We start from the raw sequence: 144,179 nt of genomic DNA, 5'->3' as shown, positions 1-144,179 counted from the left end.
AGAATAATGTAAGAGTTATCTTTCCATTCAATGATAACTAAAAAAAAATCCAAAAACTTATCAAGACACATTGGCACCATATACTAAGTGATAAAGTCATAGGATACTTGTTACCCACTAGTCTGTCAATCACTTTTACCAAAGCACCAAATTTGGGTATTAAGGTAGCCCCTACAGTTAAGCCGCGGAAACAAAATAAGTTTAGCTTCTCGGGAACTTGGCCAAACTTAAAGTGCTTCTACAAATGTGGGAGATGTATGAGTTGCAAACTTAATAACAATCTTCGCAAAACTACCACCGTCTCCTCGACCCATAATGCCTTTAAATGGGAAATAGAGGATTGTCTTACGTGTAACACCTCCGGAGTTATCTACCTTGTCCAATGTCCGTGCAACAGACAGTATATAGGGCGGACCAAAAGGCCATTAAAGAGAAGATTGGTGGAACACATAGCCAATATAAAGAAAGGCTATGATAAACATTTTTTGTCAAAGCATTTTAAAGATGCTCATAATCGAGATCCGTCAAATCTTATGTTCACAGCGTTGGAGAAGGTGGGTAGACATTGGAGAGGAGGTAATTACATCAAACAAATGTCTAGGATAGAATCCCGGCGCATCTATGAATTTGGGTCTTTACTACCAAAAGGATTAAACTCAGACTTAGAGATATTTGGATTTCTGTAGGCTGGGCATCTCAGACCCGATGGGATGTCACATGTCAGGCCGTTTTCAGGCGCTGTGACATCCCCTTGGGTAGGAGATTCCCATCTGTTTTTCTCCCATCAATGTAAAATATACATTTCTCCTATCAATGTCAATGTACTGTTGAATTATGAATATTGGATATATTCCCCTAAATACTATACGAAGTTCATATAACCAATGGGTCGTTTTATCATTTTGTGCAAACATTTTTATATATACCTTTTATATTTTCTTATATATACCTTTTTTATTTATTTTTTTACATGTTTTATATATATTATACAGTCAGGTCCATATATATGATATTGGGACATCGACACAATTCTAACATTTTTGGCTCTATTCACCACCACAATGGCTTTGAAATGAAACAAACAAGATGTGCTTTAACTGCAGACTGTCAGCTTTAAACTACTTTCACACTTGCGTTCGGAGCGGATCCGTCTGGTGTCTGCACAGACGGATCCGCTCCTATAATGCAGACGATGGGATCCGTTCAGAACGGATCCGTCTGCATTATATTTGAGAAAAAAATTTAAGTGTGAAAGTTACTGAGACGGATCCGTCCAGACTTTACATTGAAAGTTAATGGGGGATGGATCCGTTTGAAATTGAGCCATATTGTGTCAACTTCAAATGGATCCGCCCCCATTGACTTACATTGTAAGTCTGGACGGATCCATTTGGCTCCGCACAGCCAGGCGAACACCCGAACGCTGCAAGCAGCGTTCGGGTGTCCGCCTGCTGAGCGGAGGCCAAACGGAGCCAGACTGATGCATTCTGAGCGGATCCGCATCCACTCAGAATGCATTGGGGCCGTACGGATGCGTTCGGGGCCGCTTGTGAGAGCCTTCAAACGGAACTCACAAGCGGAGCCCCGAACGCTAGTGTGAAAGTAGCCTTAATTTGAGGGTATTTACATCCAAATCAAGTGAAGGGTGTAGGAATTACAACAGTTTGCATATGTGCCTCCCACTTGTTAAGGGACCAAAAGTAATGGGACAATTGTCTTCTCGGCTGTTCCATGGCCGGGTGTGTGTTATTCTCTCATTATCCCAATTACAATGAGCAGATAAAAGGTCCAGAGTTCATTTCAAGTGTGCTATTTGCATTTGGAATCTGTTACTCTCAACTCTCAAGATGAGATTCAAAGAGCTGTCACTATCAGTGAAGCAAGCCATCATTAAGCAGGGGGAAAAAAAAAACATCAGAGAGATAGAAAAAACATTAGGCTTGGCCAAAACAACTGTTTGGAACATTCTTAAAAAGAAGGAATGCACTGGTGAGCTCAGCAACACCAAAAGACCCGGAAGACCACGGAAAACAACTGTGGTGGATGACCGAAGAATTCCTTTCCTGGTGAAAAAAAACACCCTTCACAAAAGTTGGCCAGATCAAGAATACTCTCCAGGAGGTAGGTGCATGTGTGTCAAAGTCAATAAATCAAGAGAAGACTTCACCAAAGTGAATACAGAGGGTTCACCACAAGATGTAAATCATTGGTGAGCCTCAAAAAACAGGAAGGCCAGATTAGAGTTTGCCAAACGACATCTAAAAAAGCCTTCACAGTTCTGGAGCAACATCCTATGGACAGATAAGACCAAGATCAACTTGTACCAGTGTGATGGGAAGAGAAGAGTATGGAGAAGGAAAGGAACTGCTCATGATCCTAAGCATACCACCTCATCAGTGAAGCATGGTGGTGGTAGTGTCATGGCGTGGGCATGTATGGCTTCCAATGGAACTGGTTCTCTTGTATTTATTGAGGATGTGACTGCTGACAAAAGCAGCAGGATTAATTCTGAAGTGTTTCGGGCAATATTATCTGCTCATAATTAGCCAAATGCTTCAGAACTCATTGGAAGGCGCTTCACAGTGCAGATGGACAATGACACAAAGCATACTGCAAAAGCAACCAAAGAGTTTTTTAAGGGAAAGAAGTGGAATGTTATGCAATGGCCAAGTCAATCACCTGACCTGAATCCAATTGAGCAAGCCTTTCATTTGCTGAAGACAAAACTGAAGGGAAAATGACCCAAAAACAAATAGGAACTGAAGACAGTTGCAGTAGAGGCCTGGCAGAGCATCACCAGGGATGAAACCTAGCGTCTGGTGAGGTCTATGCGTTCCAGACTTCAGGCTGTAATTGACTGCAAAGGATTTGCAACCAAGTATTAAAAAGTGAAAGTTTGATTTATGATTATTATTATGTCCCATTACTTTTGGTCCCTTAACAAGTGGGAGGAACATATGCAAACTGTTGTAATTCCTACACCGTTCATCTGATTTGGATTTAAATACCCTCAAATTAAAGCTGACCTGACTGTACATGTTGTGTATACTTGGAATGTATCATGAGAATATAGTGATTGTACTGATGCAAAATTTACCGTTATTGACCAAAAGCAATTATAGATTGAAATTTCACTACGTATAGTAGTACACCATGGCATAAGAAACACCTGGGCAAAAAAAACGCACCTATACAAAAAAAACACAATAAAAACCGCAAGCAAAACGCACAGATCATGCACCTTATTTTGGAGTTAATGAGAGTGTGGAGAATCCGGTCTCCGTATTTTTAACTTAATTAGAGTCAATATAAAAGATGGAGGCATGGTGGGCAACACCTAACCACTGAGGAAGGGAAGTTGCTACAAAGTCCTCCAAGAGATTCGCATGGCCATGCAGAAAAAATCCTAGAAGAAATCAATATTTCACTACCTCTGCTCCGAATATTAAACAAACGGCAACCAAGGTAACAGGGAGACATTGCGGCCGAAAATCCTGCGCATTCTCGCGAGATCCTAAGTGCACTGGCTTGAAGAGTGCGACGTGAGACGCCGACAACGCTTTGCTCCGCTCACCCCTGGCCAAGTCACCAGTCACAATCCGAACGAAAGGAGGGAGGTAAGAGATCGACTCCAGCAATATTGGAGTGTCTATATTCAAATACACAAGTTGGACTATACTAAGACACTGAACTTATAAAGGTTCCTATGGTCGCTATACATATGTGCATTATGATATAGCTCATTAAGAAGTACGCAGGTGCAACAGTGACCATTTAGGTGCTTTTACAAAAACCCTCAAGGATATCTTCACAGATCCCCAATGGGCTTATTTTATAAGGACTCAAGGAACAAAATGACTTTATGAATTTATGTTGGGACTATTAGTTGCTTTGAGTCAGACTCAGGACATAAACTGTCTGAAGACAACTACATTTTGGAACCATTCAGGGCAACCGTCCTATACACTGTTTGTTTGATTTCTCTAGATAGTATCTTTTAATACTTTATGTGCTTTTATTTGAATAAATTGTCTTTTATACATATCCATTAATGCTGAATGTATGAGTGCTCGCCCATCTTAGCTCTATATTTTATTACTTGTTTTCCAGAGGGTAGGGTGATCCCTCTTCTGGGCTAGAAGCACCATGCCAGAGCTAACCAGAAGTGAGCCACCACTGTTGTTATAGTACATTTATTATATAAGTGTATTATACATCCGCATGCTATAAAACTGGATGGGACCAAGACCTCATAGTATTTATTACATGTAGTATATTTTATTTTTAGCACAATATCAATTTTTATGAATTTTGTATTAATCATGTGGCAATATATGTTTAATTAGTGTGTTAAATAAATACAATATAATTTTTTTTTCATGAGCCAGTCAATTAGTATATATTGTCTAAAATTGCCTCACAATTGAGGCTACTTTCACACTAGCGTTCGGCTGTCCGCTTGTGAGTTCCGTTTGAAGGGGCTCACGAGCGGACCCGAACGCTTCCGTCCAGCCCTAATGCATTCTGAGTGGACACGGATCCGCTCAGAATGCATCAGTCTGGCGGCGTTCAGCCTCCGCTCCGTTCAGCAGGCGGACACCTGAACGCTGCTTGCAGCATTCGGGTGTCCGCCTGGCTGTGCGGAGGCAAGCGGATCCGTCCAGACTTACAATGTAAGTCAATGGGGACGGATCCGTTTGAAGATGACACACTGTAGCTCAATCTTCAAACGGATCCGTCCACCATTGACTTTCAATGTAAAAGTCTGGACGGATCTGTCTGAGGCTACTTTCACACTTAGAAAATTTTATACAATATAATGCAGACGGATCCGTTCTGAACGGAGCCACCGTCTGCATTATATGAGCGGATCCATTCAGAACGGATCCGCTCTGAACGCTAGTGTGAAAGTAGCCTGACTTATGATTTGGTAGCCAAAAGCAGGAGTGGGAACAAAACACAGAAGACTTGCAAAGATTCCATTCACGTGTCATCCACTCCTGGTTTTTTTTTTGCATTAAAACTACTGACGGAATATTGACCAAATGCTGACCGTTTTTTGTGGGTTATTGTTCTGACGGATTAGAGGAAGGGAAAAATAATCAGTGACGTCAGCACAAACTTACTGCTGACACCCTCTCCACTCTGTCAGGGGGGCTCTACTTGTATAAGCGTTTAATATAACAGATTCTGTAGACATCTATGTGGAATCAACTGATGACGGTGTAAAGGGAGGGCGCTTCTTCTTGACTCTAACATAGACCTGTAAGGCTGAGTTCACACTTGAGTTATTTGGTCAGTTTTGACCCCATGACTGCCCTAATAAGTGAAGTGTCCAGTGATTCTAAGAGCAACGCGTGTCATCCGCATGTCATACTGACTCACAGTATTGTTTCACTACCACAGCAGACTCCCTATGCGTGTTACTGCAAGACACAGTGTTCTACACCACTATGAAGGCTCTCTGCAGCAAGGAAATAGACGTTTTTTTAACGCGATTCGCCACAAATAAATTCAGATCAAACTGAATTTTTTCGGAAAATTCTGCGAACCGGCCAAATTGAATTTTTTTGAATTTAGCTAATCTCTAGTCATGACAAATGGTCACATGAAACATTTGATCATGGAAAAATTTCTGCAAAAATGAAAATATATACATTTATTTCTATTAGGCCTCATGCACACGAACGTTGTTCTATTCGGCATCCGTTCCGCAGTTTTTGCGGTTCTGATGCGGACCCATTCATTTCTATGGAGCCGTGGAAAATGTGGCTAGACAACCGTTTGGTATCCACGTCCGTGGTTCCATTCCTCAAAAATATATATAACCTGTTTTATTCTTGTCCGCAAAAAACGGTTTGCAGACCCATTCAAGTCAATGGGTCCGCAAAAACTGTGGATGCACAACGGAAGCCATCCGTATGTCATCCGCATCTGCTTTTTTTCTTCGCATCTGTTGCCCGGCAACCTGTGTCCAGGACCTTTGGCAATAAAAAAAAAAGTACACGAAGTTCAAATTCACAGATTGACAACAGTTTCTCACAAAAAATAAAATGCCACGTTGGAATGTGGATAAATTAATAACTTTAGTCCAGGAAAGGCCCGAGCTTTGGGGCACCCGTACCAATGTATATCAAGATCGGGTGAGGGAGTGTCCTGGAAGCAAGTGGCCTGTCGCATGAGGCCTTCAGAATGGGAGAAAGCGGATAGCAGAGGTCGTGCGGATTTAGGTGAGTGCAAGCTACTGTATGTCGTGGTTGTATCCTGCCCCTGGGTTGTCCCTAATGATTTTGCTACTACTTCCATGATGTCATAATCATGTCCCTTTTGTGGCCAGGCTTAATTCTGTAGTGGGCTGTACATGTATTTTTATTTTTGGGTGCAATTTTTCCCAAACACCAATATGTTTTAATGGCTGTCCCGACCTTAGCTACAGCACACAGTAGTAATGTCTACCCAGCATGTGCACATGTGGCCCTGTTGTAATTGATCAAACATCTGTCTCCTTCCCATATTATAAAGTAGTATTTTACATAGGCCTAGCACAAATACTCTCCTCCTTCATGCAATTATTAAACATTAGGATACCCACACCTGCCCTACGGTACCATGTGCTGTGCAATCTCCCCTTTTAGCATTGTTTGTAATCGATTTGGTTTTCTTGTCATCTTTTGATGTTAGTTTTACTGTTATTTGTTATAGTTGATTTTAATAATTTTATTTTTTAAATGTTTGATGTTTTCACAGTGAAAAAGACAAAGACCCGGTGGAACAGCTGCTGGGACCAGTTTCGCCGGGAACTCAGCGAAAAGGCCCGCAGTGGTGATGGTGCTCTGAAGAAAAGGCCGTATTTGTACACAGAGCAATTACAGCCTCAAGTCCATCACAGGAAATAAAATACTGTATTGAACTGTATAAGGCTACATTCACACGTCAGTATTTTTCTATAATCCGAATTTCGGTCCGTTTTTTGCGGATCCGTTGTTCCTGAAAATGTTTCCGTATGTCATCCGTTTTTTGCGGATCCGCAAAAAACGGAAACATGTATACATTTCAATAATCAAATAAAGTTGTTTGGATTTCTTTGAAAAAAAATGTAAAAAAAAAAAAAAAAAAATTTGCTATGTGTTTCCAGGAACGGATTCCGCAAAAAACGGAAGACATACGGAATGACATCCGAATGTCTTCCGTTTTTTGCGGAACCATTGACTTTGCATTGTACCAGGATCCGATTTTTCAGGAACATAATAGGACATGTTTTATATTTAAACGGACATGCGGAACGGAACAACGGAAACGGACAGCACACATTGTGCTGTCCGATTTTTTCCAGGACCCATTGAAAATGAATGGGTCCTGATCTGGTCCTGATCTGTTCCGCAAAAAACGGAACAGATCAGGAAAGAAAAAACGGACGTGTGAATGGACCCTTAGTCATTGGCCACTACGAAAATATAGCAGACCTTTCTTCCGGGTTTAGTCTGCTATCCAGGGCCGGCCTTAGGTCTTTAGGCGCCCTGTGCGAGAAAGCTTTACAGCGCCCCTCGGTGACCACGCCCCTCGGTGACCACGCCCCTCAGTAACCACGCCCCTCAGTAACCACACCCCCTCAGTGGTCACACCCATTTCTCCAATATCTGCTCAATTTAAAACCTTCCATTCGGTTAAGTCCCCAAAAAACAGATTACAAGCTATGATAAAAATACAACTTTTATTCAAACGGTATTAAACATGTAAGCACAATATAATCATTCATATTAAATAAAACAACAGTAGACAATCAAGTGGTAAACAATAAATGTCAAACTAAAATAGAGTCTATAAAAGAAAGTGTCAGGTTGCCCCGCAGACCCTTATTTTCAAGTGCATCTAGAAAAGTAAAAACAAAAAACAGAACACAAAACCTAGACTAGATTGTTACTATAACAAAGTGCACCACGTGTAACAAAGTAAAATGTAAACTAGAACTCCACAAACTCAAAATGAGCACTAAGACACCCCTTGCAGATCCTCATCACTTGGTATTTATTTCCTGCACTAATACTTTTAAAGAGGAGTCTGAAAGTGCAATAATCCAGAGTATAAAACCTACAAAAGTGCCAGCTTTTTAAAAAAGCTTTAAATGTAAAAGTGCCAAAAAAATAGGTACAATTTAACTGTGTACACATGCACAAGCTCAAAACACAACTTTACGTGCTTTTGCCTTTGCAAATTCATCAATGGTGCTGTTAAGATCCAATGTTTTGAAAACGTCATTTTCAATGGACAGCACTGATAACGATGTTAGTCGTTCATCACTCATAGAGGATCTGAGGTAAGTTTTAATCAGCTTTAATTTAGAAAAGCTGCGTTCTCCCGATGCCACAGAAACAGGGATTGTCAGTAGTATGCGTAGTGCAATCCAGATGTTTGGGAATGTGTCAGTGAGTCTATTCTTAACAATGAAGTTAAGTACATTCAGTGGCGTTGTTGATTCTTGGGGAATAAGGCCTTGAATGTGCCAAAGCTCCTCTGCTAAGTCGATTCCACTGATAAGAGATTGGCTGTCTTTCTCTAAAGCCTTCTGTAACATCAAGCAGCATTCCGTCAAATTTTCCCTTGCTGGGAGACACTTTATGGTATACAGGAATCCCCAAACCTTGGTATGATTTTTCAACTGGTCAAAACGCTCATCCAATGACATAATTGTTGTATCCACTAAAGCATAGAAGAATTCAATTTTAAATCTCTCCTTTGGATTAGTTAAAGGTTCATCTTTCCCCTCATAATTGAATAAAGCCTTCTTCCTTCGAATGCGAGCAGATGATAAAAAAACAGGCTCAACTTCAAGCTTTTGCGCTATTTCCTTTGCAATAAGGAATGCACTTTCAAATCCAGTGTCTCTGAAGATTTGAACAAAGTGTTTACATTTGTCTATTAACTCTGTAACCAAAATCAAGTCCGCTGTTTCGCGCTGCATTGCCTTACTGACAATATTGACTTGGTACAATATCTCATACCAAACACATAATGCCATAATACATTTGAAATTGCCAACCTGCTGAGACAATGTCAGAGCTTCGTGACAGACACTTGGTTCTGCGTGTTCTTCCTCTGACAATGCAATCAATGCATCCTGTATCTCAACAAGATTATGCCTGAAAGGTTTAAGGCAGTTGATCCGACATTCCCACCGTGTAGTGCATAGAGGCTTTAACGTGAGGCCAGATACATGGTCTGTCAAAATCTTCCACCTCTTTACAGATGCAGAGAATAAAACATAAATGCGTTGAATTACTCCAAACAGCTCTAGTGATTCCTTGCCTGACCGTGCTGCATCACCAATGACGAGATTAAGGCAATGACATCCACATGGTACAAATATGGCTCTTGGGTTAATACTTAAAACTCTTGACTGGACACCACTGTTTTTTCCTGCCATATTTGCCCCATTATCGTACCCTTGTCCACAGCAATTATCAATATCCAGTTTTTTTTCAGATAGAAATTGAAGGAGGAAGTCAGCCAGTCCCTTTCCAGTTGTGTCATCTACTGTTTGAAACCCAATAAAATGTTCTTTTACTTTCAAATCCCCAGTGCTGTTATCCAAAAATCTAACTGTAAATGACATCTGTTCCTTGTGGCTAATATCTGGGGTGCAATCCAGGATTATTGAGTAATATTTTGCTTTTCTACAACGTTCCAAAATGTCCTCAAGTACCTGTTTTGCCATTAGGTTTATTATTTCATTTTGAATTGTTTTTCCACAGTAGTGGTCTGCTGTCTCCTTTGAGGCCACACGGCGTAAGTGCTCTGCCATCACATTGTCATATTTTCCCAGTAATTCCACAAGCCCAAGAAAATTGCCATTATGGGGTGTAAACAAACGATCTGAAGATCCTCTAAATGCCAAGTTACGCTCAGTTAAAAAGTGAACAATGTTTAGTAGCCTCTCCATTACTGATCTCCAATGTTTTCTTTCTTGGCTCATAAGAGATTGTAAATTGTGATCAATTGCACTTTTGGACTTCAATCTCAGTTGTGTTTCCATCCACATCTGTTGAGCTAAAAAGTGACTGCTGGAGGTTTCATGAGATTTGAGAATATTTGCCATATGTCTCCAGTCTTCTGACCCTCCTGAAGCCAAAGAACTTTTTGCATTCCAGTCAAATAACTTGCAAGAAAAACAAAAAGCTTTATTTGCAAATGGAGAGTACACCAGCCATCGCCTTGTCTGCTCTTCTCCACTTTCTAACTTTCGCTTATAGAATGTAGCAGAGAAGTGGCGATTATGAACATCTTTTTTAAACTCCATATTTGTCACCTGCACAGGGCCAAATTCCAAAATACGGTCAACATTCTTGGAAATTAATTTCGGCCATAAAGCAGGATCTGATAGACTTTCAGATGTTTTCTCAGAAGACACTGAGTCAGGGGGACTATTAGAAGACAGTGGGTTAGAGAGAGCACTTGAATCCAGATCTTGTAGACATGAACTTGATGTTGAAGGTTCATTCTTCTCAAGATGGACATCATCAGCTTGACTGCTGCAGCTAACGTCATCTAGTTTTTCTTCTTCAGTTGCTTCGGAAGCACTATGTGCTGATCTTCCCAAGAACTTTTTTAAAGCCCCTGCACTCTTCTGGTCCTCTAAATTCATAAGCACCTTACGTTTTCGATTTTGGGAACCGGAGAGTTTTTTGGGACCCATGATACTGCTACCTGCTACTACACGATACGGTATCTGAATCTATGGGACTCCTGTGAATATACCATAAAAGTTTTATCTGCAGTCCTATTTACCACCACATATAACACAGTGATAACTCTATGAGTACAGATAATGTAGTAGATGTCACCTGCAGTCCTATGTAACACCACAGATAACACTAGTGCTGATAATGTGGTAGTGTTACCTGCAGTCCTATGTAAAACCACAGATAACACTAGTGCTGATAATGTGGTAGTGTTACCTGCAGTCCTATGTAAAACCACAGATAACACTAGTGCTGATAATGTGGTAGTGTTACCTGCAGTCCTATGTAAAACCACAGATAACACTAGTGTAGATCATGTGGTAGTTTTACCTTAGTCCTTAGTGTGCCTTCCTGTGTCTATCGCACGGACTCCATGCTGGCGGCGCTGCCTCCTCTTCCTTCTTCCTCCGCACAGAACGTCCTGATGCAGCTGCGTCAAGACATAGGAACAGTGGGCATGGTGATGGTGACACACAGGGACAGACACACACACACACACAGGGACGGACACACACACATACATATGATAAATATGATCACATCACAGTTCCTGCCTGTCTGCTTTGGTAAAGCTGGGCTATGCCAGGCTTTAGCAGAGTGGGCACAGGACAGTGGACACAGGGCACGATATGTATGCAAGCACAGCTGAGCGAGTGCAGGGCAAGGGCCCACATACACATTGCTCCTCCTGCCTGTCATACCCCCCCCCCCACCGGGTATTTTGGGGGGCATTAGTGGTTGGATGATGCGGATTGTGCACATAGCCACCAATCATATCCCCCCCCCCCCCCTCCTAAAGGTAACTGATGTGCTGGGGGAGAGGAATATGATTGGTGGCTATGTGCACACTCAACATCAGCAGCAAGGAGTTAAAGTCCAACCCTTAATGGCCCCCAAAATCCCTGGGGGGGGGGGGGGGGGTTGATGTAGTAGCAGGAAAGCACACTGTCCCCCTGTCCTCTATGAGCCCCCCCTGGTCCTCTCTGAGCCCCCCCCCCCTCACCCATTGCACACTTTTCCCACTGCAGATGGGCCAGTGGGCTGGCAGCAGCACATCCCCCCGCCCAGTCACCATGGCATTGGCACATTTCTCCGTGTCCCCTCCAGATGGGCAGCATCAGCACATCTCTGTCCCCCCCCCCACCCCGCGTCACCATGGCATTGGCACATTTCTCCCTGTCCCCTCCAGATGCATTACCATGGCATTGACACATTTCTCCCTGTCCCCTCCAGATGGGCAGCATCATCAGCATGCTGATGCTGCCCATCTGGAGGGGACAGGGATAAATGTGCCAATGCCATGGTGACGCGGGGAGCGGGGGTGGGGCAGAGATGTGCTGATGCTGCCCATATAAGGCTACTTTCACACTAACGTTCGTCGGTCCGCTCGTGAGCTCCGTTTGAAGGGGCTCACGAGCGGACCCGAACGCCGCCGTCCAGCCCTGATGCAGTCTGAATGGAGCGGATCCGCTCAGACTGCATCAGGCTACTTTCACACTAGCGTTCGGGCGGATCCGTTCAGAACGGATCCGCTCATAATAATGCAGACGGAGGCTCCATTCAGAACGGATCCGTCTGCATTAAAATGGCAAAAAAAAAGCTAAGTGTGAAAATAGCCTGGGACGGATCCGTCCAGACTTTCAATGTAAAGTCAATGGGGGACGGATCCGCTTGAAGATTGAGCCACATTGTGGCATCTTCAAACGGATCCGTCCCCATTGACTTACATTGTAAGTCTGGACGGATCCGCACGCCTCCGCACGGACAGGCGGACAGCTGAACGCTGCTTGCAGCGTTCGGGTGTCCGCCTGGCTGTGCGGAGGCGTGCGGATCCGCCCAGACTTACAATGTAAGTCAATGGGGACGGATCCGTTTGAAGATGCCACAATGTGGCTCAATCTTCAGGCGGATCCGTCCCCCATTGACTTTACATTGAAAGTCTGGACGGATCCGTCCCAGGCTATTTTCACACTTAGCTGTTATATGCTAAAATAATGCAGACGGATCCACTCTGAACGGAGCCTCCGTCTGCATTATTATGATCGGATCCGTTCAGAACGGATCCGATCGAACGCTAGTGTGAAAGTAGCCTAAAGGAGAAATGTGCCAATGCCATGGTGACTGGGGGGGGGGGGGGGGGGGGGGGTGCACAACAGAGACTCTGTCCGCCCCCCCCCCAGTCACCATGGCATTGGCACACTTCTCCCTGTCCCCTCCACTTGGGCAGCATCAGCACATTCCCCTGGCACGCATTTGCATCTAGCCGCCCCTTCCATTTCATGGGGGCTCTTTAAGGCATGGGCGTTCCAGCAGTAGCACCCCCCTATTTTAAGCATTGCATTCTGTGCAGCCGGCCCGGGCATGGCAATTTCCAGAATGCAACAAAAACTCTCTTAACATTCCCGTCCCCCCACTGTTGGCACATTCACATTAATCATTTGTTCAAAAAAATACTTACTTGGTTCGAATCGTTCTCCAGCTGTAGACTTGCTGCCGCATGGGCCTTGCTGACTAGTCTCTGCTGGCTGGGCGCGCTCTGTCTCCTCTCTGGGGGCGGAGCTCAGTGGCTACGCTCCAGCAGCCACTGGTCTGCTCTCTTAAAGAGAAAGGCAGGCCAGCCAGGCAGCAGAGCGGAGCTCAGAGCGGCCGCGAGCCCCGCCCCCTCCTCACTCCTTCAGTCCGGACCGGAGCGCTGAGAAGAGTAAAGGTTTGAGTCACTGCAGGCTGCCGCCCGGCGCCCTAGTAAGTCCGCCGCCCGCCCGCAGGCCCTGCCCCCTGCAGAATAAATATTCGCGTCACTGCGGGCTGTCGGCCGCCCGGCGCCCCTGTTGTCATGGCGCCCTGTGCGGCCGCACAGCCTGCACACCCCAAAGGCCGGCCCTGCTGCTATCGGTGGCCTATCCCAGATATTTGGTTTTTGTTGCACACAGGATGCACAGTTCTACCCATTTGTGGCCAATATTTCATAATCTGGGGTAATGATTGTTGTAACTCCAGGTGTTTTATACAGTTGAAGTGGACAAGCGATTGATGTGTGTAAAAGTTTTCAGGAACACATGCTTTTTTTTTGTTTTTATGTAGTGTTTTTGCCTTTTACATATTTTTAATGTTTGCTTCAAACCCGCCTGAGTAATCCACACAATGACTGTTTGCTAACTATAGTAAGCAATGCGAATCTACCTCTCCCATTAGATAGACCAGGGATGCTCAACCTGCGGCCCTCCAGCTGTTGTAAAACTACAACTCCCACAATGCCCTTCTGTAGGCTGATAGCTGTAGCCTGTCTGGGAATGATGGGAGTTGTAGTTTTTCAACAGCTGGAGGGCCACAGGTTGAGCAGGCCAGATATAGAGGGACAGAATATCAGCACTTGGTTAGCTCCTGAATATGTCGACATGTTTTTGTGCTGGACAGCTCAAAACACCCATCAATCTTCAGAATGTTTGTTTGCTATTTGAACACTGTCCAAAGCAACATTCCTTCAAATGTAGGATTATGTAATGTGTCCTCAACTTTTTAGGGAAAAGTTTTTACCCTTATGTGATCTATGCAGGCTCACCTCATAGTAGACATACAGCAGTATTTTTGCAATAATGATTTTTGTATTTTGTAATGTAATTTTGGAATAATGTTATATTTTCATGTCTTTTTTTCAATACAGTACTGTGGACAGTCTGGAAGACCCGGAGGAATCAGATTTGGGAGGGGTAGAAACTCCAGCTGTATTTTCCCCAGCCTCAAGTCCAACACCATCACTGGCTGAGGACCAAGTCCAACCGGCCAGGGATACTGCCGCCATTTGTGAAGGGAGCCCTGAAGCATCCCAACAGCCTCAGCCCAGGCAAAGGAGGAATGTCCGCCAGTCTTCCTCTGGCCTAGATACTCAGGAAATGAGAGATTCCTGAGAAATAGAGTTCTTAGCCCAGAGGAGGACTGAGGGACAAGAAGAAGCATTATTGAGGGGCTGGCGCCATTACTCAGGCAGGTCCCTATACAGAGGCATATGTATCTGTGTATTGCCTCAGTAGCACTGCTGTTTGAGATGTATGCCTCCCACTACCAGGGAGACATACACACTCAAATAAATTACTTACGGCGTTAAATATTGATGCCCCCCTCTCAGCAGGCCACCAGCTACCCGCATCCTCAACACCCACCCCAAGGACCACCTTTCCACACCAACCTTTCCCAAGACCATAACCCCCCCCCCCTTGACCAGCCCAGTATTCTGGCCACTTACTCAACAGGGGCTCCAGGTTTTAACCTCTTATGGACACAGGGCATAGCTGTATGCCCTGATGTCCTGGTACTTAAGGACACAGGGCGTACAGGTACGTCCTATGTATAGTGTACAGTATTGTATTATACAGACATCAGACCCACTGTGGGTCTGGGTAAAAAAAAAGGGAAAAAAAGTAAAAAAAAAAAACATTTATCACTGATTAAAAATACAAACAAAAAAAATTCCCTACACATGTTTGATATCACCGCGTCCGTAACGACCAGATCTATAAACGGTCATGTTACTTTCCCTGCACGGTGAACGCCATAAAAAAAAATAAAAACTATGAAGAAATTGAAATTTTGCCCACCTTACTTCACAAAAAAGGTAATAAAAGTGATTTAAAAAGTCGTATGTACGCCAAAATATTACTAATCAAACCATCACCTGATTCCGCAAAAAAATGAGCCCCTACATGAGACAATGGCCCCCAAAAAAATAATAAGGCTCTCAGACTAAAACATGATTTCTTTGTTTAAAAAATGCTTTTTAAATGTTAAACGTAAAAAAAAAAAGTTGACATATTAGGTATCACCGCGTCTGTAAGAACCTGCTCTATAAAAATACCACATGACCTAAAACCTGAGGTGAACGTAAAAAAAATTAAAAAAAAAACTGTCAAAAAACATCACAAAAAGTGTAATAGCAAGCGATCAAAAAGTCATATCCCCCCCAAAATAGTGCCAATCTAACCATCATCTCATCCCACAAAAATGATACCCAACCTGAGACAATCGCCTAAAAACTATGGCTCTCAGACTATGGAGACACTAATACATGATTTTTTTTGTTTCAAAAATGATATTGTGTAAAAACTAAATAAATTAAAAAAGGTATACATATTAGGTATCGGCGCGTCTGTGAAAACCTGCTCTATAAAAATAGCACATGATCTAACCTGTCAGATGAACTTTGTAAATAATAAAAAATTAAAAAAGTGCCCACAACAGCGATTTTTGGAAAATTTTCCATTTTAATAAATTTTTTACCGTAACAAACCAATAAATATTGAGTTTTGTTTGGCTGTTAACCCTTAACAGCCAAACAAAACTTAATATTTATTGCCCTGATTCTTTAGTTTACAGAAATGCCCCATATGTGGTCGTAAACTGCTGTATGGCCACACGGCAAGGCGCAGAAGGAAAGGAACGCCACAGTTTTTGGAAGGCAGTTTTTGCTGGACTGCTTTTTGACACCATGTCCCATTTGAAGTACCCCTAGAGTAGAAACTCCAAAAAAGTGACCCTATTTAAGAAACTACACCCCTCAAGGTATTCAAAACTGATTTTACAATCTTTGTTAACCCTTTTAGGCCCCTTTCACACGGGTGAGTATTCCGCACGGATGCGATGCGTGAGTTGAACGCATTGCACCCGCACTGAATACCGACCCATTCATTTCTATGGGGCTGTTCACATGAGCGGGGATTTTCACGCATCACTTGCGCATTGCGTGAAAATCGCAGCATGCTCTATATTCTGCGTTTTTCACGTAACGCAGGCCTCATAGATATGAATGGGGTTGCGTGAAAATCGCAAGCAGGTGCAGATGCGGTGCGATTTTCACGCACGGTTGCTAGGAGACGATCGGGATGGAGACCCGATCATTATTATTTTCCCTTAAAACATGGTTATAAGGGAAAATAATAGCATTCTGAATACAGAATGCATAGTAAAATAGCGCTGGAGGGGTAAAAAAAATAATATTTTACTCACCTTAGTCCACTTGTTCACGTAGCCAGCATCTCCTTCTGTCTTCATCTTAGCTTTGTGTAGCAACATGTCACGGCTGAGGATGGGGGAAACCCTCAGCCGTGCGATGGTGGAAGATGGTCGCTGCTTGACCAGGACGACAGGATTAGGGAGCAGGTCACCTCCTATCACGTCCCTAACCTGACCCTAACTCCTAGCTGCATGGGCCGACCTTTAAGGTAGGAGGACCCATGCTCAGGAACCTCGGAGCCCTAACTGACCCTCCGACTGGTCCCTGGACTAGGAGTCAGGGTAAGACAACCTGTTCCTTCTGGATACGAAGGAACAGGAGTCTCACTGGCCAAGCTGCAAGGAAGGGAGAACAAATACAACCTATGGCAATACAGCAAATGTGTGGCCACAGGATGAGAAAGGCGCTCATAGGGTAAATAGGTAAAGATGAAACAGCATTCTTCAATTTAAGATGAGTATGTGCTGCTCACCTGTTTAGGTTGCACCGATTGGGTGCAACCGTGATGAAGGTCCGCTGGATTAGCTAGGTGTCAGGTTGAAGCTGCCGCGTCCAAAGGAACCAAGGGGCGAGGGCCAAGTCGCCACTTCGTTGATTACTAGAAATACTGACAGTGCCTGTCACGACCTATGTGGTCTGGCAAGCTGGTGGACGTAAGGCGCAAATCACAACCGGTTTTGACAAGTACGGGTTTATTGAGAGACAACGCGTTTCGGGGTGCGCATGACCCATTTATCAAGTCTACAAGAGACATAAATAATAACAAAAAAGTATATACATGTACAATTTGTACTCGAAGGGGGGGGGGAATTTTTTGCAGGTATTAAAAGCGAGGGTTTGATAAAATTCATAATAATAACGATAGTCGAAAATAAGGGATAAGAATAATATAAAGAGTGAAAATATCTTTCAATTTGGTAAAATGGAATAAGAAGTTGTCATGGTCTTACCTCCTTGCTGTTCCCTTCGTTTGACATGTGCTGGCGGCCATCTTGGTTTCTGGGTTTTCTTGTAGCCTCCCACCCTGCGGCTCCTCCTTCCCACTGGGAGGAGCTGGATGCCCAGCTCATATATATAGGAGGTCTGTGGCTTCAGTTCCTTGCTTGGTCCTCCTGTGTTCACATGCTTCCAAGACTGCTGCTGCTTCTGGTTCCTGATCCTGGCCTCGTCTGACTACCCCGTTGGTTCCTGATTCCGGCTTCGTCTGACTACCCCGTTGGTTCCTGATTCCGGCTTCGTCTGACTACCCCGTTGGTTCCTGATTCCGGCTTCGTCTGACTACCCCGTTGGTTCCTGTTCCTGGCTTCGTCTGACTACCCTTCTGGTTCCTGACCTCTGTCTCCGCAAGACCCTGCTTCGGTTTAGCCATCCGTTCGGACTTTGCTTACGGCTTGCTCTTCAATAAAACCTTCTTATTTTCCACTTATCTCTTGTTGTACGTCTGGTTCATGGTTCCATGACAGAAGTGCTATGTTCAAAAGACAAGATCTAGAAGAGGAGAAAAATACGATATAAAAATTTTTTATATATATATATATATATATATATATATATATATATATAATGGCCTTCTGGGTAAAGACTATAGAGAAGAGGCCTATAACGAATAGGCATCAAAGAGAATGAATGCGTAGGCGTATCGTTAATGGTTCACAAAAGCACAACAGTTTGATAAAAAGATTCAGTTCTCATATGTCGTCATATAAAGTTGTGTATAATAAATTATTATATATAAATAAATAAATATGTAGAAATCGGTCAACTCATATGTATTGCCATGTTAAATTACATGGGTAAGATAGGATGTGGTTAACAGTTGTTAGGTAGATAAATACATAAATGAATAAAATGATCTCTTCAAAAAAGATAAATAGATTGATAACATTAAATAATGGAGTCAAGAGCTGTACCTAGTACCTGCGGATGAACGTGATTGGTCGGTATGTGATGAATGGTGACATCATAAGTAGATGTCAGTGCATTATTTTGGTGGTTGGAGGCTATGGCAATAAATGTATGTGGCTCTGGGTATGGACTTTGGATGGGGGGATTGTTACCTGGTGTGCTGCAGCCGCAGGTGCAGCTGGATGTTTGCTGTTTGTTTAAATTTGTACATGTATATACTTTTTTGTTATTATTTATGTCTCTTGTAGACTTGATAAAGGGGTCATGCGCACCCCGAAACGCGTTGTCTCTCAATAAACCCGTACTTGTCAAAACCGGTTGTGATTTGCGCCTTACGTCCACCAGCTTGCCAGACCACATAGGTCGTGACAGGCACTGTCAGTAACCTATGGCAATGGCAGGTACTTGCCACAAACATAACACTCACCTGCCACAGACACAAAGCCTGGAACCCATGTGGAAGTACTGCTATCCACAAACAAAAGGACTCAGCAAAAGAAGCATAAAGACAAACATCTTCCAAACACCAAACGACATTATTTTTGCTATGACCAGAAGGATGGCCCCCACTGGCAGTTGGTAAGTAACCAGGAGGATGTCTCCAGCCAGCATAGCTGAAGCACCCTCTCTGGCAACTGCCTACAACTGAGGCTTTATAGGGACAGGAGGCCACACCCAACGGTCAGACACACCCCGTGACTCACACACACAGAAAGGGAGTTAACCCTTCCAATACCACAGAAGGGAAAACACAACTTAAAGGGGAAGTGTCCAAAACCAGCACACACTGTGGCTGTGGCCGCCGGCAACATGGGTGGCACTCATGTCCTGGGAGTCAGCCCGAAGGCCGGGACACTGCCACCACATGTACACAACGACCAAACGTTGCCACGGGCAACCACAGTGAGGGGAAGATGTGAGTGCACACCATACATAACACAGAGTGCACACAGACATACCAAAGTGCATGCAAACGCGCACACAACTCCAAAGGAACCGCACACATAGCTGTTGTCCGCAGCAACCGCACTTGAGGCTAACAACATTATGCCTCCAGATGCGGTTGACACAACAACCCAAACCGCGGGCAACTGTATGCGGCTCCCAAGGAGTCACGGCCATAACATGGTCGTGACACAACAAGGACCTTTGGTGACGTCACAGTCATCACATGATCTTTTACCATGGTGATGGATCATGTGATGACTGTGACGTCACCAAAAGGTCCTTGTTGCTACACAAAGCTAAGATGAAGACAGAAGGAGATGCCGGCTACGCGAGCAAGTGGACCAAGGTGAGTTAAATTATTTTTTTTTATTTTTTAACCCCTCCAGCGCTATTTTACTATGCATTCTGTATTCAGAATGCTATTATTTTCCCTTATAACCATGTTATAAGGGAAAATAATACAATCTACAGAATACCGATCCCAAGCCTGAACTTCTGTGAATAAGTCCAGGTTTGGGTACCAAACATGCGCGATTTTTCTCACACAAGTGCAAAGCGCATGACAATGTTTTGCACTTCCGCGGAAAAATCGCGGGTGTTACCGCAACACACCCGCACATGTTTCCGCAACGGCTGTGTGAAAGAGGCCTAAGTGTTACAAGAGTTAATGGCAAATGGAGATGAAATTTCAGAATTTAAATTTTTTGTTACTTTGCCTCACAAAAAGTGAAATATAGAGCAACCAAAAATCATATGTACCCTAAAATATTACCAACAAAACTGCCACCTTATCCCGTAGTTTTCAAAATGGGGTCACTTATTTGGAGTTTCTACTCTAGGGGTGCATCAGGGGGACGTCAAATGGGACATGGTGTTTAAAAACCAATCCAGCAAAATCTGCCTTCCAGAAACCATATGGTGTTCCTTTCCTCCTGCGCCCTGCCGTGTGACCATACAGTAGTTTATCACCACATATGGGGTGTTTCTATAAACTACAGAATCAGGGCACCAAATATTGAGTTGTGTTTCGCTGTTAACCCTTGCTTTGTTACTGGAAAAATGGATTAAAATGGAAAATTTGCCCAAAAATTTAAATTCTGAAATTTCATCTCCATATGCCAATAATTCTTGTGGAACACCTAAAGAGTTAACAAAGTTTGTAAAATCAGTTTTGAATACCTTGAGGGGTGTAGTTTCCAAAATAGGGTCATTTATGAGTGTTTTTTTATTATGTAAGCCTCACAAAGTGACTTCAGACCTGAACTGGCCCTTATAAAGTGGGTTTTGGAAATTTTCTGAAAAATTTCAAGATTTGCTTCTAAGCTTCTAAACCTTGTAACTTCCCCAAAATGACCTGAACATGAAGTAGACATATGGGGAATGTAAATTAATAACTATTTTTGAAGGTATTACTATGTATTATAGAAGTAGAAGAAATTGAAACTTGGAAATTTGGTAATTTTTCCCAATTTTTGGTATGGTAAATTTGGTATTTTTTTATAAATAAAAATGAGGTTTTTTTTTACTCCATTTGTGTCATGAAGTACAATATGTGACGAAAAAACAATCTTAGAATGGCCTGGATAAGTAAAAGCATTTTAAAGTTATTCACACATAAAGTGACACTGGTTAGATTTGCAAAAAATGGCCTGGTCCTTAAGGTGAAAATGAGCCCGGTCCATAAGGGGTTAAGTAAAAAATTTCTTGAAAATGTCAATTGCCTTCTATTCTTGCTTGTGAGACAAATTACATTAACAGTTTAACACCTTTCAACATAACAAAGACACACACAATACTTCAAGTACTATCACTTTATTTATACACATAATAGGTTAAGTATTATTCTTTAAATGAGGTATTAGAAGGTTTTTGGGACCATATAGCAAACAGAATAATGATGTTTATAAAACTCAACTTTGACAAGCATCTTTATTAATTAATTATATTCTACTTTAATACTTTTATGTCCCAAAAACCTCAGCCTGCAAGCTCGCGTCAAGGGTCCTCATCCTCTTGAGAGTCCCTACACTCAACTACCACATAAATTCAATAATTTATCTGAAAAATAAAAAATAACTAACGAGCACAGAAGAAATCAAACAATGCCATGAATAGCGTCCATCTGCCATGGCAAGGACCCCTCTGGGCTGAAAAAGTAGTCTACATAGAGTTCCCGAACTGCAATGCCTGCAGTCCCAGCTCATCTATGCAGGGTCCTATCCAAACCCAAACCTGATGACGTAGGTAAATTCTTCCATGTCAACAGAAGAGGAAGTCTCGTGAATCCTGGTGAAGTTGTGTAGAACAACACAAGCTTGAATCACCAGGGTAGCATTTTCCCGATCCATCTGTATGGATGAAATAAAGTGTTCACTACATTGTATAGATTATTATTATTACATGGGGTACCGAATACTGTTTTGAGATACTTCATACTAAGTATGTTACAAAAACTTTATTGGCTTTTGCTTCATTATATATTTTTTTGTATCAAAAACTGCAGAAAATTGTAACTTTTACCATAAAAGAAAAAAGCAGGAAAGTAAAAATTATATTTTTCTACCATAACTTTTACTATAAAGAATATTTTATAGATCTTAGTGGGATTTTAACCCCAGACCTTCTGTACAGTAAACAGCTGCCTTTCCTACTCCTCTATAGGACAGCTCTACTGTAAAGGTGGGATTTTTATGCCTTATAGTATTAGTAGTTTTTTGTTTTAACTATCACAAAACAGTATGACTGTAGTCATAATAACCCATACAATATAGCAACCATATTATTTCTGGTTATTGGTGAACAAGGACAATAAAAATGGGCGGTGGGGGGGGGGACACTGGTTGCCTGTATGGAGCACTGACATTCCTGATGGCCCTAGAACCAAACCTGCTTGCAGCCCTGCTGGGAAAACCCTGCCCTAAGACACAGCACCATTGCTGACATCACATCTTCAGGGCAAGGTCCAGGAGAATGAGCAGAATACCACCATGTGAGACAAGGTCACTGATGATGTGACTACCCCCCATTCATCCAGACCTATAAAAGAAGTTGACTTACCTGCTTATTGGCGCCAGCTCCCCACTCTTTCTCTTGCTGGCCTGCAATGCTCCACTTCTTGACACCATGGTGACCGTCTCCCCATTTGTCATGACAAATTGTCAAATAATACAAGGGGATCCCATCTCTGCTAAGGTCAGTGATTGGCTGCGGCAAGAGCATGGCAAGTCTGCAGAAGAAGGAGCCGAGAGCCAGCGCCCGGAAGCAAGTAAGTAATCCTTCCTTTACAGTTCTGGACAATGGGGGAAGGATTGCCAAAAACCCTCTCATTCTTGCACAACCCCTTTAAGGTGGGCAGTGCTGAACCTGAGCACTATGGAGTTAAATCCACCTAAAGAAATTTTGCTTGTGACCTGCTTCATTTTATGGATTTATTTGCGGTACACAGCACGGTCATGTGAACAAGCCCTAAGTTGTATTTTTTTAAGGGCACCATTTAATTTACCATGTCTGTTACTGGAAAACGGTAAGAAAATTTTTGTGGGGTTAAATCGAGAAATAAAAAACACAATTCCATCAAGGTTTTATTCACTGTGCGCTAAAAATGACGTTCTTATTCTGCGGCTTGATACGAATACAGCGATACCAAACTCGTACAGGATTTTTCTGTTATACTACTTTAAAAAAAAAACTTTGAAAAATCAACATTTTCTTTTCATTGCCATTTTCTGACAACCATACCTTTTTTAATATTGTCATCCACAGAGATATATGATGGCTTGTTTTTTTACGCGATGAACTGTAGCTTTCATTGGTATTATTTTTGGGGTATGTACAACTTATTAATCACTGTTAATCATTTTTTGGGGGGAAAGGTGACAAAAAAAACTGTGTTTTTCATTTTTTTTTGTTACAGTGTTTACCGCACAGGGATTTAAAAAAAATATTTTAATAATTCAGACATTTTGGGACATGGCGATACCCGATATGTTTATTTTTTTATTGTTGATATATTTTTATATGTAAAAGAGGGAAATGGGTGATTTAAACTTTTAATATTTAGTAATTTTTATTTAACCACTTCCCGACCGCCACACAACTATATACATTGGCGGTCAAGACTTTAAAGATTGTGTCCCCTCCTGAGTGGAGTGGGCACGACCAGCGGTAATGCCGATCGTGGACAAGAGGCTGCTGTTTAGTAGTTTCTATGGAGCTTCATAGAAATACAGTAAAATGCTCATAAACTCCAGTGCTAATGCATTAGACTATGAGAAAAGCAATCAAATGATTGCTTGTTATAGTTCCCTATGGGAACTATAAAAAGAAAAGTAAAAAAAAAAAAAAAAAAGTTTTGATAAATAAAAAACATGTTTTAATATATAAAAATTCTAATCATCCTCCCTTTCCCCAAAATAAAAAAACACCAAGAAAATAAAAAAGGAAATATATAATAGGTATCCCGATGTGCAAAAATGCCCATACTATTAAAAAATAAAAAATTTAATCTCATATGGAAAACTGTGAAACAGGAAAAAAGCCAAAATGGCCGATTCGTTGTTTTTTGGTCGCTTCATCTCCCACAAAAATTTTTATAAAAAGTTATCAAAAAGTTGTACAAGCGCCAAAATGGTATCACTGAAAAGTACAGATCCCACCACAAAAAATAATGCAAAGAAGTTATAGGGATCAGAATATGGAGACTAAAAGAAAAAATTTTTTTTTTTTTTCAAGGTTTTTATTCAGTATATATATATATATATATATATATATATTTTTTCAGTATAAAAGCAATACAAAATATACATATGTGGTATTTCCAGATTCGTACTGATCTGGAGAATTAAACTAACTGGTCAGTTTTAGGATATAGGGAACACCATAAAAACAAAACCCCAAAAACTGTTCTGGAATTTTTACCCCACTTCCCACCACATTCATAAAGCCCACAAACAAAAATCCAGCTGAACATGTATCCATCATCCTCCGTGCACAGAACGAACCAGGCAAGTTCTCCAGACGTAAACAATGTGAAGAAAGGTCCAGTACTTGTAAATCGTTTCGTTGATTCGTCTTTATTTTCGGTAACAAATTACAGCATGTGGACACCACCTTACCACCACCGCACAATTGACGCATTTCATACTGTAGCATTCCTAGTCGTAACCGTATGGACTGCCAAACTTCCAGGTTTAAGTAGATCCACTCCCCCAACCAACAATAGGGGGGGAGGGGAACCACCTCCCAGAGGCAAGGCACTCCAAAACTCTGTCATGTGCTACACCTGTGATCTGCATTTAACAGCATAAAATATACGTACGAGTGTACGAATCCCACGAGAAACACAATATAAAATACATCATACAAAACACAACAGCACATTTCCAGGGCATAATCTACTTCTATTACAACACCTGTTCTGAATCAGGACTCTAGCTTCAAGTATCTGGGGGTCAGCTCTCCTATAGGCCTCATGCACACGGCCGTTGTTTTGGTCCGCATCCGAGCCGCAGTTTTTGCGGCTCGGATGCAGACCCATTTACTTCAATGGGGCCGCAAAAGATGCGAATAGCACTCCATGTGCTGTCCGCATCTGTTGCTCCGTTCCGTGGCCCCGCAAAAAAATATAACCTGTCCTATTCTTGTTCGTTTTATATCAATGGCTGTCCGTGCCGTTTTCGCAAATTACGGAACGCACACGGAGGCCATCCGTGTTTTGAGGATCTGCAATTTGCGGATGCAAAACACACGTTTGTGTGCATGTAGCCTTATATACATGTTTTGTCTATACATGATGTGTCTTTACGTATTTTATAATAATTTTATATGATTTCATGCAATTTTACTGGCATTCGTATAAATTTATTGCACCGACTATGCGGAAAGTATTGCCAGCATGTATGATTATACCTAGGAAGATATATGTAATACGGGTTTAGTTAGTAAGTAAAGTAGAGGATTTTATAACCATTTAAAAAAACTAAAAACTGAGAATATGAATAGGTTTAGGGTATTGTCATATAGTCCAATCCCGATTTTCAGCAATGGTACCGGGGGAGCAAAGTCCGGTACAGGTTTTGTGAGGATCATGACAATATAAAAAGAGATCCTGACCCTCATTTTGATTATACACCACCGAGGAAGAAACCGTGATGGGTTTGAAACGCGTCTGGTGAACTGAAGAATATATTGCCATATGCGTTATTTACTTAGCTGAGTATAAGCTTGTCTGAAGCGTTTACCATCTGTATTGGAGATTATCACACACAGCCACGCTACTGACTTGGCGTCCATGGATTTCCAATCCGCATACGCAGAAAATCAAAGTGCCGTCACTAGCGCGGGATTGACGACAGATACCAGCAGCTGTAAAAGGTCTATGGAGTAACATCACTTATGTATAAACTGCTCTGCTATTAACCAACAATACGGACTCAACTGAGACTTTGGTAAGCAGTAGCCATACACACCATATGATCGGTTGCAGGAACATGGACGATTTTTTTCGCGAGAGTGCAAAACATTGTAATGCGTTTTGCACTCACATGAGAAAAATCGGCATGTTTGGTACCCAGACCTGAACTTCTTCACAGAAGTTCAGGTTTGGGATCGGTGTTCTGTAGATTGCATTATTTTAACATAGTTATAAGGGTAAATAATAGCATTCTGAATACAGAATGCATAGTACAATAGTGCTGGAGGGGTTAAAAACAAAAATATATAACTTACCTTAATCCACTTGATCGCGCAGCCGACATCTCTTCTGTCTTCTTTCTTTGCTGTGTGCAGGAAAAGGACCTGTGGTGACATCACTCTGGTCATCACATGTCCATCACATGATCCATCACCATGGTAAAAGATCATGTGATGGATCATGTGATGGATCATGTCATGACCGGAGTGACATCACCACATGTGCTTTTCCTGCACACAGCAAAGAAGAAGACAGAAGAGATGCCGGGCTGCGCGATCAAGTGGATTATGGTGAGTTAAATTATTTTTATTTTATTTTTAACCCCTCCAGCGCTATTTTAATATGCATTCTGTATTCAGAATGCTATTATTTTCCCTTATAACCAAGTTATAAGGGAAAATAATAATGATCGGATCTCCATCCCGATCGTCTCCTAGCAACCGTGCGTGAAAATCGCACAGCATCCGCAGTTGCTTGCGATTTTCATGCAACCCCATTCATTTCTTTGGCTCCTGAGCATACTGCGATTTTCACACAACGCACAAGTGATGCGTGAAAATCAGCCCCATAGAAATGAATGGGTCGGGATTCAGTGCGGGTGCAATGCGTTCAACTCACGCATCGCATCCGCGCGGAATTTTTGCCCGTGTGAAATTAGGGACTAGAACCCTTGTCCTATTCACCCTGATAGAGCTCTATCAGGGTGAATAGGACCTCACACTGTCCCTGCTGCTCTGTGCATAGTACACACAGCATCAGGGAGCTGACTATGGATGCCAAGGCTTCAGTAGCGTCCTGGCTGCCATGGTAACCGATTGGAGCTCCAGATTACACTGCTGGGGCTCCGATTGGAACTGCCACTGAGGAGGAGGGGACCCTGTGGTCACTGCCACCAATGATTAATACTGGGGGGCTTGGGTGGGGGGGCGCACTGCGCCACCAATGTTTTAATACTGGGGTTTGTGGGGCGCACTGCGCCACCAATGAAGATAACTCTCTCATTAATTCATATACAGGAGGCGGGAGCTGGCTGCAGAATCACATAGCCGGCTCCCGACCTCTATGACAAGTAGCTGCAATCTGCGGGAGTTAACCCTTCAGGTGCCGCACCTGATGTGTTAACTGCCGCGGATCGCAGCTACCGCTCATAAAGGTTGGGAGCCGGCTATGTGATTCTGCAGCCAGCTCCCGCCTCCTGTATATGAATTAATGAGAGAGTTATCTTCATTGGTGGTGCAGTCCCCCCCAAACCCCAGTATTAAAACATTGGCGGCGCAGTCCCCCTCAAACCCCAGTATTCAAACATTGGTGGCGCAGTGCGCCCCCCCACCCAAGCCCCCCAGTATTAATCATTGGTGGCAGTGACCACAGGGTCCCCACCTCCTCAGCAGTGTAATCCTGGGACTCCAATCGGTTACCCCCCCAAACCCCAGTATTAAAACATTAGTGGCGCAGTACCCCCCCCCCCCCCCCCAGTATTAAAACATTGGTGGCGCAGGGCCACAGCCCCTCCAGCGGCACAGGGGGGAGGGAGAGACTGCTTCCTTCTCCCCTGTGCTGCTGAGGGAACACGGAGCGCGCTGAGAGCAGCGTGATCCGTGTTCCCCATACGTTATCGGTATATCGGCCGATATCGGTAAAACCGATAATCTGTCGATCCCTAGAGTGGAGTAGAAGTTAGACTGTTTTTTAAACGAAATTAATCACAAAATAAGAAGCACCTACATAATAGGCGCTAAAGTAAAAAAATAAATAAAAATAATCTAAAAAATCTAAATAGTCGAATAAGGCACAAATACCTCCAAAACAGGTGAATTTCCAGTAGTAAATGTGACTAAAAAATAATGAAGTCTACGGCCTCATGCACACTACCGTGTTCCAGCCATGCCGTACTGCGGATCACAAATTGCATCCGTGATCTGCATCCTACGGTCCGCACTGCAAAAAAAGTAGTGCATGCAGTTTGCGGAGGCACAGACAGAAAACCCATGGAAGCACTCCGTAGTGTGCCCACGCACCGCACCTTCCGGATTGTGGACCCAGTCAAGTGTTACGGTGTGCACACGGCCGGTGTATATTGCAGACCTGCTGTTTGCGGGCCGTAATGTGAACACGGACCTGCTACGGTCGTGTGCATGAGACCTTACACTTAAATACAGGCGCAGACACTATTAGTATTACTACTATTATTTTGCCTAAAAAACTCGGCTAATACTGGCTGCCCCAAAAAAGTTAAACATTACAAAAACTGGGGAAAAAAACACCGCTTTACACACACCATTGATAATTTGGAGAATTTTTGGGAAAAATAAAAGTCTTCAAAAAAGTACACCAGAATTGCTCGGTGTTTTTGTAGCGCTTTTGCCCGTCTAGTTCTGCGTCACCACCTGCTGGGGGGCTCCTGGGGGGCACACATCGCCTGCAGATCTCCATAGTAACGGAAAACCTCTGGCCGTCCCTGTGGTGCTCTGCTAGAGTTACCTGGCACAATGTCGGCACCTGCCATTTTATTTGGCCTGTAGTCTGCAAGCTAGCTACCTGCACTGGCATCCATAAGCTGGCAGCACTGTGAAGAACTTGCTGTCCTGTTCTGATGATGCGAACAAATAAAGCTTTGAAGGAAAAAAAAACGAAAAAAAAAAAAGGCAGCCACGAAGCAGCTGTGACAGCGTGGGGTTTCCTGGATCCTGTCTGGCGGAGCAGGAGGGGAGCGATGGCTGAGCTGTATGTGAAGCCGGGTAAGATCAGCTGAGCTGGGGTGTGGGGGCTGTGCTGTGTGACGGGGGATTGTCCCCAGCGAGCCGACTAGTTATTACTGTCACCATCTTTCTTCTGGGCAAAGTTACCATTGACAAGAGGGCGAATGTGACGAGCAGGCTGGTAAAGTTGTGACTGTTTAATGATGGGCATCATACTTTGTAGAATTTATGAGTGAAATTCCACCTTTAAAGACACTATGGAATTACCTTATGAGCAATTGCCTGATAGTCAGTACATTGAAAAAAGGGGGTTTTCAGCCATGACAATGGTTTGGTGACCATGAGTTGGATTGGTGGTGGGGCATGAACACGGTCATTGTGGACCTGATGGAGATGCCAAGTGAATGGTGTGATGAAGTGGTGGCCAGGCAGCAGACCCCTGACTTTGTCAGTGGGCCCCACTTTTCCAGTCTGTCCATGTTGCCCGCCCCCTCATTGGCAGGGGGTGGATCAGCAGCCCCCACTGTCACAGTGTGTGTAGCTGGCGGCCCCCCTAACTTTCCCTGTGGGTGCAACAACCTCCTACTGTAGACCGCAAGGAATTGTGGAAACAGTCCTGACCTCCTGTGAGGGTGCGCGGTCGGTCATGTGTCCCTTGTGATGTGCACGCAGCAGACACCAGGAGCCCTATACACCAGGAGCCCTATACACCAGGAGCCCTATACACCAGGAGCCCTATACACCAGGAGCCCTATACACCAGGAGCCCTATACACCAGGAGCCCTATACACCAGGAGCCCTATACACCAGGAGCCCTATACACCAGGAGCCCTATACACCAGGAGCCCTATACACCAGGAGCCCTATACACCAGGAGCCCTATACACCATATACCAGGAGCCCTATACACCATATACCAGGAACCCTATACACCATATACCAGGAACCCTATACACTATATACCAGGAACCCTATACACTATATACCAGGAACCCTATACACTATATACCAGGAACCCTATACACTATATACCAGGAACCCTATACACTATATACCAGGAACCCTATACACTATATACCAGGAACCCTATACACTATATACCAGGAACCCTATACACTATATACCAGGAACCCTATACACTATATACCAGGAACCCTATCCTATACACTATATACCAGGAACCCTATACACTATATACCAGGAACCCTATACACTATATACCAGGAACCCTATACACTATATACCAGGAACCCTATACACTATATACCAGGAACCCTATACACTAGGAACCCTATACACTATACACCAGGAACCCTATACACCAGGAACCCTATACACTAGGAACACTATACACTATACACCAGGAACCCTATACACTATATACCAGGAACCCTATACACTATATACCAGGAACCCTATACACTATATACCAGGAACCCTATACACTATATACCAGGAACCCTATACACTAGGAACCCTATACACTATACACCAGGAACCCTATACACTATACACCAGGAACCCTATACACTATACACCAGGAACCCTATACACTATACACCAGGAACCCTATACACTATACACCAGGAACCCTATACACTATACACCAGGAACCCTATACACTATACACCAGGAACCCTATACACTAGGAACACTATACACTATACACCAGGAACCCTATACACTAGGAACACTATACACTATACACCAGGAACCCTATACACTATACACCAGGAACCCTATACACCAGGAACACTATACACTATACACCAGGAACACTATACACTATACACCAGGAACACTATACACTATACACCAGGAACACTATACACCAGGAACCCTATACACCAGGAACATATACCCTATACACCAGTAACCCTATACACCAGGGAACATATACCCTATACACCAGTAACCCTATACACCAGGGAACATATACACCAGGGAACATATACACCAGGAACCCTATACACCAGGAACCCTATACACTATACACCAGGAACATTTGCAGTAATAAAGTTGGACTCTGTAGTCTTGGCACAAATTGAATTCACTTTACCCCTTTTCCATTTTTTTTACCAGGCAACCAAGAGAGGGGCTGGAATGACCCTCCCCAGTTCTCCTATGGCTTGCAGACGGCAGGAGGTGGTAAACGTGCACCTCTGAACAAGAGGGTTCCTGCTCCATTACAAGGCAGTCCGGCAGGTAGGAGGTGATGGGGCAGCCACGTCCTGACTCAGAAGTCTTCATCCTGCAGCTAAGCTTTGTCAATACAGAATGAGTCACCGTACAGCGATGACACCGTATGGGACAGTGGCCATTTTATAACCGTCTGGGACTTAAACCATTTTTATGTGGTAACGCCTGCGTTGAATCAATAGGGTTAATCCGCGTGTGGCCATCCGCCATGGGTTCCACAGCAAATATTGACATGTCTATTCTTTTTTTTCTGTGGCATGAGTTTAAAATCTCCGGCAGAAAAAAATCTAAGTGTGTGAACAACCGTGCGGATTTCCCATTGAAATCAATAGGGGCAGATTTTGTTACGGAACACATGCATAGCCGCTAAATTCGGATACCATCTTGTGTGCCATCTGCATTTTTTTGTGGACTCATTGGGGGAGATACAGCAAGAATGGCGCATCTATCTGCCACTCTTGATCACCAGGCACTGGCGTGAGATGCGCCCAATTTATTAAGAGGCGGTTGTGCAGACTTCAGCTATAACGTCCACCACATTCTGGCGAAACTTTTAGTAGATGTGGTGGACGGCACAAAATCACGCCCTTTCCAGCTAAGATACGACCCCTTTTTCTCTGTACTTTCCATAATCAGCGAGTTTTTTTGGCGCCACACTAGTGGCATGAAGAGCTTAATAAATGTCCCTCATTGACTTCATTTTGTGGACCAGAATAGGACATGTTCTATGTTTTGTGGAACAGATGTACGGATGCGGAGAGCACATGGACGACTTCTGTGTCTGTTCCACAAAAGAAAGAACTTGTCCTATTCACCAAAGTCAATGGGCCCTTAAAAAAAAGACGCAGTTGGACGGCATCTGTATTTTGCGGATCCAGGATTTGCAGACCATGTGGCCGTGTGCATGAGACCTAAATGTAGGAGGCATTGATGCTGTTAGGAATGAAAGTGCTAGAACAGATGGCTGGGGAAATCCATAATCCTTCTCTGCAGGAGCCGCCCTCTACGGAATTGCTAGTTTAGGCCTGATTCGTGTGTGCCATCCATACTGCACCCGCATGGCACACATTAAAGTAAATGGTGCTATTTCCACGCCATTGGTCTGTTCTGAGAAACTTGCAGCATGCACCATTCTTGTCCGTTTCATCAAATAAATGGGTCCAAAAAGAAAACGTGCGCACCTAGATGCCGTATGGGCATCCGGATACGTTGAAAAATAGGAGGATAGTATGAGGGCGAGCTAACTGAGTTACGGCGTGCTGCGTGTCGGTGTCATTGGCGAAAATAGAATGACAAGTCCGTCTCAGCCCTGATTGGGGCTGTCGCCTTCCTCCATCTTTCTTGGGATTTAAAGGGGCCTCCAGGATTTTCCTATTGATGGCCTATTCTACTCACTGTCTAATAGTCAGGAGCCCGAGACCCTGTACCCATGCCAATCTGCCAGGGCCCCCCTGAGCTATACAGCACCATCCATTGTGTAGTGGACAGAGCTGGTTCACATTGAAGTGAATGGGAGCAGTGCTACAGGAACCAGTCCTGAGGTACAGCGCCAGAGTTACCCCGAAACCTCATCCAATCAGACATTGACGGCCTGTCTGCAGGATAGGCTATCAGTAGTAAAATCCTGGAATTCCCCTTTAAGTTTTCTGAACTGATCTCAGCCTGGACACCAAATTAGAAATGATATAGGTGTTACTGATTTGTGGTAGGTTGACGGGTTCTGGATAGAATAGGAATTCTGTAAGTCTTCCTTTTTTTCATTTCAGTTCCTCCTGCACAGACGCTCTCCTCATCCAGCCCACCGATGATGCCGCCCCCTGTCGGTAAAATCGGCCCTCCTCCTGTAGGACCAGTGAGCTCGCCTCATGGAATAGATGATTCCAAGCAGCGTTCTAGTCCAGCAGAAGACGAGGTTCCTGTTGAAGACATTTTGACTCCCTTGAATCAAACCCTGGAGGCCTGCAAAGATTCGCTGAAGGTGAATAAAGCCTTTGATGTTTCACCCCAAGATTCTGACCTGTTTGGCATCATTTTTATAGGTGGTCATGAAACCTGTATCAAAACTGGTATGAAGGAAAACTGGCCTAGTTGCCCATAGCAGCCAATCAGATTCCACCTTTCATTTTTCCGAGCTCCTTTAAAAAGTGAAAGGTGGAATCTGATTGGTTGCTATGGGAAACTAAGACAATTTTCCTTTGATAAATCTCTCCCATAATGAAGGTTTATATAGTGACATATATTGCATAGATGTACAAGTGTCATTAATGTTTTTTTTTGAACTTCACTCCTAGGTAGTGAATATTTTCGCTGTGGTTTTGAGGCCTGCTATGGATTTGACCCTTTATATTTAAGTTCTGATTTTTATGTGAACTCACTACAGATTTTTGTATCCAGCAGTGCATTTAAAAATTGCCACTGTGAGACAGTGTGTAGTGACACTAGGGGAACGGGAAAACCCAACTGTCAATGTGTTTCCAGGAGGAATAACAGAGGAATGGCACAATGCAGAAGTCTGAAAACAGTTGCTCCAAAATTATTTCATGGGTAGTATTTACTGAAAAAGAAATATGAGGAGAGCTGTAATGTTATCCATTAACCCCCCAGTGACCGACCACATGCATTTTTATGGCAGCAAAGTGGCTTTTTTTCTGGGCTGTAGAATAGCGCCTGCACAGAGAGACAGCACTGCAGCGGCAGATTAGGTGCCAGCAGGGTACACAGCATAGAAGGCAGAAAGTCCCATTATCAGGACGGAGAAATATACACTGAAAACAAAGCAGTTATATAATATACAGTATATGTAATAAAGCCAAAGCCTCTATATATCAATGGATACAAATATACATTCCAATTCAAGGTTCCCCTATTGTATGTGACTAAAGACTCATACAAATGTATGTGACTAAGGATGCATACAAATGTATTTTTGGTACAAATTCGATCCGCATTTTTTTGCGGGTCGAGTGCGGACCCATTCACTTCGATGGGGCTGCAAAAGATGCAGACAGCATACCTGTCCGCATCCGCTCCATGCTGTCCACAAAATTTGAGAACATGTCCTAATCATGTCTGCATTACGGCTGTTTTGTTCTGTGGAATGCACTTGGCCTGTATTCGTGTTTTGCACCACTAAACAGCCAACTGTTGTGTGCATGAGCCCTTGCAAGACAAAAATGGCTTTTGAATGGCCGCCATGTAATACTACATGCCTGGCTGACTTCCCTCAGCAAAATCGTCCGTTTGCCCAGAGCAGGACACGGGATGATTGACTGGCTATAGGGTGTTTGAAAGGATTTGTCTCTGAAAATATGTCCCAAAATATGTGATTTTTCTTTCTCTTTTGCTTTTTCAGACTCAAGTGTTTACTGACATTGGACGGCGGTTGACCGTGTTGGAAGAAATGTGGAATAGTGGAAAGCTGTCCATATCTGTACGTAAAAGAATGAGCCTGTTGGTAAAAGGTAAGCACATTTTCTATCAATCAATGCTGTACATTAAAGGGTTGGCTATAGGGCTGCAACGATTAATCGACGTTATCGAATAATCGGCCGACTCGTTGCTATGCGGGCGGGAGCGGGTGGTCAGGCGCTGTGCCTGCGGGTCCTTGAAACTTTAAATCACCGCATCTTTAGTACCTTACAATGAAGCTCCAGTAACAGGCAGAGTGGGCAGCGGCGTAACGTCACTTACTCACATGACGCGCATGCTCCGCCTACTTCATTCATAAAGTGGGCGGAACAGGCGCGTCACGTTACGCCGCCACCTGCTCTGCCTGTTACTGGAGCTTCATTGTAAGGTAATAAAGATGCAGTGATTTAAAGTAAAAGTTACTGCCGGTTAAGGAATACTGCTGTGAGCGGCGGGGCTGTTATGGGGAGAGGGATCTGTGGATGGCACTGTTATGGGAAGGGGGATCTGTGGATGACACTGCTATGGGGGAGATCTGTGGATGACACATATAGCATAAGATGCTATATAGTGCCATCCACAGATGTCCCCCTCCCCATAACAGTGCCACCCACAGATGTGTCGTCCCCCTCCCCATAACAGTGCCACCCACAGATGTGTCGTCCCCCTCCCCATAACAGTGCCACCCACAGATGTGTCGTCCCCCTCCCCATAACAGTGCCACCCACAGATGTGTCGTCCCCCTCCCCATAACAGTGCCACCCACAGATGTGTCGTCCCCCTCCCCATAACAGTGCCACCCACAGATGTGTCGTCCCCCTCCCCATAACAGTGCCACCCACAGATGTGTCGTCCCCCTCCCCATAACAGTGCCACCCACAGATGTGTCGTCCCCCTCCCCATAACAGTGCCACCCACAGATGTGTCGTCCCCCTCCCCATAACAGTGCCACCCACAGATGTGTCGTCCCCCTCCCCATAACAGTGCCACCCACAGATGTGTCGTCCCCCTCCCCATAACAGTGCCACCCACAGATGTGTCGTCCCCCTCCCCATAACAGTGCCACCCACAGATGTGTCGTCCCCCTCCCCATAACAGTGCCACCCACAGATGTGTCGTCCCCCTCCCCATAACAGTGCCACCCACAGATGTGTCGTCCCCCTCCCCATAACAGTGCCACCCACAGATGTGTCGTCCCCCTCCCCATAACAGTGCCACCCACAGATGTGTCGTCCCCCTCCCCATAACAGTGCCACCCACAGATGTGTCCCCCCTCCCCATAACAGTGCCACCCACAGATGTGTCGTCCCCCTCCCCATAACAGTGCCACCCACAGATGTGTCGTCCCCCTCCCCATAACAGTGCCACCCACAGATGTGTCCGTCCCCCTCCCCATAACAGTGCCACCCACAGATGTGTCCGTCCCCCTCCCCATAACAGTGCCACCCACAGATGTGTCCGTCCCCCTCCCCATAACAGTGCCACCCACAGATGTGTCCGTCCCCCTCCCCATAACAGTGCCACCCACAGATGTGTCCGTCCCCCTCCCCATAACAGTGCCACCCACAGATGTGTCCGTCCCCCTCCCCATAACAGTGCCACCCACAGATGTGTCCGTCCCCCTCCCCATAACAGTGCCACCCACAGATGTGTCCGTCCCCCTCCCCATAACAGTGCCACCCACAGATGTGTCCGTCCCCCTCCCCATAACAGTGCCACCCACAGATGTGTCCGTCCCCCTCCCCATAACAGTGCCACCCACAGATGTGTCCCCCCCCTCCCCATAACAGTGCCACCCACAGATGTGTCCCCCCCCCTCCCTTAACAGTGCCACCCACAGATGTGTCCCCCCCCTCCCTTAACAGTGCCACCCACAGATGTGTCCCCCCCCTCCCTTAACAGTGCCACCCACAGATGTGTCCGTCCCCCTCCCCATAACAGTGCCACCCACAGATGTGTGTCCCCCCCCCTCCCTTAACAGTGCCACCCACAGATGTGTCCCCCTCCTCATAACAGTGCCACCCACAGATGTGTTCCCCCCCTCCCCTTAACAGTGCCACCCACAGATGTGTCCCCCCCCTCCCTTAACAGTGCCACCCACAGATGTGTCCCCCCCCATAACAGTGCCCCCCCTCCCCATAACAGTGCCACCCACAGATGCCCCCCCTCCCCATAACAGTGCCACCCACAGATGTCCCCCCCATAACAGTGCCACTAGGGATGAGCGAATCGACTTTGGATGAAACCTCGTTCTAATACTATCGCGTTACCAGTTGGAACCGAACCTGAGTTTGGGAAATGTTTTTTTACAGTACAAATGAATTCTTGATCTGAGCCAATACTTCTAATACTGTACGGAGTTTCTGCTCTGTACAGTATTAGAATGAGGTTTTATGCGATGTTTCATCCGAAGTCGATTCGCTCATCCCTATTGGCTACTTTATAGTAAAGGGAGATAAAAGGGCGTAGAGTAAGCGGGTACGTGTGGCTCTAATGTTACCTTAAGTTGAGGTCACTGATTACACTTTGCAAGCTTCCATGTTCCTGGAGTAAAGACTTTAGACCTTTGCTTTCCTCATCCATGGCACGCCTGCATGGAATAAAGCCAGAGGGCGTATATATTTCATGTGATCACTTGTCTTCCAGCGCCGGCTTAGTTTTCTTCTGCTGTGACCTATAGAGGGCTGCTCAAAAATGTGTTACTGAAAATCAGACCCACTGCCATTCATATAGATTCGGAGTATTGTCAGAGTGTGGTCTGGGCAATGCCAGGGGGTTTAAAACTCACTTGTCACATTGAACTGAGCTGTATGTAGCATGTTATAGAGCAGGAGGAGCTGACTCGTATATAGATTTGTGGGGAAAGATTCAGTAAACCTTTCAGCTGTCATCCATAAGCCCGAATTAGCAGATTTACATGAAAAAGATATGTTACACACAAAACCATATATCAATCTGCTCAGCTCCTCCTGCTCTATAACATGGTGTCTGCAGATTAGACACCATGTTAAATGTGGCAGGTTCCCTTTAATTGTCTATAGAGACTATGGGGTACATGTATTAAGACCGGAGTTTTAGACACTGGAATTAATAAGCCCCTGCGCTGGTGGTGGATGGCCAAAGTTATGTAGAGCCGCTGGCCTCTACATAACTTTGGCGTATCCACTGCCGATTCCTTGCTGTCTTACATTTAGACTATTTTCTACGCCTAAACCCTTTCCCACCCGCGCCATGCCCCCTGTTTTAAATTTGACGTGACCAGGGAAGAAGTTGCAGATTCTGCCGCAACATGGTGTGCGACAGAATCTTCGCTAGATGTACATGACAAAAGTCATAAATAACCCCCTATATTTCTGGAAATCAGTTGTGGTCCAAAATGCCAGACTTTTCCAATTTGATCTTCTCACATAGCATGAAACAACGTAATTTTACCGCACTGTGAATGCTCTGGTTCAGGAGTTGTCCCTGCACTATCACCTCCAGCTAGCACCTCGTTTTCAGTGCTAGAATCGGAGTTAAAGGGGTTACCCCATAACTAATATAAAAGAGAAACCGGACATCATAGTACATGACAACCTCTTCTAACACAGCTAGAACCAGCCCTGTACCCCACATGGATCCAGAGATCTCCCCATTCATTGGTCCAGTAGATTTATTTCAGGCTGGCAGCTCAAGGGGCATGTTCTTTCTGCTACAACTCTGTAAACCTGCCACAGCTTCTAACAATACAGTAGATACAGCTGATGGCAGTTGAAGGATGGAACTAGAGATGAGCGAATTTCAGGTTATGAAATTCATTCACGCTTCGTTTACTGGTAAAAGGTGAATTGCGTTATGGATTCCGCTACCACGGACCGTAACACAATTCTGTGATGGAATACATAACGGAATGACTTTAGAGGCATTACGTTATTCATTCCATCGTAATAAAAGTCCATGGGATGCAAAACGGATCCGTCCCGTTTCTGTTATGCATTAGAGGACTCCCCTGCATAACAGAAACGGAACGGATCCGTTTTGCAGCCCATAGACTTTTATTATGACTGAGCATTCTGTTATACATTCCGTCATAGAATTGCGTTATGGTCCGTGGTAACGGAATCCATAACGCAATTCACCTTTTACCAGTAAACAAAGCGTGAACGAATTTCAAAATATGAAATTTGCTCATCTCTAGATGGAACTAAGCATGTGCTTCCACCTCACTGATGCTACAGAGAGCTAAGGAAGAGAACAAACAGCAGGTAGCGCTGTACATATAGAGTTTATTGAATAACTCGGTAGCCATACAATTTTTTTATTTTATGCAGTTACAAAAGTATTTAGATCCAGTTCAAAAATGTAGAAAATTATGTTGTGAGACAACCCCTTTAACTCCGATTCCAGCTTTTTAATCCTCTTAGATTCCATGGCCAGCATTGACCTTGACATCTAAGTGGTGAGACAGAAGGGGCCCTTTCTCTGACCCCATCGACCCCCACAGGGACCTATAGCATTGCCACATACAGGTGTGTGGTTTTTCTATGCTTATAACCATATATGGTGCTTAATGTAGGCATGCAGTGTGGAAGACCGCCCCTCTGTCTTCTGTTTATACTAAAAGGAAGACAGATGAGCCCTAGAAACTGTCTTTTAAGGGAGCAGTGGACATTAATGAAAGCTGTTATTATCAGTTAATTGCAGATCTTTTGACAATCACTGACAGACTAACTCAGGTATACATGTCTAGCTCTAATAAACTAGCAAATAAAATAAAATATGACTGTTTATCTTTAAAGGGGTTGTGTCACTTCAGCAAATAGCACTTATGTAGAGGAAGTGAATATAAGGCACTTACTAATGTATTGTGATTGTCCATATTACTTCCTCTGCTGGCTGAATTCATTTTTACATTACATTATAAACGGCTTATTTCCAGCATTGGTGGTCGTACTTGCACACTGTAGGAAAAAGCACCAGCCTTTGCCTACTCCCATGGATCCGACCATTAGAGAGGCCAACTCTTTTTCCTATAGTGTGCAAGCACGGCCACCATGGATGGATTGCAGGGTGGTCGTAACCATGGAAATGAGCAAGACAGAATAAATGCAGAAATAGCATGACATCTAGCATTGGACTTCTTGGTCGATGTGGTTCCATTAATGTTTTCATTACATTTTAGAGCTGAAGAGCCAGCACTGGGATTCTGCTGATGAAATTCATCGATCTCTTATGGTTGATCATGTCAATGAAGTCAGCCAGTGGATGGTTGGGGTGAAACGATTAATTGCTGAAGCTAGAAACCTACCTCCGGAAGCTCCGCCAAGAAGAGAGGAGCCGCTAACAGATAGCACTGCAGAGCAGCAGAGTTAGGAGGGTCTGTTACTGGGGCTACTGAACATTGCTATGCAGTCTGTACATGGTATCAGATCGGATTTTTATGTATTCTTATTCTTCCCATGGATTTGGGAACATTCCCTTTGTCAAATTTTATCTGATTTCTGAACAAATTGACTTTTAGTGCCTGCTGGCACCATTTGATCTAAGGGGACTCTGATGGGCAAACGCTGTCTCTGTGCTGCTAGAAGGTTTGGACCCATGCACATGGCTTGTCTGTAGAATCACTCTTAGGGATCACATTTTTGCAGCAATGACTATACATTTTAAAGGACCTTTAGTAGCCAAACGTGAAAGTGTATGTTACTATACTTGGATATAGTGACATTTTGGTGGCACTTCATTAATCATTTCACTAAATTGTTGCCTCTTTTGCACACTTTATTCTATTGCCTCTTTGCTGCTGTACACCATTCCGAGCTGTTCATGGCAATGAAGAAATGGAGAACTATTATTCTGTCAGAATTATCACAAAAGTAATGAAAACCAAAAGTCACAGTGTTCTTTACAAAGGTGCAGAAAACATGGGCCCCATAGATTATCCCCCTGTAGTACTCTTCAGAGCCCATGTCATAGTCGTCGTAGATATTGTAATGCAGTTTGACATTTATTTGGTGTTCTCTGTTTACTTGGGTTTTGTGATTATTTTTCAATAAAGTTGGTCACAATTTTTTTTTTTTTTGTCAGTTCAAACATGTAAATGACATAGAAAAGAACACTAGAGGACTGGATAAATGTTGTGCCCAATACGGATGTCTACTGATATAGCAAAGGGGACACAGCCACTTGGGTCTGGGTGCTACTGTAGTTGGCCAATACCCAGGGGGCCGCCCATGCCCTTCTCGCAGCTGCCGGTCGGGTACATAGCGATCTGATACTCCTAGCATTAATGCTAGGAGCCTCTAGTACTTATGCACCTGACTGACAGAAGAAAGTGCCCTTCTGCATTCAACGGTATTGCCGTCCTCAGAAGGGTGATAGGGTTAGATGCTGCAGTATTTTTTGCTGCACTGTGTATTTGCTTCTGCTGGGGCAGTATTTTGTTCTGCACTACTTATTAGCCCTGCCTTTTGTCAATTTAGACAGAGCTCCCATTCCGCCCCTGCTTCTGGACCCCACACACGCTCCCAGCTGTGTCCCACCAGTAAGGCTATGCTATTACTGTAATAAAAATAAAATCAATACCATTAAAACCTTATCGCCCCGTGGCGCTCTATCAGCTCCTGCCAGGAGACAACCACTCCCATGGAACTTCAGTCTGGTTGAGCCCCTGCTATGACTGATCTGGTATGTTTTGTAGTTAGCGGGCGCCATCTAAGGTTCGGTTTTCATCATGTTTATGATGTACATTTAGTATGTATGTGGAGATATATTAGCCATAAGGGGGACATCTTAGTCGCTGACCTCTATATGAAAATAGATGAACTGGGCACTCTCAAGATATTGGAACCATACAGAAGTTTATTTCTTTTTAAAACAACACAAAGGTTATAACCCAGGTTGTAAAACTCTACAAATATTTAACAGTACATATCATAAACTGTAATCGATGGCAATCTATAAATTAGACAATACGCTAATATTAAAATTCACAAGGCATATATATCAAGTAAAATGCAATTATAAAGTACTTGGATCGATGAATAATTCACATAAAAAAATCTATATAAATATTCACATAAATAATCAATAAGAATAATAAGGCAATGAATAATCGCTGGGAATGTAATAGCTGTGATTTACTCCGAATTACTCCCAGAATAAGATAATGCCGACAATGTTCATAATGTTCTGCAAATTCCAATGCAAAACTGATTAAAGGCACGTTGGTTAATTCTCCCACATCGACAAAGTGTAGCGGCGTCCAGCTATGTATTCAAACCAGCAGCGTCCCACTGGAATAATGACACTGCAGTTTTACTGAATATCCTATCGGTAAATATTCGAAAGTGGTTCGAAGATAGTCTTACCGTATCACTTTCCTCACCAAATCTCTGCAAAAAATCGCTTTGCTGGTTCTTTCTTTATATGTAGCAACCAGATATTTCCGAGCGATTGTAGTGTCCACTTCCCACGTTGGAAAATGTTTGACACCTGCAGTCCGGTCTTTGCTGTAGACTGTCAAGGTTTCTTTCTCATTTACCCTCTTTCGGCAGTATCTTTTAGTCTCCAATCTTTAGAGGTTCGGGGTCCTGTATAGGCTAGACGCGTTTTGGGGCATTTGATCACCCCTTCCTCAGTAGCCTAGTTGGCTACTGAGGAAGGGGTGATCAAATGCCCCGAAACACGTCTAGCCTATACAGGACCCCGAACCTCTAAAGATTGGAGACTAAAAGATACTGCCGAATCCTCGCATTAATCTGTTGAATACCACGGAAAGGGTAAATGAGAAATAGACCTTGACAGTCTACAGCAAAGACTGGACTGCACGTGTCAAACATTTGCCAACGTGGGAAGTGAATACTACAATCGCTCGAATATATCTGGTTGCTATATATAATATAATATAATATATATATATATATATATATATATATTATAGAGAGGGAGAAAGAACCAGCAGAGCGACTTTTTGCAGAAATTCGGTGAGGAAAGTTATGCGGCAAGACCATCTTTGAACCACTTTCGAATATTTACCGATGGGATATTCAGTAAAACTGCAGTGTCATTATTCCAGTGGGACGCCGCTGGTTCGAATACATAGCGGGACGCTGCTATACTTTGTCGATGTGGGACAATTAACCAACGGTGCCTTTAATCAGTTTTGCATTGGAGTTTGCAGGACATTATGAACATTGTCGGCATTATCTTAGTCTGGGAGTAATTCGAGACAGTTTATACACGAAAAATCATAGCTATTACATTCCCAGCGATTATTCATTGCCTTATTATTCTTATCGATTATTTATATATATATATTTTTTTTTTAATGTGAATTATTCATCGATCTAAGTACTTTATAATTGTATTTTACTCTATTATATATGTCTTGTGAGTTTTAATATTAGCGTATTGTCTAATAATTTATAGATTGCCATCGATTACAGTTTATGCTATGTACTGTTGAATATTTGTAGAGTTTTACAACGTGGGTTATAACCTTTTTGTGTTTTAAAAAGAAATAAACTTCTGTATGGTTCCAATATCTTGAGTGCCCAGTTCATCTCTCTTTATTTCTCAGTTTATTCTGAGTGGACAGGGTGAGTCCACTTTACTGAGTGCACCTCTGTTTGGTCAGTGTGGGATCCTGTGCGCCACATCTATACTATCTATTGCTGGCATCTATATAACTTAGGCGGACTTTACACTTGTCTAAATTTATGCCAGCATCCTTGCTGACATAGATTTAGACAATTTTCTACGCATAAAACAGGCATAGAAAACGATAAATGAGCCGGCCTGCCCTTTTCCCCACCCACGCCATGTCCCATTTTTTTTTTGACCTGGTGTGAGCGGCGGAAAATGGGGAAAAAGTTGCAGATTGCGGTCCCCAATACACAGAACAGCCAGCAAAATGCAGATCCACCAAAAATACAGATAATGTTCTTGTAGCATCCGTTTTTTTTCAGGACCCATTGTAACAATGCCTATTCTTCTCTGCAAAATTGACATGAATCTTTTTTGCAGGACTGAGGAACAGACATATGGATGTGGACAGTACACAGTGTGACAGCTATGTATACATAGTCATAGAGCGAAGGCTGTCAATCACTGATAGGGCTGCATCCTTGACTTCAAAGCCCAGAATGAGCATAATATTAAATCAATAAATTACAAGTTATATGACCTATGCTCAGGACAGGTCATCAATATCAGATCGGTGAGGGTCCGACACCCGGCACCCCCTCCAATCAGCTGTATGTGCCGTCTCCCTTCTCTCTTCCTGTCCGCTGCTGCTGTCTATGGCAAAGACCATCCCTCTGCCTCATCTCACAGATGCCACGATTGCTATTGCTTGCGGCAACTGAAGGGTTAAATGACGGGATTAGGTGTGATCGCCATTCTCCATCATTGCACCAGGCGCCTGCTGTATTATACAGCTGGCACCCGCCACGTATGGAGTGGGATCACTGCAACAGCTCTCTCCATACAGTACCGGTACATCACGGTGGTGAAGGGGTTAATGGACTGTCAATGGGGTTGCAATGCAACATGCCACATGCTGTGTCTGCGACGCAACAATCGCAGATAATCTAACCCTTTTGGATTGTTGGTTGCAAGTAGCACATGAGTTTACTCCTATAGACTACAATGACGGTTGTGACTGTGACTTTCCTGAGAGTTTTTGAAGGCAAGTTGCTGATAATTTACACCAGAAACTGCTATAAATTATAGTCCAGCTATTATTTGTCATATATTTAGGTTTCTAGCAGATGGGGGCCACGTATGTGCCTGTGCCTCTTAATAAATTAGGTGTACTGTTTCTCACTCCAGCACAGATATAGATCAAGACTGGTATATGAAACGGCAATCTTGATAAATCCACCCCCTTCCCCACACACATATCTGGTGAAACAAACAGAGGCGCTATTAGAGAAGTGTTAATATTTTTCATTATCTCATATTCAGGGAACTGCAATTTCGGTTATCTGTTGTGGTCACTGTATAGCAGGTGCTTCCTTCATGATGGTCACTGACCAGTGTAGGCTGCCCTCCAGTGTGGACTAACCAATAGACCTCCAGTTTAATAAGTAAGTGGAAACCTACTCTTTTGAATTGCCTTGGAAGCCTCCTGACAAAGGAGCAAGAAAATTTCCTGCTAAGGAAGTTGGAAGACACTACCATGTTGAGATTGCTACGTACATACAGGTCCTTCTCCAAAAATTAGCATATTGTGATAAAGTTCATTATTTTCTGTAATGTACTGATAAACATTAGACTTTCATATATTTTAGATTCATTACACACCAACTGAAGTAGTTCAAGCCTTTTATTGTTTTAATATTGATGATTTTGGCATACAGCTCATGAAAACCCAAATTTCCTATCTCAAAAAATTAGCATATTTCATCCGACCAATAAAAGAAAAGTGTTTTGAATACAAAAAAAAGTCAACCTTCAATTAATTATGTTCAGTTATGCACTCAATACTTGGTCAGGAATCCTTTTGCAGAAATGACTGCTTCAAAGTGGCGTGGCACGGAGGCATCAGCCTGTGGCACTGCTGAGGTGTTATGGAGGCCCAGGATGCTTCGATAGCGGCCTTAAGCTCATCCAGAGTGTTGGGTCTTGCGTCTCTCAACTTTCTCTTCCCAATATCCCACAGATTCTCTATGGGGTTCAGGTCAGGAGAGTTGGCAGGCCAATTGAGCACAGTAATACCATGGTCAGTAAACCATTTACCAGTGGTTTTGGCACTGTGAGCAGGTGCCAGGTCGTGCTGAAAAATGAAATCTTCATCTCCATAAAGCTTTTCAGCAGATGGAAGCATGAAGTGCTCCAAAATCTCCTGATAGCTAGCTGCATTGACCCTGCCCTTGATAAAACACAGTGGACCAACACCAGCAGCTGACATGGCACCCCAGACCATCACTGACTGTGGGTTCTTGACACTGGACGTCAGGCATTTTGGCATTTCCCTCTCCCCAGTCTTCCTCCAGACTCTGACACCTTGATTTCCGAATGACATGCAAAATTTGCTTTCATCCGAAAAAAGTACTTTGGACCACTGAGCAACAGTCCAGTGCTGCTTCTCTGTAGCCCAGGTCAGGCGCTTCTGCCGCTGTTTCTGGTTCAAAAGTGGCTTGACCTGGGGAATGCGGCACCTGTAGCCCATTTCCTGCACACGCCTGTACACGGTGGCTCTGGATGTTTCTACTCCAGACTCAGTCCACTGCTTCCGCAGGTCCCCCAAGGTCTGGAATCGGTCCTTCTCCACAATCTTCCTCAGGGTCCGGTCACCTCTTCTCGTTGTGCAGTGTTTTCTGCCACACTTTTTCCTTCCCACAGACTTCCCACTGAGGTGCCTTGATACAGCACTCTGGGAACAGCCTATTCGTTCAGAAATTTCTTTCTGTGTCTTACCCTCTTGCTTGAGGGTGTCAATGATGGCCTTCTGGACAGCAGTCAGGTCGGCAGTCTTACCCATGATTGCGGTTTTGAGTAATTACCCAGGCTGGTAGTTTTTAAAAGCCTCAGGAATCTTTTGCAGGTGTTTAGAGTTAATTAGTTGATTCAGATGATTAGGTTAATAGCTCGTTTAGAGAACCTTTTCATGATATGCTAATTTTTTTAGATAGGAATTTTGGGTTTTCATGAGCTGTATGCCAAAATCATCAATATTAAAACAATAAAAGGCTTGAACTACTTCAGTTGGTGTGTAATGAATCTAAAATATATGAAAGTCTAATGTTTATCAGTACATTACAGAAAATAATGAACTTTATCACAATATGCAAATTTTTTGAGAAGGACCTGTATGTTATTGATATTATTCCCTTTGACAGCAGATTAAATTTATTTAAAAGGATTTTTCTGGAATTCTTCTGTTTTTAGTTATGTCCTATAGCATGTAAGACCTAATGAAAGAGTCATCTTAAATTGCTCCCCAACGGTATGGTCCTGCGTCCTGGCTCCCATCTGGACATCTTTTGTCCCTGGCTTGTTTACATTCGGCCAGGTTATGGACATGGTCAGGTGCGCTGCTGCAGACAATGACCGGCTTGGTGGGGACATCACTGCTGAAGCCAGTCATTGGCTGTAGCAGCATATGTGCTACATCCATACCCTGACTGGAAGTAAACAAGCAAGGGACAGAAAGATGGTTGAACGAGAGATGGGGCGCAAGACCAGAGAGTAGAGAAGCATAACTCTTTTTATTAGGTAAGCCAACGGCAGGAGTGGATCTTAAAAAAAGAAAAAGCATATAGGAACAACTGATTCTTCTCCTCTGCATTATATCTACTCCTGGGTTTGGTTTAGAAACTGCAAAAACTACCACAAAAAAGGAGCAGGACGCAGCCAATGTGCTTAATTAACATTGTAGAGAAGGTGAAATTTATAGAATTTGCTTATTATTACATTGTAAGTTAAAAAGTTACATTATGCTACTGGCACAAGTTAATTGAGAGACTGTTAACAAAGGGCATATCTTACCAGATGACTAACAGATGTACAACCACTGAGAACCCACTGGTCCCTCAAACTAGAGTGTCCCGAGAAGAGGCCACTGTGCTTGAGTAGTAAGTCACCCACCCATAAACAGTCTCATTTGGTTTGAAAGTGGTTACAACAGTTAGATACTCGGCAGTAAGTCATTTCTGGTATATCCAGTCAATATATACGTTTTTGTACCTATAAAGAAATGTTCAATGCTATAAGCTTCTCCAGTTCTCTGTACAAGAAGACCATACTTGATTAGGAGCATCGACCTCAGCTTATATCTGTTTCCTTCATGACCTTGATCTTTTTCTTTATTTCATCAATATGCTCTTGGTCAGGGTAAATGAGGAATCCTGTAAATAAACTGTCTGTCCAATATGGATCATAGAAAAGGCCGTTCTGTTCAGAGTAGAAAATCTGTAACCACACTTCATCTCCAGCCTTCAGTGGAAGTATGGTGGAGCCTGAGGCAATGTCATGATTCCCAGTGTTGGCATCAAAAGTCTTTATTTTGTATTGGCCATTGTGGACCAGACCAATGGCCAAGTGTTTATTGGCCAAAGTGATGTCATATGTAAAGAAATAAATACCAGGTATGCTACATATATATTTACCACTTGTTGCATTATAATGTCCTCCTTCATTCATAAGGATTTTGTCAAATCTAATGGGCAGACGTTCTTTTGGGTAACTCTTTGTAACTGCAACAGAAAATGCTGACTTTGCTTTTTTGGACCCACAACTGCATGGTCCAGGCATTCCTGCATCACCTTTTTTTCCTTTTGGACCCTTTGTTCCTTCTTTCCCTTGCTTTCCAGGATCACCACGTATACCTTTGGGTCCTCTTGGACCAGCTCTTCCTATAGCACCCTGCTTGCCCTTGCCCCCTTGTTTTCCTGGATTCCCAACTCTTCCAGGGGTACCTATGGAAGGAAGATAACATATTTATGTGTATTGATTACTATCATTAAAGGGCATCTGTCAGTAGATTAGTAGAAACGGACATGTTTCATGTGCTCTTGGCTGAAGGCATCTGTGTTGGTCCCATGTCCTGATACTAAAGTGCACAGCGCACGCCTTTAGGATAAGTCAGGGCCAGGCGTGATTACGTTTACGCTGCTCGGCCCTGTCACTCAAAGTGCAGAGGGTTCACCTCATTTTCACCTCTCTAACTATCCTCCTGGCCAGCACAGGTGTCACTTTTGTCTTCCGACCACGTCCTCTGAGATATTCCACAGTGCGGAACATCTTGTATTTTTTGCTCAAATATAAATAAAAGCTGAGAAATGTTTTTTTTCCACAATAATGCCTCTTGCACATCGTCTTATTATCTTTTGGGAGACACCTATGTCATTTCCCGTCAAAAAATTACTTGCTGGTTGAATAAAACTGACTTTAAGTCAAAATTTGCCTGGGGTATGAATAATTATGGGCAGTACTGTCATTTGCATCAGGATTTCCCAGCAGATTTCTCATAATGCTTTTCAAAGAAAGTAAATCGCAGATAAAAACAGGGTAAATCCACATCACAACAGGAACGCTGCAGATTTCATAATCTGAAGTATACCCTCAAACCTATAGCAAGAAAATCTAATATAGTACATGTGTAGGTAGGACATTTAGAAAACCCCATTCACATAAAATATACTGCAAAAAGTCTGTCTGTCTGTCTGTGGCCTAAAGAGGCAGGTACAAGGTATCCATCACTATACAGCTGGCATCTAGTGGAGGGAAGAAATGTGTGTGGTTTGTCATCCGCTAGCTTGGTAAATTTAGTACAATGGTGTGCCACTTGGTGGTAGGGCTTATTCAGATATGCGTTCAAAAATCATCCATGGGAAATTTCTACCACTGCCTTCCTTCAGTATGTCATCCATTTTTTATGTCAGCAAAAAAACGACTTTCAAAAGTTTATAGCATCTCCTAACAGCCATCTGTTAAAAACAGACTGTACACGGATTGCGTCTGTATGCTCGCCATTTTTTTCATGGATCCACTGACCTGAATAAGAGAGTGTAGCATGAGAATCAGAACAAAGGAGTGCACGCTGAGAGTTTCGCTGCATGGAATATGTTTGGTCCATATGGAAAATCAAGCAAGTACATTGGCTCACTGACTATAATGTGTCAGTGTTCGGTCTGCGTGATGTCCGTTCTACACTCTGACAGCACAAAAACAAGAGCATCGCTCATCTGCATAGACTCTTAACCAGAGCATAGCAAATCATTCACAGCCAGCACAGAATTACCTTCATCGCCTTTTTCTCCCTTTTCCCCGTCTTTTCCATCTTTCCCATCTTTGCCTGGAAATCCTATTCTTCCAATGGTGCCAGCTGATCCTGGATGCCCTGGCACTCCAGATTGCCCTGGAGGTCCTGGTAAACTACAGAAGAGCTGGGAAGTGTCTTTTAGGTAGGAAGACTCTCCACGTACAGCGCTGCTGACAAGGTTATCTGCTGAACATTGAACAGCCCAAACTAGGAGCATCAGAGACATCATTTTGGACCCTGTGTTTTAATGACAGAAAAAGAGATATTAATCATATGTCTAGTAGAAAAAAAGGTTGAAAATGTTTTAGACTAAACAATACACTTCCCTCAACAATTTTGCCTTGGGCAGACACCTGCTTTGCCTACCCCTTAACACAACTGGCTGGAGATGATATCTTACTAGGGTCTGAAAAGATAAGGCCCACAAGCCCCAAAACATGTTTTACCCCATCCTCCCCCTAAAAAAAACAAAATACCGTATATCTATAAGACGATGGCAGGTTTAGATACAGGAGCTCAGACCACCATGAATTCCAACCAACTACAACTCATCTCTGCACATAAACTCCACATCCTACTGCTACTCCAAATGCTCCTCTGAATACCCCCTACACAGTATTGTGTAGGGGGTACACACTGTGCTTAGTAAGCTGCAAGATGGTCACAGCACTTCTCAAACAGCTAATTGGCGGGAGTCCCAGGTGTCGGACCGTCAACAATCAGATACTGATGACCTATGGAGAGGATAGGTCATCAGTTAACAAGTTTTGAAAACCCCTTTAAAGGGGTTGTCTGAGTTATTTTTTTGTTCTTTCTATGTTCCTAACTGGGCAAATGTAACAGCTTTCCAATTCACTCTCTTTATCTCCAGTGGCTGGTTTCTCAGATTTCACAGAGGGTCACATGACCTGTGATGTCAGCTTCTCTCCCTGCTCTGATAAAGGTCGTTTACAAGCATGTAAACGAGACGTCACTGTGCTGGCCACGCCCCCTTCACTGGCGGCTGTCTGCTCCATCCTAGGATTCTTAACCCCTTCAGCTGCACAGACTTCGTAGCTGCAGGCAGTGACAATTCTAGGCACAGTAGCTATCAGACTAGAGAGAGCATTGCACAAGAAGGTAGGGGAAAGATCCTGTGTGTATTAGCAGTGTCATTATACAGCTGGGACTTGTAGTTCTACACATACAAGTTGCTGTTGATTCTCCCAGCACTCAGGGTAGCTCTTGTATCCACTCCCTTAGCAGTGTCATTATACAGCTGGGACTTGTAGTCCTACACATACAACATGCTGCAGAGTATCCCAGTAGGTAGACATGTCACTCAGGGCAGCACTTGTATTCACTCCCTTAGAAGAGCAGGGGGAGGGGCAGAGATTGTTTTTATTGCATGTAAACAAGGGCCAGAAGAGAACCAGGGAAATGACAAAATATATTTATTTATTTTTGCATAAAACTTGCTTATCTTAATTATATATTGCTGCCCATCAGATTTTCAGTGCTATATATATAATTTTTTTTTCATAACTCGGACAACCCCTTAAGGACAGATATTACTTCTTTTTTCTTGAATCCAGTCATGGTTTTAGCCTCCAAAACTGGATGTATCTCTGCTTTTTATAACTTTAAGGGGGTTATCCAATGACTAATGTAAAAAAATGAAAATCAGACATCATATAGTACATGACAATCTCTTTCTAACAAAGCTAGAACCAGCCCTGTATCGCACATGGATCCAGAGATCTCCACATTCATTACTCTGCTAGATTTAGATCAAGCTGAAAGATCAAGAGGAGTGTCTTTTCTGCTACAGCTCAGGGGGCGTGTCTCAGCTCTACCTATCACAGCTCAGAAGGCAGTTGAAGGATGAAACTGAGCATGTGCAGCTTTCTCAGTGAATAGGTCAAAGAAAAAAGGGAAAGAACAAACAGCAGGTGGCGCTACACAGATACATTTTATTGAATAGGTGCTGGTTTGAAAACTGTAGAATATCTCTCTATACATACAAACACATAAATGCTATCAATCATTGATCACACCTTCCCCATGTACTGAGAGCTGTTCACAGGGGGGACTCTTAGGCTGGGTTCACACCTGAGCGTATTTGATAAGCGCTTTTTACAGGTGTTTTTATTGGGCGTTTTTAATGGGGAGGAAACCAGCAAACGCCCATTTAGGGCCCATTTAGGCGCGACAATACGCCCCAATGAAGCCCCTGTACTTCTTGGAGCGTAGGGAGTTTTACAGCGCGTTCGTACGCGCCGTAAAACGTTCAGGTGAGAACCATGCCTATAGGGAAACATTGGTTTTTGCCTGTTGAGCGTTTTACAGCGCGTAGGAACGCGCTGTAAAATGCTCAGGTGTGAACCTAGCCTTAGGGCTGTATTACACCAACAGATTATCTTATCAATATCCGTCCAATCAGACCAATAGTTGGTGTGTATAACAAAAGATCTGTGTGTAAACGACCATCTGACCAATGAGTGGTCAGAAAATTTGTCAGATAATCTGTTGGTGTAATACAGGCCTTAAGTTTGAAAAAGCTGAGATATAAAAGTAAAAAATTCAAGTTTTACTGAATCTTTCCTCATAAAACCATATATCAATCTGCTCAACTCCTCTATAACATGGTGCCTGAAGTTTACACTGCATTTTGTGGTGATAAGTCCTCCTTAAGGGTCCATTTACACGTCCGTAGTGTATTGTGGATCTGCAATACACCCGGCCTGCTCCCCAATAGAACTGCCTATTCTTGTCCGCAATTGCGGACAAGAATAGGACATGTTCTATTTTTTTCCGGATCCGCGGACCGGAAGATTAGGGGCGCTGTCCAGAAATGCGGATGCGGACAGCACACTGTGTGCTGTCTGCATCCATTTCTGCCCCATAGAGAATGAATAGGTCTGCACCTGTTCCGCGGACCCATTCTACGGACGTGTGAATGGACCCTAAAAGGCACAGACCTCCTAATAAATTTGATTTATTTCTAGGCAGCTATGAGCTGGTGTAGATTTAAACTTATCATCTGCACCAGTTTCTGGCATAAATGATAGTAAGGGCTCATGCACATGACTGGTGCATCTGCAAACAATGGCGGTCTGCAAAACAAGGATCCGCAAAAAAAACTAAAAACGATGACATCCGTGTGATGTCCGTGTTACATCAGTGCATGAGCCCTAAATCTGTTGGGCTAGGGGAGGCTCCACACGTTACCCATTTTTAATTGTTACGTTTGAAAAATGTCGAGAGAAGTGAAAAGTTGCTAATTATGGCAGGAACATGGCATTTGCCACAATTTGCGACTTTTTTGTTTTACCACAATGAGCCTAAGGGCTGTTTCGCACAAATACAGGTCCTTCAAAAAAAAATAGCATATTATTTTCTGTAATGTACTGATAAACATTAGACTTTCATATATTTTAGATTCATTACACACAACTGAAGTAGTTCAAGCCTTTTATTGTTTCAATATTGATGATTTTGGCATACAGCTCATAAAAACCCCAAATTCCTATCTAAAAAAATTAGCATATCATGAAAAGGTTCTCTAAACGAGCTATTAACCTAATCATCTGAATCAACTAATTAACTCTAAACACCTGCAAAAGATTCCTGAGGCTTTTAAAAACTCCCAGCCAGGTTCATTACTCAAAACCGCAATCATGGGTAAGACTGCCGACCTGACTGCTGTCCAGAAGGCCATCATTGACACCCTCAAGCAAGAGGGTAAGACACAGAAAGAAATGGCTGAAGGGATAGGCTGTTCCCAGAGTGCTGTATCAAGGCACCTCAGTGGGAAGTCTGTGGGAAGGAAAAAGTGTGGCAGAAAACGCTGCACAACGAGAAGAGGTGACCGGACCCTGAGGAAGATTGTGGAGAAGGACCGATTCCAGACCTTGGGGGACCTGCGGAAGCAGTGGACTGAGTCTGGAGTAGAAACATCCAGAGCCACCGTGTATAGGCGTGTGCAGGAAATGGGCTACAGGTGCCGCATTCCCCAGGTCAAGCCACTTTTAAACCAGAAACAGCGGCAGAAGCGCCTGACCTGGGCTACAGAGAAGCAGCACTGGACTGTTGCATGTCATTCGGAAATTAAGGTGCCAGAGTCTGGAGGAAGACTGGGGAGAGGGAAATGCCAAAATGCCTGAAGTCCAGTGTCAAGTACCCACAGTCAGTGATGGTCTGGGGTGCCATGTCAGCTGCTGGTGTTGGTCCACTGTGTTTTATCAAGGGCAGGGTCAATGCTATCAGGAGATTTTGGAGCACTTCATGCTTCCATCTGCTGAAAAGCTTTATGGAGATGAAGATTTCATTTTTCAGCACGACCTGGCACCTGCTCACAGTGCCAAAACCACTGGTAAATGGTTTACTGACCATGGTATTACTGTGCTCAATTGGCCTGCCAACTCACCTGACCTTAACCCCATAGAGAATCTGTGGGATATTGGGAAGAGAAAGTTGAGAGACGCAAGACCCAACACTGTGGATGAGCTTAAGGCCGCTATCGAAGCATCCTGGGCCTCCATAACACCTCAGCAGTGCCACAGGCTGATTGCCTCCATGCCACGCCGCATTGAAGCAGTCATTTCTGCAAAAGGATTCCCGACCAAGTATTGAGTGCATAACTGAACATAATTATTTGAAGGTTGACTTTTTCTGTATTAAAAACACTTTTCTTTTATTGGTCGGATGAAATATGCAAATTTTTTGAGATGGGAATTTGGGGTTTTCATGAGCTGTATGCCAAAATCATCAATATTAAAACAATAAAAGGCTTGAACTACTTCAGTTGTGTGTAATGAATCTAAAATATATGAAAGTCTAATGTTTACAGAAAATAATTAACTTTATCACAATATGCTAATTTTTTTAGAAGGACCTGTAGATGCCATGCATGTCTTCCGCAGCGCGAATGGCAGCCAAGCCCCGCACTGAACAGCAGAGACACAGAGCACTAACATGATTGATAATGCTCTTTGCCTCTCTATGATGTTTTTACTACAAAATCACGGTGACAACTTTATCTCACTGTCATTTTTTGGTAAAAAGATCACAGAAAGGCCTGGAGTATTATCAATCTGTTAGTGCTCCGTGTCTCTGCTGTCCGGAATGGGGCTCGGCTGTCTTTCACGCTGCGGGTGACAGGCATGGCATCCGCTTGTGTGAAACAGCCCTAATAGTGCCTAATTAGGCTGCATGACCGTGTGCAATCTGCAAAACACGGCCCATTTGTCTGCCGCCTCCCCAGGACCAACAGCGGCTTCTCTGATACAACCTCACTGCCTCATACTGATTTACGATTAAATTAGTTTTTGTCTGGTCAAAAGCCCTCATTTATGATGGAAAGCCGAGGTCCTCCAGCCACAGCGCTCCCCTCTCCGTTCTCCTTGTAGGTGCTGGTTCCTTTCTCAGACAATGGGGGCATATCCTAGCGATATGCCCCATTGTATGTGATGGAAATACCCCTTTAAACTAGGAGCAGGTGACACCTGCACCTACCGGACATTTATAGTTGCCAACCAGAATGTATCTGGACAAATTTATCCCAAAATCACGGACAGCCAACGTTTTTTATTGACAAATTGGAAAATCGTAATGAATGATAACGATAACGATTATAAGTAATACGGGTCTACAGAACAGTATACTAACAAGACCTCATCACTGGCATGTACTGTGAGCTGTAAAATGATGAGAATATAATCTAGTCATGTACCGCGTCTATCTTTTTTTTTCATGAACACAGGAAAAAAGTTGCCTATTTTTATGGAGTGTCCATAGTGGATATGATCTAACTGTCCAGATAAGACATTACAGAAACAATTACCAACTATTCAGTTGGATCATGAAGGTGAGCCTTTGTATCGGACATCGTTATGAAGGACCCTGAATTACCAGCTACTCTTTAAAAATGGCTTAATTTTATTTTTAATCATGATAATGTTTTCATTGATTGCAGTGACTGCTCTACATCCGGTCTTGTGAGATTAGTCTTCTCCTAGCACACTGATGTGAAGTCCGGTACATCACCGCCTCACAACAAACAGACCTTGCCATGCGCGACGCAGTTCAAGGTAACAGGAGCATCGGAGCAAGGAAATGCCCCGATTCGCCACTCACACATAGTAAAGGAGTGAAGGGGAGCATATATTTGCCCTGGGTAAAAAGCTGCATCCATGTATGCTACTGATCCATGTTTACTACGGATGGAGCCTGTTAGTGCAGCACTGCTCCCATTCACTTTAATGAGCTGGACCTACTCTGAAGCAGCTGGTCAGCAGTGGTGCGGGTTGTCAGATACTGATGGCCTACCCTAGGGCATCAATAGTAAAGGAGTGGGCAACACCTCTACATTTTGGAGGACATTTTAGACAGATTCTATTAATTTGCAACTTAATTTTCTATTTAACTAGAAGTGGTGTTTAGAAGCTGCAGTCCAAGCGTAGAATATGTACGGTATTTCTGCCATTACTGTGGCATTTACTGTCTGGATTTAATATGACATTTTCCATCAGTGATTGCCAAGTCTACAAATCTCCAAATCCCCGGAGGAATGAAAGTGGCCCCCAAGAATCTACATCAAATCTGTCAACTAATTGTGTCGCTGTTGTATGTATGAAAACATACGCTATTTTTTCCCCACTTCTGGGGGGGGGGGGGTGTCTTATAGGGCCAAAAATACGGTATAATATAAAGGCAGCTTAACCCTTAGAGGACCTTGCAATTTTTCATTTTTTCCATTTTCGTTTTTCACTCCCCGCCATATCAGTGCCATAACTTTTTAAGGGTTTATTTTTTTGCGGGACAAGTTGTACTTTCTAAAGGTGCTAGTTAATATTACATAATGCAATTCTGCCTTCATTTTATGGCCTTTCCTATGCAGTAAAATATCTTCCTTCTCCAGGTCACACAATTACAACGATACTACACTTGTATAGTTTTTCCTGTGCTTTAATACTGAAGAAATGTGTTTTTTTTAATCACCATATTCTTTCACTTTTTTTTAGTTACATCTTTGGAGCTGTATGAGGGGTGATCTGTACTTTTCAGTGACACCATTTTGAAGTGTGTGCAACTTTTTGATCACTTTTTCCCAAAAATGTTTTGGGGGATGGGAAGTGATGTATTGGCAATTTTTTTCTGTTACGCCATTCACCGTATGGGATAAATATTGTTAAATTGTAATAGTACGGGTGTGTATTTTAAATTGGTTATGTATTTTTATTTTGGGGAAAGGGGGTGATTTGAACGTTTATATTTTTTAAATCTTTTTTTCCTTTTTTTTTTTTTCCTTCTTTTTTAAAAGGAACCTGTCACCTGGATTTTGGGTATAGAGCTGAGGACATGGGCTGCTAGATCGCTGCTAGCACTTCCACAATATCCAGTTCCCGTAGCTCTGTGTGCTTTTATTGTGTCAAAAAAACAATTTTATATATATGTAAATGAGGCTACTAACCTTTCCGGAGCCCAGCTACGCCCACTGTGAAGGAGCCCAGCACCGCCCCACATACTCCGAATCTCCTCCTTGCTCCCCGACTATCACAAAGCTGGAGCGCGGTAATCTTGCGATGCGCAAGCTAGCGCATGCACAGTGTTGGCATAGTGTTCCTTCCCTGTGCTGGCATCAGCTTCAGGGAATGAACTGTGTATCGCGAGCGCTCTAGTTTTGTGACGTTGGAGAGTGGACGTGGCTGGGCTCAGAGTCATAGAAAGCTGGACTCATCTCTGAAGCATGGAGGAGACAGGACTCATCTCAGGTTAATTTACATATGTATAAAATTGTTCTTTTTACACAATACACAATAAAAGCACACAGAGCTATGGGGACTGGATATTGCGGATGTGCTAGCGGCAATCTAGCAGCCCATGTCCTCAGCTCTATACCCAAAATCTAGGTGACAGGGTGCCTTTAAGTCACTCTGAGCGACTATGACTGGCAATCATTAGATTGCCCATTGTGTTCTGTGATGGCTAAATAGCTATCATAGAATACTCCATTTACAATATACCAATACAGTGCTGCCACCTGCTGGCCTGTATTGGTATATACTAGTAATAGCTACCTAATCCTGGATGTATCGGAGGGGGTCCCGGGTGTCGGACCCCTACTGATCAGATACTGATGACCTATCCTGAGGAAAAAGGTCACTTACCAAATCTGAAAGTGTTAGGCTATTTCTGTCTGCAGATTTTTAGATAGATATGAGATAGATAGATAGATACAGTAGATAGATACATAGATAGATATGAGATAGATAGATAATAGAGAGATAGATACATATCGATACATAGATAGATACATAGATAGATACATAGATAGATATGAGATAGATAGATACATAGATAGATACATAGATAGATATGAGATAGATAGATAGATATGAGATAGAGAGGTAGATTTGACATAGATAGATAGATAGATAGATAGATAGATAGATAGATAGATAGATAGAGGGTTGATATCAGTGGATGTCTGTGAGCTGAGAATCATGCTCCTTTGGCTGTTGAACATGGGCGTAGCTATAGGGGAAGCAGGGGAAGCGGCTGCTTTGGGGCCCAAACTCAGAAGGGGCCCCTCCCAGGATGAGGATTAAAAGATTTTATTGTCAGGGCCCCCTCAACAATGTTATACAATGACGATATATACAGTGACACTGTAGTAAAAGGACGGAGCGGCTGACGGGCCTAGTATGAGAGGGCAATCTTGACTAGCCACAGAAGTGGGGGTTACACAGGAGGAGGGGGTTTCCAAGTTTCTGGAGGGATGGGGGGCCCAATCAAAAGTTTGCTGTGGAGCCCAGTCATTTCTAGTTACGCCACTGGTGTTGAAGGTCCCTGTATCCCAGAATCTGACAGCTTTCACACTGAAATCAGTGGGACTGTAATACATATGCGAATTTGGCTTGACTGGAGTGTCCCTTTAAAGTCCCAGTACACCTAAAAGTTTGCCAGTAATACACAAATAAGTTCCCCACTCACATTGTACTCTGTACTTCTTACATCATACTGACCGTTCCCTACATTCCTTCCCAAATGTTATACTTACATACACGGGGCAGGAGAAGCTCCGATGAACAGCTGGTGGCTTTCAGTGTGTCAGGCATGTAGTTGGTGAAATCCTTCAGCCGATCAGGGGTCTGGCATTATCAGAATGTCTTGGGTATGAAGTGTACAGTCAGTCCTATCTGCTCTATTCTCTAAGCCTTCCCTCAGTCTGAACTTCTTCAATCGCCTTTGCCAAAACATATTTTTCTAATGTTGTAATTGGCTTTGGGCTCTCCTTACGTGTAACGTCAGAAAGGAAATCAGACTTCTAAACAGATGGTCGGAGCCCTTATGGTGACCCCCTTAAATACTATAGAAAAGATATACATTCCAGCACAATGTAAAATTGTCACTACTTTTGCCTTTACTTTAAAGGGAGTCTGTCACCAGCATTTCACTTTATTAACCCTTCCCACAGCTCCTTAGCATGCTTACAGTTAATAAAAACGTTACCTCTGGCATCAATCCTGGACTTATAGAACCATCAAAAACGATCTTTATAAGATATGCAAATGAGGGCTCGCAAGTGGCCAGAGGCGGCCTTACTCTCTTAGGTGCCCTGCTTGCTCAGCCTTTTCATTGCGTCCCCTCGCCCCTTCCTACCCTCCGCCCGCCCATCCTTTCCCTCTGACCGCCTTTCTACTAACTTGTTATTCTGCTGATATCCCGCACCTGCGCACTCATTCCTTTGGCCGGCACATGCGCACTGCGATGCCCATTCCTTGTACGGCATCACAGTAACTATTGCGCATGCGCCGGCTAACAATGCAAAAACACAACAAAGGAGGCGGTCCATCGGCGCATGCGCATTAATTACTGTGATGCTGTACAAGATATGGGCATCGCAGTGCGCATGCGTCGGCCAAAGGAATGAGTGCGCAGGCGCGGGATATCAGCAGAATACCAAGTTAGTAGAAAGGCGGTCAGAGGGAAAGGAGGGGCGGGCGGAGGGTAGGAAGGGGCGGGGGGGACACAATGAAAAGGCTGAGCAAGCAGGGCACCTAAGAGAGTAACGCCGCCCCTGGGCACTTTTGGGAGCCCTCATTTGCATATCTTATAAAGATCGTTTTTGATGGTTCTATAAGTCCAGGATTGATGCCAGAGGTAACGTTTTTATTAACTGTAAGCATGCTAGGGAGCTGTGGGAAGGGTTAAAAAAGTGAAATGCTGGTGACAGACTCCCTTTAATTTAGAAATTTAGTACACGTTTTAGTTTTTTCTAATTAAATAAAACATTTACCTTCCCCTTTCACCCCTTCTACTCGAGGCTAGTTTTCACCTTCCTGCCCAGGCCTAGTTTTCACCTTCCTGCCCAGGCCTAGTTTTCACCTTCCTGCCCAGGCTTAGTTTTTACATTACTGTCCAGGCCTAATTTTAACCTTTCTGCCCAGGCCTAGTTTTCATCTTCCTGCCCAGGCCTATTTTTGCAAATCTGACATGGGTCACTTTATGTGGTAATAATCTTTGACCGCTTTTACTTATGTAACCGATTCTGAGATTGTTTTCTCGGTGCCGCATTGTACTTCATTTTAATGGTAAATTTGGGTCAATATTTTTTTCCTTTAGTCATAAAAAGAAAATTTAAGGGTGGCATGGCCTCGACGTCTTAGAAGATGGCGGAGTAAGCTCTGAGCTCCGCTGCTCTGCTTTCATAAGGGGACTCATATGCACCAGTGGTACGTCTCATGGGGCGGAAACTAACTGCCAAGAAGCCCAGGAACACCCCAGCCACTACTCCAGTGAGCACAACTCTAGACACATACCTATATCGTGGTCCCGCTCCACTGCCTCCTGATTCCGACCTACTCCTCTCTTCTGCTTCTGGACTGCCTTGTGACGCAGCAGCTCCTGCGCCCTTCCCGCCAAGTGGCCCACAACAGCACTGCTCCCTAAAGTCTGCTCCTTCTCCTCTGTCGTCGGAAGCAAGGGAGTTTACTCCCCGGCCCCAGGGTCTTACCTTGAGCAGTACATCAGGCCCACCGCTGAGAACCCACACGCAGGGCCCACCTGTGACCGCCATGCCGCCTAAACAGGCAGCCAATTAAGCCGTGACGCCGTCCCAGAGGCGCCGTGATTCGGGTGAGCCCCAGAAGATCCTCTTGATCCAGTGCAGACCCTGGGGAGGACTGAGGGGCACACTGCAGCATAGGACCAGCTCTCTGACTCTGCAGAGGACAAGGAAGATGGCATGATGCCTCCCTCACAGGCCTCAGTGATACTTCAATAGACATTACAACACTTGCCCACTAAAGATGACTTCAAGGCTTTAATAACAGAGGTGAGAAATGCATGTAAATCTGAAATGTTCTCTTTACACCAGGACTTTAAACTCATGGCCTCTCGTATTGGTTCTATTGAAACAGATCATGATGATACCCGCAAATATATTGCTCATCTCCAATCTGATATTGTACAGCATGCCCATACTATCAAGGATAACTTGCGCCACCTAGAGGATTTAGACAACAGGTGGTGCAGGAAAAACAGAGTTAGAGCCTTGCCTGAGTCTGAGAAAGATGAAAACCTACATGATCTCCTTGGAGAACTCTTCAATTCAGTGCTTGGCTCCCAAACCCTCCAAGCCATTAAATTAAACCGAGCACATAGGGTGCTGCGCCCTAAAATTGTACTGATTGTTTCCAGCAATGGCAAAACATCCACCCTGAGAACCCACGCTGATCTTCTGGAGTTCTGTTCCACTCTGGGTATATCTACGCTGACTGTCGAGGATTGGGAAGTTCATGAGGCGCCACCTGCCCCTGCCCCAATATGCGCACTTTGTGACAGAGGGTTCTCCTCCCCAAGATGGACTGTCCGGATCTGGGTCCTGGGCTGCACCTACCTGAACTATCTACCACTACAGATCTAAAACTGAAGAAGAAGCAGCAGGAGCTCGCACTCCAAGTCTGAGCTTGCACTTTGAGTAGCGTTTCTCACACGTGTTGAAACTGTTCCGTCACTCTAGTTTTTTTACATCTCTTTTTGTTTTTCTTTTTTTCCTTTTTTCTTTTTTCATTTATCGGAATGCATCATCGCCAAGGAAACACTCAGTCACACCCCCGTGTACAGGGTTTTTCTTTCTCTCTCCTCGTTCCTTTTTGTTGATGGTGGAAGGAAGTTGACATGTCTCATTAGCCCCTACCTGGGCATTGTTGCCTAATGTCTGGAAATTTCAATGTTTCTTTATTTGTGTCCATTGTCTTCTGTGTTTTCCCTCTCCCTTGTGTGTTCCCCTTCTCCATTTTACCTCTACAGGCACTCTGTGGTCATTCCGCATGCCCTCTGACACTCCATTTTGGTGCCTCTGGCCTTGGCTCTCCTGGATGGATCCTGTGTCACCTCTAACAGCAAGCATAGTGCTCACTAAACACTTACAATATCATTAAATGTATCTGACTGAATGTAAAGGGCCTTAATTAAATGCTAAAAGGAGATTAGCCCTTACTGAATGCCGCTCCCAAAAAGCGGATCTATTTTTCCTCCAGGAGACCCATTTTGACCGTAATGGCTCCTTCAGATTCACAGCTAGACCATTCCCCCGAGTGTTTTCCGCTTCAGCAGATAAAAAGAAGGCTGGAGTAGCCATCCTTCTATCCGCCAATTGTCCCTTGCAGGTTGAGTCATCCATCTCTGATGTGAAGGGTAGATTTGTCATCCTCAGGACTACTTTTAATGGTACTCCACTCATACTCTGTAATATATATGCTCCAACATCCAAAGATGCCAAACACAGCACTAGCATCGCTTAATACCCAGATATCTTTTTTGAATAGAGTCTTTTTGAAGCTTTCTCGCTATCTACCTGCCTCATAGATTGTGTGTGTGTGTGTGGGGGGGGGGGGACACTTTAATGTCGCCTTCTCTGAGCACTTAGACAGATTGTCCCCCACTGAATCTACAACTTCACACTCTCAATGTAGACTCTCACGACTCTTTAGGCAACTGATCGGGAAGTTTGCACTCTATGAACTGTGGCGGATAAACTATCCCACATCTAGATCCTACACCTTCTACTCACACCCGCATCGGACACACACCCGTATAGATTTTTTTGGGGGAAATATACCTACCTATTGAAAGATTTAGAATCTCAGCTGGGAACATGTCGATCGTGCCATCGGTTTCGCCGTTTAGTGCTCTTGAGTGCTAGATTGTGGGAACTGGCCATTGCAAAAACAGAAAAGTTGTTACTGTACTTAAGGCAACACTTCTAAGCATCTATAATAAGCCTCACACTATGTTAGCACGTCAGATGCGTGAGTCCAATGTGACAGAAACCCCAACAGCGCTGCGGCAAGCTGATGGCACTACGATATATATGATCCTAATACTATTTCTACCCTTTTCCAAGAATACTACACGTCTCTATACTCCCTCCTGCAACAACTTCCTTCCAACCAGACAGACCGCCAAAACCTTTTCTCTACTTTTCTGAATAAATGTAATCTGCCAAAGATGCCAAACACGGCACTAGCATCGCTTAATACCCAGATCACGGCGGAAGAGCTTGAGGGGGTAGTTAAACAGCTCCCTAACAAATCCCCTGGCCCCGATGGCGTACCTTACCTCTATTACAAATCATTTTTACCTCTCCTCCTACAACAAATATGTTAACCTTATTCAATTCCTTCTTACAGGGTGCTCTGATACCTGAGTCTACTCTCCACTCCTATATAACTCTTATTCCAAAACCAGGCAAAGACCATTAGACTGTTCAAATTATCGACCCATAGCTGTCCTTAACTCTGACCTAAAAATATTCACTAAAATCCTTGCTAACCGGCTCTCACATTGGCTCCTTCAATTGATACATAAGGACCAAGTGGGCTTTGTTCCATGCCGGCAGGGTGGTGACAACACAAGGAGAACTATAAGCTTGATCAACATTGTCAATAAACGTAAGCAACAAGCTCTATTATTAAGCTTCGATGAGGAAAAAGCATTTGACCGTCTAAGTTGCAGGCTTTTGGTATCACTGGCCCTTATCTAACTGCACTACGCATGCTTTACACCCGACTCACAATCACTATAAAAATGCCCCATGCCCATTCTGGTACATTCCCTATAAGTAATGGCACACGCCAGGGATGCCCACTTTCCCCTCTTATCCTGACATCCATGGAGTTATAGTTAATAATGTAGAATTTAAAGTCTCTCTGTTTGAAGATGACATTCTCCTTACCTTGTCTGACTTGCATGTCACTCTTCCAAATCTTTTTTGATTATTGGTGGACTACGGTAGGATATCAGGGTACAAAGTAAATACAACCAAAACTGAAGCCCTCCCACCTAACCTCCCCCCTGATGGGTTAGCATTACTACAAACTAACTTTCACTTTAAATGGAGTACCAGATCCTTGCGCTATCTAGGGATACAATTAACTCCCACATACTCTTCCCTATATGCACCAAAGTTCCCACCTCTCCTCCATGACCTTAAATCCCTTCTGACTAAATAGACGACTTTGCCGATATCCTTCTTTGGACGAATAGCAACAGTTAAAATGTCCATTCTTCCCAAACTTTTATACCTATTTGAGACCCTCCCTGTTCCTGTACTTGGGAAGGTATTGCGAGCTCTCCAATCCGCTATCTTGCGGTTCATATGGAATGGAAAAAGACATAGAATAGCCTGTGGGGTCCTTACGGCTCTTAAAATGCAGGGAGGACTGTCAGTCTCAGATATCACTAGGTACTATTGGGCCACGCACCTGAGACGACTCCCAGCCTGGTCCTCTCTTTATGCTTACTCTAGATGAATGGAAATAGAAAAACTATGGCTAGCGCTCATACATCCAAATTCCCTTCTATGGCTGTGCAGTAGGAAAAGGACCTGTGGTGATGTCACTGCGCTCATCACATGGTCCATCACATGACCCATCAGCATGGTGATTTATGGGTATTTACATCCCTAATAGTATACCCCATGCTTCTCATCTGATAATGTCATTGTGTGTGTTTCTTTTTTTGTACGAATCAGACCAAAAATTTGTCTTGTATTTGAAAAAAAAATTATAATAATACTTTAAAAATAAAGGTATATAAAAAAAAGAAAATTTATATATACAGAAAATTTGGAAAAATTCACAATTCTCTAAATTTGAATTTCTCTACTTAAGACAGATAGTAATACCTCATAAAATTGTTATTACATAACATTCCCCCTATTGTCTACTTTTGTTGGCATAATTTTGTAAATGTAATTTTATTTTTTTAGGATGGTAGAAGACTTAGAATTTCAGAAGCAATGTTTTGGATTTTCCAGAAAACTGTTTTGTTGTTTTTTTAGCACCAATTCAGTTATAAAGCGATCTTGGGAGGCTTACGTAATACAAACCGGATTCCCAAAAAGTTGGGACACTAAACAAATTGTGAATAAAAACTGAATGCAATGATGTGGAGATGGCAAATGTCAATATTTTATTTGTAATAGAACGTAGATGACAGATCAAACGTTTAATCCGAGTAAATGCATCATTTTAAAGGAAAAATACGTTGATTCAAATTTTCAAATTTTTGTCAACAAATCCCCAAAAAGTTGGGACAAGTAGCAATAAGAGGCTGGAAAAAGTAAATTTGAGTATAACGAAGAGCTGGAAGACCAATTAACACTAATTAGGTCAATTGGCAACATGATTGGGTATACAAAGAGCTTCTCAGAGTGGCAGTGTCTCTCAGAAGCCAAGATGGGTAGAGGATCACCAATTCCCACAATGTTGCGCAGAAAGATAGTGGAGCAATATCAGAAAGGTGTTACCCAGCGAAAAATTGCAAAGACTTTGCATCTATCATCATCAACTGTGCATAACATAATCCGAAGATTCAGAGAATCTGGAACAATCTCTGTGCGTAAGGGTCAAGGTCGTAAAACCATACTGGATGCCCGTGATCTCCGGGCCCTTAAACGACACTGCACCACAAACGGGAATGCTACTGTAAAGGAAATCACAGAATGTGCTCAGGAATACTTCCAGAAACCATTGTCAGTGAACACAATCCACCGTGCCATCCACCGTTGCCAGCTGAAACTCTACAGTGCAAAGAAGAAGCCATTTCTAAGCAAGATCCACAAGCTCAGGCGTTTTCACTGGGCCAGGGATCATTTAAAATGGAGTGTGGCAAAATGGAAGACTGTTCTGTGGTCAGACGAGTCACAATTCGAAGTTTTTTTTGGAAATCTGGGACGCCATGTCATCCGGACCAAAGAGGACAAGGACAATCCAAGTTTGTTACAATCCTACAGGCTCACCTGAGTCAGAGGACAGCTGGCTGGAGGTGGGAGCCCAGTGGCAAGGACCGCAGGCAGGTTGTAGTTGCAGGAAGTCAGGCAGAGGCGTAATCGGTTGGCGGGCGGTGGGTCAGGGCAGGCGGCAGTGAGCGTGGTCAGACAATCCGGATCGGGTACAGTAGTAGCAGTTCAGTTGGTAGGGACAAGCAGAAGAGTAGTCGGGGACAATTCCGTGGTCACAGTGGGACAGTTCCTGATGAATTTCCGATAAAAGTTTGCGAAACCTATAAATCTCTGGACCTCCTTTTCGTTCTTCGGGGCGGGCCACTCAGTCACAGCCTGGATCTTCCGGGGATCCGTACTTAAGCCCTCCGGGGAAATAATATAGCCAAGGAATTGGGTGGAAGTCTGTTCAAACTCACACTTCTTCAGTTTAATATAGAGAGACTGTTCTCAGAGTTTCTGTAGCACCTTGCGGACATGCCCACGATGTTGTTCAGGGTATTCTGAGAAAATCAAAATATCGTCCAGATATGCTACCACAAATTGGTCAAGCATGTCCCTGAGGACGTCGTTGATAAAATGTTGGAAGGTAGTAGGGGCATTGCAGAGGCCGAAAGGCATGACCAGATACTCGAAGTGACCGTAGCGGGTTCAGAAGGCGGTTTTCCACTCGTCCCCCGGGCGAATTTGGACCAGGTTGTAGGCTCCTTGGAGATCAAGCTTAGTGAAGACTTTTGCCGCCCAAAGTCTCTCAAGGAGTTCAGAAATCAGGGGGAGAGGGTACCGGTTCTTCACAGTAACGTTGTTGAGCTTTCGATAATCTATGCAAGGGCGTAGAGAAGAGTCTTTTTTCTCCACGAAGAAGAAAGGGGCCCCTGCAGGAGATGTGGAAGGTCAGATAAAACCTTTTTTCAGATTTTCGTCAAGGTACTCCTTCAGGGCCTTGAGTTCCGGCTCAGAGAGGGAGTATATACTGCCGAAAGGTATTTCGGCTCCAGGTAGCAGCTCAATCAGGCAGTCATAAGGCCGATGCGGGGGCAGTTTGTCTGCATTTCTTTTGTCACAGACATCATGGAACTCCCGATATTGAGGGGGTAAAAGCTCCTTGGTGGATAGTCCGAATATGGTAGGTTCTTCGGGCGGAGAAGGGACGGATTCACGTAAAAAGTTCTGAGAACAAAAGTCCGAGCGAAACCGTATGCAGCGGGCGTCCCAGTCCACCAAGGGGTTGTGGGTTTTCAACCAAGGGATGCCTAGGATCACCGGAAACTTAGGGGAGGTGATCAGGGAGAAGTGAATGGTTTCCTGATGATCGGGTTTGACGAGGAGTTGAAGATCAGCGGTTTGGTGCGTAACCGGCCCAGAAGAGAGCGGGGTCCCATCGACGGTTTCCAGATCGATGGGGGCTGCCCTGGTTACCAGTGGTATGTTGTTCTCATGGGCGAAGGTCAAGTCCATGAAATTTCCGCCGGCCCCCGAGTCAAGCATTGCAGAGCAGGGAAGCTGTCGTTCCCCAATGGTGATAAGGATGGGTACAATGAAGTGGGACCCGGTACCTGTAATGTCCATGGTTTCAGAGGCCAAGGGTGAGATTGTGGCTTGTTGTAATTCCCGTAATTTAGTGACAGCGATGGTTCGGCGAGTCTTAATAGCGAAGTGCCCTGGCTCGCCACAGTAAAGGCAGAGGCCTGCGGCCAGTCGTCTCTCCTTTTCAGCAGCCGATAGAGTCTTGCGCAGTGTGTCGACCTGCATCGGTTCGGTAGAGGGTTGGTGAGCCGGCTGAGTCGTTGGAGTGAAAGGGTACGCGGGCCTGTTATCTAAGGACCAGAGTCTTTCTCTCCTTCTTTCCGCAAGTCTCCGGTCAATTCGGATGCACAGTTGGACGAAGTCATCCAGATCGTCTGGGGCGTCTACCCTGGCGAGCTCATCCTTTATAAGTTCGGAGAGTCCGCGGTGAAATTGACTTTTCTGAGCAGCGGGGTTCCAGGTGGTATCCGTGACCCAGCGGCGGAACTCGGAGGTATACTCGGCTACAGAGCGTCTTCCCTGCCGTAGACTGTGCAGCCTAGCCTCGGCAGTCGCGCAGCGGTTAGGGTCGTCGAAGACTTGGCTCATGGCTGCGGTGAAGTTGTCTAGGTTATTTAATAAGGGACTGTGGGATTCCACATATGGGGATGCCCATGCCAGGGCCTCGTCAGTTAGAAGGTTAATGATGAACAGGATCTTCTTTCTGTCTGAGGAAAAGGAGCCTGGCTGCATCTGAAAGTAGATACGGCACTGGTTGAGGAACCCCCGAAACTGGCGCCGATCGCCGTTAACCTTTGACGGGAGAGGCATGCGGGTGTCTGTGACCGCGCCGCGTACGTCCAGTAGTTGACGCTGCAAGTCAATAATTTCCCTCTGTTGGCTCTGGATTGCGCCTTGAAGTTGAGCCATTTCCTTTTGGGCAGAGGTGCCAAACTCCTGAAGTTCGGAGACTTGTTTGCGCAGGGTGGCCATCGCGGACTCCATTTTTAGGCTGGCTATTCTGTTACAATCCTACAGGCTCACCTGAGTCAGAGGACAGCTGTCTGGAGGTGGGAGCCCAGTGGCAAGGACCGCAGGCAGGTTGTAGTAGCAGGAAGTCAGGCAGAGGCGTAATCGGTTGGCAGGCGGTGGGTCAGGGCAGGCGGCAGTGAGCGTGGTCAGACAATCCGGATCGGGTACGGTAGTAGCAGTTCAGTTGGTAGGGACAAGCAGAAGAGTAGTCGGGGACAATTCCGTGGTCGGCAGCAGTCGAGTTGGTAGCAGTAGCAACAGAGGAATAGCAGTAGATGCAGCAGGATCAAGCCCAGAAGAACAATAACCAGCAGGGATCTGGTGCAAGAGGCTGGGCTTATAAAGAGGAAGTAGCAGGTGCAAGGAATCACAGAGATTAACAAGGCAAGGCTGGAACAAGGTAGATCAAAGAGTTCAGTAGAAGGAAAAGTCCAGAAGGGTTGGTAGTCTAGTGGCAAGAGCTACTGCCTGGGACATGGCCGGTCATGGGTTCGAATCCTGACAAAGTTGTTATCAACGCTCAGTTCAGAAGCCTGCATCTCTGATGGTATGGGGTGGCATGGGCAGGCTTGCATGTCTGGAAAGGCACCATCAATGCAGAAAAATATATTCAGGTTCTAGAACAACATATGCTCCCATCCAGACGCCATCTCTTTCAGGGAAGACCCTGCATTTTTGAACAAGATAATGCCAGACAACATTCTGCATCAATCACAACATCATGGCTGCGTAGGAGAAGGATCCGGGTACTGAAATGGACAGTCTGCAGTCCAGATCTTTCACCTATAGAGAACATTTGGCGCATCATAAAGAGGAAGGTGCAACAAAGAAGGCCCAAGACGATTGAACAGTTAGAGGCCTGTATTAGACAAGAATGGGAGAGCATTCCTATTTCTAAACTTGAGAAACTGGTCCCCAGACATCTGTTGAGTGTTGTAAGAAGAAGGGGAGATGCCACACAGTGGTGAAAATGGCCTTGTCCCAACTTTTTGGGGATTTGTTGACACCATGAAATTCTGATTCAACATATTTTTCCCTTAAAATGGTACATTTTCTCAGTTTAAACTTTTGTTTATTCTGAATAAATATTAGAAGTTGGCACCTCCACATCATTGCATTCAGTTTTTATTCACGATTTGTATAGTGTCCCAACTTTTTTGGAATCCGGTTTGTAGAAATAACCCATAAATGGACCTATTTTAGAAACTACACCCATCAAATTATGCTAAGCTGATGTTACAAACTTTTTTAACCCTTGAGGTACAAGGGTTAAAGGAAAATGAAGAGAAGATTTCCAAACTTTTTTTGGGCATTTTTTTTTTTTTTTTGTTAATCCATTTTTCCCTGCAACACTGCAAGGAATAAAGCTCAATATTTATTAACCTGATTCTGCAGTTTACAAAAACATCCCATATGTGGTTGTAGACTGCTCTATGGGCACATGGCAGTAGTCAGAAAGGAAGGAGCACCATATGGTTTTTGGAGAGCAGATTTTGTTGAAATGGTTTTTGAGCGCCATGTTGTATTTAAAGGTAGCCCTACAGTGGAAAACCCCCCAACAATGACCCCAGTTTGGAAACCACACCCCTCAAGGAAATTAGTCAGGGGTGTGCTAAGCACTTTGAACCCACAAGTATTTACTGTTTCTTCTGCTGTCACTGTGTTGGTATTTTGTTTTCTTTTATAGAATTAAAATGTGTTAACTTGTGAAAACGTGTCTTGTGTTTCTTTGGGTGGTTGGAAGATGCAGGTGGTGATGTTAAAAAGGAACAAGAATGGGAGAGCATTCCTATTTCTAAACTTGAGAAACTGGTCCCCAGACATCTGTTGAGTGTTGTAAGAAGAAGGGGAGATGCCACACAGTGGTGAAAATGGCCTTGTCCCAACTTTTTGGGGATTTGTTGACACCATGAAATTCTGATTCAACATATTTTTCCCTTAAAATGGTACATTTTCTCAGTTTAAACTTTTGTTTATTCTGAATAAATATTAGAAGTTGGCACCTCCACATCATTGCATTCAGTTTTTATTCACGATTTGTATAGTGTCCCAACTTTTTTGGAATCCGGTTTGTAGAAATAACCCATAAATGGACCTATTTTAGAAACTACACCCATCAAATTATGCTAAGCTGATGTTACAAACTTTTTTAACCCTTGAGGTACAAGGGTTAAAGGAAAATGAAGAGAAGATTTCCAAACTTTTTTTGGGCATTTTTTTTTTTTTTTTGTTAATCCATTTTTCCCTGCAACACTGCAAGGAATAAAGCTCAATATTTATTAACCTGATTCTGCAGTTTACAAAAACATCCCATATGTGGTTGTAGACTGCTCTATGGGCACATGGCAGTAGTCAGAAAGGAAGGAGCACCATATGGTTTTTGGAGAGCAGATTTTGTTGAAATGGTTTTTGAGCGCCATGTTGTATTTAAAGGTAGCCCTACAGTGGAAAACCCCCCAACAATGACCCCAGTTTGGAAACCACACCCCTCAAGGAAATTAGTCAGGGGTGTGCTAAGCACTTTGAACCCACAAGTATTTACTGTTGCTTCTGCTGTCACTGTGTTGGTATTTTGTTTTCTTTTATAGAATTAAAATGTGTTAACTTGTGAAAACGTGTCTTGTGTTTCTTTGGGTGGTTGGAAGATGCAGGTGGTGATGTTAAAAAGGAACCTTTTTAGATCGGCGAAAAAGCAAAGAAACCGCTTGCTTTTTACACCTCCAAATAAAGGCCTCATTCACACGTCAGTGTTTTGGTCAGTGATTTCCATCAGTGATTGTGAGTCAAAACCAGGATTGGAGCCTCCACAGACATAAGGTAGAAGGGAAAGATCTGCACCTGTTCTGTGTTTAGAGCTATGCCTGGTTTTGGCTCACAATCACTGAAGGAAATCACTGACCGAACACTGACGTGTGAATGAGGCATAAGGCGACTACATAATGCTGACAGATACTAATGGAACTTTTGTATGTCACTCAGGACCTTAGCTTCCAGAACACTAAATGTTAACTAGAAAACCAAAGTACGCTGCTCCCATAAATTACATTCTGTGATTTTAGAAACATTGGAGAAAGCAGAGTGCTGGGGTGATTGCTGCTTTTACCTCCGGCATAGATGGGCATTGTAAACTGCTATTTGACACGCCAAGATAGGATAACCACATTACATTTCAAAATGGGAAACATGCTCAGTGTGATACCATCATTTCCCGAACTGAACACTGCTCCTCCAATGTGAACGGTCAGCATCATAACGATTTATGATGCTGAGAGTTCATGCACAACTGCAGGTGTGGCAATGTGGAGAAATCCCGAAACTGCATGCCTGTACACCGCGGTAGCAGCATGGATCCTGGAGGATGGGTTAAAAAAAGCCAATCATAATCATCCAGTTTTAATGGACTTTAAAAATGGATGCAAAACAGACATTAAAAATGGGTAGACAGACAGAAAATGGATACAAAATGGCTATGAAAACCTGACGTTTTTCCTTTTTAATGGTCATGTGAATGTAGCCTTGCTTCAGTTGTTCATCACAGCCAGGTTCAGCAACAGGGCTGTTCCCATGGATCTTTCTGTGGCTGAGGAAAATATACTCTTTCCTATAAGACACAGCTCCATCAGGCTCATGGGATTTCTGTAAATGAAGGCTAGAGCCTGAGATCAGTGTGATCAGCGGCGTCAGGACAACACAGAATTAATAACTTAACCCCTGTGCACCCGGAAGTTATTGTACATCCGAGGTGCACGAGGGGTGTATGGAGTGAGGTCATGAACTGAGCCCTCTCTATACATGGCGGCTTCTGGCTGTGTAATACAGCTGGCAACCCACCTGCAGTGACTGGGATGGGAGATATCTCCAATCCAGGTCATTTAGCCCTTCAGATTCTGCGGTCAATAGTGATCGTGGCATCTGAGAGGAAAGTCAGGGGGGCTTGACCTGAACTCTGATTGCTTCCCCTGTGGTGAAATTGAAGGGTGCCAATTGGTCGCTAGGGCAGCCTGGGGCCTTGTGAAGGTTCTCAGGAGTGCCATAGAAAACTGCCTGTTAAAGGGGCTCTCCAAGGCTTTCACTAAATTCTACCTTTCAGACAACCTGTGGAAGGAAGATCATTTCACCGCAATTACTATTCCGTCATGCTGCTGATTTTGCAATCTGGGTTGTGCTCATGTAAACAGGGTGACCAGACATCCTCTTTTGGCCAAACATGTCCTCTTTTTCTGTACCTAAATTTTTTTTCCGGTCCAGACTTCTGTATAGCTACAAATGTCTGGGATTCGGGCGCCGCCAGGCGGGCACTATCACTAATAAGCACTCATTAGTACAGCCTTTGGATTAAGCAAGAAAAAAAAAATACTTACCTCATCCAATTGAACGCGCAGGGGACACTCGCTCCTCTCTGGATGTGTAGGACAGGACCTGCGCCCCCAGCATGATGACGTATCTAAGGTCCTGCTGCACCCACTTCACTGAACTTCAGCAGCAGGACCTACTATATGTCATCATGCTGGGGGCAAGGTCCTGTCCTGCACATCCAGAGAGGAGCGAGTGTCCACTGCGTGTTCAATTGGATGAGGTGATTTATTTTTATTTTTTTATCTAAGACAAGCAGAATGGGGGCATTCATAATACTGGGGGCAACTAATGGGGCCATTTGTATTACTGGGAGCAACTAATAGGAGCATTCATTATACATGGGAGCCACTAAAGGGGGGTATTAATAATACTGGGGGCACTAATAAGGTATTAATCATACACGGGACCACTAAAAGCAGGCTTAATAATACTAGGGGTCTTATTTTATAAATCCTAATATAACTCCTAATATTAAATGTGCCTGGTTGTTCCATAGTAATCGTACTGTTTCTCAGGTTTAGCAATGGACAAACATGGTGCTCTCTCGCACGTGCAAAAAAATACATAAATAACAAAAAATATAAACATCAAGGGCATCACAGCATACGAAAATGCCCATACTATTAAAATATTAAAATATTTTTCCAATGTAGCAAATGGCGTAAAAGAAAAAAGGGTCAAAATGGCCGTTTTGCCATTTTTTCAACACTTCTCTTACGCCCAAAAAAAGCAATAGTGGATGAATTGCATTTTGTTTCCAATTCCACCCCATTTGGATTTTCTTTCCCGCGTCCCACTACATTGTATGGCATATTAAATGGTGCCATTAGAAAGTACAACTTGTCCTACAAAAAATAAGCCCTCATACAGCTATGTGACTGGAAAAATAAAAAAGTTATGGCTCAAGGAAGATAGGGCAGAAAAATGAAAACACAAAAACGAAAAAAAAAAACAAAAAAAAAACTCCGGGATCCTAAGGGTTAATAATACTAGGGGTCTAATTTTATAAATCCTTATATCACTTTTCATATTTAATGAGCCCGGTTGTTCACAGTAATCCTAGCACTTTTTACACCCCCATTTCTGTTCTCCTACAATTTAGAGCTCAATCGCCTAGGAAGGGTTAATAGCCGAATCAACTTCAAAGCCCCGCCTCCTGCTCGGCGACCTCCTCCGGCAGGCTTGTTGTCGTGCGTCACTTCCGGGGTCAGGTGATTACTTCCGTTTTCTAGTTCGTTCCTCCGCTGAATTACGCTTGGTGGAAGGTGAGTGCCCTGTAACGCCAGCTTCTCCGGTTGGCTATGTACCAGCTGGGCAGACAATCAGGCAGTGTGTGGGCACGCAGGGTGGTATGAGGGGTAGAAGCTAGCTAAGTGGTGTGTTCCTTTCCTTGAGGCCTCTATTAGGACGGTCTGAGATGCTGATAGATCCTAAAGTGCGTTTATATTGGTCCCTGTGCGGTTATAGCCGTAAGGACGCTGAGGAGGTGCGGTTTTTCCAGTGTAGGCCATCATGTATAAGTAGGTGTTTATTCTGTAAAGGAAAGTAATGTAATAATAAGCCTTGCTTGCTTTCAGTGAATTGAAGCATGGTTTTACAGGCTGCAGCTTTGCTACAGTGTCCAGTCCTTTGTGTGCTGGAGACTTCTACCTCCTAATAGTCAGGTGCGTTCTGTGGATACAGACCAGGCTGCATGGGCTTTACCATCTGCTGGTAGACAAGTAGACACTAAGGGTGTGTTCACACTGACAAGATTTCAGCATCAAGAAACGTGTCTCAAATCTGCCTCGGCTGGAGGCGTTAACGAGAAATAAGCGTTCTGCGCCTCACCACAGCAGACCAGGGTTCAGCCCTTCCACAGACACCCGACACCCTCAGCTTCTACCGCGGGTTCCACAGAGAAAGTACTTGGTAGAATAGATTTTTGAGGCAAGTACTTTGCCTGTGTTTTTTTTCCATCAGTATATATAAGCCTCTGCTCTATACGTCAGCTTTAAGGGGGTTATCCCATGACAAATGTAAAAAATGAAAATCCGACATCATTCAGAACATGACAATCTCTTTCTAACAAAGCTAGAAGCAGCCCTGTACCTCACATGGATCCAGAGATCTCACCATTCATTTCTTCAAAGCTCTCCCTATCACAGCTCAGGGTGTCTGTCCTTTCCGCTGCAGCTCTCCTCCTATCACAGCTCAGGGTGTCTGTCCTTTCCGCTGCAGCTCTCCTCCTATCACAGCTCAGGGTGTCTGTCCTTTCCGCTGCAGCTCTCCTCCTATCACAGCTCAGGGTGTCTGTCCTTTCCGCTGCAGCTCTCCTCCTATCACATCTCAGGGTGTCTGTCCTTTCTGCTGCAGCTCTCCTCCTATCACAGCTCAGGGTGTCTGTCCTTTCCGCTGCAGCTCTCCTCCTATCACAGCTCAGGGTGTCTGTCCTTTCTGCTGCAGCTCTCCTCCTATCACAGCTCAGGGGCGTGTCATCTCTGCTGCAGCTCTCCTCCTATCACAGCTCAGGGTGTCTGTCCTTTCCCCTGCAGCTCTCCTCCTATCACAGCTCAGGGTGTCTGTCCTTTCCTCTGCAGCTCTCCTCCTATCACAGCTCAGGGGCGTGTCATCTCTGCTGCAGCTCTCCTCCTATCACAGCTCAGGATGTCTGTCCTTTCCCCTGCAGCTCTCCTCCTATCACAGCTCAGGGTGTCTGTCCTTTTCCCCTGCAGCTCTCCTCCTATCACAGCTCTGGGTGTCTGTCCTTTCCCCTGCAGCTCTCCTCCTATCACAGCTCTGGGTGTCTGTCCTTTCCCCTGCAGCTCTCCTCCTATCACAGCTCAGGGGCGTGTCATCTCTGCTGCAGCTCTCCTCCTATCACAGCTCAGGGCGTGTCATCTCTGCTGCAGCTCTCCTCCTATCACAGCTCAGGGTGTCTGCCCTTTCCCCTGCAGCTCTCCTCCTATCACAGCTCAGGGGCCTGTTAACTCTGCTGCAGATCTCCTCCTATCACAGCTCCGGGTGTCTGTCCTTTCCGCTGCAGCTCTCCTCCTATCACAGCTCAGGGTGTCTGTCCTTTCCGCTGCAGCTCTCCTCCTATCACAGCTCAGGGGCGTGTCATCTCTGCTGCAGCTCAGGAGCTTGTCCTTTCTGCTGCAGCTTTCTTCCTTTAACTGCCACATTTCCTAACAGAAGATATGGCTGGCAGCAGCTGAAGATTTAAGCTGAGATTATGCAAGCACCTCAGTGAAGTGGACAAGAAATAAGGAAAATAACAAACAGCAGGTGGCGCTACACAGATACATTTTATTGAATACCTCAGAGGCTAGGCTACATTTTCAATTACAAAAGTATTCAGATCCAGGTGCTGGTTTGAGAAATGTTTTTGTTTTTGTGGGACAACCCCTTTAATGTTTTATGTTATTGAAGAATTCTTTCTTTGTTATTGTAGTGCGGCTCAGAAATGTCTGGCAGCACAGATGTCATGGCTAGTGGGGGAGGTGTAGATTCCTCTGGCATGGATGAACCCAAAAAGATGACTCGGGAAGACTGGAGAAAGAAGAAGGAGTTGGAAGAACAGAGAAAACTGGGAAATGCCCCGGCTGAGGTGGATGAAGAAGGAAAGTAAGTGTCTGTCTGTTTTTTTAGGCAACAAAGAAGAAAGTCCAGTGGACCCTACAGGAGACAGAGTGGTGAGGCCACAGCCTGGGGGTCACAGTGATTTAGATCATTTTACTGGAGACTTTTTAGGCTACTTTCACACTCTCGTTTTGGGCGGATCCGTCATGAACATATCAGTTTGTATTATCTCTAACATAGCCAAGACGGATCCGTCTTGAACACCATTGAAAGTCAATGAAGGACGGATCCTTTTTTTATTGTGCCAGATTGTGTCAGAGAAAACGGATCCGTCCCCATTGACTTACATTGTGTGTCAGAACGTATCCGTTTGGCTCAGTTTCATCAGACGGACACCAAAACGCTGCAAGCAGAGTTTTGGTGTCCGCCTCCAAAGCGGAATGGAGACTGAACGGAGGCAAACTGAGCGGATCCTGCATTAGGGCAAAACTCATCTGCTTTGGACACTTGTGAGAGCCCTGAACGGATCGCACAAACGGAAAGCCAAAACGCCAGTGTGACAGTAGCCTTAGTGATTGGTCACCTTAAAGGGGTTGTGCAAGAACAGGGTTTTTTCCCAGCCTGTGATGCTCCACTGGGCTCTCTCTCTGAAAACATCCGGTTTGACATGGGTGCTGCCAATTTACAGGTCCCCCCTACATTCTTTCACAGCCCCCTCAAGAATAAATGATGTGGCCTCCATTCTCCAGAAATGGAAAATTATTTTTTTTATTTTCATTTTTCCAGAGACATCAATCCTCACATCCCTCAGTACATTTCTTCTGTCCCATGGTATGTGGATCCATCTAAGAGACCAACTTTAAAGCATCAGCGACCACAGGATGAGAAGCAGAAAGAATACACATTGCTGGGAGACTGGTATCGGAAAGGCGTAAAAGAGGTGAGTATAGAAGATAACGTATAGTGTGTAGGATGACTGTTCAGTGTGTGGTTTGCACAATGTGTGTAAATTGACTTTCTGTTGTATGTGTGAGAAGTTTCTCTGGCCCATCATGCAGGCCGGTAACATCATTGAACTACTTACACGTGATGACTAACATAGGCAGCTGGGTCAGTTCAAGTGAAGGGTCGGAGCAGGAAAGTAAGCTTTCCTCCACAAAAGGCGGGGGGGGGGCAATCCTAAAAGGCTGGACAACCCCTTTAAGAAAATTTCACATCTGCAAATTTCAGTTTTTACATTTCAGTGTAGGAAGAAATAAACTAATGGCTGGACCTGTCATGTGCCATACAGTCCCACTATATTGGGGTCTGTCAGTTTCCAGTACGGATTCTGGCACACTGTATACAGCACTATTTTGTACCTTTTTATTTTTTTGCATTTCTCTCCGCAATCTTCGATGGAGATACGTCTCTATACTTAGATTATTAAGCCTTAGCAATGTACTGTGAGGACATGGCATGAGATCAGGAGCTGTGCCCGTGCCATCACTTACGGATACCAGCTGTATTATAGTGCTGAATAGACATTGCCAGTCTTACTGTAACACAGACAGAGGATTACATGTTCAAGTTTCCTAGAGGGATATAGACATATACACGTACTTGTTCCCCTAGAGGCATATAGACATATACACGTACTTGTTCCCCTAGAGGCATATAGACATATACACGTACACATTCCCCTAGAGGGATCTAGACATATGTACACGTACACATTCCCCTAGAGGGATCTAGACATATGTACACGTACACATTCCCCTAGAGGGATCTAGACATATGTACACGTACGCATTCCCCTAGAGGGATCTAGACATATGTACACGTACGCATTCCCCTAGAGGGATCTAGACATATGTACACGTACGCATTCCCCTAGAGGGATCTAGACATATGTACACGTACGCATTCCCCTAGAGGGATCTAGACATATGTACACGTACGCATTCCCCTAGAGGGATCTAGACATATGTACACGTACGCATTCCCCTAGAGGGATCTAGACATATGTATACGTACGCATTCCCCTAGAGGGATCTAGACATATGTATACGTACGCATTCCCCTAGAGGGATCTAGACATATGTATACGTACGCATTCCCCTAGAGGGATCTAGACATATGTATACGTACGCATTCCCCTAGCGGGATCTAGACATATGTATACGTACGCATTCCCCTAGAGGGATCTAGACATATGTATACGTACGCATTCCCCTAGAGGGATCTAGACATATGTATACGTACGCATTCCCCTAGAGGGATCTAGACATATGTATACGTACGCATTCCCCTAGAGGGATCTAGACATATGTACACGTACGCATTCCCCTAGAGGGATCTAGACATATGTACACGTACGCATTCCCCTAGAGGGATCTAGACATATGTATACGTACGCATTCCCCTAGAGGGATCTAGACATATGTATACGTACGCATTCCCCTAGAGGGATCTAGACATATGTATACGTACGCATTCCCCTAGAGGGATCTAGACATATGTATACGTACGCATTCCCCTAGAGGGATCTAGACATATGTATACGTACGCATTCCCCTAGAGGGATCTAGACATATGTATACGTACGCATTCCCCTAGAGGGATCTAGACATATGTATACGTACGCATTCCCCTAGAGGGATCTAGACATATGTATACGTACGCATTCCCCTAGAGGGATCTAGACATATGTATACGTACGCATTCCCCTAGAGGGATCTAGACATATGTATACGTACGCATTCCCCTAGAGGGATCTAGACATATGTATACGTACGCATTCCCCTAGAGGGATCTAGACATATGTATACGTACGCATTCCCCTAGAGGGATCTAGACATATGTATACGTACGCATTCCCCTAGAGGGATCTAGACATATGTATACGTACGCATTCCCCTAGAGGGATCTAGACATATGTATACGTACGCATTCCCCTAGAGGGATCTAGACATATGTATACGTACGCATTCCCCTAGAGGGATCTAGACATATGTATACGTACGCATTCCCCTAGAGGGATCTAGACATATGTATACGTACGCATTCCCCTAGCGGGATCTAGACATATTTATACGTACGCATTCCCCTAGCGGGATATAGACATATGTATACGTACGCATTCCCCTAGCGGGATATATTCAAGTAAACTTCGTGGCACTCTGCTTCCTTTCCTTTTACCATGACAATGGAGTATAAGGCTAGGACTACATGCAACATATGTCGCGCGACAATTTTTATAATGGTAGTCTATGGTGTTGCACTGCACCATACTGCGACCCGACAGTCGCAGAAAAATCCATCTTGAATGTTTTTTTTGCGACTGTCTTGTCGCGTGTCGCAGTGCGACACCATAGACTACCATTATAAAAAATGTTGTGCAGACCTAGCCTAAAGCAGTGTATAGTCAATACATCATCAATAACATGGAGTGACTGACAGATAACACCATCCTATTATAGGCGTCTGTGCAACAGTCTTAATTCATCAACCTTGTAGGAAGGTGGCACTTTGGGCTGAATCTATGTGAAATGGTAAGGAATATAACGGAGAGTATCCGGACTAAGTTGGTTGCATGATCCAGTCTGCCGGGTAATGATCGCATAGGTAATATGACCCTATGGGTTATTGGTAATTCTGTTTACAAGAGAACACCTAAAAATAAACCGCCTAAATTCTGGGGTAAAGTGGTCACAATATCCCACATCCATGTAATATCCTTAGCATACAAAACATAGAAAAATCTCTCAATTGAATGCAGGACTGTAAGTTGGAAGTTGATCCAGATAGGGTCTGTCTGTAGATTACCTGGTGCCGCTGTTTGGAGGGTTACCAAGATAATTGCGCTGAGTGGATGGTGCCTCTGCACAGTTGGAAGGAGCACCACGTGGAGCGTGCAGCGCGCCCTATTAGTAGGATGCGCCGGCCGTGGAGATGGTGTTGCGCATGCGCAGTGGCTCCAGAGCGTGTCAAGCCTCGCTCTGGTGAGGGGGACACTCATCGGGATATAAGCAGGCTCAATATGTACCATGGATAAATCTTAGTGAATACACTAATTCTAACTCATTGGTTCACACTAATAAAAGCCATTTTAACCAATTGTTTACCCGAATCTAAGATTTGTAAGGGGATCAGTGTGACAGACCAAGGATTGGAGGTTGTAAATGTCTCCATTCAGTCAGTGCTTTATATCAGTGGCCTCCCCACTGATCTGCAGTTAATCTTGGCTATTTGCTATCGCTTCTGATGTTGGGAAAAGTGCTAAAAACATAAGCACTGGGAGGGAGATCTGAGTTATTAATTGCTTGTTTACTCCCAGGAAGAAATAATTTTATGTTGAAATAAAGCTGGAGTTACACAGGCCGACTGGGCGAGACAGGAAGCGTTCCTTCCTGACAGCCGGCCTCTCATTCAGTGAAGGAGACCTCTGCATTTACATGCACGGATCACCTCCACAGTATGAGGACAAGGGATGGCTATTGTAATTGCCCCCATGCAGAACCATGGTTTTCGGGCAGCAGATCGCTCTTTAGACTGCACGACCTACTGCCCAGAAGCAGTGATCGGTAGGGCCTGCTTGAATGACTGGATCGCCCAGTGAACGAGCATTTCGCTGGTTCATTGGGTGAGTGGCTGCACATTTACGTGGCCAGATTGTTGGGAATGACTGTTCGCAGGAAGGGTCGATCCCAATTCTCTGGTTGTGTAAATGCACCCTTAGAGTTGATGTTCACACCCTGACTTTGCTGTATGGACTGTGTGTAGCATGTCCACGCTGCGGCCACAAGCTCCTTTCTTGTACAAGGCTTTCAGAGCTTCATGTGCTTTCGTATTACAAGTGTCCCATTATTTAGGTCACATGCATGTCGTAAGCTTCTGCACAACTCCATGAGAATATTTTCTGTAATGTACAATGGAACAGTAACACATCCTCTGGGCATTTTACCCTTTAGGGCACAATAGCAACAAAATATCGCCAAGGAGCCTGTGAGAACTGTGGCGCTATGACTCACCAGAAAAAAGACTGCTTTGAAGTGAGTCTGCTTTATATTGTTTTATTGTCCTCGTTTCTGCCATTGATGACTGTGGCTGGCTTCTAACATGCTGTCATTCCAGAGACCTCGGAGAGTTGGAGCAAAGTTCAACGGAGCAAACATTGCCCCAGATGAGTTTGAGCAGCCCCAGCTTATGCTTGACTACGATGGCAAGAGAGATCGATGGAATGGTTACAACCCAGAGGAGCACATGAGAATTGTCGAGGAGCATTCCAAAGTGGACTTGGTATGTTGGTGGCGCCTAGCGTCATGTATTGTAGCTGCAGCTGACTGGTAGAGATATAGCTCCAGTGTTCAATATAGACTAAAATGATCCCTTTTTTTTCCCTCTCCTAATTTATCCAAGGCAAAACGTACATTGAAGGCTCAAAAGCTTCAGGAGGAACTGGCCTCAGGAAAACTTTCAGAACAAGTGGTAAGAAATATGCATGTGGTCAAATATTGTCATGTCTTCCAGTCCATCTTAGCATTTCTTAATGTTTTCTTGATTTTGGTTCTCGGTTCACAATTTCATGTTGCCATATCAGGAATGTGTGATCTGTGGACATCCACGCACTGGAATTAGACCTTTCAATTGAAAGGAATTACACAAATGGTTGACATTTCCATTGAATTTGTTGTGCTTTTCTAGAACTACCCAACAATTTAGGGAACCTGAATATTCGTTGCGGTGTAACACCTTGACATGTACACCGCATGTTAATTTTCTACACACCCTAATCAAATGCTGCAGTACAAGTGTTTGTGCCAAGTATAAGTCTTGTTATCCGGACTAAAAGCATTGAAAGCCATAGAATCAGGAATCCCAAATAATGGGAAACCTGACTTTTTCACTTGCATTTCATGTGTTAGCCCCACTGCAGTCTATAGTAAAATTGCTGTGTTCCTATTTAAAAGTTTTTCTGGTTTGCATTAACAATATTTAAAATTAATTTATGAAATTAGCTGTAATTTTGGAATTGCTACTATCGCTTCCGTTTTGGGTTGTGGTCACATGACCATGGGCGTGTCTGAGCAGCAGCAGCATGGGCAGTGTTTATGTAGCTAGCTGGGAGGGAGGAGCTATAATCGAGGGGCGGTGCTGGAGCTGTGCATCATAGCTTTGGTTGGATACAGTATCAGTAACGGAAACAAACTTGGAGATCTCGGGTGAGTGTCGGGCTCGTGCATGCGGACTGCTCTACCCACTATGGGCAGAGGCACTGATCTTAACAGTGCGCAGGCGTGGCGGTGATTGGCACTTGCACAAGATCTTCAAGCCAGAGGAGGAGGACGGGCCAGAGGACTGCAAGGGGAGAGGTTATCTGGGCACTTGTGGCTGTAACTCCGCCCCTGGGCACTTGCGACAACTAATTTGCATAAATTGAGGTACTATTTTAATGGGGGGGGGGGGGGGCAAACGTTGTATAACGGTCTAAAGCGCTCAGAGTAGGGGACAGACTCCCTTTGAAGTTTTCTATACACATCATTGTGTGTGTAAATGTAACGTTTTATACATGCTTTACTTTATAACTTACCCAGGGAACATCTTGCTTGCCTTGTCTTTCTGTTGTCATCCATCTCACTTTCTTTACTTCAGGGCTCCCCAAGACACCAGTGGGGAGAAGAGGATCAGAATGCTCAGACAGTAAGTCGGCTTGTAAACTGCTTTCCCTGCTTGGCCTATGTGCCCACCATTGATTTATGTTAGGGCCCACAAGCGTAAGCGCTCAGTGCCCGTGCTGTGGGCCGCAAATTGCGGTCTGCAATTCATGGGCACGACCGTGGGGCAGCCGACCAATTCACTTGAATGGGGTCCGCAAGCACTACTTCTTTGTGGAACAGAATTACGGAACGGAACCCCACAGAAGCACTCCGTAGTTCCGCACCGCATCTCTGGATTTGTGACCCCATTCAAGTGAATGGGTCAGCATCCATTATGCTCAATGCACACGGCCAGGGCCCCTTGTATTGTGGACCCGCTGTATGTGGGTCGCAATACAGCCACGGCGGGGCAATGGTCGTGGGCATGAGCCCTTAGTGATAATTCTGCTGTGAACAGTGACCTCCTCATCGATGAACACAACTGACTTCCATGGTGATTGATGGAATCGTTATTGGTTGCACATGGACTATTGTTCTGTATCTCTTAAGTCCAGAGATTTGTCCCATGGATAAAAACAAAATTATTAGCTGCAATTGAAATGAATTAACTAGGGAGAAAATCAGAGAAGAGGTTCACTAATCCTACAGATGGCGCAAGCCTAAACTGTCTGGACCCACCCCAGATTTATCACAGCATCAGGCTGAAGGCTACATGTGGTGCAGGGATGGCCCAAAGATAAGACTGCAGATGTCAGCCCACCCCTTCTGTGTAATCCGGGGAGAGGCAAAATACAGTAAAAAGGTGCTGCTTTAATTAAAGATTTAAAAATCCATAAAGCAGATGTTCGCACAAACTGCCAATTTTTTGTGTGGTCACAAGTTTTTGGGTTTTATATTTTAAATTACGCAGCAAGATTATTATTATTTTTTGCCAGAGAATCGCCGGTGTTGGATCTGCTTCCTTACACCTATTGGTCGGCTTAGGCTACTTTCACTCTAGCGTTCGTCGGTCCGCTCGTGAGCTCCGTTTGAAGGCGCTCACGAGCGGACCCGAACGCCTCCGTCCAGCCCTGATGCAGTCTGAATGTAGCGGATCCGCTCAGACTGCATCAGTCTGGCGGCGTTCAGCCTCCGCTCGCCTCCGCACGGCCAGGTGGACAGCTGAATGCTGCTTGCAGCGTTCAGCTGTCCGCCTGGCCGTGCGGAGGCGAGCGGATCCGTTCAGACTTACAATGTAAGTCAATGGGAACGGATTCGCTTGAAGATGACACCATATGGCTCAATCTTCAAGCGGATCCGTCCCCCATTGACTTTACATTGAAGGTCTGAACGGATCCGCTCAGGCATCTTGCGCACTTAGAAATTTTTCTAAGTTATTAATGCAGACGGATCCGTACTGAACGGAGCCTCCGTCTGCATTAATATGATCGGATCCGTTCAGAACGGATCCGATCAAGCGCTAGTGTCACTTTGAGACCTATTTTTATGCCAGAATTGTGGCACAATGTTGGTGCAAAACAGTGCATCTTAGCCTATGCCCCATTCCGACAAAGGCCCACGCTCCCACTAAGCCCACACACTTTTCAAGCGTTTTGAAAAAAATTGGAGAAACCCTAATTGCGCCACTTCTTAAGACTAGGTGCCTACACATTAGTAAATCTCAAAGTCTTCGTGTCCCGCTGCTTTAAGCAAGTTTACTTTTACAGGATCGCAACAGTGAGGATGAGGATGAAGACAAATATGCCGATGACATTGATATGCCAGGGCAGAACTTTGATTCCAAGAGACGCATTACAGTGAGAAACCTTCGCATCCGAGAAGACACTGCCAAAGTAAGATGATTTTTCTGCATCTCATTTACAGGGGTTAGTTACAGTGAATTATTCTGGGAATCTGTTTGAAATGTGGTTCTTGAATCTTGTTTTTGTCCTCCAGTACTTACGAAACTTAAATCCAAATTCTGCATACTACGACCCAAAAACAAGAGCCATGAGGGAAAATCCATATTCTGATGCAGGCAGGAATCCCGAGGAGTAAGTTTTAATATTCTATTTGGTTCTTACAACCTTTTTATCCAGGATGTCCCTCATGACAACACTAGATGTTCTTTTCCTATGAAGGCCTCTTCCACCACCATTACCCTCCCACTGTTCTTCCTGTCCTTTACAGAGGGTGTGCTCTTTGGGCCTCCTCACCTTGTCTATGGGTCATTTTTTCCCCCTTTGGCATGGGTGTGCTTGTTGGATTCGGACCCCCTTCCTTTGCAGGGTTGAGCCTTGAATTTGAATTTATAGGGATTAGTCCCTCCCCGTTTACCTGTATTATCTAGCACGTGAAGGAACAAATGTGAAGTCTCAGATTTGCCCAAACTAGACGTGTTTCCCCCCCCCCCCCCCCCTTCTGCCGGTTCTGACCATAAGTGTGAATCCATATAGGTCAGAATTGCTTCACATATGTGCATGTAAAATCTGCAGCACCTTACAATACCAGGCCAATCTCCATATGCTGCGGACATCCTCATGGAGAATCCAGCATGCTGAAGATTTTTTTAAATCTAGAATGGAGTTCATACTCTGGATTTTTACTGCACCGCTTTCGGTGTATCAAGAGTGAAATTTGGGGTGAATCTGCATAAATTCCACATATAAAACACAAGGATTTTGTTGTGAGATCATTGGTGGAAGACTTCTGGAGTCTTGGATCATGTGCTGTTGTTTTTTTTTTGTTTGTTTTTTTTGTCCAGTTTATTCTCTTAGACATGTTTGAATAAATTGACAACTGGGCACTTACCATTCCCCTGTCAAAGGAGTACACATTGTTACATGATCCGCACTGGGACAGTACGTAGAGACCCCCCCAACTAGTACCACCCAGTTGTCACAGCACTGCGGTGGCAGCAGCTGCACGAATCATGTGGATCACCGTGCCCGCAGGCCAGATATATTTATTAGCTGACTAACTTTGTGACAGAATTTTACACCAGAATTGTGACAGAATTGTTTTGTTGCAGTGTCACATCTTAGACTGCACCCCTTTTTGGACTAGTTGTAGAAACTTTCTCTACTCTTGGATTCTCCAGGTTACAAAACTTTTTGACACAATTTACACCAAAATCTAGATTTGCTCACATTAGTAAATGTGGGCCAGAGCTCTAAGAATTTTTTTTATGAGATATTAAGGATATTATGAGGAATCCAGATCTCTAGTAATACATAAATGACAGGTTTAAGACACTATATAATATGTATTTTAATGCCTGTGACTGATGACTTCTGTTTTTTGTGTACAGGGTCAGCTATGCTGGAGATAATTTTGTCCGATATACTGGAGCTACAATTTCAATGGCGCAGACACAATGTAAGTACAGTGTTTTGTAGCTGGTAGTTGGGGAACTGTCTTGCGATTTGCCACCTTTTGGAAGTGTCAAAGTCTCGCTTTCAAAAGGTGAGAACAGTGAGACAGTTCTTTGCCTGGGTGATACCTCTTTGCATATTTTCCTATGGAACAATGGCACTAAGTGTCCATACACAGCTGGTCTCCTTAAAGGGGTTGTCTGTTTTTTTCATATCGATGACTTAGCCTCAGGTTAGGTCATCAATATCAGATGGGGGTCAAATTCCTGGCACCCCTGGCAATCAGCTGTTTGAAGAGACCACGGTACGTATAAGTGCTGCGTTCTCTTCAGTTTACCTGCATATTGTTGACATTTTTCAGTGGTGTTGCAATGCAAGTACAACTGTTCTGTCATATTTACTTGAATGGGACTAAGCACCGCTAATGTTGAGCAAATAAACAGCAAAGAGAATTTGGCGCTCGCACAGTCGGTGGGAGTGTCAGGAACCAAACACCTACCGATCTGGGTCTTGGGATGTGGCGCTGTAAAAAAAAACGAAAAAAATTTTTAATGTTTTTTTTATTGTGCAAAATTTTGTCAAATGTAAAAAGAAACAGTGTATTTGGTATCACTGTAATTGTATTGACCCAGAGAATAAAGATATGTTACATACGCCAAAAAAGAACCTCACCTAGAGAGTTAATAAGCGTTGATAAATGAGTTATATGTACCCCAAAATGGTGCTATTAAAAACTAAAACTTGTCCTGCAGAAAACAAGCTCTCGTACGGCTACAGAGACGGAAAAATAAAGTTATAGGTCTTAGAATGTGACACTGAAAAAGAATTGCTTGGTCCCAAAGGCTCCAAATGCATACAGGTGGAAGGGGTTAATACATGCCAAAACAACATATAGATTATATTACAGTTCTATAGACCCTCAGCAAACATATCATTTTGTCTAGAGTTGTTAACTGCTGCAGTGGAATTGTATGTGGTGAAGTGACGGGCAGTGTAATACGTGCCATTAGTGTCTCTCTGCTCATGTCCGAACACCGGAAGGGGGCATCCTGGTGGGGTACAGACATTTCATTATTTATTACTATGATCTGAAAGAACATTTCTTCTGCACAGTGTTTGCCTGGGAAGCCTATGAGAAGGGTTCAGATGTACATCTTCAGGCTGATCCAACTAAGCTGGAAGTTTTATGCAAATCATTCAAAGTTAAAAAAGAAAGCTTCAAGGACGATCAGAAGAAGAGTATCCTGGAAAGAGTAAGACGTTTACTGCAGAAAACCATGCATATTTGCTTTTGTATAGAATGTTTAATAGAACCAACTAATATGTGACTTCTGTCTTGATTTTCCACCATTAAATGGGTTTTACGAAAGGGGTTTACTGTTCAGTGGGGGTCTGACACCTGGGACCCTGACGAACAGTTGTTTGAGAAGGTAGTGGTGCCTTCTCTCAGCTCTACCTAGGCCAAGTGGCTGCACATTTATTGGTCACGTGGCCTAGGAGCAGATCAGCCCCATAGAAGTGAATGAGGCTGAACTGCGATACCAAGCACAGCCGCTATACTACTGTGCTGTGCATAGTGAGCACAGAGAAGGTGACTGCGCTCACAGGTGCGCCCTCAAACAGCTGATCGGTGGGGGTCCTGTATGTCGTTCCTCCGCCGATCAGGTGGTCATCAGTTATAAAGTCTTGGAAAACCCTTTTAAAGAGGTTTGTTTTTAAACAGCAGCCTTGGGGTATGCACCTGCGTGACACAAATCCGTAGCATTGTACGTAGCAGAAAAGTGATGTCACTTACAGGATTCTGGTTGTGCTGTATTTTACAGTATGGAGGAGAGCAGCATTTGGATGTCCCACCTGCGGAGCTGCTTCTGGCTCAAACAGAAGACTACGTGGAATACTCCAGACACGGCACTGTTATTAAGGGACAGGAGAAAGCAATTGCCCGCTCTAAGTATGAGGAAGATGTTCTCATAAGTAACCACACGGTAGGTGACTGAGCCCCTCAAATGTGAAAGCCAAAAATAAATGCAAATTGTGAAAGTCAATGTATTCAACTATTCCATTTGAGTATTATTGCAAAATTGTTGCTGCCATGGATCATTCTACATATCAGACGTCTGCTATTCTCTCATCTTACATCTACTATTATGGTTTATTTTTGTTGGCCGCAGTAATGCAGAGAAGTAACTGATAGTTCTGTATCAATGGTAGATACTGGAGCTCGTTCACATGTAGCATATGTTTGAGATTTACTCTGGGCACCTCACTATCTGCACCCCTTTCTCATAACTAACTTGGCTTGTGTTAAAGGGGTTATGTCGTGACTGATGTAAAAAAATGAAAATCTGACACCATATCGTACATGACAATACCTTTCTAACTAGAACCAGCCCTGTACCTCACATGGATCCAGAGATCTCCACATTCATTCTGCTAGATTTATATCAAGCTGGCAGCTCAGGGGACGTGTCCTTTCTGCTGTAGCTCTCTCCCTGTAACTGCCACAGCTTCTGACAGAAAATATGGCTGGTGGCAGCTCAAGAATTAAACTGAGCATGTGCGGCCATCTCAGTGAGGTGGACAAGCAATAAGAAAAATAACAAACAGTAGGTGCCGCTATACAGATAGATTTTATCAGGGTGGATTTGATTGAAATCCTGATTTAAATCACTAGTCAGTAAGGCTTGATTTAAATCATAGTTGTCTACATAAAGACTAATTATTGCTGGTATAACTTATAATATGCAAGTAAATGCAGATTTTTAGAATAACAACTTTTCATATTAGTTTGATTAGGTTGATTCTGTATTCATAGGTTTGTAGAAGTTAGGATTAAGGTCTTTTTCTCAACTCTGTTCATGTTATAACATTTTTGCTGTGAAGAAGAGGCATGTGATCTCTGCTGAGTCAAATTCAGTTTTGAGAACTGCAAAAGTAAACCAAGCATCTGCGATAATATCTTGTAGGCAGAGAAACTGCCCAATAATCTTACAAAAACCTCTGGAAGAGCATGACATTATGAATGGATTAATGGAATTTATTTACCAAAAAAATTAAACCTGTACTGCCTTATTCTACATAATAGAAAAACGAATCTTTATTTCACGATGGAATAACCTTTGAATGAATATTTTCCTCAAAAAGCATTTGATATAAAACTGATTTATTTATTATTATTATTATTATTATTATTATTATTTTCCCCTTTTAAAATCATAGATTTTTATCCACCCTGGATTTTATTGAATAGCCCAGTGGCTATGCTAAATTTTTATTTACATGCAATTATAAAAGTATTCAGATCCAGGTGCTGGTTTGAGAAATGTAAAATGTTTTGTGACACATAAAAATGATATGCTATATACATTTTCAGAGATGTTTGTAATATTTCATGTCTCTCCTGTCTAGTGTATTTGGGGCTCATATTGGAAAGATGGAAGATGGGGCTACAAGTGTTGCCATTCCTTTGTCAAGATGTCTTACTGCACTGGGGAAGCTGGGAAAAGCGTCAGTGTGAGTTTCCTGCGTTCTAGCTACTATATTTTGTTTTACAAAACCACATGAATTAGCACGGTCCTTAATGTTAACTCTGTCTTTATTTCTTTTTGGCTAGAATACTGATCTTTGTGAAGAGGAGCTGTCAACAGTTGAAGCGCTTTCTAATCCTAGGACATTGGTGGAGGTTAGTGAGATGTCCTACTCGTTACGGCCTTAGGAGATAAAGCTTTACCTCTTAGTTCAGGTTTCCTCTCTCCCGGATTGGTGGTCCTGTGTTTGGGTGCTCGGAGGTCCTTTTTGGGGGTTCCTGTGTTTTTGGTTTTTTTTCCCCCTCATACCATGGAGCTCAGGGAGGACAGTGGAGACTGCCACAGCTGTGTAGCCTCTGTCCTGAGCGCAGGTCCTGTGTACTCCATCTGTGCAGCCTCCAGATTGCTGGACTACACAACAGCATGTCACTTCCAGGACAGGACACACATCAGACATTGACTGTGGGATACAAAGAATTGGCTGGGAACATGTAGTCTTCTCACCCTTGTCAAGGAATTAGGAATAAAAATATATTTTCTGTTGATAGATTCATCAAGACAAAATGAAGAAAAAGAAGAAAAAGCACCGTAAAAGTGGTGGTTCTGATAGTGAGGGTGAAGAGAAGAAAAAGCAGGAAAAACTTAAGAAGGTATGGTAAATCGCTTGTTATCTATGCCGATTTCAGTGTAAAGAAAACTATTCTAAGGTCTATCTGTACCTTGTCTCGAAGCAGGATGTCTGACTGCCACTCAGTGGCTGTGCCAGTGCTTGGTATGTGACTATTTGATAAGCCTGTGGTGAGCTTATAAAACCTGGACACCCAGTCTGATCAATTTCTTGTTTGTGCGGCATTGTGCACATAGCATGGAACTATCCTGCCTTGCTTTAATTGAGGCTAGTGGTGTGGGGCATTTTTTGTGGCACACATTGGTACTGTCAGAAGTTTGTCGGTGGAGCTTCTGACAGTACTGAGATTTGCACAGATCCCTAAACTGAAGGGGCAGAATCATCTAGGAGAGCATTGCACCCGTTTGGATTGGATTTCAGTTTCTTCCAGTCCTTGGAAACATGCCAGACAGGAGTCGAGTGGGCACAGGACCCAGCTCCGTGCTGCTTCTCCTATGTTCACCTACACTCCCATGTACATAAACTTCTGTGGTGTCTGTATGAACAGTTAGGAGGCTGGTCCCCGTCCCTGTCTGCCATTGGCTGCTCCCCCCCGACACCAGATGTTTTCATCTGCACACGGGGAGAAGCAGCAGGGAGTGGGGTAAGTATATTCACTGTGAGGGGCCCGGCATATGGGGACATTTTTATAGTATTGGATAACTCCTTTACAAAAAATACAATCCAACAATTAAATGTAAGAGTTAGGGGAAGTATGGAATGGGCTCACGTGCTGGGCCCCCTGTATTAATAAAGCTGATACCGGCTGGCAGTGACCAGGAACGAAGTTGACACTGATCCCAGTAATTTAACCCCTCAAATGCCGCTGTCAGTAGCGACTGCTGCATCTGTGGGGTTAGACAGAGGAGGGGATCCCTCTGATCGGAGCTTCCACTGAAAGAAGACATTTTTTTTTTTTCTGTTTCCAATACCAGCTATGGTGAATTGTGCCATTAAAAGATACAACTTATACGCCTATAGAATCCTCCAACACGTAAAACCCCAGGAAAGGGAAGATCTTATGATTAGAACAAGAAAAGAGGTCTAATTTCTCAATAATATAATTTTATTAGGACTAGTGTTGAGCGAACTTGTGTTCCATAAGGTCCGTGGTACCGGAATTCTTAGATAACCCGAACCTGGAACACAAGTTCGCTCATCCCTAATTGGGACCCTTTGGACTATTTGAAGCAGAAACGCGGCATGTTGACCTGGTTGCAACACTACCAAGAACATAGTTGATGCATTATATAATGCAAGTCGCTGCATCATGGCCACCTTGTATTGGGATATGGCAATGAAGGTTTGTCCAAAAAGCTTATTTCTCGTGCTTTTATCCATTGGGGGACACAGACCATGGGTATAGCTTAGAGGTATTAGTAGGAGGGACACTATGCAAATGAAAGAGCTCCTCCTCCTCGGGCTATACCCCCAGACTCCACCAGGAGGAACTCAGTCTTTGCTTAGTGTCTGGTGAAGGAGGTTGACACTCTCTGATTCTACTCCTTTTTGTTATTTTTATTCTAGATGGGGACACAGGTCGGCATGGCGCCTTCCTGGTCCCCCGTGGAGTGCCCGCCGCCGTCTTTGGGACGTTGCCTGGCTGCCTCCATTTCCCCCCAAGAAGATAAGTGGATCCGGGCTCGACCTGTTAGCTCCGGCATCCCACCAGCTGCTGGGACGCCTGCTGCCTACCCTCCTCCAGAGCACTGTTCTCCTGGATTGGAGTCAGAAGTCTGAAGAGGCGCATCCCTGCTGGTCTGGACATCGAGGGAGCATGCTGAGCAGATAAGTGTTGCCCAATCCCTCCCCCTCCCTCTGTGTCTATTTGTCTGTGGCTACCTGGGTGAACTTGAAGAAGGATCCTGATGGGGCACTTTCTTCATTTTGGCACTGGAGTACTGGCATCTCTTCCCCCTTAAACTGTGGGCTTCAGCGCTTCTCTCGTCGGGCCTTGGCTGCTGCGCTCCCTCAGCGCCCGCCGGCAGGCCGCTCCTCCACGTGGTGTTTGTTTAAATCACGCGCGCGCTTATTTCCGCGCGCGTGCGCTTATTTTCGCGCATATTTTCGCGCGTGCGCTTATTTTCGCGCGTGCGCATATTTTCGCGCATATTTCCGCGCATATTTTCGCGCGAGCGCTTATTTTCGCGCATATTTTCGCGCGCGCGCGCTTATTTTTCGCGCGCTTTTTTCGCGCCATAATGACGCGTTCGGGGAGGCGGAGCCTCGGCATGCTGCTCTGACTCTCCTTACACCGGAGACTCTGTTTGCTCATGGCCGTGCAGCTCCTCATCACTCTACTCCGTTTTGTGCCAGGCAAGCTGGTAGCTCAGTGGTACTGCTGCTGCTGCCCCATGTCCAGGCTTTCTGAGTTCAAAGCCCCTTTCAGCCTTCAAAAATTGTTTATATTATTCTAGATGGGGACACAGGTCGGCATGGCGCCTTCCTGGTCCCCCGTGGAATGCCCGCTGCCGTCCTTGGACGCTGCCTGGCTGCCTCCATTGCCCCCCAAAGAAGACAAGTGGATCCGGGCTCGACCTGCAGCTCCGGTATCCCACCAGCTACTGGGTCTCCTGCTGCCACCCTCCACCAGAACACTGCACTCCTGGACAAGGAGTCAGAAGCCTGATGAGGTGCATCCCTGCTGGTCCTGGAGTCGAGGGAGAAGTTCTGCAGGAGAAGTTCTGCAGGAGAAGTTCTGCAGGAGCAGATAAGTATTACCTGCATCCCTGCCTTACCCCCCTCCTCCACGTCCCTGGGGGCCTGCGGTCCCCGCTTGGGCATCTGCCATGTCCAGCGCGGCCGCTAAATTGGTCTTAGTCGCCAAGGCAACCATGTCCTTTAATCCTGTGGCGCTAACGACTCCATCTCTCTCAGTGGTCCCCACAGTGGGTGACTGACTACGAAGAGGCAGCGTGAGCGGCAGCATCACACCTCGGATGTCTCCGTCTCTCCACCCCCCTCACCTCGCCGGTGGCGCTTGCGGACTGCTCTTCCCCCTCCCTAGGGAGAGTAATCCGAAGGAGAATTATCCGGCTCGGACGAGCCAGGTCCTTTTTGGACTATAGGGCATTTTCAAATCCTGTGACGCCAACCACCTCTCTAAGTGGTTTTCCACAGAAGACGCCCGACTACTAACAGGGAGCGTGAGCAGCAGCATCCCTCCTCGGATGGCTCTGGCTCTCTCCCCCCCCCCCCCCCCCCCCCTCGTCTAGAGGCGCGTTCGGGCGACTCTCCCCTCCCTTAGGGAGCGCAAGTCTGAAGGAGAATTTCCGGCTCTGATTAGGTCATGGAGCGGGACCCCTCGCCTAAGCTCTTCACCAGGGTGGCTGACTTAGTGGTGACTGTCCGAGACACCTTTATTCTCCAAGGGGATTCTCCTCCTTCCACTGGTCAGGAGTTCCCCCTTTTTCCGTCCAGGCAGTCGGAGACTACCATGTTCCCGGTCCATGAGGGATTTTTCCGCGGTCATGTCCAGGGCCTGGGGTGGTCTTAATAAGGTTCTCGACCACCCAGCGCATGAATATACTTTCCTTTCCCTGCTGACGGCGAGGAGAGGTGTCTCCTCCCCCTAAGGTGGATCCTCCGGTGGCCGGATTAGCCAATTATGTGGCCCTTCCTGTCTTAGTCAGTTCCTCTTTCCAGGATGCTGTAGACAGACGCATAGACTCTCTTCCAGGTCCTTTTTTCGCTGGCAGCGCGTCCCTGTGACCTACCTTTCACTCAGCAGGGGTAGCCAGTGCTCTCTCGGTGTGGTTACAACACCACCACCAGGAACTGGCGGTACGAGATGCGGCTACTAACACACTGGAGTTGGTTCTCCAGATGTCTCAGGCTTCTAAGATTCTTTGCGAAGCTTCTAGGGACATTGTTTCCCTCTTTGCCCGCAGGTTGGCCATCTCTGTCACTCAGCGCGAAGAGATTTGATTGAAGGTGTGGGATGCTGACGCCTCCACCAAGCGTTCCCTTGCTAATCTCCCCTTTGGGGTTTCCAGACCTTATGGGGATCAGCTGGACGAGTTCATCTCTGCATGCCTTTTGCCGTTTCTCATCTGGTAGGCCGTCGCCTGCTTCCTCCGCCGGGGGTCTCAGGTCGCCCGCAAAGAGCCCTTCCTTTGCACCAGCCTTCCCGGCACTAGAGGGCCCAGTCAGCCCCCCCTGCTGCTCCTAGGCCTATCACATGTCCCGATTGCGGAATCCCACCATCGATTCCTGCGCTTCGCCATTATGGGTCGACACTGTCAGTTTGTCGCCCTTCCTTCGGGTTGGCGACCACCCCGCGGGTCCTTGCCACGGTCCTGGACCGCTCATGGCGCTTCTTCGTACCAGGGGCATTCCTTTGCTGCCCTGTCGGGACGATATCCGGATAGAGGCCCCCCTCTCTACCGCAGACCACGGACAGCGTCCGGATCACTGTTCAGACCCTGGAACGGTTCGGCTGGCTGGTAACTTTCCCAAACTCCTGCCTCTTCCCGTCCCAGAGGCTCTCCTTCCGGAGGGTGATTTTGGACACCTCGGCTGCCTAAGTATTCTACCAGCCTTCAAGTCCTCCCAGGTCCAGGGGGCAGTGTCGCATCTGCTGCGCTCCCCGTGCCTCTCCATTCGGGAATACTTGCAGGTCCTGGGTCTTATGGTAGCCTCTTTCGAGGCCTTCCATATGCCCAGTTTCACACTCGCCTGGCGCAACAGGAGATCCTTTACCTTTCAGCGGGTTCGGGCAGCTCTCCCTTGGTGGCTGTTCCCAAAGAACCTGAGGTCGGGGAGTTCCTTTCTCGCATTCTCCTGGACGATCGCCGCCACCGATGCCAGCATCCTGGGTTGGGGGGGGCGTTTTCCAGTCTCGCACGGTTCAAGGAATTTGGTCGGCGGCAGAGTCTCGCCTTCCAATCAACTTTCTGGAACTGAGGGCGATTTTTTCCGCTCTCTCTCTCCTATTGGACCTCTCTCCTTGCGGGCCTCCCAGTGCGGGTTCAAACGGGCAATGCCGCGGCCGTGGCCTATATCAACCATCAGGGCGGGACCCGCAGCCGGATGGTGATGCAGGAGGTGAAGAGAATTCTGACGTGGGCGGAGACGCACGTTCCGGTGTTGTCAGCAGTTTGCATTCCAGGAGTGGACAACTGGACAGCGGACTTTCTAAGCCACAACACGGTGGATCCAAGCGGGTGGTCTCTGCATCCAGAAGGGTTCGAGGAAATCTGCCACAGATGGGACCGTCCGGATGTGGACTTAATGGCGTCCGGGTTCAACAACAAGATCCCAGTGGTCCTGGCTCGCGCCCGAGATCCGGAGGCGTACGGATGGATGCGCAGGTGTCTCCGTGGCAGGACTTCAGCCTCCTCTGTTTTCCTCTCCTACCAAAGGGTCTACGCCAGTTCGAGGCGGAAGGGACTCCGACCGTTCTCATCACCCCAGAGTGGCCTCGCCGCGCGTGGTTTTTTCGGACGTGGCTCGGTTGCTGGCGGACGCCCCATGGCCTCTTCCCGACGGACAGGACCTACTGTCTCAGGGCCCGTTCTTCCACTGGAATTTGCGGTCTCTTCGTTTACCGGCATGACTGTTGAAACCGCCATCCTGATAAAGATGGGGTTCTCGGATTCAGTGGTTAGGACCATGATCAGTCCGGGGAAGTCTTCTTCCTCCCGGATTTACTATCGTACCTGGATGGCCTTCCTATCCTTTTTTGAGGGTTCGGGGTTCCCTCCCCTTCGGTTTTCCATCTTGATGGTACTGTCTTTTCTTCAGTCTGGGCTTGTGCAGGGGACTGTCGCTTAGTTCCCTGTAAGGTCAGGTTTCGGCGCGGGCCGTCAGAGGTCCCTTGCTCTTAAGGGTCCGGTGGTGACCTTTCTTCGGCGGTGGCGCATTCGGTTCCCCGTATGTTCCCCCTTTGTCTCCTTGGGATCTCAATTTGGTTCTGCGCGCTCTGCAGTCGGCCCCCTTCGAGCCTTTGAGGAGGGTCTCTCTGACTGTTCTCATCTGGACTTCCTTGTGACCATAGCTTCTGATACAGCTACATAGCGTAGTGATTAAAGTTCTGGGCTATTATGCAGTGGCTGTGAGTTCACGTCCCATCACGAGCTTTTAAGTCAGACTGGTGTCGGAGCTGGCCGCTCTTTCCTGTCAGGAGCCTTTCTGGTTTTCCACCAGGATTAAGTTGTGCTCCGTCCAGTCCCCTTCTTTTTGCCCAGGGTGGTCTCTCCCTTCCGCCTTGATGAGGATCTTGTCCTGCCTTCCTTTTGTCCTTCTCCGGCTAACCCCAAGGAATGCACTCTGCATTCCCTGGATGTTGTACGGGTCCTGGAGGTGTGTCTCGCGGCTACTGCTTCCGTCCGCCGTTCTTGGCGCTCTGGATCTGCTTGGCTATTTCCGTGGCTTGTCACGCTTGTGGTGGAGTTCCCCCGGCTAGAATTGCCGTTCTCTCCATTGGGGCGGAGGGGGCTTCCTGGGCAAGACGCAGTCGTGCCTCTGCGTCTCAGCTGTGTACGGCGGCCACCTGGTCGTCCTTGCATACCTTTGCAAATTTTTGTCAGTTGCATTCACTGGCTTCGGCTGATGCGGCTTTGGCCGCAGGGTTTTGCAGGCTGTGGTTCCTGTTTGACCGTTGGGGCGTTCCTCCTGGCGGTGCTGGTATTTTTTCCCACCCCATGGACTGCTTTTGGACGTCCCATGGTCTGTGTCCCCCAATGGATAAAAGCACGAGAAAAGGAGATTTTTGTGAAACTCACCTGTAAAATCTTTTTCTCGTCTTTTCCATTGGGGGACACAGCTCCCACCCATTATTCCTGTTGCAGGAGGGGTCTTTAGTTCAGTTTTTCTGTTTCTGGTTGGACCTTATGGCTTGGTCCGATGGTTTCCATGATTTTTTCTTGCTCCTTCTCCTACTGCTTGTGCAACGCCTGAGTTCCTCCTGGTGGAGTCTGGGGGTATAGCCCGAGGAGGAGGAGCTCTTTCATTTGCATAGTGTCCCTCCTACTAATACCTCTAAGCTATACCCATGGTCTGTGTCCCCCAATGGAAAAGACGAGAAAAAGATTTTACAGGTGAGTTTCACAAAAATCTCCTTATTTCCTCTCCTCAGAATTACATTATGGGACGGACATCTATATCTGCCCATGACCAAATTGCAAAAATGCAGATTTTTATCATTGTTTTTTAAATTGTCCCCCATGCAATCCTTTTTGGATGCAGGTGGTCACCTTTGCAAAAACTCACCTACTAAATTTACTTCCTTTAAAGGGCTTCTGTCACCCCACTAAACCCTTTTATTTTTTTTGTTTTTGTTTACTTATAATCCCTATACTGCAATTTATGCATACATAATCTAAGAGAGACGGGTGTACTCGATGACGTCATCGGCCCAGGCGCATTGAGGATGGAGCGGCCGAGCAAGCGTCCGTCTCTCAGTGCGCCTGCGCCGACTGAATACCGGTATAGCACAGGAGCGAGATCTTGATATCAGACAGGGCTAGCCAGAGGACGATCCCGTTCCCTGGCCCAGTCAATCAACATGCGGAGGGGGCGTCTTAAGGATAGGAGGATGCGGCTGCTACCAGCAAGTACTACCTGGTACTTAGACCCTCCACTGAGCATCACCTTACGTCCTTAACACTATAGTCTGTGTCCTTTGATAACACTGACTGGAGTTGGATCCATGTGCCATAGAAGGGTAGGTCATCAATATTAGATTGGCGGTGGAACAACTCCCAGCGCCCCGCCAATCAGCTGTTTGAAGAGAAAGCGGCACTTGTACGAGCACTGCCTTCTCTTCATTATTTACCTGTTCGCCTTCACAACTGCAGTGTTGAGCAAGTGTAATTACAGCTCAGCCGACCCATTCACTTGAATAATAAGGAGCCATAAGTGAACCGGGGTGGTTATCTGATATTGATGACCTATCCTAAAGGGTAGGTCATCAATATTAAAAAATGCCTATTCTTGTCTGCAAAATGGACAAGAATAGGTCATGTTCTATCTTTTTTGTGAGGCTGCAAAACAAACACACGGGTGTGGACAGCACACAGTGTGATGTGCACATTTTTGCAGCCCTGGTGAAATGAATGGGTCTGCATCTGATCTGCAAAAAAAGTGAATCGGATGCTCAGAAAAAATACCATCTTGTGAATGGGGCTTAAGGGGCTAAGATTATTGGTTACCATGTTAAATCCATGCTATGATGACGCCTGGTTATTTTGAAAGAAGAGGAATGGCGCGCTTAATAAAGTAGTCACTGGTCAATGTTTTACTTGCCCCTTGGGCTTAATGCTGAGCTATGTCTGATCTCTGAAATGTTAGTTTCTGATCTATGCACTCTCCAGTGCTACCATTTCTTTTGATTAGGACATACATATTGTATCTTGTCTGCTACAGTTGTACATTGTGACACATTTACTCTCGCTGCAGGCGCTGAACGCCGAGGAAGCTCGTCTTAAGCATGTTGAAGAAATGCTGCACATGGATGAGAGGAAGAGGGCGTATAACAGCATGTATGAGACTCGGGAACCTTCAGAGGAAGAGATGGAAGCGTACAGAATGAAAAGACAGAGGGCTGATGACCCAATGGCCTCATTCCTTGGACAGTGATTCATATGTGGAACCTATTTTGTATAGCTTTTTATGTGTTCTACAGATCTGTAAAGATAGACCTTTCTTCTGTTGCAGTGTCATCTACGTTATACTGTGTATAATGATAAGCTATTTTCCTATTAAATATTTAAGCTTAATGATTGTGGATTTATTGGTAACTACAGAGAACAGGCACAATTAGTCCAGACCAGGGCATGGTCTTGTCACATGAGCGCTATATGGTGCCAGTAAAGAAGACAGCATGTATAGATGGCATTTACGCCAATACTTATGCTGCATTTTATATGTCCTACTAAAGAAAAAAGTTACTACTTATAGAGGTTAATTGCCTTTACTACTATGTTTATGGTCATTGCATTAAAGCTTAGTGAAAAGGGGTCTGATTTTATTTCCAAAAACTGTGCAATATCCACGGGAAGCGTGGTCCTATTCACTTAAAGGATTATTCCAGTCTGAATAATTTCTGACATATCCCCTTGTAGAGGGAAGTGTATGTATATATGCATTTTAAATGGTGAATCCTCCTGCAGGGGGGAGATGCTGCCTGGCCTGGGTAACTGGGCAAATGTGTCCAGTTGCGGGTACATCAAAAGACAGAGGATCAAAGAGATGCTCTGCTCGGCAGGGCTGCAGATGTTTGGCATAACAAGGACAGGGGAACAAAGAACTCCCTTGCCCATGTATGCCACGTACCTCTGGCGCTGTAATTACACTGCCAGAGGTATGCGGCCACTTCAAAGGCAGAAGGATCAAAGCAATCCTCCACCTGAAAGTGCCGGTATGTGCACTTCCCTGCAGGTGTACTCGCACGCCTGTAGCACGGGATGCTTGGGAGCTTGCCCCGCCGGATTTAAAACGTCAAGCGGTGGAGTGCTCGGCAGTTGAGCCAAGTAACCCCTGGAAGATGAGCATTAACCCACAGCATCTGACTGAGTAACCCTTTCTCTACCCCCCCCCCCCCCCCCCCTCCTTAGACCAACTAGCATTAACCCAATTATTCCCTAAATCCTACTGCCACCAATATTAACCGTTTCCATGCAACTGCTAGTTATTCCCAAACCCCTGCATTTACCCCTATAGTGATTTAACCCCTACATTGCCCTGTCTACCTTGCCATACCCCTGCATTACCGTATACCCCTGCTTTAACCCCGAATCCCCCTACCACCAACACATTAACCTTTTCCCTATATAACACCTGCATTTAACCCCTGCATTGTCTTCATAACCCTAAACCCTTGTATCTCTCAGCTACCCCTGTATCGCCCTGTTAACCCCTGCATTGCCATTGTATTTAACCCTTTTTATCCCGTAGGGACCGCTTATATAGCTAGGTTTGGGAGGGTGCTGCGGTTAAGTGTGTGAGTGTATGTTTAGCTAGATTTTTGGGTGGAATTATAGTGGGGATTGTGTAGTTTGTCTAGTGTAGATAGATTATTATAGCGCTGTTATTGTATTGCTCTGTGCGTCTATATGTATATATGTTTTTATAACAATTGATATAGCAGAAATAATTTACTTTAAGACTTGTTCTTGTAATAAATATATATATAATAAATACAGTTTTTAGAATTTTGTCGCCGCTGTAATACAGCGCACGCAATTCAGGAAAAAGGTAGAGAAACAGGCAAATTTAAGTAATGGGCGGAGTCAGTAAGTGATGGGATACACCTATTTATTATTAATCCAAAATATTAATAATTAATATTTCCTTTTACACCACTGGAAAGCTGTTAAGTGTTAGCTCTGAGTGAGTCGGACTTTTGGGACCCCATCTGATTGCCAGAATGGGGGACACGGCAGTCTCTCCAGCCTCAAGACCACACCTAGGAGATTACATGGAGTGACAGTCAAGCATGTACTTTTCCGCTTCTTTTCAATTCCATTACACTAAGGCCTCTTTCACACTACAGTATGTCCATTTCAGTGTTTTGCGGTCCGTTTTTCACGGATCCGTTCTGTTTTTTTGCTTCCGTTGTGGTTCCGTTCCGTTTTTCCGTATGGCATATACAGTATACAGTAATTACATAGAAAAAAATTGGGCTGGGCATAACATTTTCAATAGATGGTTCAGAAAAAACGAAACGGAAGACATACGGATGCATTTCCGTATGTGTTCCGTTTTTTTTTCATCTTCCAGGGGTTACTTGGCTCAACTGCCGAGCACTCCACCGCTTGACGTTTTAAATCCGGCGGGGCAAGCTCCCAAGCATCCCGTGCTGCAGGCGTGCGAGTACACCTGCAGGGAAGTGCACATAACGGCACTTTCAGGTGGAGGATTGCTTTTTTTCCCATTCATTGACTTGAATGGAGCCGCGGACCGTGATTTGCGGGCAATAATAGGACATGTTCTATCTTTCAACGGAACGGAAATACGGAAACGGAATGCATACGGAACACATTCCGTTTTTTTTGCGGAACCATTGAAATGAATGGTACCATATACGGAACGCAAAAAACGGACCACAAAACGGAAAAAAAAAACGGTACTGTGAAAGAGGCCTAATAGATAGAGTTGGGCTCCTACTATCTGGCAGTGTAGTTTTATAAAAAGAAAAAATGCTTAAGAATTCACGTCTGACTAAAAGTTTGATCCCGAGATGCACAGTCTTCTCAACAGATAAGATGTGCAGACTTCATACGTACCACTTATGCTCATGTCTACTTGTACATAGCCCTTCATTCCAGATTTTGGTGAACATATAAGCAACAGAGGTGACAACTTGTCTGATTCTGTGACAGAAGGGATTTCTACCATGTGATTGGTAAGGTGGGGTCATCTACCTCTGGGGATTACTGGAAAAGGCTATACAGTGAAAGAAGACAGTAGCTATCTAATTCCGGTCACTTAAAGGGGTGGTCTCATGAAGACAACTCCTGTGTATATGCTCGGACATGGGAGGGGGTGCCCTATGGCAACTGATCACTGTTATGTACTGTATCTTATGATCTGTTCTTATAAGGTCAGAAATTCATGTAAATGGCCACCATGTATAACTACATTTTCCCTTCAGTCAACAAAACTGGAAATTCCTAGCAGGTCATGGCCTCCACTGTAAAGATTCAGCAGGAGAGGGGGGAAAAAGACACAGCAAATTAGACATCGTTTCAATCAAGCCAGAGTGTAAAAAATAAAAATAAAAATTGTTATTCCATTAAAAATTATCCGGAATTTAGCTGGACAAAGAAGAGAGTACTTGATGTCTTTGGCCCGTAGACGTTTTTAACAGCAACAAAACTGCTTCTCCTTTCTTGGATCTCTTTCGAGAAATCTGGGAAAAAGGACAGTTTTCTACCATTATAAACAATAGGGGGATACTCCCTGGCCCTCTTTAGGATCATGTATCTATCCCGGGACACAAGAATCTTTGCCAGAAGAGCCCAAGGTGGCATTTCGGGAGTTGGTTTACCCCCCCCCCCCCCCCCAGGGACTCAGTACTTTTCCTGGGCGGTAGGCTCCAACAGACAGACACTAATTTGCGGGCAGGCAGTAAGGAAATCAAAGAAGGCAGGTGTCAGGGAGGAGGGCGCAACATTGTGTCATCACGTTGGAACTGTGCCTTTTACCCTGGGTTCACAGCTGAGCGTTTTATAGCGCGTTCCTACGTGCTGTAAAACGCTCAACAAGGAGAAACCAATGCTTCCCTATGGGAATGGTTCTCACCTGGGCGTTTTACAGCGCGTTCGATCGCGCTGTAAAACGCCCAACGCTCAAAAAAGTTCTTGAGCTTTTTTGGGGCTTTTTGTCGCGCGTTCCCATACATAGATATTCGGGAACGCGCGACAATGGGCGTTCGCTTGTCTCTGTATGCGCGATTGTAAACGCCGGTACAATCGCGCATACAGAGCGCTCCTTTCAGAACGCTCAGGTGTGAACCCAGCGTTATAGTATCCTACCAATAGCTGTGCATGGGCAGCAACAATGGTGGTAATATGGCAGTGCTATCTGACTCTCCTAGGGACACTTTGCAGTCTCTCCAAATAACCACAGTCGTGCTATTCTAACATAGTACATAAGGCCGAAAAAAGACATTTGTCCATCCAGTTCGGCCTGTCATCCTGCAAGTTGATCCAGAGGAAGGCAAAAAGATAAACTGAGGTAGAAGCCAATTTTCCCCACTTTAGGGGAATAAAAAATTCCCTCCCGACTCCAATCAGGCAATCAGAATAAATCCCTGGATCAACGACCCCTCTCTAGTAGCTATAGCCTGTAATATTATTACACTCCAGAAATACATCCAGGCCCCTCTTGAATTCCTTTATTGTACTCACCATCACCACCTCCTCAGGCAGAGAGCTCCATAGTCTCACTGCTCTTACCGTAAAGAATCCTCTTCTATGTTTGTGTACAAACCTTCTTTCCTCCAGAGGCAGAGGATGTCCCCTCGTCACAGTCACAGTCCTGGGGATAAATGGATTATGGGATAGATCTCTGTACTGACCCCTGATATATTTATACATAGTAATTAGATCTCCCCTCAGTCGTCTTTTTTCTAAAGTGAATAATCCTAATTTTGATAATCTTTCAGGGTATTGTAGTTGCCCCATTCAAGTTATTACTTTAGTTGCCCTCCTCTGTACCCTCTCCAGCTCTGCTATGTCTGCCTTGTTCACAGGAGCCCAGAACTGTACACAGTACTCCATGTGTGGTCTGACTAGCGATTTGTAAAGTGGTAGGACTATATTCTTATCACATGCATCTATGCCCCTTTTGATGCAACCCATTATCTTATTGGCCTTGGCAGCAGCTGCCTGACACTGGTTTTTGCAGCTTAATTTGCTGTTTATTAAAATTCCTAGATCCTTTTCCATGTCAGTGTTACCGAGTGTTTTATCATTTAGTATGTTCGGGTGACTTGCATTATTCCTTCCCATGTGCATAACCTTACATTAGTCAGTGTTAAACCTCATCTGCCACTTCTCTGCCCAAGCCTCCAATCTATCCAGATCCTTCTGTAGTAGTATACTGTCCTCATCAGTGTAAATTACTTTACACAGTTTAGTGTCATCTGCGAAAATTGATACTTTACTAAGCAAGCCTTCTACAAGATCATTAATAAATATATTGAAGAGAATAGGGCCCAATACTGACCCTTGAGGTACCCCACTAGTGACAGTGACCCAATCTGAATATGTACCGTTAATAACCACCCTCTGTTTTCTATCACTCAGCCAGTTACTTACCCACTTACAGACGTTTTCTCCCAGTCTGAGCAATCTCATTTTATATACTTACCTTTTATGCTGTACAGTGTCAAATGCTTTGGAGAAGTCCAGATATACGACATCCATTGATTTGCCGCTATCAAGTCTACAACTTACCTCCTCATAGAAACTGATTACATTAGTTTGGCATGACCGATCCCTCATGAAGCCATGCTGATATGGCGTTATTTGCTTATTTCCGTTGAAACAGTTTATCCACAACAGATGTTAAACTTACCGGCCTATAGTTTCCAGGCTCAGTTTTTGGACCCTTTTTGAATATTGGCACCACATTTGCCATGCGCCAATCCTGTGGGACATTCCCTGTCAGTATAGAGTCCGTAAATATCAGAAATAAGGGTCTGGCTATGACATTACTTAATTCCCTTAGGATACGGGGGTGTATGCCATCCGGTCCTGGCGATTTGTCCATTTTAATCTTTTTAAATTGCTGTTGTACTTCTTCCTGGGTCAGACAGGACACTTTTAATGGGGAATTTATTTTTACATTCAGCATTTCATCTGAATGTAAAACCTTCTAGCCATCTTTCTCCCCAACACAGCTGCCCTTTCCCCATTGAGGTGCAGCCCGTCCCTACGATAGAGCCTGTAGCTGACAGAGAAGTCGGCCCAGTTCTCCAGGAACCCAAACCCCTCCTTCCTCCACCAGTTCTTAAGCCACTTGTTAATCTCCCGCTGTCTTTCTTGTGTGTCCCGTGGTGCAGGCAGTATTTCAGAAAATACTACCCTTGAGGTCCTTGCCCTAAGCTTTTGACCTAAATCTCTGAAATCATGTTTAAGGACTCTCCACCTACCTCTAACTATGTCATTGGTTCTGATATGGACCATGACCGCTGGATCTTCTCCAGTCCCTCCCAGTAATCTGTCAACCCGATCCGCGATGTGTCGAACTCTAGCGTCAGGAAGACAGCACACTGGTAATCACGGTCTTTGTGACAGATTGCCTTATCTGTTCCCCTAATAATTGAGTCTCCCACTACCAGCACCTGTGTGACTTACCCAGCTCTCCTGGCCCCCTGCTTACTGGAGCTGACATTCCCCTGACTGGCAGAGGAAGTGTCCGGCTGCAGCAGTGCTGTCCCTGAACTGACATCTCCCTCATCTGCCAAACGTGCAAACTTGTTGGGGTGTGTCAGATCAGGGCTAGCCTCCCTGGCACTCTTCCTTCTACCCCGCTTTCTAAGGCTGAGTTCACACGAGCGTGACAGATTAGGTCCGGATGCGTTCAGGGTGCGTTCAGTTAAACTCGCACCATTTTGCAAGCAAGTTCAGTCAGTTTTGGCTGCAATTGCATTTAGTTGTTCAGTTTTTTCCGCGCGGGTGCAATGCGTTTTGATGCGTTTTTCACGCGCGTGATAAAAAACTGAAGGTTTACAAACAACATCTCCTAGCAACCATCAGTGAAAAACGCATTGCATCCGCACTTGCTTGCAGATGCAATGCGTTATTAACGCAGCCCCATTCACTTCTATGGGGCCAGGGCTGCGTGAAAAACGCAGAATATAGAACATGCTGCGATTTTAAAGCATTGCAGAACTGATGCATGAAATAAAAAGGCTCATGTGCACAGCCCCATTGAAATGAATGGGTCAGGATTCAGTGCAGGTGCAATGCGTTCACCTACTGCATTGCACCCGCGCGGAAATCTCGCCCATGTGAACTCAGCCTAACTGTTACCCAGCTAGCTACCTCACTTTCCTCAGCCTCCTCTCTGTCACCCTCCCCTCATCTACCCCAAAGAGTGCTTGCTCGGTGAGAAGCAAACTCTTTTGCAAATTGTCAATGCCTCTCAGTGTTGCAACTTGCCCATTTAGAGACTTGATTTGCGATTCCTAACGGGTAATTTGCTCACATCTTGAACAAAGATATACTGTTCTCATTAAGTCTTTCTGCAATTCCTGAACTTAGGGGTGCAGATATAGATCCAGATGGCAAGTCCGTCTCCAAGTGTGTTCGGTGCCAAAGGCAATGAACCCTTTCCACAGCATTAAAATCTCTTGCCATAAAAAGTGGTACCATACAGATGTTATTTTACTCTTGATGGTTCTGGACCTTCTAAGATGGCTGGTTTCTTTCCTTTAGGCCCCTTTCACACGGGCGAGTATTCCGCGCGGATGCGATGCGTGAGTTGAATGCATTGCACCCACACTGAATCCCGACCCATTCATTTCTATGGGGCTGTGCACACGAGCAGTGATTTTCACGCATCACTTGTGCGTTGTGTGAAAATCGCAGCATGCTCCTCTTTGTGCGTTTTTCACGTAACGCAGGCCCCATAGAAATTAATGGGGTTGCGTGAAAATCGCAAGCATCCGCAAGCAAGTGTGGATGTGGTGCGATTTTCACGCACGGTTGCTAGGAGACGATTGGGATGGAGACCCGATCATTATTATTTTCCCTTATAACATGGTTATAAGGGAAAATAATAGCATTCTGAATACAGAATGCATAGTACAATAGCGCTGGAGGGGTTAAAAAAAAAAACTCACCTTAATCCACTTGATCGCATAGCCCAGCTTCTCTTCTGTCTTCTTTTTTGCTGTGTGCAGGAAAAGGACCTGTGGTGACGTCACTCCTGTCATCACATGGTCCGTCACATGATCTTTTACCATGGTGATGGATCATGTGATGACCGGAGTGACGTCACCACAGGTCCTTTTCCTGCACAGAGCAAATAAGAAGACAGAAGAGAAGCCGGGCTTCGCGATCAAGTGGATTAAGGTGAGTTAAATCTTTATTTTTTTTTTTTTTTTTTTTTTAACCCCTCCAGCGCTATTGTACTATGCATTCTGTATTCAGAATGCTATTATTTTCCCTTATAACCATGTTATAAGGGAAAATAATACAATCTACAGAACACCGATCCCAAGCCCGAACTTCTGTGAAGAAGTTCAGGTTTGGGTACCAAACATGCCGATTTTCCTCACGCGCGTGCAAAACGCATTACAATGTTTTGCACTTGCGCTGAAAAATCGCGCATGTTCCTGCAACACACCCGCACCTTTTCCCGCAACGCCCGTCTGAAAGAGGCCTTAGGGCTACTTTGATGATAAAGAAAGAAATGATGCGTGAAAAAGTCGCCTGTGTGAAAGGGGCCTAAAGGCTCATTCACACGATGGTGATTGGCCTGGGAATTTTACTGCAATGTTTCAAACCCCAGCGTGTGACTAAAAACTGCACTCCAAAACCACAACAATCTGCAGTAAAACCATGAGCTGTTTTGCTGTAGTTTTTGATGCTTCCTTTACCCTGGGTTCACACCTGAGCGTTTTACAGCGCGTTCCTACGCGCTGTAAAACGCTCAACAAGGAGAAACCAATGCTTCCCTATGGGAATGGTTCTCACCTGGGCGTTTTACAGCGCGTACGATCGCGCTGTAAAACGCCCGACGCTCAAAAAAGCTCTTGAGCTTTTTTGGGGCGTTTTGTCGCGCGTTACCGTGCATAGATATTCGGGAACGCGCGACAATGGGCGTTCGCTTGTCTCTGTATGCGCGATTGTAAACGCCGGTACAATCGCGCATACAGAACGCTCCTTTCAGAACGCTCAGGTGTGAACCCAGCGTTAAACCCTTTCAGCAGCATTGAAAACCTAGTCCTGGTCATCCACCTGGAAATACAGTTGTAATATGGTTCTGACCCCATGGCCTCTACAAATGAAACACTGAAACCAGGGGCTTCACCCGTATAAGCTGTACGGCCAAAAACCACAGAGCAGCCGCCACTTGTACAGCACATATAGCATAGGCAATGAGGTCGATCTATCAAACCTGGTGTAAAGGAAAACTCTCATGGACACATGACCGTAGCCATTTTGAGGTCAGCAAATTACCGATCCGCAAAATACGGACACCTTCTGTGTGCATCCCACAATTTTCTCAGTCCCATTATAGAAAAACTACATATTCTATCATTTGCAGAACGGGCACACCAATCCACATCAAATACAGATAGTACACTGACGAAAAATACGGTTGTGTGCATGAGGCCTTAGGGTACTTTCACACTAGCATTAGCCGGAACTGCCTGCCGGATCTGGAAATCCGTATGCAAACGGATATCTTTTTGTTTCCGGATCTGATAGACTTAGGCTACATGCACACGACCGTATGTGTCTTGCGGTCCACAGATTGTGGATCCGCAAAACAAAGCGGATGACGTTCCATATGGCATTCGTTTTTTTTTGCGGATCCATTGTAATAGTGCCCATCCTTGTCCGCAAACTAGAAAAAAATAGGACATGCACAATTTTTTTTGCGGGGCAACGGAACGGACATACTGATGCGGACAGCACACGGTGGGTCCGCACACTATCCGCACAAAAACCTGAACGGACACGGAAACAAACAACGTTCGTGTGCATGTAGCCTTATTCAATGAAATTCCGGTTCCGTCTTTCCAGTATTGTCCGGAATAAAGGATCCTGTTTTTCATTTTTTCAAAGCTAGAAAGAACTGCGCATGCGCAGACCCAGAAACCGTATCCAGCGATGCGGCAATTTCCAGAACACTTGGTACATTTCAATGGAAATTAATGCCAGCAAGTGCGGTAGTGTTCCGGAAGACATCCTGATGCATTCTGAATGGATTGCTTTTCATTCAGAATGCATTGGGACAAAACAGAAGCGTTTTTTCCCAGTATTGAGACCCTTTACCGGATTTCAGTACCGGAAAAGAATAACGCTAGTGTGAAAGTCCCCCTAGAGAGGATTTTCCACAGCAGAACTGCGTGGGTAAAATCTGCAGTATTTACAGCAGCAGCAAAATGTATAAGATATTCCCAAATATAATATGCACATAAGGCCTCATATGACCGTAGTTTTGGTCTGCATCCGATCCACATTTTTTGAGGATCGGACTCAGGCCCATTCATTTCAAGGGGCAGCAAAAGATATATGTCCGTTCTGTAGCCATCCAAAAAAGACAGAACATGCCCTATTCTTGTCCGTTTTGTGGACAAGGATAGCAGTGATTGCCAGTTCGCCGTGTTCGCCCGCAAACACATGCGGGCTGCCATCTTAACTCACAAGTCCGGCGATGCACAGGTAAGTCCTTACCCGTGCCTGTGCGCGAGCCGGTCTGAAACAAATGCGGTCACCGGGAGCAGGCAGTTCCGAGAACAGCTGCCGGGGGCCTTCATCGGGCTGTTCTCGGAACTGCCTTCTCCCGGTGACCGCATTTGTTTCAGACCGGCTTGCGCACAGGCACAGGTAAGGACTTACCTGTGCATCGCCGGACTTGTGAGTTAAGATGGCAGCCCGCATGTGTTCGTGGGCGAACACGGTGAACTGGCCATCACTGAAGTAAAAAATGTACAAAAAAACTGCTAGCATGCACACGAGCAGGATATGTGTTTTGCGGATCAACGACTTGCGGACCACAAAACGGATACAGCCTGATGTACATGACTGTGTAAGCACAGATGCTGGCTGTGTGAAAGCTCAAATATTTTTTCCACCTCCTGTAGAAATGTTCTATTCTTGTCCGCAAAATAGACAACAATAGGAGATGTTCTATCTTTTTCGCGGGTCTGTGGAATAAACATACGACAAAACCTCTGTGAAGGAAAACTGGCTTAGTTGCCCATAGCAACCATTAAAATTAAAAAAATTTCAAAAGAAGGTTGAAAAAAATGAAAGGTGGAATCTGACTGGTTGCTAGGGGCAACTAAGCCAGTTTTATGTTACACCAGTTTTGATAAATCTCCCCTTGAGGTGTGCGCCTTGTCATAAATAAGGTTACAAAACGGATTTATCAAAACTGGTGTAAAGTAGAACTGTCTCAGGCCGGGTTCACATCACCATTATGGATTCCATTATTGTTTTCCGTTATAACATGTCTATAATGGAAAATAGCGGAATTCATAAGACGGAAGTCAAAACTGAAGCCTTTAACCCCTTAGTGACCACCCATATGCCTTTTTACGGCGGTCACTAAGGGGCCTTAGGCTGGACCGCCGTAAAAAAAAGGTCCCTCGTGCAGCCCGGACCGGCAGGAGTCACCCACTCATCTGTCTTACTTGGCATAAAAACATCCAAGTCACAAAATATTGTTGCATGTGCGTTAAAATAATCGCAAAAATGCCCTTTGTGACTATTGTTGGCCAGACGACCTTAAAATATATGACACCCATGGACTCCCCCAGTAAGGCCTCATGCACACAACTGTTGTTTGGGTCTGCATTGGAGCAGCATTTTTTGCGGCTCAGATGCGGATCCATTCACTTCAATGGGGTCACAAAAGATGCAGACAGCACTTCCGTGGCCCTGCAAAAACAAAAGATGCAGACAGCACTTCCGTGGCCCCGTTCCACAAATGGAACGGCATCCATGTTTTGCGGATCCGCATTGTATGGACTGCAAAACACGACGCGGTCGTGTGCATGTAGCTTAAGGCTAGGTCTACACGACAATTTGCGCAACACATAGGGCACAACTACACTGCAACATGTGTCGCGCGACAATTTTTATAATGGTAGTCTATAGTGTCGTGCTGCGACGGTCGCAGAAAAATCCATCTTGAATGAGTTTTTTGCGACTGTTGTGTCGCAGTCGCAGCATGTCGCAGTGCGACACCATAGACTACCATTATAAAAATTGTTGTGCGACATATGTCGTTGTGTAGACCTAGCCTAAGGGTATTGTCACATGTAGAAGATCTGATGCAGAAATAAACCAATCAGATGTATAGAACAGACTTCCACATGTGAACATTCCCCAATGAGATGACACCAGTCTGGAGGCGGCTAATGAGATGAGACTGATTAACTGGTCAGCTGATATTTAGCATAAATAGGTCAAAGGGGCGACTTCCTCTGACAGAGACTGGTTGGAGCAGTGTTTGTGGGGTGGTTAGTCCCTGCAGGTAAAGTCCTGGTGTCTCCAGTGTAATAGTGGGTAGTCCAGGGTTCACATGACTCCTTGTATATCTGTGTAGGATATTAAGTTTGCCTAATAGTGTCCTAAGAAACCCTCTTTAAAACCTGCTTAAGACATCTGTGGTTTTGGTGGCAGATCTGATGAGAAAAATGGAAGCTATCATGCGATTTGAGAAGGAGAATGTCCTCAGCTTTTCTTCCAAGACTAATCAAGGACTGTGTAAGTTGTCTAGGCTCTGAGCACTGTATTATCAATGTTATCCAGGAGTGTGGCCTGTCCACTCCTGAATTTGGGGGTGGTATATCTCCTTGAGGAGACTTTTAGGCCATACATGTTCTTCTGGGACATAGTTCATGATTCTGCTGGGAGTCATTTTAAGGGCTCATGCACCCAACTGTGTGCTGGCTGGGCTGTTCTTGGCCCATTCACTTGTATTGTCTGGTGTGCAGGGGCACATTGGCCATAGACCTTATGGGGAAGTTTCCCTGGTGGGCCAATGCACAGGGGGCTGCCTGGGCCCTCCTCATGACTGGCCAGTATACGTTCCCCCCCCCCCCCCCCTCCAAGTTGAATTGGTCTGGCTCTGTCTGTGGAATCTATACAGACTTTACCTGTGCGTTGGGGACTGCAAATTGCGGTCCCCCAATGCATGCAACGGCTGTGTGCATGAACCCTTACTGTGAGACATCACAAATGGAGTGAGCAATAGCTTAAAAATCACTCAGGGGTTGTCCAAGTTACATTTACTGATGACCGATCCTCAGGATAGTTCATCAATATCAGATTGGCTAAGGTCCGACACCAGTCACCCCCGCTGATCAGCTGTTTAAAGAGGAGGCGCGAGCCGTGCCAGCGCTGCCTCCTCTTCACGGTTTACCTGCTCGCCGTTGCATCTGTAGTTGTGAGCAGGTGTAATTACACTTAAGCCATCCTATTCATTTCAATGCAATGGCAAGCAGGTAAACAATAAAGAGGCAGCGCTGGCACGGCAGTCTAAGTGGTTAGACTATGGCACAGTGCATTTTATGAGACTGATGGTTCCCAGAATAGGTTAGAAAAGCTTAGTGCCGAAGTGGTTTGAGAATTTGACCCCCCCCCCCCCCCCCACTACCCCAAAGGTCTGCCTAATGGCTGTTTATAGGGATTGTTGCCATGATTTGAGCATCTACAGTAATGAGTACTCCTAAGGCTCTAAACTTGTTTCCTACTGCACCCTGTTCCTCCACTGCTGGCTCCCTACAGTTGCACTGTAGTGAACGGTCTGCTGCGCTCAGACTGGAGAGGACTTGTGCGCATTAACAGTAGTCCTCACTATCAGCACAGCTTTAAACATTGACTGCAGAGGCAGTAGGAAAAAACATGGTCTGGATTTCAGTATTTCTGCATAGTTCACTTAACTGTTCTTTATTTGACTCAGAAATGAGTGTCCTGAGAAAATGAGACCAAATGGAACTGACCAGCCAGAAATGGAGCTCTGCACGGTGAAGGTGCCTCAGTGGTCCTCTGCTGTCCCTCTATAGCCAACACTGTAATGGAGCTTCTCACAGAAGTAATATTGCCCCTCTTGTACTCCAAATAGTAATCTGACAGGCCATCAGTATTAAAGTACTGCAGAATCTTACTGAGTGTCTGCCTTCTGGAGAAGCAGTTCAGTATTATAGAAGCATTAGAGCCAAGTGTAAAGACTTGTTGGGAATGCCGGGATCATATCCTTCAGGCTTAATGAGTTGATGTGGCCCTGGATGACACTGCTGATCTGTACCTACTTTCTTGCAGTTGCACAGACTAAACGGTCATTAAAAGGGCCTAATGGAAAAAACCTCACTGTGCCCAAACCTCAAGCACTTAGGAAGGTTCTGGGGAACCTTAACAAACAGGTGGAACCTAAGAAATCTGCAGCAGCAAAGGTAAGTGGAGCAGATGCCAAGACAGTGAGGGAGACTTGTGAATACGTATGCCGCAGATTTCAGTGGGTAACTCCCGGACTGCACCACGCCTTGGCTATAGGCACATGTGATGTTTGTAAATCTGTGCTAAGTCTGTCTAAACTGGGCCACTTGAGGTTTCTACACTTCCTGACATGCTCCACAAGGGTGGTGGGGTCTCGGTGACTGCAATTGACTATTCTAACATGGGTATAAGGTATTGTACTTGGTCTGTATCCCCCACACACCTAGTGTGTCACTTGGCAAATCTGCTACACCAGTTTTTTTTGGGCATAAGATGCAAGTGATTCCTGAGACATTGTGAGCCTTTACTTTTAGAAGTGGAGTGATAAGGTCAGGATTTCAGGTTACCACACTTGTACCTATTTTACAGACATGGGTGTACATTGCATTTGTCCAAATATATTACTGTGCGCCACTTCAGAAGCTTGTCAGTAGATCTGTACCTATGACACTGGCTGACCTGTTGTATGTGCACTTGGCAGCTGAACACGTCTGTGTAGGTCCCATATTAATGTGCCCACATTGCTGGAAAAATGTTTAACATGTGCAACAGGGACGTTGCTGTTACACCTACAGGTTTGATACCTGCTGCATCCTCTCCACGTTGACAGGATGAAGCAGTGGAAACATCATGCGTGGTCCCTTTCGCGAGCAGAGCCTCTAGAAGTAAAGGCAACGCAGGCACATAGACATGGTACCAACAGGTGCCTTCAGCTGCCAAGTGCACATGTAACATGGCAGCCAGTTTCATAGCTACAGATGGCATTGGTGAAATAGAAATTTGCTCTATGCCAGTAAGAAGATTTAAAGGGGTTGTCTCATCTCAAACAATGGGGGCATATTGCTTGAATAGGCTTTCATTGTCTTGTAGATGTGGGTCCCACTGTTGGATCTATCTCCTAAACGGAGTCCTATGAAGTGGTGGCTGGAGGAGTCCAGTCTGGACACAAAGCGGTCTCCCCATAGAAGTGACCAGGAACACTGCATGACCATCCACTGCTTCCATTCATGGGCACTTGGCTATTAGCTTCTCCCTGTAAATGGCAGCTGTGCACTTTCAGGGCTCCAGTCTTGCTATAGGTGCCCCAATCGGACAATGGGGACATATCCTAGTGATCTGCTCCCATTGTCTGAGATGAGACAATCCCTTTAAAACCTCCCACTGTTCTCGGCTCTGGTTCCCTTCCACTGTGCATACAGTACAGGGCTTAAATGGCGGTGTACTGTAGCTGCAACCAATCGCTGCCTTCAGCAGTCTTGTGCCATATATTGCTGAGGACATTAGGGGAGAAACAGGCAAGTTATAGGAGGTTTTCATCTTAAAACACTTACTGGTGTGTGGCACAGAGTAGGACTGAACCACTAGTGGCCAGAGGATCCTTTGGCAGGCCTTGGATACCAGTGCACCTAAAGGTCCACAATAAAAGCAACTTTTGGGGCCAATTACTTGCTACTAGGGTTTATTTGCATAAGGATTCATGCACATAGTTGTGTCCCCTTATTACAGCCTGCATATGGCAGGTCCGCAATACACGGGCACCGGCCCATGTGCACTCCACATCACGGATGGGGACCCATTCAGTTGAATGGGTCTGCAATCGCAGAAATGTGGAACAGAAGCACGAATTGGAACCCCATGGAAACACTACAGTGCTTCTGTGGCTCCACACCACCAAAAAACTTGTTCTATTTTGTGGTGCAGACTCGCAACGGCCGTGTATGAGGCCTAAAACTTGTTGGCCACTGATATAGCAGGTGGACACAGAAGAACTTCCTCTTGTGGGCTCAATGGAACCCAGTAGGACATGGCTTGACCACTTCTCAGGCCTCTTTCAGACAAGCATGTCCTGTGAGGAATCTCGCTATGTACGGTGCTGGAAGCAAAAGGGTTAATGTATCCCATGTCAAAGACCAGGAGTGCTGATATACAGTAGGCAAGTGTATACACTGATGCTGCAGTTGTATAAACCTAGGCTCCCCGTCTGAGCTTGCTCTCCTGTGTAGTTCTGAGATGTAGCTTCACACTGGTTTCCCTGAATCCTGCAAGACCCATGCATTTCTATGGGGCCGCACAATGTGCTGCCTGGGTCCACATTTCCGGTTCCAAAAAAATAGAATGTCCAATTGCAGACAAGGTTAGACATATTCTTTTATAGTAATGTGCGTTCCGCAAAATACAGAACGAACATGGACTGTGTCCATGTTTTTCAGATCCGCAAAACACATGTGTGAATGGACTTTAAGACTGGTTTCCCACTGGTGTTCAGGAGATCTGTCAGGGAACAGCCTGCCGGCCTCTGGGTCTGGCACTGCCAGATCACTAACTATAATTGGGACCGGCAGAGATCTGGCTGATATGCCAAGAATTGGCTGGACAAACACAGCTGCGCACAGCAGCTTGTCTGGCTGATTCTCTGAATATTTGCTGGGTTGTGGCCAGATCTCCACCAGTCCCATTAAAGGGGCTCTGGGTTCAGAGCAGAACCTGGACATAGCCCCTCTGAGTTGAGCATCAGCATTTTATGCTCTCCATTGCCCTGCACTTAAATGCACAGGACAAGGGCATTCATCAGATCCAGTGATGTACCAGGTCTCTGATCTCATGTGTAGGGCAGTGCCAAAGCCTGCCCATTAATGCCAGTGACCTCTCCAGGAACACTGCTAGGCTGAAGCCTCTGCCTACCAGTGCATGTTTCTAAACGAGGCCCTTGCCCTGCTGATGGTCATCTCAGAGGGGCTGCCTGGGTGAAGGGGGATATGTTCAGCTCTGAACCCCAACAACCACTTTAATGAGGCTGGCTAACATCTATGTAGCTTAGTGATGCCAGATCCCAAGAGACCAGAAAGGCTGTTCCCTGCCAGATCTCCCAAACACTAACCTGAAGGATACGGGGAGGCTGAAGCTGCATCACATAGGAGACCACGATCCTGAAGTGTTTCTGTGCCCGTTATAACTGGTCTTACACAGGATTTGGAGTATTTCAGTGTGGTGTTCTGCCTGGGGAAATTTAGGAAAGCCATATCTGAGGGGGAGAATGAATACAGATGGCAGACAGCCCACACTTGGCATGTGACATACATGAGCCTCTCAATGGCCCATTCTGCACTACAGGGGCAAAACAAATCCTTCTTGCTCTCGATATGGCAGCAAACTGATCTTCTGAAAATGGTGATTTCTAATTTGTCTTCTGTCCAGGCCAAAAAGATCAACTTGCCAAAGCAAAGAAGTGAGGAGTATCCTGCCATTGAAACCTTTATCCCATATAACCCTTTAGGTACTATCATCTTTATTACACGCTATCATGTGCTTAACAGCTATGGGGAAATTTTATGATTGCATTTGTATTTTTAAGCTGAACTTTTTTTATATAAAATTGGGAAAATGGCGACTATAAAATTTAAATGGGGTGGGGGGGCTTGAACATGCAGCCTTCTGATTGTATGTCCTATACTGCAGTACAGTACTATCGCAGCTCCAGGCCCAGCTCTTCAGGTAGATCACTAACAGCACTGGGGCCTTCAGAAGGATCCAGGGCATCCTAGCAACCAAACAGAACCACCAGATTTTCACAGGGGCTCTGATCGAAAGGCAGGAGGATTCCCTCCCCATCTAACCCACAAACTGTTCGCCATTGACCACAGCTTGTCAGGTGTTAGACTGATCCCAGTCAGTTATCTCCAAACTGGTCACCAAGTGGGTGCCTGCTGTGTATCTGGGCACATATGGAGTATACTCGGCACATGAGCCTGCTATACAACCCTTAACCCTCGGGATGTATGGGTGTATTTAAGGGGTTAATGGTTTTTGATAAAAAATGCTGTATTTTCTTAAGGCCTCATGCACATGACCTTGCTGTTTTTTGTAGTCTGCAAACCGCGGATCCTGGAAAAAACAGAAGCCACCCATGTTGCCTTCCGCAATTTGCGGAACAGGCACCGGCAATATAAATGCCTATTGTCCGCAAAGCACGGCCAAGAATAGGACATGTTATATTTTAGAGGAACAGAGCAACGACTGGACAGCACACAGTGCTGTCCGCATCTTTTGTGGCCTAATTGAAGTGAATGGGTCTGAATCTGAGCGCTGAAATGGCAGCTCAGATGTGGACCCAAACAAAGGTGGTGTGCACGAGGCCTTTCCCTTATGCCAGGTGCAGTCTTTAAGACCTAAACTAGGGGGGTGGGTAGTAAATTGGCTAAATCTGAACACCTACTTGCAATAAACTGGATAAGGGTGTGTGACTACTTGCCTGCCTCGGTCTTCTCCTTAAGTGAGAAATGGTGCATTGACACTTAATGCACTTGTTAAGGTCACTCGCTGTTGTATCTTGTGCTCCAGGTCTGTAGACCCAAATGTGATGTATGACTTTTGAAAATGACATTCTTTTAACAGATTTTGAAAGCTTTGGGGTCCCTGAAGAACACAAACTCAGTGATATCTGTCTTGCTGGTATTTCACTTTTCATTGCAAGGGATGATGCAATTAGATTTGATGCACTTACCGTTCCTGGTCTTTACCCGATGGAAAATCAAGAAATAAATTATGGCAAGTACATTGGGGGGGTCTAAGGGGGAGACTAGTAGTTCTCATAGGAGACTAAGACTTTCATATGTGCTGGAGTTAGATATGAATCTTGGTAATGAGGCACATCTCTGGCATCCCATGCACCAGAAATGCCAGTCTACACCAGCTAGGGGCTGGTATAGACCGGAGCTACAATTTATGGCAGCTTTTGGAGGAAACTATAGTAATACAGCAGGGGCTCAGCCCATCCACTAAACCTTCTCTCAGAAGGTTGGAAAAGTGCCAATATGGCGTGCACCATGATCTAATGTTTACCACAGGTGCAGTAAAGGCCTTTAACTCGCCTAAATGCTTCATTCACATGGCAGTGATTCTGAGCCAAAACCAGGTGCAGCTCTAAACGGGAGCAGATCTTTCCCTTATGTCTGTGGGGGCTCCAATCCTGGTTTTGGCTGACGTGTGAATCGGGCTTAAAGGGAAGCTGTCATCAACGGTATGCTTCCCATACTAACGGCAGAATAAAGTAGAGACATAGTTGATTTCAGCGGTCTGTCATTTAATTTACCAACATCACAATCATGGCAGACTGGGCCTGGAAAGGGTCACAACCACCTGAGAAGAGTCATGGTTATTCATAAATCCCTGCCCACCTGTTGACAGTCTTCTACTTAGTTTTCTCCCTTCACTCTAGGAGAGAACTGCCAATCAGCAGATGGGTGAGAGCAGGAGATTAGCTCATGAGTGACACCGATGATGGGTTCCCTTTTAAGGCCTTTCACACCAGTGTTTGATCAGTGATTGTGGGTCAGGCACAGAACAGGTGCAGATCTTTCCATTAGATCTGCTGGTTTTGGCTTGAGATCGCTGATTGTGAAGAGGCATAGTACTACACACACTGCTGATTAAATCTGGTTGATGCAGTAACTGCAAGGTGTGTAACTCGTGTACACTTTGCTGCTTTCTTCCATGCAGAAACTGAACTGTGTAATAAATGCGCAATTATTTATTTTTGGATGAGTAGTTCACCTTTAAACCAAATCAAGTTTCCGTGGCTCATGCTGCATGTTCAGACAGATGGTGTCATGTTAGACAAGTATCTAATATATTTGACCTACTTGGTGCACCATACCGTAAAGTGATAACCCTCTTATCAGCCTTGTGTACCAGAAAAGTGGTGGTCCCTTGGGGGTTGTGCCACTTGTGTGGGTGGAGCTCTTGCAGGAAGGGGTGTGGCTAGATACTGTAATTTATAGCAGAAAATGATCTAGCATAGCACTTTATTTCTGATACACAGCCAGGCTACAATCCTCAGTGTGATAAAAGGTACATAAACTATTCTGCAATTTGTGCATTTCTTGCCAGAATCTTTCTAGCAAAACTGTAGAAATATGTAGTATGAGGAAACGGGGGCAACTTTATGCATAGTCTCAGGTAAAATGTCACTACTTGTTTGTTTTTGTTTTTTTTGTTTTTTTAGGGAGGGGGGGCGTTCAAACTGCTCCATTCTTGTGGTGCGGAATTTGTCTGGATAATCTGCTTAATTCAGTTTTTAACCAACACTTGTACAATTTCTTCCAGATTGCTTTGAGATGTCCATCCCTCTATATGAAGACATCAATGTTGACTTTCCTCTTCTGTGTGACTTTTAATTATTAATCTGTAAATGTTTGTCCTATTTAAATAAAATTTTAACCTACCTGGGCTTTTAATCGTGTGTGTTTTATTTTTTTATTACTTTACCTAGACTGTTTACTGTTATGAGCCAGTACTTGCAGGTCTAATGACGCTTGGAATTGTATAGAGCAGTGGTCCCCAACCTTTTTTGCACAAAGGACCAGTTTCATGCAAGACAATTTTCCTGGGGGCAGGGGGCTCTGCGGCGGGGCTTAGGGGGTGCTAGTCAGCACTCGCTGATCCACGCACATAACAAAACACAAGGTGCATATAAAAAAAAAAAAAAAAATATATATATATATATATATATATATATATATATATATATATATATATATACACTGACTAGGGTCTCTGCTTTACTGTACCATATTTCTTGCCCTATAAGACACACCTAGGTTTTAGAGTAGAACAATAAGAAATATATTTTTAATTACACCTCAGATCAATTACCCCCCCCCCCCCCCCCCCAACCTTCAGACACTTATTGGCCCCTTATGTGAGCCATCAGCCCACAGGGCAAATAAAAAAAATAAAAACCTCCCCTGGTCACATCACAATCCTCTTCATCCTGCTGTGTATCGCGGCACACAGTGTGAGGTCACGGAGCGAGCTCGCGCTGTGTGCAGCCCTGCATATTTGTGCCGAGTACCAGGATGCGGTGAGTAGATTCACCGCTTCCTGGTCTAATGAAGCACTTCCATAATGGAAGCGCTTCATTAGTACCACATTAAAGACTGCCTTGATCACCGTGGCCCGGCGGTTGGACTGCTGGTATAGAGGACTAGTCTAAGAAAATAGTAGATCTTCCATGTACTTCATCATTTAGCTATAATAGCCTGCCTGTGCCATTCGGTGTGCCCTGCGCTAATGAATGGCAGGAGAAGTCTAAAGTATATTGGTACCTCTGTAGACTTTTCCCAGGGTGTGAGTGCCACCTCTGGCACCCATGCTATAGACTCCCCATCACTGCCATATACTACAATGGGGTCTGCCCAGGATGCTGCTCCTTTTAGTGGACAAGATTCTCACATGCAGGACTTCTGTCTGGGCTTTTTCACAGAATCTGACAGTGGTCCAAACTCAGATGTGAATGGATATTAGATCAAAGTATAGCATCAGATCCAGGTTTAACACAAATACAGCACCAGGACCATGTGCAGTACATCTATAAATCACCAGATTTTCAAAGTTCAGTACAGATACCATTTGAGTAGTTGGGTCAGCCCTTGACATATAACCTTGTGACACTACAGCTTCAAATATGGCCTAAACAGCAGTGAAGGGATGCTGGGAGTTGTTGTTTCACAAAATGGTATGCTACTACCCACAATCTGCTGTAGATCATCCAGATGACTGTAGCACTCATCATACAGTCAGTAACAGAGTAACTTCCATTTAGTGACAGTCGTTCTTCATCTGGTTTAGACCACCATAATGACCTCTCCAGGAAGCAATTCAGCTTTGCAGATTTTGCTGAGTAGATATCTTCAGCATCTCTTTACCAACACATTGGCACCCTGCATACTAACGTAAACTGATCTTGGTGTTACATACTCTGTACCCTCTTCATACAAAGCTACATGCTCTGTACCTTATGTATATAGTGGCATATACTGTTAACTCTGTATACTGTAAATGGTGCCTTATATGTGGCATGTTTATGTATAATGCCCCTTTGAATACAGCGTACACAAACTGTATTATAATACTCTGCAGAGGGTAGAATGTAACAGAAGGTGTGATGTCACTGGTTACATCTTGCTGAAGCTCACATGGCAAGAGGTATAATAGATGCTGAGGGTATATGTAGTATGTACAGCAGTACAATGATATGTTCGGTACTAGGTAAAGATTACACCTTGTAAATCAGTATATACTATATATACCACAACAATGGCCTCCACCCCTTAACACTGCCCCCCCCCACACACAGTACCCCGTCTCCTTAAAATGGGACCTCCACAGCAGGCCTCCCCCTTAACACTGACCTCCGTAGCAGACCATCCCCTTAACTGTGACCTACACAGCAGCCTGCCCCTAGGGTGGCCAGAGATCCAGTTTTTGGCTGGGCAGTCTGTCTTTCAGACTCGCTGTCCTCTGTCTGGTGCAGGGCCTGGACTGACACAGGGATGTCCTTTTTAACAGCTCACTCTCAGACAGCAGCACTGTGCTGTCTGAGCGTGAGCTGCAGGGAGAAAGTCACCCTCACTCCCACCCCTGCAGCTGACAGAAGTTGATTTTTTAACTTCATTTCTTCAATACCTGTCAGCTGAGGAGAGGGAGGGGGTGTACCCTAGTGGGACCTGGGGGTGGGGTTTTAAGTCCGTCTCTTCAGGGTGGCCTGAATGGCCACCATACCTGCCCCCTGAACTGTGACCTTCACAGCACTCCCCTCCCTTAACAGTGTCATCCACCGCTATTAAGCCATGGCTTTACTTCAATAGCGATTATCCTGGTGACAGATTTCCTTTAAATAAGCAATAGTGGGGCACTCGCTATAGTATTGAACAGTAGGGTTTATTAATAAAATGTATATAGAAATGATAAATATCCAATTAATCTATAGTACAATTAATTGTAGCAAAATCAGAAACGGCCATAATATGCAGGATAATTAGATGTACAATAGATCTCATAACGCAGTGTTCCTAAAGAGTCTGTCAATTGTCCATCAATAAATAACCTCCAATAATTCCTTGGATGGGATACTCGTCATCCAGACCCACAGTAATATTAAATCATCCACAACATTAAGAAATATATCAATGTGATTGAAATACAGCCAGATGTCCTCTAAAAATCCAAGTCAATAGACCAGGTAATCTCTGGTCTATAGCGCAATCAAGCACTGACAGTATTCAAAAATTTGGCAGACAGTTATTAGCACCACCTGTGTGTTTGACCACTCACTGAAGGCCACATGCTTGGTTCCACCCCTCAACTGCCACCTGAGTTGTGATAGGTAGAGCATGGACACACCCCCTTAGCTGCAGCAGAAAAGACACTCCCCTTGAGCTGTCAGCTTGATGGAAATCTAGCAGGGCAATGAAGGGAGATCTCTGGATCCATGTGGGGTACAGGGCTGGTTCTAGCTGTGTTAGAAGAGGTTGTCATGTACTATGATGTCCGGTTTCTCTTTTACATTAGTTATGGGGTAACCCCTTAAGTAATCTTTCTTATATTAACATATTTGCCTTTTTGCTAAAAAATTTACACCAAAAGTCCTGGCTTCTACTACGCTTTACGTTCACTAGTAGCACATCACATCGCCCCCTTCCCTGCCCCTTCGCTGGACTGACAGCGCTTATGCAGAGAGTTCGGCAAAGCCAGCCGAATTGCCAGCTGTCAGTCACAGCGAAGAGGCAGGAAAGGGGGCATGGTTATCTTGACTTTAAGCAAGGAGGCCGCTGTCCACTTCATTACAAGCATGTCTAGAGAAGCGCCCCGGCGGGGGATAAAACGTTTTCTGAGCTTTTGCTGCATCTGCCTTCAGTAAGAAAATGATTGTCAGAAACACACTGCTTGCTTCTCTCAGGTACCGCTGGCAGCTTCAGATTGTTTTTGGAAGTGACAGGTGTCCTTTAAGGACCAATTCAGTTATGAAGTGACTGAGGGGCTTACATAATAGAAACTATTCATTAGTGACCCCATTCTAAAAAGTACAGCCCTCAAACTATTCAAAACTAGCTTTACAAACTACTAACCCTTTAGGTGTCCAAAAAAGGAAGATTAAATAAAAAAAATGTATCTATTACCATGATTCTGCAGTTTACAGAAGTGCTGCATGGTTATAAGGGAAAATAATAGCATTCTTAATACAGAATGCATAGTACAATAAAATAGTTTAAAAAAATAATTTAACTCACTTAAATCCACTTGCTCGCGCAGCCCAGCTTCTCTTTTGTCTTCATCTTTGCTGTGCACAGGAAAATAACCTTTGATGACGTCACTGCGCTCATCACATGGTCCATCACATGATCCATCACCACGGTGATGGATCATGTGATAAGCACAGCGACGTCATCAAAGGTCCTATTCCTCAAAGAAGAAGACAGAAGAGAAGCCGGGCTGTGTGAGCAAGTGGATTAAGGCGAGTTAAAATATATATATTTTTTTTAACCCCTCCAGCCCTATTGTACTATGCATTCTGTATTAAGAATGCTATTATTTTGTTAGATGTCTAATTTTAACAGATTCACTGGAATATCTGGGGGGTTCGGATTGGTCCCATGGTGAGAGATTATACCAAATTGAATGTTATCCCACTGATAGATAAAATAAAAAACAAAGTACGTGTATAGCAAAAGCTGACGTTGGGTCAGGCAGACAGGATTGCCTTAATTAAAATGGTGCTTCTCCCACAGATGTTATACTAACTGGCTCCTTGCTTCATATGGATTGAAGATGCACATTTTAAAGTTCTGGAGAGATTACTTAATAAACTAATTTGGGGTAGAAAAAGAGCACATATTAAACAGAATTATCTATGGCTAGCAGAGGAGAACGGGGGTTTATCCCTCCCCTATTTGCGGGGCTATTACCTGGCCTCTCAAATACAATTGTACCTCTCTGCCCCTTTCAATATATACCCCCAACTCATCAGAAATTATAGAGGATCCCAGCGGGATATATTTAGTATTCTAGAAACTGGCTATATGGGAGAAGGGGGGGAATGTATCATATCACACTCTATGCTACTTGTCTGGAACTCACTTAAAGTTATTTTGGGAATCACGCATGTATTTAATTTTACCCCTTTAGTGAATTTATTAAGATTGATGATATTGAATTCTGGGAAAGGAAGGGAATAATTAGGGTTGAGCAAATGATACATAATGGTGACATCAGGACTCGGGCACAGAGATATTAAAACATTAGATAAGTATAAATATTTTCAGGTTAAACAAGCCTTTATTTGCACTAAAGACAAAGAGGTTTTTATGATTAAATCACATGACTTTATGGATTGGTGCTTTAATTCATATCAGAATAGTATGTCTATTTCAAATGAATAGGTTTAGAAGTGAAGTGAAATGGGGTCAAGATATAGGGAAAAATAAAACATTAAAATGGGAAGTAATTTATAGAAATATTCGGAAAATCTCAATATCTGGGAATCACAGGTTAATTCAGTTTAGGATTCTACACCGTTTATATTACACGCCCCTTTCTCGTTCTCGGTTCTATAATAATGTTTCAGATGGATGTCGTAGATGTCAGGCCCAACGAGTGGATTTTATACATCTTATCTGGTTATGTCCTGTGATTCATGGTTTCTGGACCAACGTTTTTTCTGAGCTTCGGAGATGCTCCTCATTTAATTATGACGTACAGTACAGACCAAAAGTTTGGACACACCTTCTCATTCAAAGAGTTTTCTTTATTTTCATGACTATGAAAATTGTAGATTCACACTGAGGGCATCAAAACTATGAATTAACACATGTGGAATTATATACATAACAAAAAAAGTGTGAAACAACTGAAAATATGTCATATTCTAGGTTCTTCAAAGTAGCCACCTTTTGCTTTGATTATTGCTTTGCACACTCACTCTTGGCATTCTCTTGATGAGCTTCAAGAGGTAGTCACCTGAAATGGTTTTCACTTCACAGGTGTGCCCTGTCAGGTTTAATAAGTGGGATTTCTTGCCCTATAAATGGGGTTGGGACCATCAGTTGCATTGTGGAGAAGTCAGGTGGATACACAGCTGATAGTCCTACTGAATAGACTGTTAGAATTTGTATTATGGCAAGAAAAAAGCAGCTAAGTAAAGAAAAACGAGTGGCCATCATTATTTTAAGAAATGAAGGTCAGTCAGTCCGAAAAATTGGGAAAACTTTGAAAGTGTCCCCAAGTGCAGTCACAAAAACCATCAAGCGCTACAAAGAAACTGGCTCACATCTGAGTCACCTCTGCTGCGGAGGATAAGTTCATCTGAGTCACCAGCCTCAGAAATCGCAGGTTAACAGCAGCTCAGATTAGAGACCAAGTCAATGCCACACAGAGTTCTAGCAGCAGACACATCTCTAGAACAACTGTTAAGAGGAGACTGTGTGAATCAGGCCTTCATGGTAGAATATCTGCTAGGAAACCACTGCTAAGGACAGGCAACAAGCAGAAGAGACTTGTTTGGGCTAAAGAACACAAGAAATGGACATTAGACCAGTGGAAATCTGTGCTTTGGTCTGATGAGTCCAAATTTGAGATCTTTGGTTCCAACCACCGTGTCTTTGTGCGACGCAGAAAAGGTGAACGGATGGACTCTACATGCCTGGTTCCCACCGTGAAGCATGGAGGAGGAGGTGTGATGGTGCTTTGCTGGTGACACTGTTGGGGATTTATTCAAAATTGAAGGCATACTGAACCAGTATGGCTACCACAGCATCTTGCAGCGGCATGCTATTCCATCCTGTTTGCGTTTAGTTGGACCATCATTTATTTTTCAACAGGACAATGACCCCAAACACACCTCCAGGCTGTGTAAGGGCTATTTGACCATGAAGGAAAGTGATGGGGTGCTGCGCCAGATGACCTGGCCTCCACAGTCACCGGACCTGAACCCAATCGAGATGGTTTGGGGTGGGCTGCACCGCAGAGTGAAGGCAAAAGAGCCAACAAGTGCTAAGCATCTCTGGGAACTCCTTCAAGACTGTTGGAAGACCATTTCAGGTGACTACCTCTTGAAGCTCATCAAGAGAATGCCAAGAGTGTGCAAAGCAGTAATCAAAGCAAAAGGTGGCTACTTTGAAGAACCTAGAATATGACATATTTTCAGTTGTTTCACACTTTTTTGTTATGTATATAATTCCACATGTGTTAATTCATAGTTTTGATGCCTTCAGTGTGAATCTACAATTTTCATAGTCATGAAAATAAAGAAAACTTTTTGAATGAGAAGATGTGTCCAAACTTTTGGTCTGTACTGTAGATATAACCACTGCTGTCTTAGGTGCCTCTTTATTTGATGGGCAGGGACGAGGGCCAGGGTAATAATTGCTAGGAACTGGGGCTCAAATAACTCTTTGGCTGTATCTGTAATGCAAGGCACCAACAAACAGACCAGTGATGAAAGTAAAAAGGTGTTTATTCACCAGAAACATAAACGTCCAGGACACTTGCTGGTAACAAGGAATAATAACAAAAAACCAGGCAAGGAGATTCCAGGAATAGTCCCAACCAGAGCTGAATGATGATGTGCACTTGGCAGTCGAGTCACTCCAGATCTTGGGTCCGCTGTAAGGACAAAGTTCCTGGCAGTCTTCAGTCACTAGGAGTTGTGACCTATACCTGGTTGAGGGAAAATAACAGTGGGCACTGATCACCCTGAGAGACCTCCTTTTAAATGCCTGCTGACCAATCCCAGGGTGCCAAGTGTCCACTACCATAGGTGAACAAATTGCCCTGCACCTGAGGACAAGCCCTAAGGCAATCACAAGTTGATTAACCCATGGCTGGCTTCCTAATCCACTTTGCTCTTGTGAGTCAGTATAATATGCGCCACTGGTCGACGAAGTGCATAAGAAGCGCGTACTCGCGACCGTGTATCCCTTTGCGAACCTGCCCTCGTGCGTACGCACGGACGCATGATTGGCTCAGCGCGAGTATGCGAGCGCGTGGACCCAGATGCGGAAACGGAAGTCGCAGGAGACACCGGAGACAACCCTGGCCGCGGCGTCTTGTCACTCGCCTGGCCACTCTGTCCCCGGGACTCCGACGGTCCTCCCCTCCGATGTCCACGCGAACGCATCTCCGCACTGGCTCGCAAAGGGGTCAGCGCTGGTGCATCAGAGACACGCATAACCTGTCCCGCAACTCCACGAGGACCCCTCTTGGTTCCCCTGGAGTGCAAAGCAGGTGAGGATCTTACATTACCCCCCCCCTCGAGGAGGCGGCTCTGAAGACTCCAAGCAAGCTTTCCCCGGATTATCCCGGTGAAAGGCTGCCACCAACTCATCCGCATGCACCTGGCGAGCAGGTATCCAACATCTCTCCTCTGGACCAAAACCCTTCCAGTCCACCAAGTATTGAAAGAGACCTTTGGACAAAACGAGAGTCCAAAATTCTGTTCACTTCGAACTCCGGTACCCCTTGGACCTCCAGCGGGGATGGGGTCTGAATGAAGGGAGCGGAGTCGGCTGCCGATTTGAGAAGTGAAACATGAAAGGTGTTCACTCCTCGGATCGACGGTGGAAGAGCAACCTTGTACGTGACTCGGTTGATCTTTTGTGTCACTGGGTATGGGCCAATGAATCGAGGACCCAACTTGGAAGATGGCTGACGCAGCGGAATGTTCCGGGTGGAGACCCACACCTGATCTCCCACCTTAAACTTTTGCTCTACGGTGCGATGACGATCAGCAAATTTCTTCTGTTGCGCCACCGCACTGCGGAGATTCCGCTGGGCCGACGACCAAATGGGACGTCTATCCTTGAACCACTGATCCACCACCGGTGAGTCAGTGGAGGGTCCGGCCAAAGAAGAGTCTTGGATCCCTGCCCCCCACGCACCTGAACAGAGACATCTTAGTGGAAGAATGCTCAGAGTTATTATAAGCCACCTCCGCAAAGGGTAGATACGCTGCCCATTCCTCCTGGCAGTCTGACACGAAGCACCAGAGATATTGCTCCAGGGTCTGGTTAGTCCTTTCCGTCTGACCGTTGGTCTCTGGGTGAAAACCAGAAGAAAAAGACAAATTAATACCCAATCGGGAGCAGAAAGAACGCCAGAAGCGGGAGATAAATTGCACTCCTCTGTCTGAAACAATGTCATCCGGCGCTCCGTGTAATCGAAAGACATGATTCAAGAACAGATCTGCCAATTCTCTGGCCGAGGGCAATCCAGGGAGTGGGATAAAATGGGCCATTTTACTAAAACGGTCCACCACTACCCAGATTACCGTACTTCCAGAGGACCTTGGCAAATCTGTGATGAAATCCATGGAAATGTGAGTCCATGGAGCCTGGGGAATAGGCAGTGGGAGTAAAGTCCCAGAAGGGGCAGACCGGGACGATTTACATCTGGCGCAAACAGTACATGCCTGGATATAGGCCTTAACATCCACGGACATGTTGGGCCACCACACGTGACGTTTAACAAGGGCAAGTGTTTTTTTAACACCCAAATGCCCGGCAGACTTTGAGTCATGAAGCTGTCGGATGACCTCCAATCGAAGGTTAATGGGTACGAACCATCGACCCTCGGGTTTGTCAGGTGGACTCTCTGCCTGTGAGGGCTCAAGAAGAGAGGACAAGTCCTCCATTACTTCTGCGGCCCCCAGGGCAGCAAGAAAACACTTAGTTGGGAGAATGGTTTCTGGCTCAGAGTCCAGGACGGAAGCAGCCTCAGGGAAGCAGCGGGACAGGGCATCTGCCTTCACGTTTTTGGAACCTGGTTTATAAGTGAGGCGGAAATTGAAGCGGGTGAAAAACAATGCCCACCTGGCTTGTCGGGAGTTGAGTCTTTTGGCACTCTCTAGATACTCCAAATTTTTGTGGTCAGTGTAAACCGTGATGGGATGTTCTGCACCCTCTAGCCAATGTCTCCACTCTTGAAAAGCCAATCTTACTCCCAGAAGCTCTCTATTGCCGATATCATAATTACACTCGGCTGGAGAGAGCTTCCGAGAGAAGAAGGCACAGGGATGTAACCTCTCGGGGTCCCCAGAATACTGTGAGAGAACTGCCCCTACACCAACCTCTGAGGCATCGACCTCGAGAACAAAAGGTCTGGATGAGTAAGAATTGGTGCCGTGCAAAAGGCCTGTTTCAGCGTCTCAAAGGCTCTGACTGCCTCTCTCGTCCACTTAGAAGGATTAGCTCCCTTCTTAGTGAGGTTGGTGAGAGGTACTACTATCGCAGAAAAATTCTTAATAAACTTGCGGTAGAAGTTGGCAAAGCCTAAGAAACGCTGCAACCCCTTAAGATCCTTAGGTTGAGGCCAATCCAAGACAGCAGAAAGTTTGGATGGGTCCATAGCCAATCCCTTTTCTGAGATAATGTATCCCAGGAAAGGCAACTCCTTCACCTCAAACAGACACTTCTCAAGTTTGGCATAGAGGCGGTTCTCCCCCAGCTTCTGGAAAACCTGACACGTGTCTCCGATGAGAGACCAGATCCGAGGAGTAGATTAATATGTCATCTAGATAGACAACAACACATCTATCCAAGAAATCTCTGAGAACATCGTTGATGAACTCCTGGAAGACCGCGGGAGCATTACAGAGACCGAAAGGCATCACGAGATATTCGTAATGCCCGTCTCTGGTATTAAACGCGGTCTTCCATTCGTCACCCTCTCTAATGCGAACTAAATTATAAGCACCCCTTAAATCGAGTTTGGTGAAGACTCGGGCCCCTGCCACCTGAGAAAACAGATCATCAATCAGAGTCAGTGGATACCGATTCTTCACCGTAATCCGATTAAGGGCACGATAATCGATGCAAGGTCTCAAGCCTCCATCCTTCTCCACAAAGAAGAATCCAGCTCCAGCAGGGGAAGTGGATGGACGAATGAAATTCTTCTCAAGGTTCTCTTTAATATACTCCCGCTGAGCCTGAACCTCAGGCCCAGTGAGATTATAAAGATGCCCTCGTGGTGGCATGGTGCCTGGCAACAGGTCTATAGGACAATCATATGACCTGTGGGGAGGTAATACATCAGCCCCCTGAGGACTGAACACATCTCGGAAATCATGATACTGCTGTGGTAAAGTACTTAATACTTCCATGGAGGCTAGTGACAGGTCGGGACGAATGCACTTAGTAAGGCATTCCGTACTCCACTGAGAGATCAGACCCGAGCGCCAGTCCACTACTGGATTATGGAGCCTTAACCAAGGGAGACCCAAAATCACGGGAGTGGATGGCATGTCAAGGACAAAAAGGCTTAAGGTCTCCCGATGATCAGCCCCCACCGTTACCTGTATTCCCGGAGTCATCCACACTGCACGACCATCTTGAAGAGGGGAACCATCAATCGCGGTCACTGACATGGTGGTTTTCGGCTGGATCAACGGGATGCCAAGTCGACGAACCAAGGTTGAGTCCACAAAATTCCCAGCGGCCCCAGAGTCGATTAGTGCTGAAAACTCATGGGCCTTGTCTTGCCACCGTAAGGATATGGATACCATCACCCGGCTTGGAGGAGGGATAATAGCACCTAGGGGGTTCTCCTCTATGCCCCCTAGGTTCATTCGTTTCCCGCCGGCAGGAGGGGACAGGTTTTAACGAGGTGTCCAGACTTCCCGCAAAATAGGCACAGGCCTTTCTGTTGGCGACGAGCTCGTTCTGCCTGTGTGAGATGGGAGGATCCAACCTCCATTGGCTCTTCGGCCGATTTTAGAGGCCCTGGATGTGGTCGAGAGGATGGAAACCGAGACGACCGTTCCACTCGCCTCTCACGGATTTGCCTGTCGGCATCGATTGCCTGAGAGATAGCCATTTCCAACGAGAAGGGGGTAGGCAAGGCCAAAAGAAGATCCCGGACCGCATCCGAAAGTCCCAAACGGAAGCGATGGCGTAGGGCTGCGTCGCCCCAAGTGGTGAAAGCTGCCCATCGCCTGAATTCTGCAGCGTATTCTTCAGCTGGGCGGCGGCCTTGTTGAATATGCTCAAGATTGGTCTCTGCGGTGCGAGTACGATCCGGGTCATCGTAAATCACAGCCATAGCCTCGAAGAAGGCATCCACTGACGAAAAGGCTGTATGGTCTTGAGGCAAGTTAAATGCCCAACGTTGGGGGTCTCCACGTAGCAGTGACATTACAACCCCAATTCTCTGCCTGAGAGTGCCAGAAGCCATCGGTCGTAACTGGAAATAAAGGAGACAGGAGTCCCTGAAGTTTAAGAACTCCTGTCGCTCTCCTGTGAAGGGGTCAGGCAGAGGGATCTTAGGTTCTGTTTGATGCCTTGCGATAGTGACGGGTAGTGCTGAGGCTCCCTGGATAAGCTGCTGAACCTCCTCCATCACAGTTGTCAGTTGCTCTTGGATTTGCGCTGCAGCGGCTGCTGGTATATTTGGACGTCGTTGGAACAGCAGGTTAACGGCTCCCGTTAATTCATTCAGCTGCTGCTGGATCTTGTCCATGGCAACTGTTAGTTGGGCCCACTGTTCTGTAATGCAAGGCACCAACAAACAGACCAGTGATGAAAGCAAAAAGGTGTTTATTCACCAGAAACAAACGTCCAGGACACTTGCTGGTAACAAGGAATAATAACAAAAAACCAGGCAAGGAGATTCCAGGAATAGTCCCAACCAGAGCTGAATGATGATGTGCACTTGGCAGTCGAGTCACTCCAGATCTTGGGTCCGCTGTAAGGACAAAGTTCCTGGCAGTCTTCAGTCACTAGGAGTTGTGACCTATACCTGGTTGAGGGAAAATAACAGTGGGCACTGATCACCCTGAGAGACCTCCTTTTAAATGCCTGCTGACCAATCCCAGGGTGCCAAGTGTCCACTACCATAGGTGAACAAATTGCCCTGCACCTGAGGACAAGCCCTAAGGCAATCACAAGTTGATTAACCCATGGCTGGCTCCCTAATCCACTTTGCTCTTGTGAGTCAGTATAATATGCGCCACTGGTAGACGAAGTGCATAAGAAGCGCGTACTCGCGACCGTGTATCCCTTTGCGAACCTGCCCTCGTGCGTACGCACGGACGCATGATTGGCTCAGCGCGAGTATGCGAGCGCGTGGACCCAGATGCGGAAACGGAAGTCGCAGGAGACACCGGAGACAACCCTGGCCGCGGCCTCTTGTCACTCGCCTGGCCACTCTGTCCCCGGGACTCCGACGGTCCTCCCCTCCGATGTCCACGCGAACGCATCTCCGCACTGGCTCGCAAAGGGGTCAGCGCTGGTGCATCAGAGACACGCATAACCTGTCCCGCAACTCCACGAGGACCCCTCTTGGTTCCCCTGGAGTGCAAAGCAGGTGAGGATCTTACAGTATCTGTATGGTATCAACTAGTTGATAAAGTGAAGAAATATGAGAAACTTGCTATTTATAATAAGAGTCAGAAAATTAGATGGGATAGAACTTGGTCGACATGGTCATAAGGTCCTGTTCACCATGGATGTGCTCCGAGACAATAAGGGTGGGTGGTGGGATGGGGGAGTAGGATTAAATAGGTTTCTCTTTTGGATACTAATTTTATATTCATGATGGATAAGTTGAGTAAATTTGTGGATATTTATTGTATTTGTGTAACATCATGTGATTTAAACTCTTATGTTTTGGATATAAAACAAAGATAATAATAATAAAAAAAAAAAAAAAAGAATGCTATAATTTCCCCTTATAACCATATTATAAGGGAAAATAATACAATCTACACAACACCGATCCCAAACCCGAACTTCTGTGAAGAAGTTCGGGTTTGGGTACTAAACATGCTGATTTTTCTCAAGCGCGTGCAAAACGCATTACAATGTTTGCACTTGCGCTGAAAAATCGCGCATTTTCCCGCGACGCACCCGCATCTTATCCGGGCCAAAAACATAATGCCCATGTGAAAGAGGCCTAAGTGTTCTTACTTATTCACATGCATGGCACCATGAGAATAGACATGATCAACAGCAGCACCAAAATAGTGCAGCGGGGGATGTGAGAATATACACAGTTCAAATATACATTGTTGTTACTCTGCATTCATTTTAACCCTCTATTTTAGGGGCTGTACTTATTTTGGGGTCTGAATTTACGAAATAGACCATACTCCTTGAATAAATACAAGCCCCCATGCCAAAACCCCAAATGAAAGCTGCTGACCAGTAGTTAGTAACTGCACTTTCATTTAATAGAGAAGGGTGTAAATAGCAAATTTCTAAATGAATAAATAAAAATAAAAAACTGCAAAGTCATGGCCACTAGGGGTCTCACTTCCACCTAATCTGCAGTCCACTCACTGTTGTCAGGCAAGATCTGTCCCTAGTAACAAAGACTCGAAAGACTCCAAGGAAATAGGGGGAGTGGAAGCTAGCTGAGATATTAATCCTGTTAAAACACCTGCTTCTTCGCAACTTTAGAAGATTATAGGAGCATCCTTATCTGTCCTGTGAGCTCCAGAGCTAAAAACAAATTTAGGCTACTTTCACACTTGCGCTAGGTGCGGATCCGTCTGGTATCTGCACAGACGGATCAGCACCTATACATGCAAACGATGGTATCCGTTCAGTGCGGATCCGTCTGCATAACAGCTTTTTCAGATCTGAGTTTTCACGATCCGACAGTATAGTCTAACACAGAGGCCTTCCCATGGTGATGGGGATGCTTCAAGTTAGAATATACTAAGAACTGTGTACATAACTGCCCCCTGTTGCCTGGCACCACCCGATCTCTACAGGGGGCTGTTATCCGCACAATTATCCCCTCAGGTGCCTGATCGGGGGCTTCCAGGCAGAAGGGGCCAGACCCCCCTCCCTCCCCAGTATTAAAAGCATTGGTGGCCAGTGCGGCCTCCCCCCTCCCTTCCTCCCCAGTATTAAAAGCATTGGTGGCAGTTGCCACAGGCTAACAACCCCCCTCCCCCCCATCATTGGTGGCAGTGGAGCGGCATTTCCGATCGGAGTCCCAGTTTAATCGCTGGGGCTCCGATCGGTTACCATGGCAGCCAGGACGCCACTGCAGTCCTGGCTGCCATGGTTACTTAGCTTATACTTACCGGCACATCACACAGACCTGTCACTTACCAGTAGGAGGAGCGCCCTGCCGGCCACAGACAACGCAGGTAAGTATAAGCTAAGTAACCATGGCAGCCAGGACTGCAGTAGCGTCCTGGCTGTATGGAAACCGAATGGAGCCCCAGCGATTAAACCGGGACTCCGATTGGAAATGCCGCTCCGCTGCCACCAATGATGGGGGGGGGGTTGTTAGCCTGTGGCCACTGCCACCAATGCTTTTAATACTAGGGAGAGAGGGGGGGGGGGCGCACTGGCCACCAATGCTTTTAATACTGGGGAGGGAGGGAGGGGGGCCGCACTGGCCACCAATGTTTTTAATACTGGGGAGGAAGGGAGGGGGGGGGCCGCACTGGCCACCAATGTTTTTAATACTGGGGAGGAAGGGGGGGGGGCCGCACTGGCCACCAATGCTTTTAATACTGGGGAGGGAGGGAGGGGGGCCGCACTGGCCACCAATGCTTTTAATACTGGGGAGGGAGGGGGGTCTGGCCCCTGCTGCCTGGCAACCCCCGATCAGGGGGCTGAGATCCGCACAATTAGCAACACACTCATTTTATTGCAAGTGAGCCAGGATACAGGAGTCCAGCAGTACCAAGGTAGGAGACTCCGTTGACACTATACCCACTATTATACAGAGACATTACCCCACTTTGGCATTCCTAACCTGGTACGTGAGTTGCAACACCTTAAAGGGTACCCTGCGCACGCTGCAATTGGTGTCACAAACAAAACTATAGACTATTATATACATTTCCTGAGCCACTGCATAGTTTGGCATCCGTGTAACCACGGTCTGGCTCTATTGCACATGTAGGTCAGACTATGTGGTATATACAATAACATGTCCATGCAGCTTGATGTATATAGGAGAAACTACTATGGAGGTGAGGGAGGGAATCAACCAGCATAAAAGTACGATTAGAAAGGAGATTATGGAGTTACCGATACCGAAACATTTTATAGAGAAAGGACACTCTGTAAACCAGTTGAGGTTTAGGGTCATTGATTCCGTGCCCCCATTACGTAGGGGTGGGGATAGGGAAGCCCTTCTACGAAAAAAGGAACTCAGATGGATTCACACGCTGCAGACATTACAGCCTAGGGCCCACCAGTAAAATTTATTTTGGGGCCCACCATACGGATACATTCAAATATAATCTAGCAAGTTTTTTTATATGAACATGGTTGAGGTGCTGTACATTGAATAGATATATGTAGTGCAATAAATCTACTGTGTTATGTGCCACTTGTGCAGGGGGTGGGAGACTAGGGGCCAACCTTGCTCAGGGGCCCACCCGGGGATTTACCTGTACCCCTGTCGGCCAGTCCGAGCCTGGCCGAGGGGTTTGAATGTAGAATGATAGGGGCTTGGCCTGAATAGGCTTTGCACCTCATGGTGCCATTGAAACATAGGTTGCTAGGGGCTTTGGGTTTTCTGCCCCTTTTCCCCTTTTCTGTTCCCTTGTGTTTTTTATCTTCCCCAGGTGAGGTAAGCCGGCTGGATACCGGGCAGCTTCAGGATTGGTCAGTTGGGCTGAAGGGCCAGTGATTATTATTGGTTAAGTCTGTTGCTGTCTGGTTGCTGGGCCTTGTTCTATTTTTAACTAGGTCCTCGATTGGTTGGCGGAGCACTTCGGCGGGAAAACTACCTATTTAAGAAGGTATCGTACCTGTGGAGATCAGTCGCCGTGTCAAGAACAGAGAAGAGGCTTGTCCACGTCGGTTGAAGAGGTCCGGCGGCAGCGGTTTTCAGCGTCGGCGGTGAAGAAGGAGCTCCGGTGGGTCGGCATCTGGAAGAGAAAGCGGCGGTGTGAAGCGGCGCCTAAAGCGGAGCGGTGGTGCGGAGTGTCGTCCGGATAGCAGCGGCCCCTGAAGTAAAGAAGACCGGCTTGAGAAGAAGAGTTTTTGGCTGAAGATGGACCCGAGCAGTACGGAGGCTCTCCTCGGCCACATTCGCAATAGAGCTTTTACCTGTGGCGGCGACGAGTGGCTGCGCAGGTTGTTGGCCGGGGAGGTGCTGATGTCTCAGGGTACCGGTATGCAGTGGAGTGAAGGAGTCGGGACTGCGCATGCGCCGGAAGAGGCGGAACCAAGTTTTCCTCAGGACGCAGCGGCCGGAAGATCGTCATCACCAGTGGCGAACCAGGAAGTGGGTATCGCTGCTGGAGAGCTGCCAGCGGCCACCGCTACAAGGAGCTCAAACAGGAGGAAGAGACCCAGGAGGGCTTATTCGCCGCAGAGGACCAGTAACCCGGGCAGGCACCAGCAGTCTCCTCCCAGGCCGGCGGTCTCGCAGCCTGGTTTAGAGGGGATAGCTGTGTCGCCGCCTGAAGACCTTATTCAGCCGCCCAGGGGTGAGATTTCAGATAGGCAGTCATTGCTGTCTGTTAACCCTAATATGTCTTTTTTACAGGATTTAGCTGCATTGTTTTCTGATTTAGCTAAAGGAAATAGAGTAAGAGCAGTGCAGCCAGTGGAATCGCCATCGGTGGCATGGACGGATCCCCCTTTGCCAGCGGCTAGTTTGGCTTCTGGCGGAGGGGGTCCGGTTTTTGAAAATGCGGTAGGGGTTAACGAAGTTTGCTTAAAAGAAGCACTGTCGTGTGAAGCTTCTCCTCTGGGCTTTCATCTGTCTAATGTAGTAAAGGAAAAAATTTGGCGGCGGGAGTATGTAGATATTTTGTCTTTACTACCGTCTGCCAAAGAGGTTTTTAAAGTAGATAAAAAGACGGATGAAAAATCAGATGAAGAAAGGCGAAGAGGTATTGTTAAATCATTTAACAATTGGTTGCAGGCTTTTTCAATTTATGCTTCCATTTTAGTTACTAAATATCCGCAGCTGGGAGTGGGTCTATTTCAGCATATTGATACTATCTTGGAAGCTTATCGTAATTTCGGTGGGCTTTCATGGTTTCATTATGATGAAACTTTTAGGCAAAAGCTGGCGGTACATCCGGGTTTAAAATGGGGCAACAAAGACGTAGGGTTATGGTTAAGCTTGATGCTACCTCAAAGGACGGTGGCAATTAATAGGCAGCAGGTTGTAAGTTCACAGAATTCTTTTAAGAAGGGCTTATGTTTTGCTTTTAACGAGTCGGCGTGCAAATGGTTAAGTTCGTGCAGGTATAAGCATGAATGCTCCATTTGTGCGGGTCCGCATCCAATGTTTAGATGTTTTAAAAGGCCCTTTGGATCTCAGCAGGTTGGCAATAACCGGGAGTATTCAAAAGGCTCGGACTCCAGTGATCTTACAAAACATGCTGCCATGGCTAGAAATGTACCCAAACAGGGAGAAAGCCGAGTTGCTAATTAAAGGTTTTTCTGTTGGTTTTTTCGTTCCTAGTTTTAAAGGGCCTGGTTGTCTTTTAAGTGAGAATTTGAAGTCAGTTTCAGCGAATATGGGAATTGTTAGAGAGAAAATTGTTAAAGAAGTGTTAGCAGGTAGAGTGGCAGGCCCCTTTCTTAATCCCCCTTTTGAAGATTTTCGTGTTTCCCCTCTAGGTTTAGTGCCTAAGAAAGCTAGTAATGAGTTTAGGATTATTCATCATTTATCCTTTCCGGAAAATTTTTCATTAAATGACGAAATTGATGATCAGCTATGTTCAGTCTCTTACAGTTCCTTTGACGATGCTATAAAATTATTAAATTCGTTTGGTAAAAATTGTTTAGTGGCGAAGGCAGACATTAAATCCGCGTTTCGCTTATTACCAGTATGCCCTGAGGGTTTTAACTCTTTAGGTTTTAAATTCGAGGAGAGTTTTTTCTATGATATGTGTTTGCCCATGGGTTTTTCTTTGTCATGTTCTTATTTTGAATCATTTTCTTCATTTCTTCATTGGGTGTGCATGTTTAATGTTAAAGTTGGTGGTTTGCTACACTATTTAGATGACTTTTTGTTTATTGGTCCAGCAGGTTCTGAGGTTTGTTTTAGTTTGTTAAGTCGTTTTTATGAAGTATGTAGGTGTTTTGGTGTTCCGTCAGCGGTGGAGAAGACTGTTTTACCCTGCTGTTCTATTGAGTTTTTAGGCATAACTATTGACACTGTTGCAATGGAGTTTAGGTTGCCAGGGGAGAAAATTGATAGGTTGTTGTCGTTAATTAGGAGAATGTTGATTTCTAAGAAGACAACTTTAAGGGAATTGCAAAGTCTATTAGGGTTGTTTGCTTTTGCATCTAGGGTAATTCCTGTTGGTAGTATTTTTTCTAGGAGGTTGTATATGGCTACGAGTGGTTTGAAGTCTCCAGGAGCTCATGTCCGTTTGAATAAAGAGCTTAAAGATGACCTGAGAGTTTGGGAGGAATTTTTGGTTAATTTTAATGGAGCTAGTATTTGGCAGGGTGATTTTGTGGAGGCAGCGGATTTGAGGCTGTTTACGGATGCATCAGGTTCTTGGGGTTATGGGGCATTTTTAGATGGTCAGTGGTCAGCGGGGTCGTGGCATGAGTCATGGAGATCTGCTAGGCTCACGAGGAATTTAGTTTTATTAGAATTATTTCCGGTTGTAGTGTCTTTAGTAATTTAGGGTTGTGAGTTGGCTAACAAGAGGGTTTTATTATATACTGATAATAAAGGTGTGTTATTTGCGGTAAATTGCTTGTCATCTAATAATAAATTAGTAGTTAAGTTGTTGCTGGTTTTGGTTAGATGTTGCCTTGCTAGAAATATTTGGTTGAAGGCTAAGTATTTACCAAGTAAAGAAAATATTATAACTGATTCTCTTTCTCGTGCACAGTGGAAGGAGTTTCAAACGCTGGTTCCAGACGCAAGGAAAGAAGGCATCCCTTGTCCGGCCTACTTGTGGGAAGTAATTTGGCATTGATGAGTGAACTCATTCGGAATTCGTTGGCACCTAATACATGGAGTAGGTATGATTTAGCTTGGAATAAATGGTTAGTTTTTTGTAATGATAGGAATTTAAGGGTTTTTGAGGGTGATATAGGTTCAATATTAGATTTTAGTTGTAGTTTAGTTAGGTTGGGTTTGGGATATTCTGCTATTCAGAAGACACTGGCCGGTATATCTTTCTTTTTTAAGTTGGCAGGTCTTGCTCCGATTAATAGTTCATTTATTGTGAAGCAGTTGTTGAAGGGTATTCGGAAAGATACGTTTGTAGCTGATATGCGTAGGCCTGTTACGTTTGAGCTGTTAGGGAAGTTAGTGTCGGTTTTAAATCAGGTAGCATCTTCATTGTTTGAGTTTCGGCTGTTTAAATTGGCGTTTGTTTTAGCATTTTTTGGGGCTTTTAGATTGAGTGAGTTAGTAGCAGCAAATACTCGGTCAGTTTCTCAGTTAGGTTTGTCGGATGTTAAGTTGGGTAGTGATTCAGTTTTAATCTCAGTTTCAAAGTCAAAAACGGATCAGTTGGGGAAAGGTTTGGTTTTTTCCTTGAATAGGTTGGGGAATTCCGAAGTTTGTCCCGTTCAGGCAGTTAAAGAATTTTTAATGGTTCGCCCAGTTGGTAAAAGTTCTTTTTTGATTCATGAGAATGGTTCTTCTTTATCTAAATTTCAGTTCAATGCAGTTTTTAAGAAATGTTTATGTTTGCTGGGTTTAGGTTCTGAGCGTTATTCATCTCATTCCTTTCGTATCGGAGCAGCTACGGAAGCTTCTCGAATGGGTTTAGATAAAGCTCTGATAAAAAGAATTGGTAGGTGGGAGTCGGACTGCTATAGATCATATGTTAGACCTAATCTAGTGTGATGATTATAATTCTTTTTCAGATTCTGAGGAGATTAGAGTTTGGATTATGGGACATTCGTTCATTTTCTGGGCTGAAAAGAGATCTTCGGTTTGTAATTATTCCCAGCAAGTATTTTTTAATATTCCATCTGTTTGTTTATATTGGTTTGGTTTTAGAGGTATGAAATGGAGTCAAGTAGTTCCTATTTTAAAAGGGGAGTTGCAGTCACACCTTCCTCCGCAGGTGATTATTTTCCATGTAGGTGGGAATGATTTAGGTAGAAATAAAACGTTAGATTTATTAGTTGAAATGAAAAAAGATTTAGTTTATATTAGTAAGCGCATCCCGGGGGTGGTATTGATTTTTTCAGAGATTATCCCTCGTTTTTTGTGGAACAATCCTCAGCTGAGATTTTTGGATAAGATTCGTAGGAGGATTAATCGAGGCTTGGAGAAATTCATGCCAGTAGTAAATGGCTGGTCTCATCGTCATTTGGAGTTGGAGGGGTCAATTCGGGGGTTATATCGAGAGGATTTGGTTCATCTCTCGGATATTGGGCTCAACATTTTTATTAATGGTTTGCAAGTAATGATTGAAAGGGCTGCGGTTTTATTGGTGGGGGGGGGGCAAGTTCGGATGAATCCTCGCTTGCCTGTTGGGGTTAGTCGCTCAGAATTCTGGGTGGATTTAAATTAATTCAGTAAATGGACTTGAATATTATTAATTTGGTTTTATATTGGTTTAAATGGTTGAGTTATGTAATCCCCAATAATTTAATAAAGACCGCGGCCTTTTCATCCATTTGAAGTGTTTGTGTATTATTAATTATTTAAGAGGTTATTGTTGAATATGGCACCATACAACGTGAGTCACCTATGATGCCCCTGTTATCTTTGTATGGTTTTGTCCTGGGTATATGGGATTTTATGGGGGGATGTTAATGTATTTTTATAACATTAGAACATGGTACTATGGTGTATTTTATTAAGTAACTTAATCACTAAATGATAAGTCTATATATATATGCTAATATTGGGTTATGTTTTTGTTTTGTTGTGAGCTGCGGAATGGTGGCAATATGCGCATGTCTCTACAGCAAATACATTTTGACAGGGGCAGGATGTTGGTGATATGTATGGATATCCTGATATGTACTAGAACAAACATGGAATAGGAGCCAGTTTATGGACAAGATACATGGATGTGAAATCGCTGTGGAAGGAGTGAATATTTGACTCCCTCACATTGCGGTATACACGAGAGCATATATAATGTGAAAACAGGGATTGTTATGCCGCTGTCCCTGTCAATAAAGTTGTGTGGAAATAAAAAAGAAGGGATGTGACATGCGCAGTAGGAAATACTGAGACGCAATGAGCGGAGACATGCGCAGTGGATCGTCAGGGACGCTGAGGAGACAGGCGGTGGTGGCCATACTGCAGCTCACATATGCACTATTGTTGGTGAGAAGAACATGTATAAAGTGGTTTATTATATGGGATAACACTATATGATGATATATGAATGTATATTAAGCATTTATTGGAGGAAAATTTTGGCATAACCCCTTGTGGGAGGTATATATGCTCACAATTTATGGATTTTAGTATGGCTTGAGAAAGGCTTATGTGAAGCCGAAACGTTGCCTGTCTGCTGTGTTGGTTGGAAATAAATTGTCACGGGGCGCCAAAGGCGCACTCGGACTCCCATCAGCTGCAGATCTGCTGCTTAGCTTCGGGAGCGAGGATCTGTGTTTGCCCTCGTTCCCAGGGCGGCTTTGCTAGCTGGGAGGCTCCCTGCTCCTAGGTCTGCCTTGAGCGCCGAGCTGATCACTCAGTGCTCGACTTGTCTGTCTGTCGGTCATGTGATGCTGGCCACGTCACATGACCCTCAGACCCCACTATAAATACAAGCAGCCTGCTGGCCACAGGTTGCCTGTTAATTCTAGGTTCCTGGCTATTTGTTGGACTACTGAATACTCATCTGATCCTGTTCCCTGACGATCCTTTGCCTGCTCCTCCTGTACTGCGCATCCCTCCTGGTATTGTGACCTCGGCTCCCACCTGACTACTCTTTGCAGACTCCTATGGTACTTATCTACTCTCCTGGTATTTGACCCCGGCTTCTCCTGACCATTCTTTGCTTAACCCTTTGTACTGCGTAGCTCTCTTGGTTCTGACCCGGTCCGTTCACATTCTGTTATTTGCCTTGTCTGTCTTCCCAGCACATATCCTAAGTTATGGACTGCCATCTAGTTGTCCCCTGTCATTAGGACTTGCGAGGCAAGAAGGCAGGGCCAGGGGTGAGGGTGGAGCGCAGTGGTCACTATCCTCCCCCCTGTGTGTAGTGTACGTGACCGTCACATAAATCTTGCACAAAGGAAGACGCTGGTCACGTTTCATCTGTATTCTTATGTCTTTGTGGTGTGTCAGTACAACAAGCAAGATGTGCTGCACGGTCCATGGCACTGTCTACTGCACGCAGAAGATCTCTGTGGATAAAGCCTTAGGGGGCAGATGCCCACTCCAAGAGCATTCTGTGTGCCATGGAATACCATCCAGATAGACTTTTTGGGCCAGTGCTGGACACACTCATGGAGAGCTTCTCAGACAAGAAAGGTAAATCCCTTCCTTATACAGGATCTCCAGGAGAAAGTGGTTTTCTTCCTTTCGCACAGCCAATAGAGACACGGGGCGCAGAAGATCAGAGGGAGGAGAGTAATCCAATTCAAGAGGATGTAGCTCCAGAGGAACCTCTACACTGCGGAGGAGAGGCCGTGGAAGAGGAGCTCCGCCCCCCAGACGCAAGCTGGACTTCTTACGCAGAGGTATGCCTGTAGGGGGCAGATTAACCTACTTTCATGTAGAATGGGAGAAGGTAATAAAAGATCTATGGGTGGTACATACCGTAAAAGATGGCTATCATATAGAACTACAGGCCAGGCTCCCAGACAGGTATGTTAGAACACAAAAGTTAGGAGGTCAGAAGCAAGTCCTAATAGAACTATAAGAGAGTTCATTCAGATGAATGTTCTAGAACCTGTTCCGAAAGAAGAAATATTTCAGGGAGTGTATTCAAAGGTATTTTTAGTTCCAAAGCCTCAGATGAGGTGGAGAACTATTGTAGATCTAAGGTATCTCAACAGATTCATACGCAAAAAGAGATTCCGTCAGTCTGCACTAAGTCTTCTAGACCCTGGAGATTACCTCGCTATGATAGATTTAGGGTCCATTCACACGTCCTGTTTTTTTTCATCCTGAAAAACGGTCCGTTTTTTGCGGATCCGTTGTTCCTGAAAATGTTTCCGTATGTCATCCGTATGTCATCCGTTTTTTGCGGATCCGCAAAAAACGGGAACATGTATACATTTCAATAATCAAATAAAGTTGTTGGAAAAAAATTGAAAAAAAATTGAAAAAAAAAAAAAATTGAAAAAAAAAAAATATTTGAAAAAATAAAAATAAATGTTATGTGTTTCCAGGAACGGAATCCGCAAAAAACGGATGACATACGGAATGACATCCGAATGTCATCCGTTTTTTGCGGATCCATTGACTTTGTATTGTACCAGGATCCGATTTTTCAGGACAAGAATAGGACATGTTTTATATTTAAACGGACATGCGGAACGGAACAACGGAAACGGACAGCACACATTGTGCTGTCCGATTTTTTCCAGGACCCATTGAAAATGAATGGGTCCAGATCTGGTCCTGATCTGTTCCTGAAAAAACGGAACAGATCAGGAAAGAAAAAACGGACGTGTGAATGGACCCTTAAAGGAAGCGTATTTACATATCCCCATTCACAAAAGTTACCAAAAGTTTCCTCGCATCGCAGTCTTCTTAGGGGGACAACTACATCACCTGCAGTTTACGTCACTTCCGCTCGGGATTTCGTCAGCCCCATTCACTTTTACAAAGGTGATAGGGGCAGTAGTAGCAGGTTTAAGGGAATTGGGAATAACAGTAATCCCATCTCCAGGTAATATTCAACAGACTTCACTCTCTAAGATGGTTAGTCAATACAGAGAAATCCAGTATCAGACCAACCCAAGAGAAGCTATTTTGGGGGTTTATCCTGGACACCAAAACAATGACTGTGTCTCTTTCTATGGAGAGAATGAAGATTCTGCACCAGAATGTACGATTGTCGAGACAAATCAGACCGAACAATGGCAGGACATTTGCCTTTCCCGTATGGACCGAAATTACAACCGATGCTTCGGCTACAGGTTGAGGTACTCACATGAAGGAGCAGAGGGTTAAAGGAACTTTGAACCCAGTAGAAAGACTAATGTCATTGAATCTCAGAGAGATGAGAGCGGTCTACAATGCTCTAACGCAGTTTTACTCCATAGTCCAGGATCTAACCATAAAGATAAAATCAGACAACAAAACCACTGTTGCTTACCTAAATCGCCAGGGAGGTACCAGATCCTTAGCCCTTCTCAAAGAGGCGTAACGGATATTAGGATGGGCAGAGGCCAATATCCAAAAGCTGTCAGCTGTATACATCAGAGGGAGGAGAAATGTAGTAGCCGACAGACTAATCCGCGACTTACCCCCTCCGGGAAAATGGTCTTTGGACCTGGGAATATTTGTGCAGCTGATAAAGCGTTGGGGTTGACCCCAGATAGATCTAATGTCTACTCGGAACAATGCAAGGTTCCTCTATTTTGCTCCCTATTCAAGGGGGACAACCCCTGGGTGCTGGATAGGCCAGTGGGACTTCAC

General features: G+C 44.9%; 5 protein-coding genes across 6 annotated transcripts; 3 read left to right on the top strand and 2 right to left on the bottom strand.

The window, feature by feature from the left end:
• Positions 1–8,176: 8,176 nt before the first annotated feature.
• Positions 8,177–10,690, bottom strand: LOC122926045 (zinc finger MYM-type protein 1-like). The gene has a single exon (XM_044277433.1). It carries the CDS (start codon positions 10,688–10,690, stop codon positions 8,177–8,179), a length of 2,514 nt encoding a protein of 837 aa, XP_044133368.1.
• Positions 10,691–28,911: 18,221 nt separating this feature from the next.
• On the top strand, positions 28,912–40,639 carry SRA1 (steroid receptor RNA activator 1). Its single transcript, XM_044277824.1, has 5 exons — positions 28,912–29,022; positions 31,066–31,188; positions 32,949–33,160; positions 34,535–34,643; positions 39,752–40,639. Exons 1-5 carry the CDS (start codon positions 28,998–29,000, stop codon positions 39,940–39,942), a joined length of 660 nt encoding a protein of 219 aa, XP_044133759.1. The 5' UTR covers positions 28,912–28,997; the 3' UTR covers positions 39,943–40,639.
• Positions 40,640–46,349: 5,710 nt separating this feature from the next.
• Positions 46,350–58,539, bottom strand: C1QTNF2 (C1q and TNF related 2). Of its 2 annotated transcripts, none has more exons than XM_044277823.1 (3): positions 58,384–58,513; positions 49,316–49,573; positions 46,350–47,990 (listed from the first exon to the last, which is right to left on the bottom strand). In XM_044277823.1, exons 2-3 carry the CDS (start codon positions 49,563–49,565, stop codon positions 47,338–47,340), a joined length of 903 nt encoding a protein of 300 aa, XP_044133758.1. In that variant the 5' UTR covers positions 49,566–49,573; positions 58,384–58,513; the 3' UTR covers positions 46,350–47,337. The 2 variants fall into 2 exon arrangements, with proteins under 2 accessions (XP_044133758.1, XP_044133757.1); XM_044277822.1 differs by having other exon boundaries at positions 46,352–47,990; positions 58,380–58,539.
• A 15,156-nt stretch (positions 58,540–73,695) lies between these two features.
• SLU7 (SLU7 homolog, splicing factor) lies at positions 73,696–99,797 on the top strand. Its single transcript, XM_044281034.1, has 16 exons — positions 73,696–73,768; positions 75,937–76,109; positions 76,851–77,004; positions 81,017–81,097; positions 81,180–81,344; positions 81,465–81,533; positions 82,698–82,745; positions 84,409–84,534; positions 84,638–84,735; positions 85,992–86,059; positions 87,169–87,308; positions 87,879–88,040; positions 89,464–89,568; positions 89,669–89,737; positions 90,131–90,232; positions 98,650–99,797. The coding sequence occupies exons 2-16, from the start codon at positions 75,949–75,951 to the stop codon at positions 98,827–98,829; spliced, it is 1,728 nt and encodes a 575-aa protein (XP_044136969.1). The 5' UTR covers positions 73,696–73,768; positions 75,937–75,948; the 3' UTR covers positions 98,830–99,797.
• On the top strand, positions 99,556–135,622 carry LOC122926044. Its single transcript, XM_044277432.1, has 7 exons — positions 99,556–99,610; positions 111,069–111,152; positions 112,710–112,840; positions 116,079–116,157; positions 117,276–117,428; positions 135,247–135,251; positions 135,371–135,622. The coding sequence occupies exons 1-7, from the start codon at positions 99,556–99,558 to the stop codon at positions 135,620–135,622; spliced, it is 759 nt and encodes a 252-aa protein (XP_044133367.1).
• Positions 135,623–144,179: the final 8,557 nt, after the last annotated feature.

Source organism: Bufo gargarizans, chromosome 2, assembly GCF_014858855.1.
Source record: "Bufo gargarizans isolate SCDJY-AF-19 chromosome 2, ASM1485885v1, whole genome shotgun sequence".
NCBI classification, from domain to species: Eukaryota; Metazoa; Chordata; class Amphibia; order Anura; family Bufonidae; genus Bufo; species Bufo gargarizans.
This window is presented reverse-complemented; position numbering and strand designations above follow the sequence as displayed.

Bases quoted from the DNA above. Each gene is read 5' to 3' on its own strand.
- SLU7 (XM_044281034.1), top strand. From the start codon at position 75,949: ATGTCTGGCAGCACAGATGTCATGGCTAGTGGGGGAGGTGTAGATTCC. The intron at 82,746-84,408 runs GTAAGTCGGCTT...TTACTTTTACAG, and splicing joins AGGATCAGAATGCTCAGACA to GATCGCAACAGTGAGGATGA. The intron at 88,041-89,463 runs GTAGGTGACTGA...TCTCCTGTCTAG, and splicing joins TTCTCATAAGTAACCACACG to TGTATTTGGGGCTCATATTG.
- LOC122926045 (XM_044277433.1), bottom strand. From the start codon at position 10,690: ATGGGTCCCAAAAAACTCTCCGGTTCCCAAAATCGAAAACGTAAGGTG.
- LOC122926044 (XM_044277432.1), top strand. From the start codon at position 99,556: ATGCGGCCACTTCAAAGGCAGAAGGATCAAAGCAATCCTCCACCTGAA. The intron at 111,153-112,709 runs GTAAGTTGTCTA...ACTTTCTTGCAG, and splicing joins CAAGACTAATCAAGGACTGT to TTGCACAGACTAAACGGTCA. The intron at 116,158-117,275 runs GTACTATCATCT...TTCTTTTAACAG, and splicing joins TATCCCATATAACCCTTTAG to ATTTTGAAAGCTTTGGGGTC.
- C1QTNF2 (XM_044277822.1), bottom strand. From the start codon at position 58,437: ATGCCTGACACACTGAAAGCCACCAGCTGTTCATCGGAGCTTCTCCTG. The intron at 49,574-58,379 runs GTAAGTATAACA...ATTAAAACACAG, and splicing joins GCTTCTCCTGCCCCGTGTAT to GGTCCAAAATGATGTCTCTG. The intron at 47,991-49,315 runs GTAATTCTGTGC...TTCCTTCCATAG, and splicing joins GGGAGAAAAAGGCGATGAAG to GTACCCCTGGAAGAGTTGGG.
- SRA1 (XM_044277824.1), top strand. From the start codon at position 28,998: ATGGCTGAGCTGTATGTGAAGCCGG. The intron at 29,023-31,065 runs GTAAGATCAGCT...TTTTTTTACCAG, and splicing joins TGAGCTGTATGTGAAGCCGG to GCAACCAAGAGAGGGGCTGG. The intron at 31,189-32,948 runs GTAGGAGGTGAT...TTTTCATTTCAG, and splicing joins ATTACAAGGCAGTCCGGCAG to TTCCTCCTGCACAGACGCTC.